Source organism: Oryctolagus cuniculus, chromosome 18, assembly GCF_964237555.1.
Source record: "Oryctolagus cuniculus chromosome 18, mOryCun1.1, whole genome shotgun sequence".
Classification (NCBI taxonomy): Eukaryota; Metazoa; Chordata; class Mammalia; order Lagomorpha; family Leporidae; genus Oryctolagus; species Oryctolagus cuniculus.
Window position 1 is genome coordinate 3,290,140 of NC_091449.1, and position 133,275 is coordinate 3,423,414.

At 65.8% G+C, this 133,275-nt stretch overlaps 11 protein-coding genes across 30 annotated transcripts; 3 read left to right on the forward strand and 8 right to left on the reverse strand.

The window, feature by feature from the left end:
* Positions 1-18,059: 18,059 nt before the first annotated feature.
* On the reverse strand, positions 18,060-37,131 carry EPN1 (epsin 1). 11 transcript variants are annotated; one of them, XM_070063594.1, is made up of 13 exons: positions 36,834-37,105; positions 35,904-36,052; positions 35,364-35,479; positions 34,484-34,812; positions 28,200-28,449; positions 26,648-26,772; positions 26,302-26,376; positions 25,875-25,958; positions 20,908-21,211; positions 20,376-20,486; positions 20,153-20,239; positions 18,815-19,072; positions 18,060-18,658 (listed from the first exon to the last, which is right to left on the reverse strand). In XM_070063594.1, exons 4-13 carry the CDS (start codon positions 34,709-34,711, stop codon positions 18,450-18,452), a joined length of 1,731 nt encoding a protein of 576 aa, XP_069919695.1. In that variant the 5' UTR covers positions 34,712-34,812; positions 35,364-35,479; positions 35,904-36,052; positions 36,834-37,105; the 3' UTR covers positions 18,060-18,449. The 11 variants fall into 11 exon arrangements, with proteins under 11 accessions (XP_069919695.1, XP_069919698.1, XP_069919693.1 ...); XM_070063597.1 differs by having other exon boundaries at positions 35,904-35,969; positions 36,834-36,985; XM_070063592.1 differs by lacking the exon at positions 35,364-35,479 and having other exon boundaries at positions 36,834-37,131.
* Positions 37,132-37,382: 251 nt separating this feature from the next.
* Positions 37,383-49,722, reverse strand: U2AF2 (U2 small nuclear RNA auxiliary factor 2). Of its 4 annotated transcripts, none has more exons than XM_070063606.1 (12): positions 49,583-49,722; positions 47,211-47,346; positions 46,359-46,403; positions 45,338-45,441; positions 45,038-45,189; positions 43,738-43,854; positions 43,026-43,164; positions 40,282-40,361; positions 39,741-39,863; positions 39,381-39,467; positions 38,965-39,213; positions 37,383-37,949 (listed from the first exon to the last, which is right to left on the reverse strand). In XM_070063606.1, exons 1-12 carry the CDS (start codon positions 49,629-49,631, stop codon positions 37,815-37,817), a joined length of 1,416 nt encoding a protein of 471 aa, XP_069919707.1. In that variant the 5' UTR covers positions 49,632-49,722; the 3' UTR covers positions 37,383-37,814. The 4 variants fall into 4 exon arrangements, with proteins under 4 accessions (XP_069919707.1, XP_069919706.1, XP_069919709.1 ...); XM_070063605.1 differs by having other exon boundaries at positions 39,369-39,467; XM_070063608.1 differs by lacking the exon at positions 46,359-46,403.
* A 1,239-nt stretch (positions 49,723-50,961) lies between these two features.
* On the reverse strand, positions 50,962-53,341 carry CCDC106 (coiled-coil domain containing 106). Of its 3 annotated transcripts, none has more exons than XM_070063611.1 (5): positions 53,252-53,341; positions 52,625-52,699; positions 52,433-52,540; positions 52,179-52,355; positions 50,962-51,394 (listed from the first exon to the last, which is right to left on the reverse strand). In XM_070063611.1, exons 1-5 carry the CDS (start codon positions 53,301-53,303, stop codon positions 51,078-51,080), a joined length of 729 nt encoding a protein of 242 aa, XP_069919712.1. In that variant the 5' UTR covers positions 53,304-53,341; the 3' UTR covers positions 50,962-51,077. The 3 variants fall into 3 exon arrangements, with proteins under 3 accessions (XP_069919712.1, XP_069919710.1, XP_069919711.1); XM_070063609.1 differs by lacking the exon at positions 53,252-53,341 and adding an exon at positions 51,483-51,695; XM_070063610.1 differs by lacking the exon at positions 53,252-53,341 and adding an exon at positions 51,483-51,695 and having other exon boundaries at positions 52,433-52,655.
* A 665-nt stretch (positions 53,342-54,006) lies between these two features.
* Positions 54,007-55,768, reverse strand: ZNF581 (zinc finger protein 581). The gene is made up of 2 exons (XM_070063604.1): positions 55,443-55,768; positions 54,007-55,111 (listed from the first exon to the last, which is right to left on the reverse strand). The coding sequence occupies exon 2, from the start codon at positions 55,090-55,092 to the stop codon at positions 54,523-54,525; it is 570 nt and encodes a 189-aa protein (XP_069919705.1). The 5' UTR covers positions 55,093-55,111; positions 55,443-55,768; the 3' UTR covers positions 54,007-54,522.
* A 130-nt stretch (positions 55,769-55,898) lies between these two features.
* Positions 55,899-56,697, reverse strand: ZNF580 (zinc finger protein 580). Its single transcript, XM_070063613.1, has one exon. The coding sequence runs from the start codon at positions 56,695-56,697 to the stop codon at positions 56,176-56,178; it is 522 nt and encodes a 173-aa protein (XP_069919714.1). The 3' UTR covers positions 55,899-56,175.
* Positions 56,698-79,349: 22,652 nt separating this feature from the next.
* On the reverse strand, positions 79,350-97,782 carry ZNF865 (zinc finger protein 865). 2 transcript variants are annotated; one of them, XM_070063615.1, is made up of 5 exons: positions 97,403-97,782; positions 86,157-88,471; positions 81,911-82,030; positions 80,847-81,018; positions 79,350-79,583 (listed from the first exon to the last, which is right to left on the reverse strand). In XM_070063615.1, exons 2-5 carry the CDS (start codon positions 88,443-88,445, stop codon positions 79,465-79,467), a joined length of 2,700 nt encoding a protein of 899 aa, XP_069919716.1. In that variant the 5' UTR covers positions 88,446-88,471; positions 97,403-97,782; the 3' UTR covers positions 79,350-79,464. The 2 variants fall into 2 exon arrangements, with proteins under 2 accessions (XP_069919716.1, XP_069919715.1); XM_070063614.1 differs by lacking the exons at positions 79,350-79,583; positions 80,847-81,018; positions 81,911-82,030 and having other exon boundaries at positions 84,842-88,471; positions 97,403-97,763.
* On the forward strand, positions 81,390-83,717 carry ZNF784 (zinc finger protein 784). The gene is made up of 2 exons (XM_070063618.1): positions 81,390-81,537; positions 82,343-83,717. The coding sequence occupies exons 1-2, from the start codon at positions 81,460-81,462 to the stop codon at positions 83,159-83,161; spliced, it is 897 nt and encodes a 298-aa protein (XP_069919719.1). The 5' UTR covers positions 81,390-81,459; the 3' UTR covers positions 83,162-83,717.
* Positions 97,783-97,900: 118 nt separating the features above from the next.
* On the forward strand, positions 97,901-106,106 carry FIZ1 (FLT3 interacting zinc finger 1). 2 transcript variants are annotated; one of them, XM_070063617.1, is made up of 3 exons: positions 97,901-97,993; positions 102,903-103,240; positions 104,150-106,106. In XM_070063617.1, exons 2-3 carry the CDS (start codon positions 102,938-102,940, stop codon positions 105,296-105,298), a joined length of 1,452 nt encoding a protein of 483 aa, XP_069919718.1. In that variant the 5' UTR covers positions 97,901-97,993; positions 102,903-102,937; the 3' UTR covers positions 105,299-106,106. The 2 variants fall into 2 exon arrangements, with proteins under 2 accessions (XP_069919718.1, XP_069919717.1); XM_070063616.1 differs by lacking the exon at positions 97,901-97,993 and adding an exon at positions 101,634-101,760.
* On the reverse strand, positions 98,620-102,061 carry ZNF524 (zinc finger protein 524). 3 transcript variants are annotated; one of them, XM_070063622.1, is made up of 2 exons: positions 101,787-102,061; positions 98,620-99,689 (listed from the first exon to the last, which is right to left on the reverse strand). In XM_070063622.1, the coding sequence occupies exon 2, from the start codon at positions 99,649-99,651 to the stop codon at positions 98,848-98,850; it is 804 nt and encodes a 267-aa protein (XP_069919723.1). In that variant the 5' UTR covers positions 99,652-99,689; positions 101,787-102,061; the 3' UTR covers positions 98,620-98,847. The 3 variants fall into 3 exon arrangements, with proteins under 3 accessions (XP_069919723.1, XP_069919722.1, XP_069919720.1); XM_070063621.1 differs by lacking the exon at positions 101,787-102,061 and adding an exon at positions 101,291-101,433; XM_070063619.1 differs by lacking the exon at positions 101,787-102,061 and adding an exon at positions 100,884-101,019.
* LOC138846774 (bcl-2-binding component 3, isoforms 3/4-like) lies at positions 100,634-102,939 on the reverse strand. Its single transcript, XM_070063473.1, has 4 exons — positions 102,916-102,939; positions 101,787-101,990; positions 101,558-101,595; positions 100,634-101,012 (listed from the first exon to the last, which is right to left on the reverse strand). The coding sequence occupies exons 1-4, from the start codon at positions 102,937-102,939 to the stop codon at positions 100,634-100,636; spliced, it is 645 nt and encodes a 214-aa protein (XP_069919574.1).
* Positions 106,107-114,043: 7,937 nt separating the features above from the next.
* ZNF579 (zinc finger protein 579) lies at positions 114,044-117,632 on the forward strand. Its single transcript, XM_070063153.1, has 2 exons — positions 114,044-114,319; positions 115,543-117,632. The coding sequence occupies exon 2, from the start codon at positions 115,545-115,547 to the stop codon at positions 117,213-117,215; it is 1,671 nt and encodes a 556-aa protein (XP_069919254.1). The 5' UTR covers positions 114,044-114,319; positions 115,543-115,544; the 3' UTR covers positions 117,216-117,632.
* Positions 117,633-133,275: the final 15,643 nt, after the last annotated feature.

Sequence of the window (133,275 nt, forward strand, 5' to 3'; positions counted from 1 at the left end):
GGCAGCACAGCCCTCGGAGTGCACCCTCATGGCTCGGTGGTGGACGGCTCCACTCGCGTGTGTGCATTTCAGGATGGGGGGGCGCTGTGCACAGTGGGTTAAAGCCCCAACCTGCAGTGCCAGCATCCCACATGGGCACTGTTTTGAGTCCCGCTGCTCCACTTCCAATCCAGCTCTCTGCTGTGGCCTGGGAAGGAGTGGAGGATGGCCCAAGTGCTTGGACCCCGACCTATGTGGGACACCTGGAGGGAGCTCCTGGCTCCTGGCTTCAGATCGGCGCAGCTCCAGCCATTGTGGCCATCTGGGGTGTGAACCAGCGGATGGAAGACCTCTCTCTCTCTCTCTCGCTCTGGCTCTCTCTGTAACTCTCTCAAATAAATCTTTTTTAAAAGTGCTTTTATTTTTTTTTTTTTGACCGGCAGAGTGGACAGTGAGAGAGAGAGAGACAGAGAGAAAGGTCTTCCTTTTGCCATTGGTTCACCCTCCAATGGCCGCTACAGCCGGCGCATCACACTGATCCGAAGGCAGGAGCCAGGTGCTTCTCCTGGTCTCCCATGAGGGTGCAGGGCCCAAGTACTTGGGCCATCCTCCACTGCACTCCCGGGCCACAGCAGAGGGCTGGCCTGGAAGAGGGGCAACCGGGACAGAATCCGGTGCCCTGACCGGGACTAGAACCCGGGGTGCCGGCGCCGCAGGAGGAGGACTAGCCTATTGAGCCGCGGCACCGGCCTAAAAAAAAGTGCTTTTGAGAAAGAAAGGAAAAAAAAAAAAAAAAAAAAAAAAAAAAAAAAAAAAAAACAGGAAGTCTGGATGCCCAAGCAGAGGCCCCGTGGGAGACCCGTGGACATCAGGGACGCACAGCAACTTGAGGAGGGAGATGGAGCCCCAGGCTCAGAAGAGCTAGACCTGTAACTGCTAAGCACAGTGCAATTCAACATCCTGGGAGACCAGACTCCGTCAGAGGGTGCGGGCGTGAGCTCAACAGGAAGCAGTGTGGGGGGCCCCGTGCCCCACACGTTTCCCTTCCACCACCCGTGGGGGCGCCTCGAGGAGTTCACAGGAGGTGGACCTGGGGCCGACAACCTGGCACAGTGGTAAAGACGCCATCCCACACGGGCGCCAGTTCGAGTCCCGACTGCTCCACTTCCGATCCAGCTCTCTGCTAACACGCTTGGGACAGGCAGCAGCAGACGGCCCCGCCACCCTAGTGGATACGCAGAGGAGGCCCCTGGCTTCCGCCTGGCCCAGCACTGGCCGCTGCAACATCTGGGGAGTGAACCAGCAGCTGGAACACCTCCCTCTCTCACTCTGACTTCCCAATAAATAAATACATCTTTTCTAATAAGGAACTAAAAGACACATTTTGGTGCAAAACGTTTTGAGATCTGTGCAAGGTCTTTTTCTCAAAATGCACATTTTCTGTAAATGTTTCAAACATCACTCATACGTCGATTTCAAAAATTGTGAGTGCCAAATAAACTTACCTACCGTGCCGTTTAGCGCACGGCTCGACGTGGCGCGGTGCCGCCGCTCTGATCCCACAGCGGCCACGGAAATCCCTGTGCCTGCTCGTCAGGATCCTCACCGTCACCGCCGGAAGCTGTCCTTCACCCCTGGGAGAGGCGGATGCTGACGCCCTGAGAGAAGATTCGCTCGAGGGGATAGATCCCCACTCTCCCAGAAGCCGCAGGCGGCAGCCTAACGCCATCTCTGCGGGCGATCAGGGCCGGGCCCTGTGGCTGTGTGCAGCTCTGCACCGGCACCGCCCCTGCCTCCCTGATCAGCCGTGTCCTTGCCCTGGCCAGGCGGGTGGAGGGTGGCACCACAGAGTGAGGGTCCTGCAAAGGCCCGTGTCCCAGAGACCCTGACTCTGGCAGGGCGTGGGCGAGCACAGCCACGGAGCTCCTCGCCCACGGACACGGCGTCGGCCCCTCTCCTCCGGCCCGGGAGAGCTGTCTGTGGGCGTGAACTCAAGGGGAACACTGCAGTGCAGAGCTGGGGGCAGAGCTTCAGGACCCCACCCAGACACGCACACGCGGACGACCAGGGACCCAGGGAGAGGCCGGCGGTGGTGCGAGGACCGCAGGATGCCGGCGGCCCCCGCTTCTCAGGCCCCACTCCAGCAGACACGGCCACCTAGGTCTCTTTCCCAAGAGCTTCGGGGTCTCTTCCGTGTGTGTGTGTGTGTGTGTGTGTACACACGTGCACTTTGCCACGTGACCAGTAGTTAGCACGTAGCCACATCAGCATCATGAAGTCAAGTCTACCTTGCTATATACTGATATTTTTAAGAAAGGTTTATTTATTTGAAAGGCAGTCACAGAGAGGAAGGGAGGAAGGGGGGGAGGGGGAGAGGGGGAAAGGGGGAGAGGGGGAGGGGGAGGGAAGGAGAGAGAGAGAGAGAGGTCTTCCATCCACTGGTTCACTCCCCAGTTGGCCGCAATGGCTGAAGCTGCGCTGATCTGGAGCCAGGAGCTTCTTCTGGGTCTCCCATGTGGGTGCAGGGGCCCAAGGACTTGGGCCATCTTCTACTGCTTTCCCAGGCCACAGCAGAGAGCTGGATCAAAAGCAGAGCAGCCGGGCTCGAACCGGCACCCATATGGGATGCCGGCGCTGCAGGCCGTGGCTTTAACCCGCTGCGCCGCAGCGCCAGCTCTCAACTTCTCCTCCAGTTCTTGGCTGCAGTCTGGTTGTGCCATCGGGTGTCCCAGCAAACTGTTCCCTTGTGTTTCATGTTTCCCAGCAGCCCCACTTCCAATCCAGGCTCCTGGAAATGCGCCTGGGAAGATGACGGCCACAGTCCTGGGACCTGCCACCCATGTGGAGACCTGGGGGGAGTTTCTGCCTCCTGGCTTCAGCCTGGCCCAGCCGGGGCTGCTGAGGCATGGGGAGTGAAGGAGCAGAGGGACACGCTCATATTCAGTCTCTCTCTCTCTCTCTCTCTCACTTTTTTTTTTTTTAATTTTTTACAGGCAGAGTGGACAGTGAGAGAGAGAGAGACAGAGAGAAAGGTCTTCCTTTGCTGTTGGTTCACCCTCCAATGGCCGCCGCAGCCGGCACAACGCGCTGATCCGAAGGCAGGAGCCAGGTGCTTCCTCCTGGTCTCCCATGGGGTGCAGGGCCCAAGCACTTGGGCCATCCTCCACTGCACTCCCGGGCCACAACAGAGAGCTGGCCTGGAAGAGGGGCAACCGGGACAGAATCCGGCGCCCCGACCGGGACTAGAACCCGGTGTGCCGGCGCCGCAAGGTGGAGGATTAGCCTAGTGAGCCGCGGCGCCGGCCTCCTTGCCTTTCAAATACATCTTTAAAAAAAATACTAAGACTGAAAGCGTGCCAAGTCTTGAAAGAGACACGGACCTCCAGGGCCAGGACGCGCGAAGGACCCCAGACTCAAGCGCGCAGACCTCCCGGAGGGGCCCCGCAGCCCAGGGAAAGCGCCCGGGAGACGCCTCAGAGAGCATCAGGGCACGTGCAGAGGGGACCACGCAGCGGCCTCCGAGCAGAAGCCCTACAGGGCGGAGGAGGACGCTGACAGATGCAAGGTCTTCAAAGAAAACGACCTCTATCCGAGTCCTGCACCCGGTGAGGCCGTAACTGGGAAATGGAGGAGAGCCACGCCAGACAAGCGACTGCGCCCCAGAAGAAGCCAGGGGCAGCCGTCCCCCCATCGTTCAGTCAACCCTGCTCTCCCGGTCACAGCCCCTGCATCCCTGCTCACAGGCAGGAAGACAAGACCCTGGACGAAGCCCAGCCATGGCGCTCGATCCCCACAACAGAATTCGGGGATCCCCGACCCACAGCACAGTCAGGATAAACACAGAGATCTATAGACAGACAGACTGGTAAAAATTAGAATGTCAAAAACAAGGGGAGGGGCCCAAGCCGTGGCGAAAAGCTGCGGCCTGCAGCGCCGGCATCCCATGTGGACACCGGTTCGAGACCCGGCTGCTCCACTTCCGATCTGGCTCTCTGCTGTGGTCTGGGAAAGCAGTAGAAGATGCCCAAGTCGGCCGGCACCGCGGCTCACTAGGCTAATCCTCCACCTTGCGGCGCCGGCACACCGGGTTCTAGTCCCGGTCGGGGCGCCGGATTCTGTCCCGGTTGCCCCTCTTCCAGGCCAGCTCTCTGTTGTGGCCCGGGAGTGCAGTGGAGGATGGCCCAAGTGCTTGGGCTCTGTACCCCATGGGAGACCAGGATAAGTACCTGGCTCCTGCCATCCGATCAGCGCGGTGCGCCGGCCGCAGCGCGCCAGCCGCGGCAGCCATTGGAGGGTGAACCAACGGCAAAGGAAAACCTTCCTCTCTGTCTCTCTCTCTCTCACTGTCCACTCTGCCTGTCAAAAAAAAAAAGAAGAAGAAGAAGATGCCCAAGTCCTGGGGCCCCTGCACCTGCGTGGGAGACCAGGAAGAAGCTCCTGGCTCCTGGCTTCGGATCCGCGCAGCTCTGGCCATTGCAGCCACCTGGGGAGTGAACCAGCAGATGGAAGACCTTTGTGTGTGTGTGTGTGTGTGTGTCCCTCTCTCTCTGCTTCTTCCTCTCTGTAACTCTGCCTTTCAAATAAATAAATCTTTAAAAGGAAAAAAAAAGATAAAGAAACAAGAGTGACAGTTCTCTCACTGACGAGGCCTCCCACCAGGTCGCTCATCTGCGTGAGAAAACATGCGGCACCAACGTCTCCTGACAAGCTAGGGCAAGTTGTTCTCAAATAATTTTAAAGCAATAAATAAATACGATGACAAAAAAAAAAAAAAAAACAGGGACGGACGTTGCGGCACAGCAGGTAGCGGCACAGGCTCGAGCCCGGCTGCTTCACTTCCGATCCAGCCTCCTGCTAACGCAGCTGGGGAAGCGTGCGTTAGCTTTAGACTTGGATCCCTGCACCCACATGGGAGACGAGGACGAGGCTCCCGCCTCCTGGCTTTGGCCTGGCCCAGCCCCAGCCACTGAGGCCTTTTGGGGAATGGACCAGCGGATGGGAGATATCTACATCTCTCTCTCTCCCTCCCTCTTCCCCCTTCTCTCTCTCTAACTCTGCCTTTTAGGCAAGTGATAATCTTTTTTTTTTTTTTAAGATGAAATAAAATTTAAAAACTAAAAAGAACAAAAAGTAAACGGATGATAGCAACAATTATGAAAACCTATGACTGCCGGCGCCGCGGCTCACTAGGCTAATCCTCCGCCTTGCGGCACCGGCACACCGGGTTCTAGTCCCGGTCGGGGTGCCGGATTCTGTCCCGGTTGCCCCTCTTCCAGGCAGCTCTCTGCTGTGGCCCGGGAGTGCAGTGGAGGATGGCCCAAGTACTTGGGCCCTGCACCCCATGGGAGACCAGGAGAAGCACCTGGCTCCTGGCTTCGGATTAGCGTGATGCACCAGCCGCAGCGGCCATTGGGGGGTAAACCAACGGCAAAGGAAGACCTTTCTCTCTGTCTCTCTCTCTCACTGTCCACTCTGCCTGGCAAAAAAAAAATAAAAATAAAAAAGAAAGAAAGCAAACCTGTGACAGCAGAGAATTCAGTAACAAAGCAGACAAAGGAGCAAAGGAGGAACACCCAGTATTGCCATGACAGGAAGCCACCAAAACACAAAGGTAGACAGCGTGCGGCAGGAAAAGCCAGCGAACACGTACGACACTCAGTGAGTGTCCGACCGACTCAGTGAGGAGTTAGTTCTATCAGGATTAACCTTGGTCGTGAATGGATTCGATTCCTCAGTCAAAAGACATAGAGATAAGTGAAACTGAAACTAAAAAAAAATACAAAAGATCAAAGAATTAAAAACTGTATTTTAAAAGATAGAGAAAAGATATGAACCTTTAGGCAGGCTAACAGAGAAAAAACTCAGATACAGTGAGAGGTAGGAAACATGCCATTGCAAAAGGTCGTAAGAAACTCTACTGGAAACCTGGACGAAGCAGTTCCTGGATCCGGGAGCCTGCCGAGATGGAACCCCGAGCATACAGGGATCCAACAGACCCCCGGCGAGCAGCAAGCCTCCCAGGTCAGGCCCCGGGCCTGGGGACGGCTTCGTGGCCAAACTCTAACACCATCTGCGGCTTCTACATTCACATGAGGTGAGTGGACCACACACACAGATTCCACTCCACCCTCCCTCGTTTCCTCAAAACACTGGCAGAGGAACCGACCAACACACCTGAAGCCACCCACAAACTGGACGGGATGACGCCCGCCAAGCTCTCTTTCTGTGAGACCGGTGTTAATCTGGTACGAAATCAAACAAAGACACAGCACCAGAAGGAAAGCACAGGCCAACATCCGTGACGAACAACAGACGCACGAAGTCCCCACGGAGTACTAGCACATCACCCAGCGTCATGGAATTACCTCCCCATGTGCAAGCCAGTCAAGACGGACCAAAGGGCCGGCGCCGCGGCTCACTAGGCTAATCCTCCGCCTTGTGGCGCCGGCACACCGGGTTCTAGTCCCAGTCGGGGTGCCGGATTCTGTCCCGGTTGCCCCTCTTCCAGGCCAGCTCTCTGCTGTGGCCAGGGAGTGCAGTGGAGGATGGCCCAGGTGCTTGGGCCCTGCACCCCATGGGAGACCAGGAGAAGCACCTGGCTCCTGGCTCCTGCCTTCGGATCAGCGCGGTGCGCCGGCTGCAGTGCGCCGGCCGCAGCAGCCATTGGAGGGTGAACCAACGGCAAAGGAAGACCTTCCTCTCTGTCTCTCTCTCTCTCACTGTCCACTCTGCCTGTCAAAAAAATAAAAAAATAAATAAATTTAAAAAAAAAAAAAAAGATGGACCAAAGACCTGAACGCAAGCCTGAAGCTGCTAAAACAAAGTAGGGGAGGTAACTCGGAGACACTGGTGCGGGCAATGACTTCTTGGCTAAGACCCCAAAAGTGCAGGCAAACTAGACAAGTGGGGTTCCATCAAACTCGGCAGCTTCTGCACCCCAAAGGGAGAAGCAGCGTGAAGAGACACCCCACGGAACGGGAGAAGGTATTTGCAGAGTCCTTATCCAACAAAAGACTAACGTCTAGAATGTTCCAAAAAGCTCAGCATCCACCACACTCAGGAAAGGTGCTGGAGGACCCGTGTAGACCTCACTGTTCACGACAGCCCAGACGGGAAGAAACCTCACTGCCCATCCGCACCTCCCAACCACTCCTTGCCACGCACACGGACATCACAGATACTGATGCGACAGACGGAATAAAAGCAAGAGGAGACGTGGGCGGGTATTTGCCGGGTGCTTGAGGCACTGGCGCCCACTTCCGAGGGTCCCTTTTCCGGCTCGAGCTCCAGATTCCAACTGCTAACCCTGGGAGGCAGCAGCGCTCACGGGAGTAACTGGACCCCCTCCACCCACGTGGACTGCGTTGTCAGCTCCTGGCTCCGCGCATGCCGGGCCCCAGCTGTTCAGGTACTGGGGGAGTGAACCAGCAGAGAGCACTGAGTCTGGAAAATGATTTTTTTAAGAGTAGCTGTTGGGGCTGGAGGGCGGAGGAGAGAGCGATGAGCCTGGAACTCAACCCGCCTGCTAGAGCCGCGGCCGAGCCTCTGAGTGCCTAGCAGGAAGCTGGAACTGGGAGAGAGCAGGCGCTCCAACGTGGGGCACAGGCGCCCCTGGGAACGCACTCGCCCAGCTCATTGTCAGTGTCCCGCCCCAGGGAAGGCAGCAGCTGGGACACGGGACACCGGGGCTCCACGCTGCAGAGCTGTCTCAGTGGGCACCGCCGAGGTTCCGCTCCGCAGAGCCCACTCCCCCCGACGTGGAACAGGGCCGCTCTGGGGCAAGGAGCCCGCAGCCGCCCCTCCGCCCGGCCCACCGAGAAGCCACGTACCTGAAGAGTGGACGGTCCCCTCCGTGCCCAGCGGCTCAGGCGGGAGGGGGCGCAGGGGCGGCTCCCGGGCTCCGCCCAGGCCCACCTGGCAGCAGGGCAGCTGGTTTCCAGCACCCAGCCCCGGGACCCCCAGCTGAGAGCTGTTCTCAGATGAAACCACGGCGATGGGGTCCGAGGCGAGGGGCAGGGCCCACCGTCCTCCCGCCCGCCCCGCCCCGCCCCGCCCGAAGCAGCGCTGGGCCGTTCCTTCCCCATTTCCTGTGGGACACACCTGCGGGGAATGGGCTCGGAGGACGTGGCCCCTGCTAAGTGGAAACCAGGAGACGGTTCAGGCGCTGATCTGCGGTGGGGAGCGGGCAAGGAGAGCCCCAGCGCGGCCCAGCAGGGGGCAGGTGGCTCCTGTGCGCCCACAGTGCCCGGCGGGAAACGCCCCGAGCAGCTTACACCCAGAGCCAGCCCCTCCAGGGGCCTGGGGAACCGCATTTTCTTGTCTCCTCCATCACGGAAGAACCCCTAGCCCAAGACACTGACACGGGTGCAGGGGCCCGCATGGCGGCTCCGCAGGTTAAGCCGCCGCTTTGTGACGCCAGCATCCCCTCTCAAAGCACTGGTTCATGCCCCAGCTACACCACTTGCAGTCCACTACATGGGAAGGCCAAAGACGGCCAGGTACTCGGGCCCCTACCACCCGCACGGGAGACCCGGATGGAGTTCCTAGAACTGGCTTCAGCCTGGTCCAGCCCTGGCTGTTGTGGCCATCTATGGAGTGAACCAGCAGACAGGGCGTGCGTTCTGTCTCTCCGTCTCGCTCGCTCGCTCGCTCTCTCTGTGTGTGTGTGTGTGTTTCTCTCCCAGATAAAGAAATCTTTGTAAAGTGGGCATGCAGGTCGAGTGGAAGGGTGCTCCCGGGCGGGGTTGGTCATTTCCACAATTGAGGCCAACTGGGGTCCTCCCACCCAAAAGAAAAAGCCCACAGGCCTGCTTCTGCCGGGCTCTGAACACAGGGGCCGTGAACCGGCACCTGAGAACACACGCTCCAGAGTGAGCACTAACAAAAGCGTTTCTTAGTTACATAAAGGGGCCGGCGCTGTGGCGTAGCGGGTAAAGCTGCCACCTGCAGTGCCTGCATCCTATACAGGCGCCAGTTCAAGTCCCTGCTGGCCCACTTCCAATCCAGCTCCCTGCTAATGCGCCTGGGAAGGCAGTGGAGGATGGCCCCAGCACTGGGGCCCCTGCACCCGCGTGGGAGACCCGGAAGCAGCTCCTGGCTCCTGGCTTCGGATCGGCGCAGCTCCAGCTAATGCGGCCATCTGGGGAGTGAACCAATAGAAGGAAGACCTGTCTCTCTGTCTCAACCTCTCACTGTCTGTAACGCTATCTCTCAAATAATAAATAAATCTTAAAAAAATAAATAAATAAAAGCAATAACAAAAGCAGAGCTGTCTACAGAGCACGTACAGAGAAACGCAGCTGCGGAGCCGGGTGGTCGGTCATGCTCCCGTGCGGCTCTGGCCTTCGTATCTCTAACCCGCTGAGTATCACCGCTGGTGATGCCTTAGGGGGAAAAGGAAGGAAGGGGTTGAGGGAGGGAGGGATGGTCATGCTCTCAGAGTTGTACCTATGAGATGGATGAAGTCTGTTCTCAAAACAGGGCGGTCACGAGCTGGGCGCGGCTTCCTGCCTGAGCCTGAGCAATTGCGAGCCGGGCCGGCAGCGTGCGCGGGTGTGAGCCCGTGACGATTTCCATGCAAACTGACGTGACCCGCGGCCTGCGCCGCAGGTGCGCCCGGCTCTGTAAGCGTGGAGGTGGGTCAGTGACCCGAGGACCGTGCTCAGACGCGGGTCTGACCGCACAGTCTGGGTCTGTCTCTGGATCCCAGGTGTGCTGAGGCCGCGCCCGCCGCACCTGACCCTCTGGGCGAGGCGTAAACGCCACAGGTGGTTCTGCTGGGCGGTGAGCGGCCCACGCTGCGGCGATGAGCCGCAGACTGCGCGCTCGGCACCCCCCGCCCGCGCGCCAGGCACGTGGGAGCGTGCGTGGTGCCCGGTGCGGATGCAGACGGCGGACCTGAACCCTGCGCGGTCGGAACGAGGCGTGACCGCTGCGGTGGCGGGGGGACGCTTGCTGGGGCGGGCGCTGGGCAGAAGTCGCTGCTGGGGACGCACAGGGAAGGCCCCGCCCGTTTCCAACCCCGGCTTCCTGTGAACGCGCACCCGGGCACTTGGGTCCCCACCACCCGCCCACCTGGGAGCCCCAGGCGGAGTCCCAGCCTCCTGGCTCCAGCTTGGCCTCGCTCCAGCTGCTCCTGGCGGCTGCAGGATAAACCAGGTGGAAGCCTCGCTCTCCCAGCCGTGCACGGTGTGGGCTCAGCTGCGTGCTGCATGGGCTGACCCCCCGAACGCCAGGCCCACCTCGGCCAGCCCTGAGCCCGTGCCCGAGGAGGGCAGCGGACCTTGCTCGGTGTCCCTGTCCTCGGCAGCAGCCATGTTGGGTGGGACCCCAAGGAGCGTGCCCTGTCACCCCAACCACCAGGACCGCGCGCTGGCTTCTGGCCGAGCACAGCTCCCCAACTCCTCGAGCGCCGACACCCGGCCGAGCCGCGCGCCGTCCTCCACCGCAGCTTCTCCCACTGAGCAACTCCCTACTTCCGCCAGGGGGGTCCCCTCTGGGCCCACGGCGCCCCGGCCACAGGGCTCCCCGCCTCCACCCTCAGTCAGGGAACGCTGGGAATGCTGGCCCTCCACAGAGCCCTTCCCACCCTCTGCGCTGTGCCGGCTTCTGGGTCCCCACGGGTGTCCTGGGCACTCCCGCAGAGGCCATCTCAACCCCTGCTCCGGGATCGCATCACCCGGGAGATCATCGTGTTAATGCAGCCATGACCTACCTACCTGCACACACACACACACACACACCCCTACCTCTGTGGCGCTCCCCACTGCTCCTGGGATACACCCAAAGAGCATGCAGCCACCCTGCACGGGCCCCGCCCCTCCACACAGCATGTGGCCGCCCTGCATGGGCCCCGCCCCTCCATACAGCATGTGGCCGTCCTGCACAGGGCCCCGCCCCTCCATACAGCATGTGGCCTTGCTCCACACAGCATGTGGCCACCCCGCACTGGGCCCCGCCCCTCCATACAGCATGTGGCCGCCCTGCACGGGGCCCCGCCCCTCCATACAGCATGTGGCCTTGCTCCACACAGCATGTGGCCACCCCGCACTGGGCCCCGCCCCTCCATACAGCATGTGGCCGCCCTGCACGGGGCCCCGCCCCTCCATACAGCATGTGGCCGTCCTGCACAGGGCCCCACCCCTCCATACAGCATGCAGCCACCCTGCACGGGGCCCTGCCCCTCCACACAGCATGTGGCTATTTCACACGTGGCCTTGCTCCACACAGACCTCCAAACTACTGGGTCAAGGTCAGTGCCTCCTGTAACAGTCACACTGGGAGGTGCCAGGGCTAGGGCTCTGGGTTTGGGGAAGACACGAGCCAGCTCATGACGCTGACGGCGTCTGCAGGGGGACCATGGGCCAGTCCACGTGGCTGTCGGAGGGGAACACTGGGGCCCCTGGGAGAAGCACTGCCCTGTGTTGGGCTGGAAGGCGGCGAGGTGAGGCCGTGCCCGAGGCCAGGAGTGAGAGCACATGAGTGTCTTCGGGGCTTGTGTGGGAGACGGGGGTGGGGGCAAAGGCTGCAGACTCAATGTGCCTTAAGAAACAATTCCAGGCCGGCGCCGCGGCTCACTAGGCTAATCCTCTGCCTGTGGCGCCGGCACACCGGGTTCTAGTCCTGGTCGGGGCGCCGGATTCTGTCCCGGTTGCCCCTCTTCCAGGCCAGCTCTCTGCTGTGGCCCGGAAAGGCAGTGGAGGATGGCCCAAGTGCTAGGCCCTGCACCCCATGGGAGAGCAGGAGGGGCACCTGGCTCCTGTCTTCGGATCAGCGCGGTGCGCCGGCCGCGGCGGCCATTGGAGGGTGAACCAACGGCAAAAGGAAGACCTTTCTCTCTGTCTCTCTCTCTCTCTCTCACAATCCACTCTGCATGTCAAAAAAAAGAAAAAAAAAAGAAACAATTCTGTCCCGGTTCTGCCTGTCAAAAAAGAAAAGAAAAGAAAAAAAGAAACAATTCCTCCACTGAACGGTCTGCGTGCGGCACCTCGCAGGAGCACAGTCCACCAAGGAACCCAGCCATTTCCCACAAACCCTGACTGCTCCAGCCAAGCACAGGCGGCCTCTGGTGCCCCCTGCTGGCCCGGAAACCACAACTCAGAGCAAACTCCGGCATCCGCCGAGTACTGTCCAACACAGCATGGCCAATGTGGGTGTTTAAGTTCACGAGAGACAGAGAGAAAATCCATCACCCCAGCCGTGTTTCAAGTGCTCAGCGGTGGCATGGGGCTAGCGGCAAGCCTTGTGCCAGCACAGAGCACCTCTCCAGCTCCTCGGTGCTGTGGCACAACGGGGAAGCCGCCTGCAGCGCAGGCATCCCATGTGGGCGCCGGTTTGCGTCCTGATCCAGCTCCACTTCCCACCCAGCCCCCTGCTAATGTGCCTGGGAGAGCAGCAGACGATGGCGCTCAGGTGGGAAACCCAGAAGAAGCTCCTGACTCCTGGCTTCGGCCTGGCCCAGCCCTGGCCATTGCTATCATCTGGGGCGTGAACCAGCGACTGGAAGATCAATTCTCCACCTCCCCACCCCCGCCTTCTCTGTAACTCTGTCTTCAAATAATTTAAAAAATTAAAAAAGGAACACTGTGCTTCAACGTACTCAGGGTCATCGATGACCACCACAGCCAAGGCCACACTGAACGGGGAAAAGCGGAGTCTGCTTCTTCCAGAACCTGGAGGACGGCCCCTCTCACCACTCTGACTCCACACACTCCTGGAAGTTCTAGCCGCAGTCCACAGGCAAGAGAGGGAAGGGGCATGCAGACAGGACGGAAGTCGGACTCACTGAGCAGGAGACTCCAGGCCCGCTCCATTCACAACTGCCCAAAATTAAATACAGCGCACACTCACCCAAGGCTGAGAGACCTACACAGTAAACACTGCCGAACACTTGCAAGAGAACGAATTAAACGGGACACTGAGAGAAGACCTCCCATGTCCACAGATTGGAAGAATTACATTAAAATGTCCAGGGTCGGCGCTGTGGGGAAGTAGGTAAAGCTGCTGCCTGCAGCACCAGCATCCTATATGGGCACTGGTTCGAGTCCCGGCTGCTCCACTTCCGATCCAGCTCTCTATGGCCTGGAAAGCAGTAGAAGATGGCCCAAGTCCTTGGGCCCCTGCACCCGTGTGGGAGACCTGGAGGAAGCTCCTGGCTCCTGGCTTTGGATCAGTGCAGCTCTGGCCATTGCGGTCACTTCTGGACTGAACCAGCAGATGGAAGACCTCTCTGTCTACCTCTCTCTCTCTGTCATTCAAATAAATAAAATAATTCAAAATAAAAAATAAAATGTCCAAACTGGGGCTGATGTTGTAGCATGGTGGATTATGCCACCACTTGTGACACTGGCATCCAATATAGGCCAGTTTGAGGCCCGGCTGCTCCACTTCTGACCCAGCTCCCCGCTAATGCACCTGGGAAAGCAGCAGAGGATGGGCCAAGTGCTTGGGCTCCTGCCATCTGCATGGGAGGTCTGGAAGAAGCTCCTGGCTCCTGGCTTTGGCCAATGAGGTCATATGGGGAATGAGCCAGCGGAGAGAAGATCAATCTCTCTCTGTAACTCAGACTTTCAAATAAATAAGTAAATCTCTTTAAAACATTAAAAAAATAAATAAAATACCTAAATTACCCAACACAGTTTACAGAGTTAATGCAGTTCTCATCAAAATATAAACGACGCTGCTCACAGAACTACAAAAACACCCAAAGCTCAGATAGGACACAGAAGACCCCAAACGGCCCAGGCAGCCTTCCCTTGCCCGGTAACCAAGCTGGAGGCACCACAGAACCCGGCGTCAGGCCAGACCAGCGGTCCTGGCATAGAGGGCCACCCAGGCCAATGGGACAGAACAGAAACCCCGGCAGTGAGGGCCTATCTACAAGAAACTTCTCTTCGGCAGAGCTAAAACACCCTAGAGAAGAGACAGTCCCTCCGACAAACGGTGCGGGGAAAACGGACAAGCAAAAGCTGGAACACGAACCCCACCCCACGGAACCATGTGCTCTGAACGGCTCAGGGGTCTCCACGTGGGGCAGCCGTGCTGGCGCCGCAGGCTAGGCCAGCACTCGGCACGCTGGTGACGCCAGCGTCCCGTATCAGAGCGCTGTTTGGGTCCTGGCCACTCCATTCCCACTCTGACTTCCTGGGACCGGGCCTAGGGAGGCAGTGGAAGACGGCCGAGTACCTGCACCCCCGCCACTGTGGGGGAGACCTGATGATTCCGGCTTCAGCCTGCCCCAGACCCAGCTATCGCAGCCACCAGGGAGTGAGCCAGTGGGGGGAAATTTCTGTCACTCTTTCATAGAAATTGATCTTTAGAACAAACCTGAAGGGGTCAGCGTTGTGGCCCAGCTGGCAGAGTCAACTCCTGCGACGCCGGCATCCCATATAGCCGCTGGTTCCCGCCCGGCTGCTCCTCTTCCGATCCAGCTCCCTGCTACGGCCTGGGAACAGCAGCAGCAGGTGGCCCAAGTGCTTGGACCCCTGCCCCCACACAGGTGAACTGGAGGAAGCTCCTGGCTCCTGGCCGTGCAGCCATCTGAGCGGTGAGCCAGCATATGGAAGATCTGTCTCTCGTCTCTCTGTAACTCCTTCCAGTAAATAAACAAATCATAAAAAATTCTTTTCACAAAATTATCTTCTTATGACTTACCCAATTATAATATATCCATTGAGGTATTTAAGATGTCGTTGTTTGAAAGGCAGAGTTAGAGAGAGAGAGAGAGAGAGAAGCTTCCATCTGCTGGTTCAGTCCCCAAGTGGCCACAACGGTCAGGGCTCGGCCAAATCAGAGCCTGGAGCTTCATCCGGGTCTCCCACGTGGGTGCAGGGGCCCAGGGACATTAGTAGGGAGCATGCGAGGTGGGGCAGCCGGGCCTTGAAGTGGCGCTCACATGGGGTGCCGGAGTCACAGGCAGTTCCTTAACCGCTGGGGGCCACACAGCTCACGCGCCCTGGGCCCCTCCCCCCGCCCCCGGGTCTGCTACTTCACAGGGACTAGGGCCCTCCTGGCTGGACACACCCCAGGTGGACAGCACCCTCCTCTGACGGGAGGAACACCCCGCAGAGCTCACAAAGCAGAGTGACTGTGTGTTCCATGAATTCAGACACCTGCGTTAGCAGGACAACTGGCACCCAGCACACGAGCCGGCCCACTCCAACCACCGACCTGCCGTCTGCGCAGCTCGCCGAGACGCGCCGCCCGCCTGCACTACGCTTCCCGCGGCCCGCACTGCAGCCTCCTCCTGCCGAGAGGAGAGCCCCCAGCAGGCACAGGACTCGCTGGCGGCTAAGGAACACGGAGCTTCAGGGAAGACGCAGGTGTTCCCCAGGCACTCGGAACACCTGCCACGTCCCCACTAGGGCTCCCAGGAGGAAGCTATCCACGAGGAATCCTGGAAAGGGTTTCAAACACAAGAATTTCAGTGGAGACCCAGTCCCCGGGAAACGAGACAGCAAGAGGAACGCTTTCACAGGGGCAGCACACGGGACCCCCGGCAGGGTGCGGCGGGGCCAGGGGCAGCACACGGGACCCCCGGCAGGGTGCGGTGGGTCCCAGCACAGCACACGGGACCCCCGGCAGGGTGCGGTGGGTCCCAGCACAGCACACGGGACACCCGGCAGGGTGCGGTGGGTCCCAGCACAGCACACGGGACCCCCAGCAGGGTGCGGCGGGGCCAGGCGTTGGGGTGAGGGGAGCTGAGGGGCCAGCGAGCCTCTTCCTGAGGCTGTGAAGCTCACCGCCCCGTAAGCCTCCTAGTTCACACACGCTCCGTACAACCAGAGCACAGAGCCCAGCGGTGGGCGAACCAGGCCTCACAAACGCCGCAGCCGCAGGGACCCGACTTCCAAGCGCTGGGCAGCGAGGGGCAAACCCCTCCTGCCCTGTGCAGAGTCCCAGCTCCCGGGCAACAGCTTCTGTCTGGCCAGAGCCCCCCCCCTCTACTGCCTCCTGCTGGGGACAAACCCATAGAACCGGGGATTGTCGGGTCCCCAGCATCGCATCCACACCACAGGAGAGCCCAGCAGTGGGCAGAGAACAAAGCTGCTGGGCCAGAGACCCCCACAACCCCCTCCAGAGACACCCACACCCCCTCCAGACACCCCACACCCCCTCCAGACACCCCACACCCCCTCCAGACACCCCACATCCCCCCAGACACCCCACACCCCCCTCCAGACACCCCACACCCCCTCCAGACACCCCACACCCCCTCCAGAGACACCCACACCCCTTCTCCAGACACCCCACACCCCCTCCAGAGACACCCCACACCCCCTCCAGACACCTCACACACCCCCACCAGCACGACAAATGACCCCCACACCCCTTCTCCAGCCAGGCCAGAAACCCCCACACCCCCCTCCAGCGTGACCAGAGCCACTCGTCCCCTGGGGAGGACACAATTCTCTGCTAAGCTCCACCCTCCCAGGCCCACCCCTGCATTTCCCTGCTAAGCTCCACCCTCCCAGGCCCACCCCTGCATTTCCCTGCTAAGCTCCACCCTCCCAGGCCCACCCCTGCATTTCCGGGGAGAGCGGAGTTGACCAGGAACCCCTGATCCAATCCCACTGCTCAGCCTCTGCCCCCGGTGACGCCATCCTCACGCCAGGGCCCCACCTGCTCCTCAGGTGTACATCCCACTTACCCGCCACCGTGAGACCGAGTCACGGTCTCCCCACCTCCTGCGACCTGGACGAGGTCTTCCTTCCACAGCCAAACCCCCACCCAAGATGAGACGCGCACCGGCCGGAGGGGGACCCCCCAGGCCACAGCCACACCTCCCGGTTCAACCAAGCTCCAGGCCACACACTCAAAACCGCAGCTTGCGTGTGGGCAGATTCCATGACCATCGTGCAGGCACACACACGGCCCAGGGAGAGCACGTGTGCTCCGCGCAGGGAGGCGGCCATCCACACCCACGACGACTCAGGCCTCCAAGGGGCCTCCCTACCCCCACAGCCCCTGCTGAGAACTGGTGGCCAGGGCGCTGTGGCAGAGTAAGCCCGGGGAGAGTGCTGTGGCTGAGTCCTCCAGACACGCCCTCCCGGCTGCAGGGCTGCTGCTTCTTGGGACGTCCTGCTCTGCTGCGGCAGGACGGGGGTGGGGAGGACGGGGCCCCACACCCCCCACCCCTCCCCAGCCCGGCAGGCGCAGATGGTTACACTACTGCCCCCCCCCTCAGCAAAGGCTTCACTCCTCTGTGGAAGACACAGGCACCCCGGAGGGCCGGCCCCGCCCCCGCCCCCCTGCGCCGGGCAGGGACGGCAGCCCTCCCACTTCCTCCAGGAGAAAGGGGGCTGCCCTCCCAGGTGACCGTGGCCTCCAGGGGCTGCATCCTGAGGCAGCCACCCCAGGTGGAGCTCCAGAACCCATCAGCTGGCCCCGCACAACCCCCTCGACACCCTGGTCTGCAGGAGGGCGGGTTTCTGAGCCGGGCCTCAAACCGGCCCTGACACCAACAGCCTGGAACTCTGTCCCTAGACACTCGTTCACTCTGCACCCCATATGAGCCACTGGGGTATCCCAGGGCTGTCCAGGGTGTCATACACACCCGTGGTGCTGTGGTGCCAGCCCTGCCCATCGGGGGGACCCGGCCCTCACCATCCTAAGGGTCACGTCCTCCTCCTCCACCAGCTGGCCTGGGTGCCTCCGCGACCATGCCAAGAGCCCCCGGGATGGCACCACCTCCCCCTCTCCCAGTCTGAGCAATCAGCGCAGGACCTCACCTACGCGTGGCCAGAGCACCTGTGGGCTGTACTGGGCACGGCTGGCCCCCAGGGCTGGAGACTGCCACACCACGCCGTGTGCCTCACTGGGTGACCAAGGCTTCCCTCAGGATGGCGCTCCCCAGATGTGACCTCAGCCCATCCGTCTCAGGCGTCTGAACCCCATCGGCTCCCCTGGGTGGGGCCGGTGGGGCCTGATGAGGGGTGGGTGGCTGCAACTCTGCAGGCCTCAGCCCTCTCCCACCCCAGGAGCTGGAAGGCTCAGGGACACCTGTCTCTGAGGACGAGCAGCTGCCACCCAGGGGCACACTGGATGCCATCCCGGGCCCGGAGGGACACACGAGTCCTGCATGGGAATTCCGGGAGCCACACCCGCGAGAATCGTCGTTTATTCCCCAAGTTGCCAAAATCATCACCAAGGGTTCACCGAGGGGTGCAGAGGGGACGGGGAGGCTCAAACACTGATTGGGGGGCTGGATTTGGGAGGGAGGGGAGTGGGGGGGACCCCAGCTATCCCTCCCCCTTCTAATGCCACGGGAAAGGGGTCCTCCTCTAGCCAGCGCCCCTGCCCCTCCCCCTCATGTCCAGTTTCTCGCCGGGGGAGATGGGCTGGGGGATGCAGGAAGAGAGTGTAGTGTGAGTGGGCCCCAGGAGGGGGAGGGCTCTGGGGTGGGGGTCCCCCGTGTCACATGCACTCACAACACTGATCTCCCAGGGAGCAGATGGGGGGCCTGCCCTGGATTATAGGAGGAACGGGTTAGTGTTGGGGGCCGGCGGGCCCGGGGGCATCATGGGCGGTAGGCCGGGGCCCCCACCAAGGGGAGAGATGTAGGTGGGTGGTGCCCCAGGGAGCGGGGGCCCAGGGCTGAGGCGGAGCTGGTTCAGGGTGAGCGTCGCAGGGGGCGCTGGCTGGAAGGGGTTGGTGACGGAGGGGCCGGCAGCGGGGGCTCCTGCAGGACAGAAAGGACAGAACACAGCACAGGGGTCAGGGGTCAGCAGGCGCTGGCCTGCCCAGCCTGTCTCCTCCCAGCCCCACAAGGCACCTGCTCCGGCGGGACCCACAGGGAGCACCCACAGGGAGCACCCAGGGCATGAGCCACACTCACCGCTTGGCAGGAAGGGGTTGGAGGCCTTGGCTCCTGGCGGTGTGGGGCCTGGCCGGCTCACCAGCGAGTCCAGGTCCACCAGGGCTGCATTAGGCCCCAGGAATGACTCCGGTGTCTTCCGTGTGGGGGGCGTGGGGGTGGGGGTGGCTGCAGGCGGGGGGCTCCCCACAGCCTCAGCCAGAGACCCCCCGACCCCAGTCAAGTCGAATGCCCCAGGGCTGCGGGCGGGCACCTCTCCTGCCAGCAGCTCCAACTCGCCTGGAAGGAACCAGAAGAGGGGCTCAGAGGGAGACTACAGCAGGGGAGCAGAGGGGAGACAGAGGGTGCGGCTGAGGGGCCGCTGGGCCAAGAGCACTGGGGGAGGCCCTGAGGGGCAGGGGTGGCCTTCAGGCAAGGCCTAGACTCAGTGGGGTGGCTCTGACGCCAGGGCCCTATCTACACCCCGCAGCAGCCTGTCTGGGGGAACCCTGGGCCGTCTGCACCCAGCAGGGAAAGCGGGGGCTGCTCACGGCCCAGGAGGCCCCTCCATGCAGAGCAACAGGGGGGTGTGGCGACAGCTGCAGACTGCACCTGAGAACCCCCACGGATCCGCGCCGGGCAGGGCCGGGACGGCGAAGTACGGCAGGCCGGAAGTCGGCCCGGTCGCCCCTCGGGCAGCGTGCCGGGCAGCACTGCCAGGCGCTTGCCCTGCCCCGAGCTCCTGTGCACCGCGTGGGCCTGGACACGGGTGCTCAGCTCCAACAGGCGCTGACAACAGCCTCCTAAGACTCTCTGAAGTGGGGTTCCCACCCACTCCCCAACAGGTCACTGCCAAGAGAGGGGCAGCCTGCAGAGCCGGGGGGCTACCCAGCCGCCCGCACGGCCAGGCCCTGTAGCCAGCAGGACGCCTGCTGGGGCCGCCCCCCAGACTCTGGTCGTCAGAGGCCGGCCTTCAAGGGGGAAATCTCAAAAGGACAATTCTCTGTGCCACTTCTAGACGCTTTCTCTGAATACACGATTACTCAAAACAAAGCCGCTCTTCTCTGCCCACTGCAGGTGGGGCAGCGGCTAAGGCGCCACTTAAAACCCAGCTTCCTGCCAGTGCACAGCCTGGGGCGCGGCAGGGATGACTGGAGCTGGCGCTGCCGCCTGGTGGGACCTGGGTGCCGCTCCGGGCCCTGGTTTCAGCCTGGCCCAGCCCCAGCCGCTGCGGGCGTTTGGGGAGTGAACCAACGGGTGTGGGATCTCCATCCACCTGCCTCACACACAAGACAGACAGACGCACGGATGGCTCCGTCCACCGAACGCTTCACCCTCACATCCGGCCCGAAGGCTGCACTGAGGGGGCAGGGGGCTCACCTGTGCTGCTCCCAGAGGTTGGCAGGGCCGTGCGGAGCCGGTCGAAGTCAGAGAACTCATCGAGCTCTGGGTCAAAGCCCCCAGCTGCTGTGGGGGTGGCAGGGGCGGGAGGCTCCACTTAGCACCTGCCCTCCTCCGACCCCCATCTCCTTCCCGCGTCTGTGCCTCAGGACCCGGGACGGCCACTCTCACCCCCACCCCCAGGCCCGGAGCCACCTCGTACCTGCAGTGCCGTTGGTGCTCGGCTTGGCAGGGGAGCCCCCCCAGGGGTCTGAGAAGGCTGGAGCCGGTGCCCAGGGGTCAGAGGCCGGGGGTCCACTGAGCGAGGCCCCTCCTGGGTGACCACGGAGGCACAGCAGGGCTAGCACCCTCGCCTGCCACTCAGACCCAAGACCTCCCGAGGCCCACCTCCAGGTGCTCGTCTTCTCCCCAGGAGCCTTCCCCAGCCCCGGGCTCTCACACACAAGGCCCCGCTGCTGCACCTCTCCCCGCCCCTCACCCAGCAGGGCGCCTAGCCCGCTGGGCTCCACCGCCCCTCACCAGGTCCCGCTGCTGCACCTCTCCCCGCCCCTCACCCAGCAGGGCCCCTGGCCCGCTGTGCTCCACCGCCCCTCACAAGGCTCTGGCTTGACCTCTCCGCCCCACGGCTGAGCAGTGTCTCCCTACAGGTCCCCATCCCATGCCCTCTCCTGAGCCCCACCCCAGGGCACCCAGGGCACCACCCCCCGCCTGGCACACGGGCGTCGGGAACTCACCATCAGAGCTTCCCCACGGGTCAGGTGTGGGCCCCTCTCCAGCTGCGGGGGCCGAGCTCCCTCCCCAAGGGTCCACAGAGGGCCCTGCGGGGGCAGCAGGCCTCCAGGGGTCCCCAGCAGCCGGCGTGGGGGCTGGGCCGCCCCAGGGATCAGCAGCTGGAGGGACAGCGGGTCCCCCCCACGGGTCCGAGGCGGGGGCAGCCGTGGGCATGGCGGTAGCCATGGGTGCTGGGCCCCCCCAGGGGTCAGAGGCCGGTGGAGGCGCTGGGGCTGTGAAGACGTCAGCGAGATCCATGAGGGACGACTACAGCAGGAGACAGAGGGGAGCGTGAGGGCACGGGAGAGAGACGCCCCCAAGTCCCAGCCAGCCCTGGCTGGAGCCGGGGCAGGATGACGGAGAGGGCCCGAGCCAGCCCTGCAGACACCTGCGCGGCCCCCACCTTAAGCATCCCCCATCTGCTCACCTCTGCCCCCCCAAGGAACTAGGTGGTCCCCCCAACCCATGGAACTGGATGCCTCCTTCCATCCACCTCCCTACTGCCCACTCGGCACACACACACAGGACAGGCCGTGCACACACACACACACACACACACACACGCCCCAGCTCTGCAGTGCACACACACACACACAGACGCCCCAGCTCTGCAGTGCACACACACACAGACGCCCCAGCTCTGCACACACACACACACGCCCCAGCTCTGCAGTGCACAGACACACAGACGCCCCAGCTCTGCAGTGCACACACACACAGACACACAGATGCCCCAGCTCTGCAGTGCACACACACATGCCCCAGCTCTGCAGTGCACACACACACAGGACAGGCCGTGCACACACACACACACACACACACACACCCCAGCTCTGCAGTGCACACACACACACCCCAGCTCTGCGCACACACACACACGCCCCAGCTCTGCACACACACACACACACACACCCCAGCTCTGCAGTGCACACACACAGACGCCCCAGCTCTGCAGTGCACACACACACACACGCCCCAGCTCTGCAGTGCACACACACACAGACGCCCCAGCTCTGCAGTGCACACACACACACACAGATGCCCCAGCTCTGCAGTGCACACACACACAGACGCCCCAGCTCTGCAGTGCACACACACACACACAGATGCCCCAGCTCTGCAGTGCACACACACACACACAGATGCCCCAGCTCTGCAGTGCACACACACACAGACGCCCCAGCTCTGCAGTGCGCACACACACACACACGCCCCAGCTCTGCAGTGCACACACACACAGACGCCCCAGCTCTGCAGTGCACACACACACAGACGCCCCAGCTCTGCACACACACACACACAGACACCCCAGCTCTGCAGTACACACACATACAAATGCCCCAGCTCTGCGCACACACACACACAGACACACCCCAGCTCTGCAGTGCACACACACACAGACGCCCCAGCTCTGCAGTGCACACACACACACGCCCCAGCTCTGCAGTGCACACACACACAGACACACAGACGCCCCAGCTCTGCAGTGCACACACACACAGACACACAGACGCCCCAGCTCTGCAGTGCGCACACACACACACACACACCAGCTCTGCAGTGCACACACACACAGACGCCCCAGCTCTGCAGTGCACACACACACACACGCCCCAGCTCTGCAGTGCACACACACACAGACACACAGACGCCCCAGCTCTGCAGTGCGCACACACACACACACACACCAGCTCTGCAGTGCACACACAGACGCCCCAGCTCTGCAGTGCACACACACACACACGCCCCAGCTCTGCAGTGCACACACACACAGACACACAGACGCCCCAGCTCTGCAGTGCACACACACACACACGCCCCAGCTCTGCAGTGCACACACACACAGACACCCCAGCTCTGCACACACACACACCCCAGCTCTGCACACACACACACACAGACACCCCAGCTCTGCAGTACACACACATACAAATGCCCCAGCTCTGCACACACACACACACAGACACACCCCAGCTCTGCAGTACACACACACACACACACCAGCTCTGCAGTGCACACACACCCCAGCTCTGCAGTGCACACACAGACACCCCAGCTCTGCAGTACACACACACACACACACACACGTGCGCCCCAGCTCTGCAGTGCACACAGGACAGGACATGTACACACACACACACTCACTCAAGCAGCACCCAAGTTCTGGGGGTGAGCACAGGACTGGGCCCAGCTGACCAGAGTCCCTTTCCCCTGGAGTGGAATTCCCCCCAACACCCACACCCACAAAGGGCCCCAAGAGGAGAGAGGAACTGAGTCTTGTCCCAGGGCACCCAATGGAGGCAGGCAAGGTGGGCACCACCATCTCACTCCCCACCGTTCTGCCCTGGTCCGAGAACCTTCCGGCTAACACCGGCCTAGGCAGGCCTTTCCACCTGTCAAAAGAGCCACAGGGGGTCCCATGGCCCATGACAATCTACCCACTGCCCATTCCGGGGAGGGAGCCCCACCCCCACCCCTCCAAGTAGGGGCCGTTCCCACAACCTGCTCTGAACAGCAGCAGGTAGCAAGGCCAGGCCAGCTCCCAGCCTTTCCCACAGGGCGGCACTGGCACCCACTGGGTCAGCACAGAGATGAGACGGGGAAGGCGCTGGGGGGTGTCCACTGGGTCAGCACAGAGATGAGATGGGGAAGGTGAGGGGGTGGCCCACACAGGGCAGCGCTGGCGCCCACTGGGTCAGCACAGAGATGAGACGGGGAAGGTGGGGGGGTGTCCACTGGGTCAGCACAGAGATGAGACAGGGAAGGTGGGGAGTGTCCACTGGGTCAGCACAGAGAGGAGACGGGGAAGGCGCTGGGGGGTGTCCACTGGGTCAGCACAGAGAGGAGACGGGGAAGGTGGGGGGTGTCCACTGGGTCAGCACAGAGATGAGACGGGGAAGGCGCTGGGGGGTGTCCACTGGGTCAGCACAGAGATGAGACGGGGAAGGCGCTGGGGGGTGTCCACTGGGTCGGCACAGAGATGAGACGGGGAAGAGCTGGGGGGTGTCCACTGGGTCAGCACAGAGATGAGATGGGGAAGGTGAGGGGGTAGCCCACACAGGGCAGCGCTGGCGCCCACTGGGTCAGCACAGAGATGAGACGGGGAAGGTGGGGGGGTGTCCACTGGGTCAGCACAGAGATGAGACAGGGAAGGTGGGGGGTGTCCACTGGGTCAGCACAGAGATTAGACGGGGAAGGCGCTGGGGGGTGTCCACTGGGTCGGCACAGAGATGAGACGGGGAAGGCGCTGGGGGGTGTCCACTGGGTCAGCACAGAGATGAGACAGGGAAGGCGCTGGGGGGTGTCCACTGGGTCAGCAGAGATGAGACGGGGAAGGTGGGGGGTGGCCCACATAGGGCAGCGCTGGCGCCCACTGAGTTGGCACAGAGTGGAGACGGGGAAAGCAGTGGGGAGTGTCCACTGGGTCAGCACAGAGATGGGGAAGGCGCTGGGGGGTGTCCACTGGGTCAGCACAGAGATGAGACAGGGAAGGCAGTAGGGGGGTGTCCACTGGGTCGGCACAGAGATGAGATGGGGAAGGCGCTGGGGGATGTCCACTGGGTCAGCACAGAGATGAGACAGGGAAGGCAGTAGGGGGATGTCCACTGGGTCGGCACAGAGAGGAGATGGGGAAGGCGCTCGGGGGTGTCCACTGGGTCGGCACAGAGATGAGATGGGGAAGGTGAGGGGGTGGCCCACACAGGGCAGCGCTGGCGCCCACTGGGTCAGCACAGAGATGAGACGGGGAAGGTGGGGGGGTGTCCACTGGGTCGGCACAGAGATGAGATGGGGAAGGCGCTGGCGCCCACTGGGTCAGCACAGAGATGAGACAGGGAAGGCATTAGGGGGTGTCCACTGGGTCAGCACAGAGAGGAGACGGGGAAGGCGCTGCGGGGTGTCCACTGGGTCAGCAGAGATGAGACAGGGAAGGCGCTGGGGGATGTCCACTGGGTCAGCACAGAGATGAGACAGGGAAGGCAGTAGGGGGGTGTCCACTGGGTCGGCACAGAGATGAGATGGGGAAGGCGCTGGGGGATGTCCACTGGGTCAGCACAGAGATGAGACAGGGAAGGCAGTAGGGGGATGTCCACTGGGTCGGCACAGAGAGGAGATGGGGAAGGCGCTCGGGGGTGTCCACTGGGTCGGCACAGAGATGAGATGGGGAAGGCGCTGGCGCCCACTGGGTCAGCACAGAGATGAGACAGGGAAGGCATTAGGGGGTGTCCACTGGGTCAGCACAGAGAGGAGACGGGGAAGGCGCTGCGGGGTGTCCACTGGGTCAGCAGAGATGAGACGGGGAAGGCGCTGGGGGGTGTCCACTGGGTCAGCACAGAGATGAGACGGGGAAGGTGGGAGGGTGGCCCACACAGGGCAGCACTGGCGCCCACTGGGTCAGCACAGAGATGAGACGGGGAAGGCGCTGGGGGGTGTCCACTGGGTCGGCACAGAGATGAGATGGGGAAGGCGCTGGGGATGTCCACTGGGTCAGCACAGAGAGGAGACGGGGAAGGCAGTGGGGGGTGTCCACTGGGTCAGCACAGAGAGGAGATGGAGAAGCGGTGGGGGGGCCGGAGCATGAAGCCACACGGTGTGCCCTCAGACTGAACTGCCAGTCACAGAGCTGAAACGTGACAGAGCCGGCAGGGAGTGAGCTCTGGGGAGGTCTGCTGCACACCCACACAGCCCAGATGCGCCAAGGACACACCAAGGGCAGAAAGGAGACTGGGGGCGGGGCCCCACCTGTCCTGCTCCCGGACGGCAGGAGCCCAAGAAGGTGAGAGGACAGGGAGCCCCTGCACCCTTCCCCCGACGCCTGGTGGGGCCACACCCTCCCTCACTTCGCTTGGCCGGGCTCCAAGCCCCAAGGAGAACAATGCGCTCCCACTGACCACAGAGGCACCGGGAAGCGGGCAGGGCGCCTCCCACTCACCTCCTCCTGGCCCGCCGTCTCCCGCTTGCTCTCCTCAATCGCCATCTGCAGCCTCAGGTCGTCCCCGCGCCGGATCCGCTCCTCCTGCAAGGGCGCAGCCACCACCAGCCAGGACGTCAGCCGGCGCGCAGCAGGCACGGCCGCCCAGCCCCCGCCTCCCGCCCCGACACACTGACACGGGGTCGGCACGATGTATGGAAGGGGTGAGACGCGAGGGAGAGGGCAGGCCGGGGGGTGGAGCCCCGAGGGGCGCCCTGCCTGGCCCCGCTGAGGCGGAGCAGCCGTGGCAAGCGGGGCAGGTGGACAGCCCCTCTCCCGGCGTCCACAGGCTCCTGCGGCTAAGGTGCTGAGGGCTGCCCGTGGGCACCGAGGGCTGGGGCTGAGGGAGGGTCCTGGGGGCCGGGAAGGGCGGGGAGGCTGCTCTGACCTTGTCGTGCTCCTCTCGGCTCAAACTAAGGGCCAACTGGAGCTGGACGTCGTCCTCGGGGCCGCAGGATGGGGGCTGGGGAGAGAGAGAGTGAGGGCCGGGCGGGGCCGCAGACAGAGCTGGCCAACAGGCAGAGGGAGAGCAAGGCCCCGAGCCTGGGGCGGGGCGGGGCAGGCCAGGCTCCCACGGGAGGAGGAGGGACGAGAGCAGGACCAGGCCTGGGAGTCGACCTGCAGAAGCAGCAGGGAGAGGGCAGAGAGAGGCGGGCAGGGGCGGTGATGGTATGAGACAGGACGGCAGGACAGAAGGCGCACGCACAGCCGCCGTGATGCGGTGGCGCCCGTACCTGGTCGGCCTCCTCCTTGCTCATGGCCAGGGCCAGCTGGAGCTGTAGCTCCTCCTCCCCGCTGCTCTGCGGCCAGGCCTGCTCAGCCTCGGGCGGGGGCCCGGAGCCCACAGCTGCAGAGGAGGCTGGGGAGGGGGACAGGGTGAGACCGAGGACCCAGACAGGGCTTCCGTTTCCAAGCCCCTCCGTGCCCACACCCCAGGCCTCCAGAGGCAGAGATGGGACAAGGGCCAGGGAGACCAAGGCGGACGGGCAGGGTCCAGGGCTGGGCATCTGCTGACAGCGGTGCCCCCGGGCCCTGGCTGGGGCTGCCACAGTCCAGGGCCTCCAGCAGGGAAAGCTGGAGCTCCGGAGGGGGTGTCCCGCAGACGGCGGGGTCCCGGGCCTGGCTGGGCAGGGCAGTGGGTTCCAGGGAGAGGAAGAGAAAGGGAGCCAGGACACGAGCATGGACTGTGGCCAGGCTGGGACGCCTCCGCCTCCACAGCCAGCGCCTCACCAACCCCCACTCTGCCCCATGCCCTGCTGCCAGCCCAGAGTGGACCCTGCCCTCCCCACTTCCCCCCGCCACGGGCAAGGTGCGTCAGCTCGGCTGACACCGCGCACCTAGGCTCCGGCTCCTGTCCCTGGCGGGGACCTCTCAGGCCAGAACAGTGAGTGTCCCTGCAGGGCCGGCTGCACAAGCAGCTCCAGGGGGCATCTGTGGCCCTCTCTTACTCTCTACCCTTAAACCTCCAAGCCCCGCCCGACATGTCAGCTGACAAAGGCACCAAGGCAGTCGCAGGAGGCGGCGGCGGGGCCTGCCCGTGACCACAGCGGAGCCTGCTGTGACCACAACACCAACCTTGGTGCTCCTCGGGCTCAGGCCTGCAGGCCCTTAACAGCCCCACTCTTCCCCCAGCCCCTCCACACAGCCTGTCCTAGGCCAGGGCTGGCCTACCAACTGAAGGAAAGAGAGTGTCAGACTGTGGGGAATCGAGAACCCAGCCTGCAGAGCCACGGCAGGGCTCCAGGGGCCTGGACCAGCCCACGCCAGCGAAGCCAGAGAGGCAGCCTCTGCTTGGCGTCTCCAGCTGCTACCACTCCTCCCTGAGGCCCTCGCGTGGATGCCTGGTGAGGTCCCGGCTGCTGGGCCCCAGTCACTGAGTGCATGGGCCACTGGAGCTCTTCTCGCTCACTCCCAAACAACTCAAACAACAAGACAAAAAGAGACCCAGAGGCCTTGGGGGCTGTGACTCTGGGGCCCCTGCGCCCCAGCCCTGCCTTCCTTCTGCGCCTGCCCAGGCCACGCTCTCCCGCGCCCCCTGAGCCCACACCTGAGGAGCCCTAGGCCAGGGCACTGGGCACTCTCGGACGGGACCGCGCTTGGGGCCTACACCCCAGCAGTGAGGCGGCGTCCGGCTAGCATGTGTGGGATCAGAAGGAACCCTCGATTCCAGGGCCCGCAGCGTGAGCCAAGAGGCACGAGGGGGCGCAGCGCTGCGGGGCAGGTCCCGGGGAAGGGCAGGCACAGGGTGCAGGTGAGGAGGCGCGGTCCACGCTGCGGGGGCCTCACCCGTGGCGGTCTGCGCCAGCTTCTCCTTGGTCTTGAGCGCGTGGGCGCGCTCCTCCCGCAGGCGGTCCTCGTCCCGCAGCAGGGCCACCAGCTGCTTGGCCTTCTCGCGCACGTTCACGCCCTGGTCCTTCCCGTCGCGGTCCACGTACTGGAAGTCCTTCAGCGTCTGCACGGCGTACATGTTCTCCTTGCACTGCTGCGACACGCGCTCCGAGCCCGTCTTGATGAGGTACTCCATCAGCGTCATGGCCTGCAGCGGGCAGATGCGGGGACAGCCCTGAGACCACGCGCACACTCACGGCACCCGGCTCCAGACGTGTGTGTGGGGCGGTCCCCTCCGGCTCTGCGCCCAGAACGACGCCGAGGACCGAGCGCCGCCACGATCCAAGTAACCAAGAAGAGACGGCGCCTGGGCCTCACGCGGGCACAGAGCCACAGTCCACTGCTCCCGGAGTTACACCGCGCGGGAGAGCACCTCAGGCTGCCGTCTGCTGTCCTAGGACTCCGACACGGGGCTTCACTGCTGAACGTGACACCGCACACTGACGAGGGAACTGACACCACCGAGGTGGACAGCTGCCGCCAGGAGCAGGAGCCAGGCCCGGCGTTAGCCAGGGACAGACGCACAGACACAGAGCACGGGGTCAGGAGCAGGAGCCAGGCCCGGCGTCGGCCAGGGATGGACGCACGGACACAGAGCACAGGGCGGGTGGGGAGTGGGGGGTAGGGAGATCCTGGGAACCATGGCCAAGAGCAGGAGCCAGGCCCAGCGTCGGCCAGGGACGGACGTGCAGACACAGATCGCAGGGTCAGGAGCAGGAGCCAGGCCCGGCGTCAGCCAGGGACAGACACACAGACACAGATCGCAGGGTCAAGAGCAGGAGCCAGGCCTGGCGTCGGCCCAGGGACAGATGTGCAGACACAGAGCACAGGGTCAGGAGCAGGAGCCAGGCCTGGCGTCAGCCCAGGGCAGGGGGTCAGGAGCAGGAGCCAGGCCCGGCGTTGGCCCAGGACAGGACACGTGGACACAGAGCATGGGGCAGGTGGTGGGCGGGTCCCAGGAGCGCTGCTGCCGCCTTCTGTGTCCATGACGTGGGGACAGCTCCCTCCTAACCAAGGCAGTGCAGGGGAACACACCACTCAGCAGGGGTTCTGTCACTCCTCCTGACCTGGGCTCAAGCCCCATGCACAGAGCAGGCCAGGGCCCCAGCTCTCCCAGGCTGCACTGGGGCCTGGATGCTGCAGGGGCCTCTGGGGCTCCCAGAGCCGCCACGCCCTCAAGCGGAGCAGAGGCCAGCAAGAGGCAGCAGGCGCCAGTGCACCGACCTGGTCAGGGGTCCAGGGAGAGTCGTCAGGGAGCAGAGCCCAGCCGGCCCTCCAGGTGGAGAGGGCAGGAGAGCACCGGCACGCATCCCCAGGCCGCAGAGGAAGCCGCCCAGCACCGCGCCCAGGCCGCCCAAGTGCGCACCAGCAGCGCTCACACCCCTCACCTAAGCGAGCCCTTGAGCAGGAGTACGGCAGCAGCCATGACGCACGGGGACCTCGCCCCCGTCCACGTAGGCTCTGCGCCACACGCGTCACAGAAAATTTTCCATTTCCCGAGCTCGCCGGATTTTAGGGCTGTGAACCAAACAGGCTTCCCCAGTGAAACGGGCAAACTCACACTCAGCCACCGAAACAAAGGGAGACGGGAGCAGCAGCAGGCGTCTGGTCCCGGTCAGGCTGCCGGTTAGCACAGCCGCACGCATGCAGCGCGCACGGTTCAAGGCCCAGCTCCGCGCCCGACGCCAGCTCCCTGCGAACAGGGCCTGGGAGACTGCAGTGGTGACCCGGGCACCCACGGGGAGACCAGAACGAGCTCCCGGCTTGGCCTGCCCAGCCCCAACTACTGCAGGCATGTGGGAAGCCAACTGGGGATGGAAGATCTCTCTCTGCCACTCAAATAAATCAAAACAAACTTTAAAAAAAGACAACGAAAGAAGGACGTCCTGCTGTGTCAGAGTGAACTAGTTTAAGCCAGGGTCAGCGGGCTTCCCGCACAGGCCGGGGCAGTAGGTCGGTTTCAGGCGTCTGCTCGCCGCTCTGAGCACTCGGCAGCAGAGGGCGGCCCTGGCTGTGTCCCCCAGGTGGCTGGGATCTGGCCTGTGGGCCAGGTTCCTGACCCCCTATGTGTTCTTTTTTTTTTTCCTTTAAAGATGTTTTTTACTTGAAAGTCAGAGTTAGAGAGACAGAAGCTGGCGCTGTAGCATAGCAGGTAAAGCCACTGCCTGCAGTGCCGGCGTTGGTTCAAGTCCGGCTGCTCCAGCTCTCTGCTGTGGCCTGGAAAAGCAGCGGAGGATGGCCCAAGTCCTTGGGGCTCTGCACCCGCATGGGAGACCTGGAAGAAGCTCTTGGCTCCTGGCTTCAGATCAGCGCAACTTCGGTCATTGTGGCCAACTGGGGAGTGAACCAACAGATGGAAGACCTCTCTCTCTCTCTGCCTCTCCTTTCTTTGTGTAACTCTTTCAAATAAATAAATCTTAAAAAAAAAATAAAATTTACAAAGGACCTTCCATCCACTGGTTCCCTCCCCAGATGGCAACACCAGCTGGGGCTGGGCCAGGGCGAGGCCAGGAGCTTCACCCACGCAGGTGACAAGGCCCAAGCACTGGGCCGCTTTCCAGTGCTTTTCCCAAGCCGTTCGCAGGGAGCTGGATGGGAAGTGGACCAGCCCGGACTTGAACCGGCGCCCACAAAGGGTGCAGCATTGCAGACAGCAGCTTTACCAGCCACGTCACAAGGCCAGTCCCCCAATTTCCTTCTCTAATTGTTTATCTGAAAAATAGAGACACAGAAACAGTCAGTGAGAGATCTCCCATCTACCAGTTCCCTCCACAAATGTCCTCAGCGGCCTGCACTGGGTCAGCCCAAAGCCAGGAGCCAGTAACTCAACCCAGGGGTCCCACACGTGGCAGGGACCCCAACACCGGAGCTGTGTGTCGCCTGCTGCCTCCAAGGCTGCACAGAGCAGGAAGTCAGGACTGAAGCGCGGCCAGGACTGCCGCCCAGGCTGCCACGTGGGACACAGCCGAACTCAGCAGCACTTCAGTCCTGCGCCCAGCGCTCACGTCCAGCTCAGAGCAGAGCCTGGGGCCCTGCGCTCCCCAGACAGGCAGGGGCAGTCAGGGTGGGGGGCAAAGTAGGGGGCTGGGGTGCAGTCAGGGTCAGAGGGGGCTGGGGTACAGTCAGGGTGGGGGGCTGGGGTGCAGTCAGGGGCAGGGGGGTACAGTCAGGGTCAGAGGGGGCTGGGGCGCAGTCAGGGTGGGGGGGCTGTGGGGCTCTGCCTCCGGCTCTGCAGCACCTGGGCGTGACCTGCTCTGTGCCTCAGTCTCCTCACCTGGAGAATGGGAGCAGACAGCCTCTTCACTGGGTAATGGGGAGGGTTCAAGGGCAATGAGGGCTGCACAGGCCACAGGTGCTCCCCAAGACTTGGCTCCCGGGCCATGGAAGTGGGACAGGCAGAGCCCAGGGCACGCAGGCGGGACAGGCAGAGAACAGGCCACGCAGGCGGGACAGGCAGAGCCCTGGGCCACGCAGGCGGGACGGGAAGAGCCCTGGGCCACGCAGGCGGGACGGGCGGAGAACAGGCCACGCAGGCGGGACGGGCAGAGCCCTGGCCTACAGGGCCCCAGAGCTGACCTTCCTCCCCAGCATGATCCGACGCACAGACGCCAGCCAGGCAGCGCTGCGGGGCAGGGGCACGTGGGCTCTGGTGCTGTGGGCCCAGACCTCGCTCCGCCACAGCCCTGCAAGCCACCTCCCTTCCCCAGGCCTCGGCTGCCCCATGCATCAACCAGGAAAGAGGGCTCCCCTGTGCCAGCACGGGTCGGCACAAGGACTCTAAGGGGCCAGATGAGTGCCACGGCTCATGGTGGCTCCGTGCCCACCCTTCAGCAGGGGGACTGAAGCTTGAGGGAGCTGGCCAGCTGTGGACCCCGGGAGACCCCCTCAGCCCGCCCCGTGCCTGCACCAGCTCTGCAGGCTCTCTGCAGCAGCGCCTGCTGACCCACAGCACCCCCAGCAGAGACCTCCCTCTCCCTCCGTGCACCTGTGGCCAGAGGTCAAGAACGGGAGCCCCACACCCACAGCCTCAGCCTGGGACCCCTGAGCAAAGCCCAGACCAGCACCCCACAGACCCTGTGCGGGAGCTCCAAGCATCAGGGGGCTGCGGCAGGCTGGTGACAGGGAGGACAACGGGGGGGGGGGCTTCCTGGGGTGCAGTTCAGGGTCCCCAGCACCCTCCTCCTCCTCACTTCCGCACAGGCCTTTTCCCAGCGACACAAACGCCGCCCAGGCCTTCCCCATAAATGAGCAGTCACTGACTGCACCTGTGACTCAGCCCGAGCCCTGACCCGTGCCCCGACCTCAGCGTGTGGCAACGGCATGGACTCGAGCCGCAGGCATGGGCCTTCTCTCCAGAAGATGGGCGAGACAAGCAGGCTGGAGGTGAGGACAGACAGGGGGCCAGGTCCAAGAGGACAAGCGGCGGCCACAGGCCTGGCCCGTGCGCACCTGCTCCTCCCACGGGGGCGGGGTCCAAGGGCTGGCTCCAGGTCCCGCCAACCAGAAGCTGAGTCCAGCCTCCAGGCCCCAGGCCCCAGGCCCCAGGCCCCGGCCCCAGGAGGAAGAGCGCCAGGGCGGGCCCAGGCAGGGCCAGCTGGAACCAGAGTGCTGCCCAAGGCCCGAGACGCGTGTGCGGGGTGAGGAGGGCAGGCACGCTGGGCCACACCTCTCTCCACACAAACCGAGAGCGCGCAGAATCCCAGCAACACACCGCCAGCCGCTACTTCTGCTGCGTTTGTGTTTTTTGGTTTTCTTTCTTAAAGAGCTCTTCATCCACTACTTCACTCCCCGAGTGTCCACGACAGCCAGGACCCACAGCTCACTTCAGGGACGTGTGTGGTTGGCAGGGGCCCTCCATCCCACCTCCCCAGGTGGGCGCCAGCAGGGAGCGGGGTCCGGAGCAGAGCCAGGGCTCCGCCCAGGTGCTCTCACCCGGACGCTGGCACCCCAAGCAGCCACGTGACGGCCAGCTCAGACGCCCACCCCAACCAACCTTTCTCAGGTAGCTCAGGATCACCCACACGGTGGGAATTCTGCACTTGTAGGGGCCGGCGCTGTGGCACAGCGGGTTAACACCCTGGCCTGAAGTGCCGGCATCCCATATGGGCGCCGGTTCAAGATCCGGCTGCTCCATTTCTGATCCAGCTCTGTGCTGTGGCCTGGGAAAGCAGAAGATGGCCCAGGTCCTTGGGCCCCTGGCCCTGCATGGGAGCCCCAGAGGAAGCTCCTGGCATCGGATCAGCGCAGCTCCGGCCGTTGTGGCCAATCTCTCTCTCTCTCTGTGTAACTCTGACTTTCAAGTAAACAAATAAATAAGTCCTTAAAAAAAAAAAAAGAAAGAAAGAAATTCTGCACTTGCAGAGCACGGTTCACGCCCTGACGGTGTTCTCTAAATCGCCGTCTCGTTTCCCCTTTCTGAACGGGGGTCTACCTAGCACGCAGCGTGAGCTGTGGCGAACGCCGGCAGCACCCGGCCAGAGCGCACAGCAGCCTGCTGCCGCGCCCCCGCGCCGCCCTTCACCGACTCGCTGTCTGCACCTGGTCTCCTGGGCTCTGCCGCCCCAGCGTCAGCCATGGAAGCAGCGTGCAGCCTGGGAGTGAGACCCCCCACCCCGGGACAGGGCCCGGGACGCACATCCCACCCTGAAGGTGGCCACCCCCGAATGGCCCTCAGAAGCTGGCATGGGGGGGGACACATGAGCACAGGAACTGGGCTGACACCCAGGAGGGACGGCCGCCTTCCGGTGGGCCGCCCAAGCATGTCACTTAGGGGGGGCACGGAGGCACGGCAGGCTGAGCCCCAACGTGGGGAGTCCACACCCCCACAGGTGCCAGTCCAAGACCCCGCCACGCAGCTTCCTGCACCAAACGATGTCTCAACCCTGGGCCCCTGCCACCATGCGGGAAACCCGGCCGGTGCTCTGGGCTCCAGGCTTCAGCTGCTTCAGGCATCTGGGGCGTGAAGCAGGGGAAGGAGGATACCGCTCGCTCGCTCTGCCCCTACCCCTTCTACCCCTTTCCCCACCACTCTGCCTCTCAAACAACAAACACTTTTAAGTAGATTTAAATCACAAAGCCCAAAACCTTTAGAAAGGTCCTGCCTGTTGCCTGCTAAGTGCAGAACACCCGGCCCCGCCCCGCCCCGCCCCGGCCCCGCCCCGCCCCGGCCGCGCCGCGCCCACCTTGTACACGTGCCGCCAGTTCTTGCCGTGGTCATTGAGCCGCTTCCAGATCATGCTCATGATCTCGGAGAAGGCCACGACGTTGTAGGTGAGGTCGGCGATCTCGGACATGAGCGAGCTGGACGGGCCCCAGGGGTCATTGCTCGTGGCCTCGCGGACCTTGATCTCCGCCTCCGAGTAGTTGTGCACGATGTTCTTCATCTGGCGCCGCAGCGACGAGGTGGACATGGTGCCCGGCGGCCGCGGCGAGGGGCGCGGGCCCCCCGGGCTGTGCAGGCGGGGCGGCGGGCGGGTGCCGGCAGCTCACCGCATCTGAGAGGGGAGAGGACCTTGGGAAACAAACCAGACATGGTCTGCCTGGAGCCTGAGCTCCCACGCCTCCCGTGGCTCCCCGCTGCCCTCAGGGTCTCAGCGACGAGACCCCGTCGGCCTCCGCTCTCAAAGTTCCCATCCTCCTTTCAGTTCCCCAAACGGGCCAGGCCCCTGCTCAGCGAAGCACAGCGGAGCGGCAGATGCCAGGCAGGGGCCCCAGCCGGCCGGGCCGGGCGCAGCCCGCGCGCCTCCAGACCCAGCGCCCCCGCAGGCGGAGAACACCTGCGCCTCCCTTCTCTCTGCCGTGAAACGGGGTGCATGCGGTAAACCAGGGAACACACAGGCCACCGGCGCTGCCACGAGGCCCTCTGGCCTGCCACGCACTCTCCACCCCGCCCCGCCCCACGGGCTCCGCCTCACTGCCCGGCGCTGCCCCAGGGTCACGGCAGTACCCGTGACTGCGCACGCTGTCCCCTTGCACGGCTAAAGCCAACCACAAGCCCCGGCGGGCCGTGCGCACCGTGACTGGAGGGAGCTCTTCCCATCAGAGGCTGGCCCGGAAACTCACTCAGTCAACAAAGTGGGAGCCAAACGCCTCCCCAGGCAGGGGTTAGGGGAGCTGTGGCAGCACGGGGCACAGACGAGGAGTGAGGAGTGAGGTCCCCGAGCAGAGGGCGTGGGAGCCTGAGGCCCAGGGAGCGGAGATAAGGGCACTCAGCCATTATTATCTCCCACAACACCCTGCTGCCCAGAGGTTAGATAACCACCTGCACCCCGGCCTCCCCCCGCCTGCGCCGGGCCACCCTGAGTGAGGTCCCACACTCACACGGCCCTGGCCCACCTGAACCCCGGCCTCCCTCCCCCGCCCCCTGCGCCGGGCCACCCTGAGTGAGGTCCCACACTCACACGGCCCCGGCCCACCTGCACCCCGGCCTCCTCCCACCCATCACCCTGAGTGAGGTCCCAGCACTCACGGCCCCGGCCCACCTGCACCCCGGCCTCCCCCCACCCATCACCCTGAGTGAGGTCCCAGCACTCACATGGCCCCGCCACACCTGACCCCCGGCCTCCCCCCACCCATCACCCTGAGTGAGGTCCCAGCACTCACACGGCCCCGGCCCGTTGGTGTTTTCCATGTATCCTCTGTCCTTCCACGCCCGGATTCACCGCCACCCTGGAGGGGACCAGAGAAGGGAACTCCCTCGCCCGGGGCACGCACACCTCTCCCGGCTGAACTCAGGGCAGAGAGCCTGGGGCCTGGAGACAGAAGGAACCAGCTATAAGGAAGTGGCCGGGGTCCCAGGACAAGCCCACCCAGGAAGGGACGTGAGAAGGAGAGAGGGAGGGAGGGACAGGCACAGACCAGGGGACGCACAGCCGGCAAGCTGGGAAGACAGAGAACCCAGTGGCCTTGACACAGGGAGAGGCCTGGGGCGGACACGTAAGACGACGGGAGAACCGGACCGTAACCGGGAGACCCCGAAGTCTGGGGTCTGATCTGGGCCAGCCCAGCCGCCGGCACCCGGCAAGCTGGCCGCAAACGCAGGCCGGGCGCACAAGGCGCAGAGGGCCGGCCACGGCCACCCCCGGGCCCGCAGGGCGCCGAGCCCAAGACCACACACACCGCTGCCAAGGCGGCGGCCTTCCAGAGTTCAAGGGACTCGGCGACTCCCGCGGCTGCCGCCCCGCACCGGCGCCCACCGCCGCGGCTCGCACGCGGAAGGGCGGGCGCAGACCCCGGCCCGAGCCGCTGGGGCCCGCGACCCGCACGGCGGCTTGGGGGCTGCAAGTGACAGGCACGGCGGCCGAAATGACAAGGGCAGCCCGTGCAGCGCGGGGCGCGCACAGGGGGCTCCAGGCACAGGAGCCCGCAAAGTCACCCACGAAACCCTGGCCATCGCGGACCACCGCCCGCAGCGACGCGGGCTCGGACACACACGCACGGCACGCCCCGGCACGCAGGCCCCACACCCAGAGGCCGAAAGGCGACGGAGAGGCCCGGCCCGGCCGGCGCCCCCGCGCTCCGCCCTGCGCTCACCTCGGGCCCTCCTCACGCCGGGCTGCGGGGGGTCATGGCGGTCAGCCCCTGGCCCCGGTCGGCCTCGGTGTCGCGGGGCGCGCGCCGGGCCGCGGGCGACGGCGCACGCGCGGACAGCCGCACGCCGACGGCCCCGCCGCCCCGCCGCCCGGGAGGGGCGCAGAGAGCCGGGCGGGGGAGGGGAGCTGCCCGGAGAACGGGAAGCAACCGTAGGCGGCGACGGGCCGGAAGCGGAAGTGTCGCGCGCAGCCCCTCCGCGCCGCGCCCGACGGCCCCCGCTCGTCGGCCCGGCCCTCCGGCGGCATCACTTCCGGCGCGCGCTGTCGTCACTGGCGTCCTGACGCCACTTCCGGCTGCAGCCACGAACCCACGCACCCACGCGCCCGCCCGCCGCCCGCCGCCCCGGAGCCGCGCCGAGTGCCGCGCGCCCGCCCGCCCCGAGGGGCCGCCCCCGCCCCCGCCCCGAGGCGCGGCTCCTGGGACCCTCCCCGCGCCCAGACCCGAAGGCCAGGAGGCCGCTGACACCGGACACAGAGCACCGCCGCCAAGTAAAATACAACAAAATGTTTAATGAGCAAATTCGTCTTAGCAAATATGAAACTGCCACAGAGGGGGCGGGGCGGCGGGGCGGGGCCAGGGGCGGAGTCAACTACGTAAGAAACCAGGGCCGGGGCGCAGGGCACGGAGGGCCGGACAACGAAATTCAAAATAGTTTGGCCATAAAATATAAACACGCTATGTTCCTACGTGGGAGGGGAGAGGGCTGGGGAGGAGAGGCTGTCGGGAGGAGCGCGGGGCCGTCCCCACCCCGCCCGTGCGTGGGTGCGCGGGTCCGCGGGCCGTGCGCCGCCCGCCCGCCCCGTCGCCGCCGTCCAGGTGCTGCCGCTGTCGCTCGGCCGTCACTCCTCTGCCCTTCTTCGGAGGGGAAAGGGGTGGAGGGGGAGCCGCCCCCGGCCCCGCCCCGCTCCGCCCCCACCGCCTCTACCAGAAGTCCCGGCGGTGGTAGGAGTCGGGGTCGCAGTACTTGGTGACCACCACTCTGTTGGCGAACTTGCGGCCAGTCAGCCCCTGCATGGCTTTCTGGCAGTCAAACACAGAGGTGAACTCCACGAAGATCTGCGGGAACAAGAGGCGGCCCGTGAGCGCGGCCACTCGGGACGGCCCAGCAGGCGGCACAGGGCCCTGCCTCGCCTGGACCCGACGGCCCGGGGTGCCTGGGCCGGTGACGGCCGGCACGCAGGGCGGGCAGACGGAACCCGGCCGGCCCCAGAGCACAGGAACACCCCACCGTGCGGGCCGCGGGTGGAGGACAGGACGGGCAGCCCGGGCCGGGCCACCTTTCAGTCCACCCCAGAGGCCCAGCCGCCCAGCACCGACATCCAGGCAGGCCCCCGCTTCCTGCAGCCTCTGCTGGGGGGCAGAGCTGGCTCCTCCAGCCCACCGGGCCATCTGCTCCCCACACCCGCCCACATCCACACACCGCGAATCCCGTGGGCTGCTCCCCGCCCTTCCAACTCCCAAACCAGCTGAGATCTGCAAGATGCAGAGTCCCGGTGGGCCTCGGCGAGCCAGCCCTGTCCCTCTGTCCAGGCCAGCGCCACCCCTCTGCCTCCTGCGCCTGCGCAAACCACGGGGCACCGCGCGCCCCCCTCACGACCGGAAGGCCACCTCCACCTGCCAGACCCAGTTAGGCCCCCAGCCCCGCTGCCCTGCTCTCCGCCCGCAGACCACCTCAGCACCCTGTCCCCTCTCCCCTCCAGCCAGCGCGGCTCCCTCCAGCGACTGCCCGTCAACACCCAGGTGAGCACCCGGGGAAACGCAGGCCGCCGAGCCCGGGCAGCCGCCAGACGCCTGCAGTCATGTAGCAGGGACGGCCCCGGTCCCTCCAGCACTGAGCCCCAGCGCCCCCACAGGCCCCGCCCCCGCAGGCCCCGCCCCCCCAGCACTGAGCCCCAGCGCCCCCGCAGGCCCCCGTCCCTCCAGCACTGAGCCCCAGCGCCCCGCAGGCCCCGCCCCCGCAGGCCCCGGTCCTCCAGCACTGAGCCCCAGCGCCCCCTAGGCCCGGTCCCTCCAGCACTGAGCCCCAGCGCCCCCTAGGCCCCGGGAGACCAGACCCGCCGGGCGCCCTGACCTTTCCACAGCCGGGCACCTCCACGCCGTCCACGGGCCGGGGGATCTCGATGGACTTGACCAGCCCGTACTTGCTGCACTCGTCCCGCACGTCCTCCACGATCTCCTCGTACTCCTCGTCGTCCAGCAGCTCCTCGGGCAGCACCATGTTCATGAGGCACAGGACCTCGGTCGGGTGGCCGCCCATCTGCACCTGGGAGCTCATCAGGCCCGGCACTTGCAAGGTCACGGGCGTCTGATTGATGGTGCTCTGCGGGTCCAGGGGAGGCAGCGGCGTCACGGGGGCCCGGCCACCTCCCTCCACTCACCCCCGCCCCTCGGCTGCCCCAGGGGAAGACCCACCTCCCAGTCCCCAGCACTGCCCCTCCCGCCCGGGGGCCCTCTAGCCAACAGAAGGTGACGTGCCAGGGGGCTCACCAGCGTGGCGTTCTTGGCTCCCACACTCGCCCGCTGCACGAGCAGCTTCTTATCCCCAAGCTGCATCCCGTTGAGCCCCGCGATGGCCTGTGTGAGGACGGGAGGGGAGGGCGCAGGGAGGAGGTGCCGGTCAGAGGCCGGAAGTCCAGCACCTCCCCCGGGGCCGGGGCACCAGTGGGGGAGGAAGGGCAGGCGAAGGCAGTTGAGAGTCCAGAAAAAGCCAACACCAAGGGAAGGGGCAAGCCCCACACACAGGGCCCTGCTCCAGGCTGGCCGCCTCCCGCCCCATCCCGAGGAGACCTCGGCTTGCAACAGCGCAGGGCGGGGAAGGGCAGCAAATGGCCGGGGCCTGGGGCTCACCTGATCCGTGACGTTGATGTCCACGTACTCACAGAAGGCGTAACCCTTGGAGAGCCCCGTGGCACTGTCCTTGACCAGGTTGAAGGCCTTCAGAGGCCCGAAGGAGGTCAGCAGCTCTTTTACCTGCGACAGACCCAGACCCCATCAGGGCAGGGCAGGGGTGAGGGGAGCAGGCAGGCCCAGACCCCATCAGGGCAGGGGCAGAGGTGGGCAGCAGGGGGCAGGGGAGCAGGCAGGCCCAGACCCCATCAGGGCAGGGGTTGGGGGTGGGGGGAGCAGGCAGGCCCGGACCCCATCAGGGCAGGGGTGGGGGTGGGGGAAGCAGGCAGTCCCAGACCCCCGGACCCCATCAGAGCAGGGGCAGGGGTGGGGGGTTGGGGAAGCAGGCAGTCCCAGACCCCATCAGGGCAGGGGTGGGGGGTGGGGGGAGCAGGCAGGCCCGGACCCCATCAGGGCAGGGGCAGGGGTGGGGGGAGCAGGCAGGCCCGGACCCCATCAGGACAGGAGTGTGTGTCTGTGTCTGCAGCGGGGGAGGGCTAACCTGGTCATCATTCAGGTAGTTGGGTAAGCCCCCGATGAACAGTTTGTGAGCAGAGTCAGGGACCACGGTGGACACAACTCCTACCGGGAGAGAGGGGAGGACTTCAACTCCGTGACAGGTCACGTCCATGGGCCCAGGATCCTGGGCCGTCCACAGGACCTGGTACGGGGTGGTGGGGTCATGCCACACCCAGCTGTCCACGCTGTGCACCGCGGCACACGGCAGTGGAGCCGGCTCCTCAGAGCGCAAGCCCTGTGCCTCCAGCCCCAGCCGCCCTCAGCCGTAGCCACAAACCAGCAGCGCGGCACTGACCAAGGCACACTGCCAAGTTACAAGCGTGGCCCTCAGGCCTGGGGAGTCTCCCCACGGCCCTGGCCTCAGGGAGGCAGTTCTCGGCCTGAGGGGTGGGGCAGGGGCTGCCCCGGGGACTCCGCATGGCTTCCAAGCTCTGACTGAGCTCCACACCCCGCCCCGCCCTCCCACTGGCACTGCACGGACAGAGGTCTGCAGGGCCAGCAGCTCCACCAGGATGCCAGCCCCATCCAGCCTCGCCGCTGCTTCAGAACCGGCCAACGCAGCCGGCCCTGCGCTGCAACAAACCCAGCTGCCAGCCGCCACGGGGAGACCCGGATGGAGCGCCAGGCTCCCAGCTTCGGCCTGAACCAGTGAGTGGGAGTGCCTCTGTCTCCCTCCCCCTTCTCCACTTCAAATAAATACCCAGAAAGACCCAGTTAATACGGCCTCTCCTCCTCACCCGCCAGGTACCAAGTGGGAGCGCTGTCACCCACCTCCATCCTGACCCTGGGGAGGAACAGGCAGGCCAAGGAATGCGAGATCAACTCAAAACTAAGGAAGAAGGGGCTCAGTTAAAGTTTAACTTTAAGGGCCGGCACTGTGGCACAGCGGGTAAAGCCACCGCCTGCACTGCCAGCATCCCATGTGGGCGCCAGTTTGAGTCCCGGCTGCTCCACTTGCAATCCAGCTCTCTGCTGTGGTCTGGGGAAGCAGTGGAGGATGGCCCAAGTGCTTGGGCCCCTGCACCCACGTGGGAGACCTGGAGGAAGCTCCTGGCTCCTGGCTTCGGATCGGCGCAGCTCTGGCCATTGCGGCCAATTGGCGAGTGAACCAGCAGATGGAAGACCTCTCTCTCTCTCTCTAACTCCACCTTTCAAACAATAGCTCTTTAAAAAAAAATTGAAATAAAGTTCGACCTTACTCTCAGCTGCCCCAGGGCTTGCTCTCCCGCCCCGGCCCCTCCTGGCCGTGCTGATGTTCCCCCACAGAATCAGGCACCAACCCCGCCAGCTCCCGACCAGCCCAGCAGCGGAGTGCGGGAGACTCAGCCTGGCAGCACCGGCGGCAGGCGGGCCAGGAGCAGGGTCCCCCCAGGTGCTCCTGCAGCCCAGGCGTGCACCACGCTGTGCACAGAAGCCCTGGCCACAACACTAACTGGAAGCCGAGGCACAAGGCAAACACCGGAGTCAAAAAGGCAGCCCCAAAGTTGAACTCAACCACGTGCTCCCCGAGACAGCCCAGCAGGCTGGGGGCAACTGCCCAGTCCCCCCGTAGCCAGACGCCGCGCTCGGGCTCTGAGCCGGCGTGCCAAGTCTCAGGGAGGCAGTAGCCAGGCTCCCCAGGCCTGGGTGTCTCCCTTTAAGGAGCCGGGAGAACACTCGCACCCTGGGTGCATGCTAACGGCCCGTGCCAAGTGTGTGCCTCAGCCTGACCTGATGCCGGGCAGCAGGGTGCCCCGCAGGCCAGCACCTGCTCCCCACAACTGCTTCCTGACCCGTGCTTTTGCTTCTAGCCTCTGCACAGATTACAATTACTGTCCTCTGGGGGAACGCCAGGCCCTGACAGGGAACCCCCCGGCAGAGCCGCGCTTCCGGCCGTGCCCTTCCCAGAACACAGGCTGCCCAGCCACGCTCCCACTGCTCCGCCCGGCCGACAGCTGTCACCAAGGGAGCGGACCAGGAGTCACGCCCTGAGTCCGTGCCGGGCAGGCACTGGCCGGGCAAGGACCCCACTGACTTCACCTCCCTGGGCAAGTTACGGACCACCTCGTGCCTAGCAAGCTTTCGCAGTAAACGGCACCCTGCCCCAGGACAGCCCCGACGCCGCCCAGGGACTGCTGGGTGCCAGCCTTTGGCCCTGGATGGACAAAGGCCGGGTGGACAGTTCAACCAGGCAGCCCCGGGCTCCACAAACGCATCATCAACCTTGGGCCTCCCGCTCACCTACAGCGGCACCAGCTGCCTCCACGGCCAGAGTGCTTCCTGCACCCCCAACAGGAGGGTCTCAAGCCCAAATCCTCAGTGACCCTGACGGCAACCTGGCCCGGGTGCCAAGGGCAGCCTGCACACTTCCTAGAGACAGCTATTGCATGCTGGGAAGTCCTCATGCAGCCCACTCAGGTGGAAATGGCCTGGAACACAGGACCCAGGGCACACACTGGGAGCCCTGCACCCTCCGAGGTCCCCAGGCCTGGAGGCCCAGGGCTGGGGTGAGGCCCAGGGCAGGGGTGAGGCCCAGGCTGCAAGTCCCACACCAGCTGCTGCACCTGCAGCCTGGTCCTCGTCAGCCCCCGAGCAGCTGTGTGTCCTCACGCAGACCTCAGCCCAGCCGCTGTGGCCAGGCCCCACCTCGGCCACGCAGGGGGACCGCCCGACTCAGGGCGTGGGGAAGCACCACACCATGCCTACACAGCCGGGCTGGGCTGAGAAGGGGCCCGGCCCCCCACTCACCAGGCACGTAGACGGAGGGGTTCTCCGACATGCCGGGCAGGGGCTGGTAGTCGTGAGGCCTGCGGATCTTCAGCGACTGGCCCTGGAAGATGATGCCGTCGAAGGCCATGGCCTGGGTGGTCTCATCCACAGAGCGGAACTGAGAGACAGGAGAGAGGGGGTGAGGGACAGCCCCCAGGGCTTCTCTTCCCTTTCACACCCCATGTGCCACGTCCCGTGCCGGCCACATCCTGCCTCCAGGGCCCAGTGTTCTAGGGAGCGAAGACACCAGCGCCCCAGACACCCACAGGCACGGCAAGGGAAGAGGGCTCGGTGCAGAAGGTCCCAGGGGAGCGCCACTACGCAGGCGCCGAGCAGACAGCCCCTGAGACAAGCACAGAGCGCGAGCGCACCGCTCAGCAGCCTCTACGGCCACAAGCCCGCTTCTGTGCCTTCACGGCGTCCGGCAAGACCAGGGCTCCGACCCCAACCCACGGTCCACAGCAGTCGGTCTGGGAGCACCGCCGGTCAACCCGAGGGAGCCGGCCCAGCCCAGCCGCGCGAGGCAGGAGCACAGCGTCTTCAGGAACAGGTCCAGGGGTCTGGACAGGTGCCTGGGCCACACGCCAGCAGAGGGCGGGCTGGAGGCAGGTTTGGGTTCTCAGAGCACACCAGAGCAGCCGAGGGACAAGGACGGACTGCACATGCCCGACCCCAGCACTGGCCCGCTCACCTCCAGAAAAGCAAAGTTCTTGTCTTGGTTAATCTGCACAGCCAACACAGGGTTCCCAGGAGCCTGCGTCAGCCCCCCCAGGCGCATCTGGGCGTTGAAGAAATCCATCATGGCCTCCTGCAGAGGGAATAGGAGACAGGGGGGGGCGGGGGAAGGGAGGTGGAGAGAGGAGGGGAAGGGTGAGAGAGGGAGACACAGAGGGGTTTGGGGGTAAGGGGGAGGGATGAGGGGTGAGGGAGGGGAGGGGGAGGGGACAGTGAAATATGGGGAGTAGGGGGCGAAAGGGCCAAAAGCAAGAGGAAGGTGAGAGAAGACAGGGAGGCAGCAGCGAGAGGCGGCACAGGGCGGGAGATGGGTCGATGCGGCCGACAGGACGGAGGTTGGGAGGGAGCCACGGGGGCCCCAGGCCATCGGGGAGACGACAGCAGGCGTCAGACGGGCAGGGGAGGAGACAGCATGTGGGAGGAGAGGACCCAGGACACGACGGAGCAGATGAGGACAGGCAGGAGCAGGAACCGAGAGAGAGAGAGGCCACAGGGGCGGGCAGGGCGACCAGGACAGAGCAGAGCGAGGAGATCCAGAGGTGGGGGCGGGGCGGGAGGAGGGGCGGGAGGGGAGGAGAAAAGAGTGATGCGGAGGGACCTGGCCCTGGAGTCCGGGGGCTGGTTTATCAAATGTAGCAAAGTGCAGGTTGAGAAAGTCAGAATGGACCTTACTTGCCTTCGACGATGGTAGCAAACTTTTTGTTGCTACGAGGGATCTCAGCCCCACAATATTTCACTTTAAAGAGAAATGGAAACAACTCTTTGATCTCGGGATTCTCAGGGGGTGCCACGGGAAGGGGTGGGGAGGGTCGGGGGACAGGAGCGGCGGGGAAGGTGGCAGGGAGGAGGTCAGGGCATCAAAACAGAGCAGCGACCATGGGAGGGAGGGAGGGCTGTGGGAAAGGCTGGGACAGCGGCACAGAAGGAGAGGCGTGTCAGAGAAGACGGGCGTGCGTCTGCGTGTGTCTGCGTGTGCCTGTGTCGAGTCTCCCTCTCTGTCTCTCTCCGACACGTACGTGTGATGTGTAGGTACGTTAGCTGTGTGCTGGAGGAGGGTGTGGGAGGGGAGACGGGAGAGGGAGGAGGAGGGAGGGAGGGGCCACCCCCAGCCCGGCCCCTGGCTGGCTCAACTCCATCCGTCCGTCTGGGAGGGGGCCGGGGGGGTCTCGCAGGAGCAGAGTCTGACCCGTGCAGGTTGGGGGAAGGGAACGGGGGAGGGGAGGGGCGGGGGAGAGGGAGGGCAGAAGGGGCAGTACCTCAGTGATGCCGAAGGGGATGTTGCCCACGTAGAGGCGCCGGGCCTGCCTCGTCATCTGGCTCCCAACCACGGGCACCGGCGTCGGAGTCACGGCCAGACCATCCGGGGTCATGGTGGGGAGGAGGGCAGTGGCTGGAATCTGACCCGCAGCTTGGAGGAGACGGCACAAGACGAGGCGTCAGGAAAGCCTGGCGCGGAGCTCGGGCACCACCCACCACACACTCAGCTGGAGACCCCCACCCCCACGGGCACTTCGGGTGCCCTCCTGCAGCCCCCCAGGCGCGGCCAGCGGGCCTACCTTGCATGGCCTTGTACTGCATTGGGGTGATGTGCTCGAAGCCAGGGGGAGGCACGTCCCAGTATTTACGCACCTTCTTCTTCTTCTCATGGCGGGGGGAGCGACTGGGGGCGGGGAGAGCGGGCGGCCAACCTCAGTCTGACCCACAGCCGCAGGGCCCCTCCCAGGCTCCGCAGAGGCCACCCCCCACGAACTCCACTCTCCCCAGGAGAGGGGATCTGGACCCAGGCCTAGGGAGGGGTGCTGGTTTGAAGGCAGAGCGGGGGCCAGGGCTGGACACGGGCACGGAGGAGGGGGGAGGTGTGGACACGGGTGGGAGGAGGGAAGGTGTGGACGTGGGTGGGAGGAGGGGAAGGTGTGGACATGGGTGGGGAGAGGCACACAGCAGTGAGGGAGGGGAAGGTGTGGACACAGGCAAGAGAAGAAGATGTGGACACGGGCAGGGAGGAGGGAAGGTGTGGACATGGGAGGGGGGAGGGGAAGGTGTAGACGTGGCACAGAGAGGCACACAGCAGTGAGGGAGGGGAAGGTGTGGACGTGGGCAGGGGGAGAGGAAGGTGTAGACACAGCAGGGAGAGCCACACAGCAGTGAGGGAAGGGAAGGTGTGGACGTGGGCAGCGAGAGGGGAAGGTGTGGACACGGGCAGGGAGAGGCACAGAGCAGTGAGGGAGAGGAAGGTGTGGACACGGCAGGGGAGAGCCACACAGCAGTGAGGAGGAAGGTGTAGACGCGGGCAGGAGGAGGGGAAGGTGTGGACGTGGGCAGGGGGAAGGGAAGGTGTACACGAGGGCAGTGGAGAGGCACACAGCAGTGAGCGAGGGGAAGGTGTGGATGCGGGCAGGGGGAGGGCAAGGTGTGGACAGCAGTGAGGGAGGGGAAGGTGTGGATGCGGGCAGGGGGAGGGCAAGGTGTGGACAGCAGTGAGGGAGGGGAAGGTGTGGACACGGCAGGGAGAGGCACACAGCAGTGAGGGAGGGAAAGGTGTAGACGCGGGGGCACAGGGGCAGGAGAGACGCTCACATCAATCCACCGTGGTCCTCTTTAGCGCCTCTGGTCAAAGGTTTGCTGGGGGGTGGGAGGGAAAGGTAGGGGAGGGGTGACTGGGGACCCTCGACTGCCCCACAGGCCACTCCCCCCCAGCTCACTGAGTCCCAAGGCTGGGGCAGGGCCGAGGAGAACAAGCGGCAAGCAGCCCCCTCGGCCCTGCCATCTCCCCCCGCCAACTCCCAGACCAGGATTAGGAGAGGAGGAGGCGGGCCAGGGCAGACCAGTGTCCCTGCAGGCACTGGGCGGGGGGGGGGGGGGGGGGGCGCGGGAAAGCAGAATCCCTGGAGGGAGCCCGGGAGCCGAGGCTGCAGACAGTGCCCCACTGCGAGGAGGGGAGAGAGACTGGAGCCAGAGCAGCCCCGGAAGACAGCCTCCCAGAGCAGCACAGAACAGCTCAAGGCAACCAGCCCGCGGCGGGAGCCAGCCCTGCGCCGGGCATCGGCCACGCCATCAGCCGTGCCACCTCCAAGCCCGCAACCCGCTAGCACGCCTGGGAAGGCCACGCGGGGGAGACGGCTCAAGTGCCTGGGCCCTGCCACCCACGGGGAGGCCAGGATGGAGTTTCGGGGTCCTAGCCTTGGCCTGGACCAGCCCCAAGCGTGGCAGCCAAGGACAAGAGCCCCCGGCCCGCCCTTCATCAAGTCGTCTCTGTAAGGAGAGCCCTCGGGGTCGGGGCAGACAGAACCCGCAGCCCCCAGCACCGCCAGCGGGGAAGTGAAAGAAACGCCAGACTCGGCGGAGAGCTGGTCCCCACCCGACAGACACGAGGCCACGCAGGCTGTGGGGCCACCCAGACGCCCCCCACACCCAGGCTGGCCCGGGCACCTTCGCCGCCGCCTGTCCCGCGAGGCGCTCCGCTGGTCTCGGTTGCGCCGGTCCCGGCTCCGGCTCCGGCGCTTGCGGTCCCGGCTTCGCGAGCGGCTATGACTGCGCTTCCGGTGCCGGTTCTCCTTGTCCCTCTCTGCGCAAGGCGAGAGGCAGGGGCTGGGCTGAGTGGAGGGAGGACGCGGGCCCAGCCCACCCTGCACGCTGGTGGCTACGCCCAAGACCCAGGGAGGCCACCCCCAAGGGCAGGGACTGCAGGAGGAAGGGAGAGAAGAGGCCTCCTGGGTCCACAGCAGAGGGGACCGCGGACAGGGCCTGCTAGTGCCCCGGGGGTGAAGATACCTGCGGATGCTCAAGGGCTGAGGAGCCAGAGAAGACAGAGGAGGCTGGCTCCTGGTCCCCCTCGAGGGCTGAGGGGCCTGACCCCAGGGTCGTCCCTGAGAGGGGCAGGGCTAGACGCTGGGGAATCAAGAGACCCAATGATGCTTTCCTGAAGGGACCCAGCGACCCCTCAGGAAAGACGCGGGCACCGGCTGGCACCCACAGCCCCCCACGTCCGGCCCAGGAGCACGGAGCCAGGCGTGATGTGATGTGCCCGGATGCAGGACGCTCGAGTCATCCCTCTCCTGCAGGCAGGCCACGCGGGACCAATATGCCTCCATCCCCTCGGGGCGAGGACCAGGGACTCCAGGTCCCGCCAGGACCTCCGCAGGACACCGCGCGCCCCGGCACGGGCCCGACCGGGCCACCACACGCAGCGCAGGACAGGTCCACGCCCCCGTGGCCTCCGTGTCACACACTGTCCAACGTGGCTGCGCGTGCTCTGCCCCCAACCACGCACGCTCAAGCACGCACAACCGGGAGCACCGCCTGCATCCCCAGCCAGAACCTGCACCCAGGCTCGGCCACAGGACGGGCGGCCGGGACGCGCGCCAGCAGCCTGCACCCGCCACTGCTGGACACGGGGCCGGCGGAGCAGACAGTCCGCCTCCAACCTGCACGACGACACTCCCTCCGCGGAAGGCAAAGACAGAGAAACCCCGCTGGGGTGCGGAAGACAGAGACGAGGGCGCCGGCCCGCAGCCAGCACGCGAGCACCGCGCGGGCGCCGGGCGCCGGCCCCAGCAGCTCTGCTGCCCACGGGGACCGGCCCAGGAGGCGTCCCGCCGCCGAGGCTCAGCAGCGCGCAGGAAAGGGACGCCCGCGGGGCGCCCGGACGCAAACAAGGAAATCCCCTAGGCACAGGTCGCCAAGAGACGCAGGGAGACTGGCGCGCTGGGACAAAGACCCACGCACGGCACGGGGCACACGTGGGCCCCGGAGGAGGCGCCGCACACCTGCCGGACTCCGCGCCAGCTCCTCCCCGCTGACCGCAGGACGCCACGCGAACGCGACCGGAACTTGGCTCGAGCAGGCGCCGTCCCGCCCCGCGCGCCAGGTGCGCCGAGGGCCTAGCCGACGGCGGGAGGGCAGCCGGCCCGGCTCGCCCGACTCCGTGTCCGCCCTCCGAGCCCCTCCCGCAGCGGGGGGACCCGGGCCGTGCTCGCGAGGAAACGCGGGCGGACCGAACAAAGCGCCGGCCCCCAGCGAGGGGCGCAGCTTCCCTGCAGCGGGGCTCGCTCGCCCCATGAGGAATCTCTACAGCCAGAAACATTAGCAAAGAACACCGCACCCTCGGTACTCAGGCGGCAGGCAGGCCGCGGGAGGGGCGGGCTCCGTCCACCCCCGCCCCAGCTCGGGCCTGGGCCCCTGGACCTCCGCTGCTCCCGGCGCCCTCACTCTCGCCGAACGCGAGAAGCGGGCACGCAGCCCCGGGCGGCGGGGCGCTGCCGGGCACTGCCTGCCTCGGCCCGCAGCCGCGCCGTCCCACCTCCGCGCGGACACGCAGGAGGCCCAGCTAGGGGCCCCGGTCCACGCGAGGGGGAGGGGGCCGTCCCCGAGACCGCCATTTTGAAACAAAGGGGGCGTGGAGACGCAGCCCCGGCACAACCGGAAGCGGAAGAGTTGCAGCAGCGGGCGAAAAAGAAGGGGATTACAGGATCTAACATACTAATCGTCTTTGCCAAGAAAGGGAGAGAGCGAGCAGAGCTAGGGTCGACGACTCCGGCGCCAGCGCGCCGCGTCCCCCTTCGCCACCTCCGCGGGGACCACGTGGGCGCGGGCGGGCGCCGTGCGCATGCGCCACGGGCCCGCGCCCGCCGCCCCTGCCCCTCGCCGCGCCGCGGGCGGTCACGTGAGCGAGGCGCGCCGCGGGAGGGGGGGTGGATCGCGCGGCGCCGAGGAATGGGAAACGAGGGGGAAAATGGCGGGGGCCGAGGAGCCAAGCGAGGAGCCACCCCTCCCGCGCCGCCCCGCCACCCCGGCGCCCTCACCTTGTTTATTCTCGTTGAGCTGCCGCTCGAACTCGTCGAAGTCCGACATGCTGAGGCGGCCGCGTCGGGCCCTGTGCAGCGCTCGCCTCGCCTCGCCGCCCGCCCGCTCCGGCCGCTTCGGCTACTTCCGCCGCTAGCTTCGGCTACTTCCGGCCGCCGCCGGCGCTGTACCGCCTCCTACCTAATCAAGCCCCGGCAGCCCGCCCCGCCCAGGCTCCGCCCCTCGCCCCGCCCGACCCCCGCGAGCCCCGCCCCCGAGCCTGGCTCCGAAGCGCGTCGGCTCTTTCCGGACGGTCGGCCTCGGCGGTTTCCGAAAACGCCCGAAGCGAGGACCTGGCCGGCGTCTCGGGTTTCCGTAACTTTCCGGAAGTCAGCGCCTCGCCGTCCGGCTGTGTTCGCGGGTCCTCGCGTCCCTCGGCGCAGAGCCCTCTCCGCGGGTTCGGCTCCTCCCGACAATTCCAACCGCCCCAGTCTCTCCCTCTGCAGATCCGCCGCGCTGCTCCGCCGGACCCGCCTAAGCAATCGGCCACTGCCGACGACCTTTCCGAGGGTTTCGGCGCTCGCCAGAGGCTTCGGCTCTTTCCGGAGAGTCCGCTCGCGCACTCCTCCCCTACCGGAGAGCTTCGGCTCCTTCCGCCGCGGCTTCGGGAAGCCCCTCCCTCACGGAAGCGGCTTCGGCTCTCTCCGGCGGCGCTTCGGCTCCTTCCGGCGGCGGGAACCGAAAAGGGAGGGAGGACGGAGGCGAGGTGGGTCCGGGGCCCGGGTCCAGAGAAGGGGGCGGGGTCCGGGCTCTCGGCACCTGGCTCTCCCGATGGGAGAGAGGAAGGAAGGAAGGGCCGACTCTCCGGAGCGCCTGAGGCGGCTGCGCGAGGCAGCAGCAGCCTTCGGGCTGGAGGGCGCGCGCGGCCGCTGCGGAGGTTGCCAGCGCGGCTCTGCGCGCCTGCGCAGGGGCTGAGGCGGGCTATTGCGGCTGCGCGGAGGTCGGTCTGAGGCGGGGTGGCGGTGTCGGGTTCCAGGGCCCCCACTGCGCGTGCGCGAGGCTTTCCCTGCCTAAAAGGAGTCCGAGTTCCCGACCGTTAAGCACGACCGCCCGCTCCCGGTTGTCTTGGCAACTGCGTCCGCGCTCTCGCACCCCTGCCGCCGCGCGCACGCGTGGAAGGCGGTGGAAGCACCACTTCCGGGACGCGGCCAACGTCGCGCTGCTGCCCCCTGGCGGCAGACGGCCGCCGTGCCACGCCGCGCCGCGCCCGGGGACCGCCCATGCCGGGGGTCGTCGGGCCCCGCGCCGCTAACGCACGGCGCCGCCCCCGGGGGGCTCGCCCCACCCTGTGCTCCCCAACCCCTCGCTTCCCCTCCGAGGAAAACGCTGGGGCCCAGTCTGTGCCAAAGCGTCACGTCTCTGTTTTATTTTTAATTTTTTAACTTAAATTCCGGGCGCCGTCTGCCCGAGCGTCACGTCTCTCGTCTTTCTTTATTGGATCTGAGCGAGCACGGGTCACCGCTTGAAGCGGTAGGTGATGGGCAGCAGCAGCTTGCTCTTCTTGAGCGCCTGCACCTTCTTGAGCGTCTCGTCGTCCAGGGCCAGGAAGCAGCGGCGCGAGTACTCGAGCAGGCGCTCCTTGGAGGGGTCGAACTCGCCCACCTCGGCCAGCTTCTCGGGGGCCACGATGAGCAGCTCGGCGATGGGCGTGGTCAGCGCCACGGTGTTGCGGTCCACGCGGTGGTGCTCGAAGGCCCGCGACATGCTCTTGAGCTTCTGGAAGGTGCCCAGGATCTTCTTGTAGCGGCACAGCACGCCGTCGGCGTCCTTCACTGCGGGGGGACAGCGGGCGGCGGTCAGGGCCGGGGCCGCGGCGCGCGGGGCCAGGGCGCGCGCCCCGGGGCCTCGGCCCCCGCTCACCCCGCTGCCGCTCCCGGGCCTTGGGCTTCCCGAAGCGCCTCCGGCCGGCGCCCGCCCGCGGCCTCTGCCTCTTCCTCTCGCCGGCGCTGCCTTCCTCGGACGCGGCGCTGAGCGACGAGGCGGCCGACTCCAGGTCCGAGGCCTCGCCCCCCGCGCCGCCGCGGCTGTCCCCCTCCGCCCGCCGGGGCCCCGGCTTGGCCCGGCAGTGGTCCTCTGGGGGTGGGATGGGGGGCGGGGGAGAGCAAAGCCCGCAGGTGAACGGCGGGCCCAGGCCGGACGCCTGGCGGCCGCGCTGACCCGCAGAGCCCCTGGAGGGCAGTGGGAGCCCGGGAGACAGGGGCTCTGGGCCTGGTAGGCCGGGGACAGCCAAGGCCTCCAGCTGCACCGGGGGCGCTCCCCGGGGACACGGGTGCTGGAAAGGCCCTGTACTGGGCTCCCCAGGGGCCCGACCGTCGCGGGAATCATCCGCGGGGGAGACAGCCAGATCCTGACAGCGTGGGCACGGGCACCACGGGCCCGTGCGTGGCGCCGGGTTTGGGGAGGAGGGGGCTCGCAGAGAGAGGGGCAGCAGGGGCCCCGCTGGGGCTGGGCGGCGGTCAGCACGCGTGGGTCCGCCAGTAAACCGGCCGGGCTGCTGCTGGTCCTGGACCAGCACGGGAGGGGGCAGGGGCACGGGGTCGCGGCCCGCGCGCCCACCTGCGTCCACGCGCGCGGAGGAGATGAACTTGTCCAGCTGGCAGCGCAGGAAGTCCCGCTCCTCCTCCAGGTCCTCGATGCGCTTCTGCAGCCACGAGTTCCTCTCCAGGGCCAGGTGCAGCTGCGCCTTGACGCTGTTCATCAGGGCCAGGGTGGGCGACGCGGCCTCCGCGGGCTCTGCGGCGGGGAGCGCACCGGTCACCCTGCGGGCCGGCGGCCCCGCGCCTCCGCGCCCCCGCGCCCCCGCCGCTCACCCTCGAAGCCCGCCTGCGAGGAGTTCAGGCTGTAGAAGAGCTGCGAGTCCAGCGGGGGCGCCTCCTCGAAGGGGACGGAGACCTCAAAGCCCTCATCGTCTTTCTTCACTGGACAGGAGAGGCCCGCGGTCACGCGCCAGGCGGCCGCAGGCCCCGCCGGGGCCGCCCCCCACCGCGGCCCCGCGTCCTCACTCGTCCGCCTCCGGCCGCTCCGCTCGTTCATCGCCGGGCTTTCTGTGGACCCCGCAGCGGAGCGCCTCAGGGGCACTGGACAGAAACAGCAGCCACAGATGGAGGGGCCCGCCCGGGGTCTGGGGGGGAGGGGACCCCATGCTCCAGGACCCAGAGCTGCGGGCGCCTAGCCGAGACCCGGACGGACGGCTGGGGCCTGGGCACCCCGGGGCTGCTGGGGCACAGGGAGCCCCTGGCCCGCACGGCGAGGACCCCCCGCAAGGGGTCTCTGCAGGCCCAACCGAGCCGCAGGTGCAGGGAGAAGCTGCCCCAACTTCGGCCCACGCGCGGCGACTCCCGGCTCCCGGTCGTCCCACGCCCCTCCCCCGCACTCGCCTGGAGCCAGCAGGGCCCCTCCCCCATGACGGGGGGGGCTGGGCGCGTGCGCAGTGCGGGGGAAGGTCACGCGTGGGCATGCGCCCCCCGCCCCCGCCCTTTGTCCCGCGGGTGGGAGGGGGAGCGGCCGTGGCGGGGGGGGGGATTGTCCCTGCAATAATAGGCCAAGGGTGCGGACGCGGCCACCATCCCCCTCCCCACCTCCCCCGCCCCGTGCCCCGGGTCCGAGGGGCCGGAGCTGCCCGCGCTCACCCACCCGCGCGCGGAATCTGGGCCGCGGACCGACGGCGGCGGCGGCGCCCATGCCCGGCGCGGGGGAGCGTCTGCAAAGTGTCACAGAGAGCGAAGGGAGGCGCCCACCCGCCCGCGAGCGGGCGGGGCGGCGGCGGAGCGGGTCTCCGGACTGGGCGGCGGAGCGGGACGCGGGGAACTCGGCGAGGCAGGGTCCAGCCGGCCCGGCGCCTCTCCTCCCGGAGCCCTGGCACCCAGGTGAGACCCCGCCGTTTTCGGCAGAGGCCGGGGGCCGCACTTGCGCGACGGCCCCTTACAGCACTCCCCCGCCCTGCACGAAGCTCAGGCAGGGAGCGTCACGAAATTCCCATCCCAGCGAGATGGTTTGGCTGCAGGGGTCCCTCGGGTGGGTGGCGACGGTCCCCCGAGAAGGGGAGGGCGGTGTGGGAAAGTTGAAGAGGAGGAAGATCGTGGTGTGTGTACCCAGGGCCCGGCCAGGGCAGACCCCACGATCGGTTCCCAGGAAGGGGAGGGTCCCCCTCTCCCCGGGAAATGAGGGGTTCAGAGGCTGCGTGCCAGCCCGGAGGACGTGCTTCCGGCCTCAGTGTGCTCACCTGTAGAATGGGGGAATCCGACCCCTCCCGGCACCGCGCGGTGGTGGACACGCGCAGCAAGCCCGCCCCCGCACCTGTCCACAGTCAGACGGCGGGGTAGGGGGCACAGCCGCGGCCCCTTCGCGGCGGGAGGCTCGCGCGGAGCAGGCAAGGCACGCGGGGTGGGAAGGCAGGCGTTTATTAACCCCGAGGCCCGGCCGGCCGCGCCTGCGCCCCCGGGAAAGCTGCGGGCAGGGGCCCCGCGGGGCCGCGCGCCCTACATGGGTCTCTCTCTGCAGCGCAGGCGTGCGTGCGTGGTTAAGTCTCAGAGGGGAGCCTCGTCCACCCGCGCAGGCCAGAGGGCGCTAATGGCACAGAAGCGCGGCGTCCCACGCACTCGCGAGTCAATGCTTGCAGCGGTGTGTCTGTCACGGTGCACTGCACCTCGGGGACCCCAAAACACACCGGATGCCGTCCGTCCGTCCAGTCTCGGGCCCTGGCCGGGAGTAGGCAGCGGGACGCAGCTCTGGGCCCCGGCTGCCTCCCAGAGGCCACGGAGTCCGCGCACGCCGCGCCCGGGGCCCACCGCGGACAGCCAGGGCTGGGCGGGGGTCGGGGGTCTCCCCCTCCGCGCGCTCCTCCCCAAGCCCTGCCTGCGGAGGGGATGCGGGCGGGGCCTGCGGGGCGGCGCGTGGCCGCTCACGGGTGTTTCCACCGCGCGTGCTTCTGCAGCGTGTTCTGCTCCATGAAGCGGCGCGGGCAGTGCGGGCACTGGAAGGGGCGCTCGCCCGAGTGCACGCGGCTGTGCTGCGCCAGCTCGCCCGCGTCCCGGAAGCGGCGTGGGCAGAGCGGGCAGCCGTGCGGCCGGCCCCCGCCGGCGCGGTGCACGGCGTGGTGGCGCGCCAGGTGGCTGGCCCGCTTGAACGCCTTCCCGCAGGTGTCGCACTCGAAGGGCTTCACCTCCGAGTGCGTGATGCTGTGGCGCTGCAGGTAGGACATGTACTCGAACACGCGCGAGCACACGGGGCAGCTGTAGCACTTCTTCTGCGCCGCGCCCCCGTCCGCGCGCGGCGGCCCCGGCGCCGCCTCGTCCACCAGCACCGTGTAGGGGACGCCCTGCGTGTCGATGAGCAGGTAGTGGCTGAGCCGCGCAGGGGGCGAGGTCTGCGGGGACCCCGCGGACGACGAGGGGCCCGGCTCCGGGGCCTCCATGGCCTGCGCGCGGGCACGCGCCGGGGGCTGCGGGCAGGGGCTCGGCAGCACCAGCATCCGGCGGCGTGGCTGAGGCCTGGCGGGCGGGAGAGCGGAGTTCAGAGCGCCCGCTGCGCGCCCCCCACCCCAACTCCACCCGCACCCTCCGGGGCTCCCGGGGTCCAGGGCGGCCGCCCCAGGCCCCTCCTCGGAGGGCGGCCCTGGACCCCGCCCCCCGGGCCTCCAGGCCTCACCCCGCCCCAGCGCCGCCCACGCGCCCCCACCCGGGCCTCCGGCGTCGGCCGCGTCCCTGTGGTCACGCAGAGGCCGCTCCCGCCTCCCCGCGGCCCACGCCCTCTCCGGCCGGCCGCCACCTCGGGACCCCCAGGCTCCCGCCCGCCCCGCGGCCACGCCCCTCGCCCACCTACCTGCAGGTCCTCCGGGGTCCTCGCCCATCCACCACCACCTGCGGCTCGCGGGACCCGCGCGGGGAACGCCCCCCGGGACGCCGGCCCGCAGGTGCCCTCCGCCGGCCCGCCCTCCTCCCGGCCCCCGTACGCGGTGCAGCGGCCTCCGAGGTCCGGGCGGCCAGGGGCGGCGCCGCACCGCCTCCGCGGCTGCGGGCGGCGGCGCGGGCGGCAGCACGGGCGCTCCCGCGGAGGCCGGCGGCGCCCGCAAAGACGGGAGGAGCCCGGGAGCGCGGGGCGAGGGTCCGCGGCTGCAGCGGCGGGGGCGGGGCGCCGGGGCGTGCGGGAAACGGCTCCGGCCGGAAACACGCGCCGGAAGGAAGGTTCCCGGGGCCGCCCCGCGCCCCGCGCCCCGCGCCCCGCGCCCCGCGCCCCGCGCCCCGCGCCCCGCGCCGCACGCAAAGAAGAGCCCGGGGACCGAGTGCGGAATGTTTATTGAGCCAAGGGGGGGCGGTGGAGGGGCAGATCGGGGCAGACACAGACTCGAGCCGGACCGGGCCCCTGCCCCTCCGGTCGCGCTGTCCACGCAGGGGAGCGCGGAGCTCGGCGGGGCCGGCGGCTTCGGTCTTCGTCGCACGGCCGGACGCGGGGGGTGGGAAGGAGACGGGGGAACCGAGGCCCGGGGCAAGGCGGTGACCTCCGCAGAGCCAGGGAGCGTGCGGGAGTGGCGCGGGTGGCCCGGCGAGGCGGGGCCTCAGTGCAGCCGCACGTGCTGCGCCAGCTCTGCGGCGTCCTGGAAGCGGCGCGGGCAGAGCGGGCAGGTGTGCGGCGGCCCGGCGCGGGCGCGGTGCGTGGCGCGGTGCCGGGACAGGTGGCTGGAGCGCTTGAAGGCCTTGCCGCAGGCGCCGCACGTGAACGGCTTGAGGTCCGAGTGCGACACGCGGTGGCTCTGCAGCCGCAGCGGGCTGGCGAAGACGCGGGCGCACTCCGGGCAGCTGTAGCCCTTGCGCGGGCCCGGCTCGCCCGCGGCCGCCTCGCGCGGGGCCCCGGCGCCCCGCGGCTCCTCCTCCAGCTGCACCGTGTACGTGTAGGGGACCCCGTTCGCGTCGATGAGCAGATGGCGGCCCAGCCGCGGGGGCCGAGGCCCCGCCGCCGCCGAGGGCGTGGAGGGCGCGCCCTCCGCCTTGGGGAACGGGGGCGCCTTGGGGGGCGGTGGGTCCATGACCTCCGGGGAGGCGGCCCGAGGGTGCGGCGGCCGCGGCGGCAGCAGCAGCATCGGGAGCGGCAGCTGCGAGCGGCGAGGGGAGACGGGTTACGATGGCCCCTTCCCCTGGAAAATGGGGGTCGCCCCCCTGGGCCTCCCCGGCCGCGCCCCCGCCCCAGCCTGCGCTTCCAGACCCGGCGAGGGGAGACGGGTTATGATGACCCCTCCCTTGGGGAAATGGGGGGCCGCCCCCCGCCCCAGCCTGCACCTCCAAACCCGGCGGCTGGGAGCGGCGAGGGGACACGGGTTACGATGACCATTACCCCTGGGGAAATGGGGGGGACGCCCCCCCAGGGCCGCGCCCCCGCCCCAGCCTGCACCTCCAGACCCGGCTGCTGGAAGCAGTGGAGGGGAGACGGGTTACGATGGCCCCTTCCCCTGGGGAAATGGGGGGGGACGCCCCCCGGGGCCCGCCCCCCCCGCCCCAGCCTGCACCTCCAGACCCGGCGGCTGGGAGCGCCGGAGGGGACACGGGTTACGATGACCCCTTACCCTGGGGAAATGGGGGGACGTCCCCCGGGGCCCGCCCCAGCCTGCACCTCCAGACCCGGCGGCTGGAAGCGGTGGAGGGGACACGGGTTACGATGGCCCCTTCCCCTGGGGAAATGGGGGGCCGCCCCCCGCCCCAGCCTGCACCTCCAGACCCGGCGGCTGGGAGCGCTGGAGACGGGTTACGATGGCCACTACCCCTGGGGAAATGGGGGGACGCCCCCCCAGGGCCGCACCCCCGCCCCAGCCTGCACCTCCAGACCCGGCGGCTGGAAGCGGTGGAGGGAAGACGGGTTACGATGGCCACTACCCCTGGGGAAATGGGGGGCCGACCCCCGCCCCAGCCTCCAGACCCCAGGACTCCAGCCGGCACCTCGCAGGCGCCGTCCAGGCGAACCCGGCGAGGCGTGGCCGCGACCCGCCGCTTCCTCGCGGGTCCTCGCCCCGGCCCCGCGCGCACCCGCACCCGCACACGGCCCGCAGCCCCGGCCTCTTTTGTCTCCCGCTGCGAGCCCTCCTGGGGTCCCGGCGGCCCGCCCTCGCCCCTTCCCCGGCTCGGGGCGCGGCTGGCGCTGCGGACGCCCCCGGCCCCACCCCCGGGGCCCCGCTGACCCAGTTCCCCACTTGGCACGCGGGTCTCCGTCCACACCGCCGCGGGCTGCGGGGCCTCGGGTTCCTCCCCCCACCCAACTCCCGGTCCCAAGCCCCCTCCGCGTGCACAGCCGGCCCCACCCCAGGTCCGCCGCACCGCCCGGGGCCCTCGGGCTCCCCGCGCCCCACCCCGGCGCCCCAGCCCACACCCCCGGCCCTGCCCAGGCTCCTCCCCCCATCCCGGCCCCCGTACCCGGTGCGGCGGCCTCTCGGGTCCGGAGGAGCGAGCCGAGGTCCCGGGCGGCGCCGGGCTTCCCCCTGGCGAGCGCCGGCGTCGGCACCGAGACTCCGGGGGCAGCTCCGGGCCGGCGGCGCCGGGGACGCGGGGACCCGGGGGCGCGGGCGCGGGGGCGCGAGGGGCGGCGGCGTCCCTGGGAAAAGGCGCCGGCCGGAAGCGCGCGCGGGGCCCGCACGAAGGTTCCGCCCCGGCGGAGCGCCGGCGAGGACGCAGCCCCCCGGGTGGGAGCGGCCGGTGCCGCCGGGGTCTCGGACAGGGCCGGTCAGCGGCTGGGACGGAGCCTGAGAAATCGGCAGCCCGCGGCTGAGTCTCGGGCCTGACGTCCCACCGGGCCCTGGAGCGCCCGGGAGTGTCCACTTCCTCCGCCCGAGGGCGAGGGGCGCTTCGCAGGCTCGGGTGACCCTCGAGGCCGCGGCGGGGCCACCTCCTAGGGCGCTGTCCAGCGGCGCCTGCTGCCCATCGCTCACCGCACACCAAGCACCTGCCGCGGGCCCGTGCGGCGCACGCATCGCTTCCCCTTCTTCAAACCTCACCGGCCCCGAGTGGACACTTGACCCCGGGCAGCTGCAAGACGGTTTCGACCACAAATCTTGGGGGGGGGGGGTTCACGTGAACGTTCTACTGGGAAAAGTACTTTTTAAAGCTTTATTTAGCTGATAGGCAGTTAGAGAGGCTTCCTTCCATCCACTGGTTCACTCCCCAAATGGCCGCAGCGGCCAGGCTGGAGCCAGGAGTTTCTGGGTCTCCCACGCCGGTGCAGGGCCCAAGGACTTGGGCCATCCTGCACTGCTTTCCCAGGCCACAGCAGAGAGCTGAATCAGAAGAGGAGCAGTCGGGACTCGAACCAGGGAACCGGCGCCCACACGGACAGCTGGTGCCACAGGCAGACAGCCTACCCGCCCCGGCACCGGCCCCTGTACTGGGCAGTATTTAAAATGCACACAAATGAAGTTCCTAGGCGCACTGGGAGCGGGGTCTCGACTTGGCGACCTTCAGCTGCAGTTGGAAACCCTCTGCCTTCCCCAGGAAACCTCCCTCCATTGAAGCAGCATCGTTAATCCCAGCCCGAGATCGGCTTCCCCAAGCTATGCCTTCCAGACGGGCGGCCAGAGCCCTGGGGGTGGGGGGGGCCCAGGGCCCCGGAGGGGCGGTGGGGGGGGTGGGAAGGAGGTGGGCGGGCGGCCAGGGCCCCCCAGGTGGCGGGGGTGGGGGGGCGGCCAGGGCGCCCGGGGGAGGCGGGGCAGGGGTGAGGGGGCGGCCAGGGCCCCCCAGGTGGCGGTGGGGGGGCAGGAAAGGGGTGGGAGGGCGGCCAGGGCCCCTCGGGTGTGTGGGGGGCGGCCAGAGCCCCGGGCAGGGGTGGGTGGGGGCGGCCAGGGCCCCCCTGGGTGGCGGGGGTGGGGGGGCGGCCAGGGCCCCCGGGGAAGGCCGGGCGGGGGTGAGGGGGCGGCCAGGGCCCCCCAGGTGGCAGTGGGGAGGTGGGAAGGGGGGTGGCCAGGGCCCCCGGTGGCAGTGATGGGGGCCGCCAGGGCCCCTGCTGGGGGTGGGGGGGGCGGCCAGCCCCTCACACTGTGCGTCGGCCCGGACACCTGCTGTAGGTACACAATACCAAACAGACGCCCAAGATGCAGTACCCGAGGTGGGGGCAGAAGCCATCTCCTGAGTGATTTTTACTTTTTAAAACCTTTATTTCTTTGCAAGGAAAAATGACAGAGAGAGAGGATCTTCCGTGTGCTGGCTCGGCCCTCAGATGCCTGCACAGAGCTGGCGCTGGGCCAAAGTCAGCAGGCAGGCGCTCCCGCGTGGGCGGCAGGGACCCCGGACACTTGGGCTCTCCTCCAGGCCTTCTCAGGCCTTGGCAGGGAGCTGGGCTGCAAGCAGAGAGGCGGGGACCTCCCAAGTGCTGGCTTCACCCACGGCACGGGTGCCCGCCCCCAAGGAACACTTCCCACGCTGAATCACATTTAATAGATTTTTTTTATTTATTTTTTTGAGAGGCAGAGTGGACAGTGAGAGAGAGACAGAGAGAAAGGTCTTCCTTTTGCCGTTGGTTCACCCTCCAATGGCCGCCACACCGCACTGATCCGATGGCAGGAGCCAGGTGCTTCTCCTGGTCTCCCATGGGGTGCAGGGCCCAAGCACCTGGGCCATCCTCCACTGCACTCCCTGGCCACAGCAGAGAGCTGGCCTGGAAGAGGGGCAACCGGGACAGAATCCGGTGCCCCAACCGGGACTAGAACCTGGTGTGCTTGCGCCGCAAGGTAGAGGATTAGCCTAGTGAGCCGTGGCGCCGGCCATGAATCACATTTGATAATTACCTTGGATAGTAACTGCGTTAAGTAAGGCATTCATTAAAATTAGCACCACCGGTTTCTTTTTGCCTTTTTTTTTCAGCATGGCTACTAAAGACTTTTCAGCATCATGCCGGGCCCACATCCTGGTTCTGCTGGACAGCGCTGCCCTAGAGGGTCCCCCCCCTTAGTACCGGCCACTGTCGCCTTCCCGCACCCGGGGTCACAGCCCCCAGAGGGCTTCAGTGACACCCTCCGTCTACACTGCTGGCATTTGGGGCAGGGTCACTCGGGGGGGGGGGGGTGTCCCTGGCCTGACCCACCCATGTCCTGTCCCCGTCAGGACCTGTGAGGGCCTAGCTCCTTTCTGATCGGTGTTACTCTGCCTCCCCTGCTGTCCGGCTCTGCCCCGGTCTACTCTGTGGTCCGATCCAGCGGAGATGGGCGTTTGGCTCAGCGTCCGCGTCGCCGCCCGGGAGGCCCGCACCCCACACTGGGTTCAGGTCTCAGCCCCGTCCTGCCCTGGCTTCCTGCCGCACCGCCCACCTGGCCGACCCTCACGGAGCTCTGGGCTCCCGGCCTCAGCCTGGCCCAGCTCCAGGCACCCGGGGAGTGACCCAGCGGTGGAAGACCTCTCTCTCTGCCTTTCTAATAAAATGAAAGTAACTTTAAAATCAAGACTTCTGTGACCCAGCCAGGGTCCTAGAAGAGGGCAGGGGTGCACTCCAATGTTGAATGACAGAGTGAAGGGATTCTGTCGCCCACCGGAAGTCGGGCATCATCGGCCCCAGTGCTCCAAACCCCTGCCCACCCCGGGACACGAGGCTGAGGACCAGAAAGGCCCCGTGCCACCCGCCCCTGAAATGCACACAGAGCCACGCCCCCCCCCCAACGTCGGCCCCAGCCCTGCCTCTCCTCTTGCACCCTGCACCAGCCTCCTCGCCGATATGGCCTCCAGTTGCCTTCCCACACCGGCTCGCTCCTCTCACACCCGTGCGCCATACGAACAAACCCCGTCCTCGGTCCCCGTCAGCCCTGGGACCAAGCCCAAGTCCAGTGGTGCGAATCCGAGGCCCCCCGTGCGGTGGCCCGGCCACGTCTCCCCCCACCCCCCGCCACTCCCGGGCTTCACAGCCCCGCGCCACACCAGGGTCTGACAGCTCCACGCGCTAAGGCTGGCGAGCTGGTGCCTGCCCGGGACCTCCTCCCCGCACCCCTGCCCACAGCCGGACATCTCCCGGGAGCCCCTCACCAGCCTGCCGGCTCCGAAGGCTCTGACATGGCTACTTAAAAGGCACCCCCCCCCCCGTCTGTGCCTACAGCAGGAACCCTTCACCTGGGCACTCGTGGTTTTTCACAACCTGACCCCTTTGCAAAATCCTGGCCTCATCCAACCCAGCCCGGAGTGCCACAGTGAGCCACTCCGAGTTCTCCACCCACGCCAAGGTTGGTCTGCCGCGTCTCTGCTCCTGGTCTGCCCAGCGCCCCCACCCCGGCCTCTGCTCCCGGTCCGCCCGGCGCCCCCACCCGGCCTCTGCTCCCGGTCCGCCCGGCGCCCCCACCCCGGCCTCTGCTCCCAGTCCGTCCGGCGCCCCCACCCCGGCCTCTGCTCCCGGTCCGCCCGGCGCCCCCACCCCGGCCTCTGTCGGCCTCTGCTCCCGGTCCGCCCGGCGCCCCCACCCCGGCCTCTGCTCCCGGTCCGCCCGGCGCCCCCACCCGGCCTCTGCTCCCAGTCCGTCCGGCGCCCCCACCCCGGCCTCTGTCGGCCTCTGCTCCCGGTCCACCCGGCGCCCCCACCCCAGCCTCTGCTCCCGGTCTGTCTGGCGCCCCCACCCCAGCCTCCAAGGCTCCAGGAAAAGCCCTGTGCCCCTCTGGGCAGTCTCTCTCCCCTCCAGCTGCAGGGGGCAGAGCCCCCAAACGTCAGCTCACACTGCCTGCGACAGGGACTCTGTTCAACCCTCGGTCTTCCAGCCCCAGGAAGGGCAAAGGGGGCGGAGCAGGCGGGAGTCGCTGGGTCACCCCAGCCAGCCACCCTCTGCAGTGCCTCCCTGGAGGGGGCCCTCTTTCTACAGGACAAAGAGCAACAAAAGGTCTTTGTCCAGATAGGAACCAAAGCCAGAGGGGCCAGCGCTCCATCTGCTGCTGCTAGCCACCCACTGGACAGCTGGGGGAACCCAAGGGTGGGCAAACAGGCGAGGGAGGGGCAGTCAGTGGCCCGGGGCCGGCTAGGGTGGTGTCCCCTCCCTGCAGAGAAGACATGGTGGCCGGAAACCGCACCGGGCTCTAGTCTCCCTCAGTTCCTTGGCCTTGGCCTCCACAACCGTGCGGGAAGTCCCTGAGTAGCCGTGGGGTGCAGCGGGCCAACTTGGCAAAATGTGGGGGGCAGAGCCGGCGGGAGACGCTGGGTCACCCCGGCCGGCTGGGACAGCCAGGTGGCAGAGGGTGCTGGGCACACGCAGGGCCAGAGTGCCCGGGGTGAGACGGGAGCGTGCGGAAGGCAGGGCCTTGGGCCCATGGCGAGCGCCTGGCCAGCGTGGGAGCCGCCCGTCCCTCTGGGTCTCTTCCTGCTGCCCCTTCAGCGTGGCCACGGAGCGAGTCTGTTTAGGGGCACAGGTGCGACAAGAGGCGACCGGTCTTTAGGATGAGCTCCGGGCTGGACGGGGGACCACATCCCCCATCAGGGGGCCGGGCCCGTGTCCCGGTTACTCAGCCTCCGGCCAACGTGCGCCCCACTCCCAGGTCCTCGGGTCCCGACCCTGGCTGGCCGTGGGGGTGTCTGGGAAGCACGTGAATGACCTCTCTTTCCTTTCAAATAAATAAATAAGTGAACATTTTTTAAAAGATTTCTTGTAACGGCAGGCGCCGCGGCTCAACAGGCTAATCCTCCGCCTTGTGGCACCGGCACACCGGGTTCTAGTCCCGGTCGGGGTACCGGATTCTGTCCCGGTTGCCCCTCTTCCAGGCCAGCTCTCTGCTGTGGCCAGGGAGTGCAGTGGAGGATGGCCCAAGTGCTTGGGCCCTGCACCCCATGGGAGACCAGGAGAAGCACCTGGCTCCTGCCTTAGGATCAGCGCGGTGCGCCGGCCGCAGCGCGCCGGCCGCGGCGGCCATTGGAGGGTGAACCAACGGCAAAGGAAGACCTTTCTCTCTGTCTCTCCCTGTCCACTCTGCCTGTCAAAAAAAAAAAAAAAAAGTAAGAAAGATTTCTTGGAAAAGTCACAGAGAGACGGACAGAAGGAAAGAGAGGTCTCCCATCTGCTGGTTCACTCCCTAAATGGCCACACGGCCAGGGCTGGGCCAGGCCACGCCAGGAGCCCAGAGCGCCATGCAGGTCTCCCGTGTGAGCGCAGGCCATCTTCACCGCCCTCCCGCGGGCATCGGCTGAGAACTGGACTGGGGGTGGAGCACTGGGCCCGGAACCAGTGCACCCGCGTGGGAGACCCGCAGGAAGCTCCTGGCTCCTGGCTTCGGCCTGGCCCAGCCCTGGCCATCTGGGGAGTGAAGCAGCAGAGGGACCTCTTTCTCTGTCTGCCTCCCAAATGGATAAGTCTTTTCACAAAGAGACAGACGGGGCAGAGAGCGCAGTGGCTGGGCCGGCGTGGGCACGGACCGCCGTGTTGCCTGACCGCCTCACCCCCAGGGCGGCCGAGTGGGCAAGGTGCGCCCTGGCCTTGACCCCAGGAGAGGCACCCCAGGTGTCGCCTGGGCTCTGGCGTGGACGACGCCCCGGCTCCGCCACGGGAGAAACCGCCGCAGGGCGGTGTGGCCCGCGGTTCCCGCTCCCTTTCCGGAACGCTCCAGGTTTCCTCCTCCCCGTCGGGGAGCCCTCTCCCCCCCCCCGCACCCCTGCTCCCCCAAACTCCCCAACGCCAAGGTCCCTTCCGGGGACCCCACCAGAGCTGTCGCCTACGAAAGCCTGCATCCCATTCTCCCGTCGCCTCCCACTGCCCACTCCCAGGGCCCCCGCCCCGGGGCCTCCCTGGTCTCTGCCCGTCCTGTGTCCCCTGGGATCCCCCAGTGGCGCCCTCGCGGGTCCATGGCGCCCGCCCTGCGCCCCGCGGATGCTCACCGAGCACCGCCAGGCAGGGCTCCCCGCCGGCCCCGCCCGTCCCACGGCGCCGTCCTCTCGTCCCGGGACCTCCCCCTCGGAGCACGGCCCTTGCCCTCCATGCAGGCCAAGGAAGAGGCGCCCAAGAGTCTGCGCCTGGGGTCGGAGGACATTGCTTGACGTTCGGAGAGCGCTTGGCAGCCATGAGGGGCTCAGTGGCAAGGGGGAGGGTGTTCGCGTGAGACCCTCCCGGTAGGAAACACACACCCTGCAAGGAGAAGTTCCAAAAGCCTTTCGTTCCGCTGTCCTGAGTCTCGTTCAACAAATATTTATCCATTCATTCATTCACTTATCTGAGAGAGAGAGCGAGCGAGCCAGAGACAGAAAGAGAGAGACAGAGAGAGAGCGAGAGGAGAGGGGAGAGACAAAGAGACAGAGAGGATAGAGCCAGAGAGACAGAGATAGAGAGAAAGAGAGGAGAGAGGGACAGAGACAGAGAGAGAGAGAGAGAGAGCGCCCTTCCACCCGCTGGGTCACTCCACAAATGCCTGCAATGGCCAGGAGTGGGCCAGGCCGGAGCTAGGGGCCAGGAACTCCACCCGGGTCTCCCACACGGGTGGCAGGGGCCCAGGTCCTTGAGCCACGGCCCGCTGCCCTCCCAGGCGTGGTGAGCTGGATTGGAAGTGGCTGCGGGGCTTCATCCCAGGACCTCCCACGTGACAGGCAGGTGTCCCCAGCGACCGCTTAACTGCTGCGCCAACCAATGCTTTTTGAAGTGTCTGCCGTGGCCGGGCCTCTGAGGTCACACAGGTGCGGGCGGGACGGGACGGGAGCGCCTGCCTGCCTGCCTGCCCGCCTCGGGCCACCTTGCGCCTGGTTTGGTGTGGACTTGACACCTGCTACTACCAGGACTCTCCCGGGCGCCTGGCGGGGGCGACAGAGCCCAAAGCTTCCCAACGTGCGCCCCCACCTCCAGTCTCCCAGGGCTCGCAGCTGCACCTCACAAGGCTGGGGTTTCGGAGAAGGTCCTTAGATGAGACGGAGACCCAGAGCCAGGGGTGCAACGCAAAATAGGCCTTCTTACCTCTCAGCGACGTCGGGTACAAGGGCCAGAGAGGGAATGTGGGTGGAGAAGCACAGAGCTTGCTTGCTTGCTTTTTAAGATTTATTTATTTATCTATTTATTTGGAAGTCAGAGTTACACAGAGAGAGGAGAGGCAGAGAGAGAGAGAGAGAGAGAGAGAGAGAAGGGAGGGAGGTCTTCCATCTGCTGGTTCACTCCCCAATTGGCCACAGTGGCTGGAGCTGCGCCAATCCAAAGCCAGAAGCCAGGAGCTTCCTCCAGGTCTCCCACATGGGTGCAGGGGCCCCAGGACCTGGGCCATCTTCCACTGCTTTCCCAGGCCACAGCAGAGAGCTGGACTGGAAGAGGAGCAGCTGGGACAGGAATCGGCACCCACATGGGATGCCGGCACTGCAGGCTGGGGCTCTACCCGCTGTGCCCCAGCGCCGGCCCCTGTGGTGCAGGGGGTTAAGCTGCCATTTGCAGCAGCGGCACCCCCTGTTGGAGAGCCAGGTCCTGGCTGCTCTGCTCCTGACCCAGCGCCCTGTTAATGCACCCGGGAAAGCAGCAGATGCTGGCCCTACTGCTTGGGCTGCTGCCACCCAGGTGGGAGATCCCGAGGGAGTCTCCTGGCTTTGGCCTGGCCCAGCCCCAGCCGTTGTAGGTATCTGGGAAGTGAACCAGCAGATGGGAGATGTGCCCGCCCCCTCTCTCCCTCCCTGCCCCTCCCGTTCTAATAAATCTTTTTTTTTTAATTTTTTTTTTTTGACAGGCAGAGTGGACAGTGAGAGAGAGAGAGAAAGGTCTTCCTTTGCCATTGGTTCATCCTCCAATGGCCGCCGCGGCCGGTGCACCGCGCTGATCCGATGGCAGGAGCCAGGAGCCAGGTGCTTCTCCTGGTCTCCCATGGGGTGCAGGGCCCAAGCACCTGGGCCATCCTCCACTGCACTCCTGGGCCACAGCAGAGAGCTGGCCTGGAAGAGGGGCAACCGGGACAGAATCCGGCGCCCCAACCGGGACTAGAACCTGGTGTGCCGGCGCCGCTAGGTGGAGGATTAGCCTAGTGAGCCGCGGCGCCGGCCTCTAATAAATCTTTTTTTAAAGTCCAGACCTCATGTCTCTCTAGATGGATCTGAGCGCCGCTCGGTGGCTTCATTCCCCGTCCGGCAAATCGTTTCCTTATCTACCAGAGAGGTCGTCATTCTTTCCCTCACGTCGAGGTGTAAGTCAGGCAAACTACACAGTCTTAAGACTCATTAGAGACGGATGGATGTGTGCATGTCACCCCCAAGCACCAGCACACTCACTGGGCCATGTAACGTTTCTTCTTTATGTCCCCCCTGGTCAGTAACCCTCATCAAGGACAGCCACCATTCCGACCAACTTCAAAATATTTTAAATTAATTTATTGGAAAGATACAGTGAGAGAGAGACAGAGACAGAGACAGAGACAGAGACAGAGACAGAGAGAGACAGAGATCTTCATCTGCTGGTTGATTCTCCAAGAGCCTGCAACAGCTGGGGTTGGGTCAGGCTGAAGCCAGGAGCCAGGAACTCCATCCTGGTCTCCCACAGGTGGCCGAGACTCAAGTACTTGGGCCACCATCTCCGGCCTCCCAGGAGCATTAGCAAGAAGTCGGCATCCAGCGCGGAGCCAGGACGCACACCGGCCCTCTGAAATGGGAGGCCAGTGTTGCGAGCCGTGGCCTAAGCCTCTGTGCCACAATGCCCGCTCCCCACCACGCCAATGCCCACGCCCGCTCCCCACCACGCCAATGCCCACGCCCGCTCCCCACCACGCCAATGCCCATGCCCGCTCCCCACCACGCCAGTGCCCACGCCCGCTCCCCACCACGCCAATGCCCACGCCCGCTCCCCACCACGCCAGTGCCCACGCCCGCTCCCCACCACGCCAATGCCCAGCTCCTGCAAAGACCACTGCGCCACAGGTACTGTTTTGTGTCCGGCCTCCTTCACTCAGCACTCTCTGCGATCCTCAATGGTGTCATCAACAACTCCCGCGCTGGGCAGATCCCCCTGCACGACCGCCCGTTACTTACGTACTTTCTTACTTACTTAGGTATCTCTGTGGTAGTGGATGTTTGCTGTGCGTCTCAGTCCACTGTGAGTAACACAGTCAGAATGTTCCCGGACTCACCCCTTGCCGGATGCCAGCCCCCACTTGTTGTGTGCGGATGCCGGAGACTGCGCGTGCTTGGTGCCAAAGTCCCTTTAACGTCAGCCCCACCAGCGGCGGTGCAGTGCACGTCCGTCCGGTTCCAACCGGCGTCTCTGAATGACGATGATGTTGGACCCCTTGCCTGTGTCTGGAGGCCACGCTAACACCCCTTGTCAGAAGTCCACCGAAACATCCCGTCCGCATCTCACTTGACGGGTCCCTCGTTCCCAACGGCCAGGTAGGAGCCTGGGAGAGGGGAACCGAGTAGGGGGACGTTACACTGACCTGCCGGTGCTACATGGCGCCCTGCCGCAGGCCTGAGTCACCGAGGGTGGGCGTGTCCGCCACTTCCTTGCTGAAGGCCCTTGTCCAGTCTGGGGGGCAGGTGTGACAGGGAGGGCCTGGAAGGGAAGCTGAATGGACGGTGTGGGCGCCTGCAGCGACCAGCGGTGTGTGAAGGCCCTGGGCCCCAGCGCGAGGCGCTGCAGGACTTGAACCTGGCGCGTCCCTCAAACGTGCACAATCCCACCTCGTGCCCCAGCCGTTCCGCTCCTGCACAACTACCCAACAGGACTGAGACACGCGTCCACTGCGAACCCCACGGCACACGCGCGGCAGCGCCGCCAAGCTCAGCCTCAAGGCGGGAGAGTCTGACAGGAGTTGACACAAGAAGGCGACGTCTCAGGCCCGCACGGGGCTCCTGTGTGCCCCAGAGGCTTGGTCCCCAGCGCAGCTGTGCCGAAGCTGTGGAACCTTTGAGAGGTGTGGCCTCCTGGGAAGCCACCGCGTCCCGGATTCCTCACCCTTGGAGGGGGCTGAGGCTGGTCTTGCAGAGCGAGTTCAGTTTGGGGAAAGTGGGGTTTTAAAAAAAAGATTTATGGCCGGCGCCGCGGCTCACTAGGCTAATCCTCCGCCTTGTGGCGCCGGCACACCGGGTTCTAGTCCTGGTCGGGGCGCCAGATTCTGTCCCGGTTGCCCCTCTTCCAGGCCAGCTCTCTGCTGTGGCCAGGGAGTGCAGTGGAGGATGGCCCAGGTGCTTGGGCCCTGCACCCCACGGGAGACCAGGAGAAGTACCTGGCTCCTGGCTTCGGATTGGTGCAGCGCGCTGGCTGCAGCGGCCATTGGTGAAGTGGTGAACCAACGGAAGGAAGACCTTTCTTTCTGTCTCTCTCTCTCTCTCACTGTCCACTCTGCCTGTCAAAAATAAAAAAAAATTAAAAAAATTAAAAATTAAAAAAGATTTATTTCGAAGGCAGAGTTGCAGACAGAGAGGGAGACCTTCCATCCGTTGGTCCATTCTTCAAATGGCCACAATGGTCAGGGCTGGACCAGGCCAAAGCCAGGAGCCTGGAACTACGTCCGGATCCCCCACTCCCACCGGGTGGACGGAGCCCGACACTTGGGCCACCTTCTGCTGCTTCCCCCATGCGTTAGCTGCGGACTGGATTGGAAGCGGAGCAGCCGGGACCAGAACTGGCGCCCAGGCTTAATCACGGCTCCGTCACGCCAGCCCCCACCGTGGGGGCTAGACTGCCTCATGGAGCGCCCCGTCGTCACGTCCTCCACGGGGAGGCGACGCGGCCAGGGGGCCGGCCGGCGCTGAAGCTGTGCTCTGAGTGTCCAGCGCCAAGCACTCAGACCCTCTGTTGTGAAGTCTGCAGTCCGGCGTGTTGTCCCAATAGACGGCGGAGCCGGGCGGCGCGGTGCCGTCCAGCCACAGCTGCGCGAAGAGCCGCTCCGTGCCACGAACGCACCGCCCCGAGTGGAAAGCTGTCCACCCGCACAGTCCAAACAGCGGACCGCAGCGTCCCCACGCAGTGCCTGGGACGGGCACGTCCATGCGGACGGAGGTGTGCCGGGGTTAGAGCGGAAGTCGGTGCGCCACTTCGTGGACATCTAAACACTGGCGGTGTTCTCTTGGAAACGGAAAGCGCTGTGAGCCACAGCCCTGCGAAAGAGGAAGGCCTCCGTGAGGGCCGAGCCTCCTGCGGGCGCCGGGATCCTTCCTGGGATTCACAGACGGAGAGGCCGAGCAGTCTGGCTCAAGGAAGAGGCTGTCCACTGGGAAGCCAGAGCTGAGGACCTGGGGAGGCCAGAGCCGGGGGGGGGGGACCCAGATGGGGAGGCCAGAGCTGGGGGGGGGGATCCAGGTGGGGAGGCCAGAGCCGGGGGGGGGACCCAGGTGGGGAGGCCAGAGCCGGGGGGGGTCCAGGTGGGGAGGCCAGAGCTGGGGGAATCCAGGTGGGGAGGCCAGAGCCGGGGGGGTCCAGGTGGGGAGGCCAGAGCTCGGGGGGATCCAGGTGGGGAGGCCAGAGCTGGGGGGGTCCAGATGGGGGAGGCCAGAGCCGGGGGGGGGAGATCCAGGTGGGGAGGCCAGAGCTTGGGGGGGGATCCAGGTGGGGAGGCCAGAGCTGGGGGGGGGATCCAGGTGGGGAGGCCAGAGCTCATGGGGGGGGATCCAGGTGGGGGAGGCCAGAGCTTGCGGGGGGATCCAGGTGGGGAGGCCAGAGCTCGTGGGGGGGGATCCAGGTGGGGGAGGCCAGAGCCGGGGGGGATCCAGGTGGGGAGGCCAGAGCTGGGGGGAGATCCAGGTGGGGAGGCCAGAGCTGGGGGGAGATCCAGGTGGGGAGGCCAGAGCTCGTGGGGGGGGATCCAGGTGGGGGAGGCCAGAGCCGGGGGGGATCCAGGTGGGGAGGCCAGAGCTGGGGGGGGATCCAGGTGGGGAGGCCAGAGCTCGTGGGGGGGGATCCAGGTGGGGGAGGCCAGAGCCGGGGGGGATCCAGGTGGGGAGGCCAGAGCTCGGGGGGGGGAGATCCAGGTGGGGAGGCCAGAGCTCGGGGGGGGGATCCAGGTGGGGAGGCCAGAGCCGGGGGGGGATCCAGGTGGGGAGGCCAGAGCTCGGGGGGGGGAGATCCAGGTGGGGAGGCCAGAGCTCGGGGGGGGGAGATCCAGGTGGGGAGGCCAGAGCTTGGGGGGGGATCCAGGTGGGGAGGCCAGAGCTGGGGGGGGGATCCAGGTGGGGAGGCCAGAGCTGGGGGGGATCCAGGTGGGGAGGCCAGAGCTGGGGGGGGATCCAGGTGGGGAGGCCAGAGCTGGGGGGGGATCCAGGTGGGGAGGCCAGAGCTCGTGGGGGGGGGATCCAGGTGGGGAGGCCAGAGCTGGGGGGGGATCCAGGTGGGGAGGCCAGAGCTGGGGGGGGATCCAGGTGGGGAGGCCAGAGCTGTGGGGGGGATTCAGGTGGGGAGGCCAGAGCTGGGGGGGGGATCCAGGTGGGGAGGCCAGAGCTCAGGGGGGGGACCCAGGTGGGGGAGGCCAGAGCTGGGGGGGATCCAGGTGGGGGAGGCCAGAGCTCAGGGGGGGGATCCAGGTGGGGAGGCCAGCATTCAGGGGGGATCCCGGTGGGGGGTGGGTATCCACTGGGAACGGTCGTTATTCAGAATGCCGTGACAGTGGTCGTCTAGGTGAAGAACAGTCATCACTTCAGGACGCCATGAGGAACAATCTCCTAGGTGAGCAACAGTCATTACGTCAGAGCTCCATGAGGGACGGTCGTCTAGGCGAGAACGGTCGTTACGTCAGGACGCCGTGAGGAATGGTCATTACGTCAGAGCTCTGTGAGCGACGGTGGTCTCGGTGAAGAAGGGTCGTTACGTCAGGACGCCGAGAGGGGCGGTCAGTACCTCAGAGTGCCATGAGAGACAGTCGTCTACGTCAGGATGACATGAGCAACGGTCGTCCAGGTGAGGAACTGTCGTTACGTCAGGACGCCGTGAGCAGCGGTCGTTACGTCAGAGCGCGTGAGGGACGGTCGTCTAGGTGAGGAACGGTCATTACGTCAGGACGCCCTGAGCAGTGGTCATTACATCAGGACGCGTGAGGGACGGTCGACTAGGTGAGGAACGGTCATGACGTCAGGACGCCCTGAGCAGCGGTCATGACGTCAGGACGCGTGAGGGACGGTTGTCTAGGTGAGGAATGGTCATTACGTCAGGACGCCTGAGGGACGGTCGTCTAGGTGAGGAACGGTCATGACGTCAGGACGCCCTGAGCAGCGGTCTTTACGTCAGGACGCCGTGAGGGACGGTCGTCTAGGTGAGGAATGGTCATGAGGTCAGGACGCCCTGAGCAGCGGTCATGACGTCAGGACGCGTGAGGGACGGTTGTCTAGGTGAGGAATGGTCATGAGGTCAGGACGCCCTGAGCATTGGTCATTACGTCAGGACGCCGTGAGACCGTCGTCTAGGTGAGGAACGGTCATGACGTCAGGACGCCCTGAGCAGCGGTCATGACGTCAGGACGCCGTGAGGAACGGTCCTCTAGGTGAGGAATGGTCATTACGTCAGGACGCCTGAGGGACGGTCGTCTAGGTGAGGAACGGTCATGACGTCAGGACGCCCTGAGCAGCGGTCATGATGTCAGGACGCTGTGAGGGACGGTCGTCTAGGTGAGGAACGGTCATGACGTCAGGACGCGTGAGGGACGGTTGTCTAGGTGAGGAATGGTCATGAGGTCAGGACGCCCTGAGCATTGGTCATTACGTCAGGACGCCGTGAGACCGTCGTCTAGGTGAGGAACGGTCATTACGTCAGGACGCCTGAGGGACGGTCGTCTAGGTGAGGAACGGTCATTACGTCAGGACGCCTGAGGGACGGTCGTCTAGGTGAGGAATGGTCATGACGTCAGGACGCCCTGAGCATTGGTCATTACGTCAGGACGCCGTGAGACCGTCGTCTAGGTGAGGAACGGTCATTACGTCAGGACGCCTGAGGGACGGTCGTCTAGGTGAGGAACGGTCATTACGTCAGGACGCCTGAGGGACGGTCGTCTAGGTGAGGAATGGTCATGACGTCAGGACGCCCTGAGCATTGGTCATTACGTCAGGACGCCGTGAGACCGTCGTCTAGGTGAGAACGGTCATGACGTCAGGACGCCCTGAGCAGCGGTCATGACGTCAGGACGCGTGCGGGACGGGCCTCTAGGCGAGCACGGCCACCCACGGGAGGTCACGGCCTTCGTCTTGTTCCTCGCTGCCCGCTGAAGGCTACGCCCAAGCCCCAGGGCACTGGCCGAGCGGAAAGGGAGAGGCGACGGGCAGCGCTTACCCTGGCAGCCAGCCTGGGGCAGGGGTGAGCCCCGCCGCGGCCCCCCTTCGGGTCAGCGCCCTGCCCCGCGCCTAGGAGCCCCGGACGGTGGCCGAGGGCCGGGCCCTGCACCCGCCTGGCCTGGGACGAGGCGCCGGGCTTGCCTGGCCCAGCCGTGTGGCCACTGGGCAGGGAGGCAGCGGATGGAAGGCCTCTCTGTCCCTCCCGCCTCTCTGTCACTCTGCCTCCCAAAGAAGTAACTAATCGAATAAGTCACTGCATCCTAAAAAACAAATAAACAAGAACCTTCCCGGAACACCTGCACCTCATGTCAGATCCGAGTTGGCCTCAGCCCAGCTTTCAAGTGCAGCCTCCTGATGTAGCGGGGACGGCCCGTGGACTTGGGTCCTCGCCGTCCACGCGGGAGACCCTGGTGGAGGGCCCAGCTTCGGGCTTTGGCCTGGCACAGTCCCCGCAACACAGGCCCTCTAGACGCGCGCTCTCTCGCTCTCTCTCTCTCTCAAAACGTCAGCAACAGTGCGGGCCCAAGAAGAGGCCGATGCTGCGAGACCAGGAGGGCGAGGAGCCGCAGGCGGGGCCGGGCAGTTGCGGCTCCGTGGCCAGACTGTTCCACAGGTGGACAGCGGAGACGGCGGCACTGCCGTGTAACTGGACTGGATCCCGGCGACTGGCCTTTAACAACGGTCAAAATGATCCATCTTGTGTGTGTTTTCTCACAGTTTAAAACCAGCCCGTGCAAAAGGGACAGCGGGGAGCCGCGTGTCCCCGGGCAGGGAGAAGTCAGAAGAAAGAGAACCCGATTGCAGCGGCCTCGGGCCGGAAGCGGCCCTGGGGTTCAGCCCGAGGCCACCTCCGCTCCGGGATCCTGGTCCTACAGCAGCGCGCACGGACGCTGCCACCTGAGTTCCGTCAGCCCACCCGCGGCGGTTCCCATGCACCCCTTCTCCACGCATTTTTAAGCGCCCTGCGATCCTGTGTCTGTGTGCTCCTCACACACTGCTGGCTTTGGGCCACTTTAGAGTTATTCACGTATAGACTTGACTCTAATAAATCACAGAATTTCGAATCCCACATTAGAATAGACAGAGCGTTCTGAACCAGGCGGCACAGAATTTGGAGCTACAGGAAAGACAGCTGTGAGGGAGCAGGCACTCGGCCTAGGCGGCTCAGGAGTGAGCTGAGACACTCGGGTTCCGCGGGGGAGTCCGGGTCCAGTCCCGGCCCCGCTCTGGGCCCCAGCGCCCGGGGCAGCGGGGGAGACAGCTGGAGGACTTGGGCTCCCGCCTCCTCAGGGCCAGATGGAGCTCCTGGCTTCTTTGTGGGCATCTGGGGAGTTAACAGACGGGAGACCTGTCCCTCTGCCTCCCAAACAAGACGTTCAGAGCCATTCAAAGCAGATGCCCACACAGTGCCCAGGTCCCCGGTGACGGGACTGCCCCTGTACAGGGCACCTGTTACCGTGCATGAACCAACAGCCGCAGCATTCACGGAAACACAGCCTTATTCAGATGTCCTGCTTGCAGCCCCTGTGCCTTGTTCCGTGCCGGGAGCTCGGGCCCCCTCGGGCCTCCCTGCACTTCAAGCCTTCCTGGCTTGTGACGGCTGGCGCTCTGAGCGGCACCTCGGCCGGATCGGCAGGGCTTCTCCTGCCGACGACACTGGGGCTGTGGCTTGGGGCAGAGGACCAGAGGCCAAGCCTCAGCCGGGCTGCTGACGTGCCCGCTGGCCCAGGCTGTGCCCGTCAGCCCTCTGCAGTCACTTCTCCCCGAACCACACCTGCTCTGAACGAAGCCGCAGCGTGCAGCCCACAGCTGAGGTGGGGAAGCCCTGCTCCACCGCCGTGCACGCTGAAATGGCCCGGCACCTGCTCCACGTCCCTGTCCAAACACGTGGTCTATCTGTATAGTCGGATACCTGCTCTGTGTGCGCATTCTACTTCCATGTTGCTGTTAACTTGTTCTTCAAACTGTTCTAGCTCCAGCTGTTGGCATCTCTTTCTCTTATTTTTACTTATTTATTTGAAAGGCAGAGTTAGAGAGACAGAGAGACCATTCATCTGCTGGTTCATGACCAAATGACCACAATGGCTGGGGCTGCAACAGGTGAAACCAGGAGCCCAGAACTCCACCTGGGTCTCACGTGGGTGGCAAGGGCCCATGCATTTGAGCCCTCTCCTGCTGCTCTCTCGGGCTGTCAGCAGGAGCTGGATCGGAAGTCGAGCAGCTGGGACTCGAACCTGTGCCCATAGGCGGCGCTGGCATCGCAGGCAGCAGCGTGTGCGCAGAACCGCCACCAGTGAGTTCAAACGACCAACAGCTGCCATTATGAGGCCTTTTGTTTGCTGTTCCACGACCCTACGAGGTAACAGATACCCGCCCCGTTTGCAAACGGCAGCGACACGAAAGCCCGGCCGGCACCCCAGCCCCCACGCCGAGCTCCTCCGGAGGCCAACCGCGCTCCCCACACCGCCCCGCGCCGGCCCCTCTAGCCGCGGCGGGCCTCTCTATGGCCCCTGCCCGTCTAGCCGCACGCCGCCTCTCGCTGCCCTCCGCCCCGTCCCCTCTATGCACCGCCCAGCTCTCGATGGTGCCCGCCCCCAGCCGTGAATCCCGGGGTTCTGTCCCCGCCTTCCCGGAGGGAGCGCCGCGGCGCTGGGGCCGCCCGCCCCCTGCGCCCGCCGGGCCCGTCACCGGCGCCGCCTCTCCGGGCGGACACGGCGGCCAGCGAAGGCCCCGCTGCAGGAGCGCAATCCCTACTTCCGAGGACAGGCGCAGCGGCGAGGCTGCGAAGGTGCTCCGGCCGGAAACTCCGGGCTCGGGGCGGAAAGGTCCGCGCTCCGCTCGGGCCCACGCTGCCTCTCACCGTGACTGGCCACGGAGCAGCTTCCCGCGTGCGGCCTCGTGTTTGTGCACGGCCGCCGCATTACAGACAGGAGAAAAGGGAGTCCGGAGTGGGGAAGGAACCACTCAAAACACCCGGGGGGCTGCAGTGCGGCGGGCTAGGCGCCCGGCGCTCCATCCAGTGGGGCGGGTTCGAGTCCCGGCTGCTCCACTTCCCACAGCTCCCAGCTACGGCCTGGAAGCAGCATGAGGCGGCCCGAGTCCTGGGCCCCTGCACCCCCTGGGAGACCCGGGTGCAGCTCCGGGCTCCTGGCTTCGGATCGGCGCAGCTCCGGCCGTTGTGGCCGACTGGGGCGTGAACCAGCGGATGGAAGACCTCTCTCTCCCTCTCTCTCTCTCTGCCTCTCCTGTCTCTGTGCAACTCTTTCAGATAAATAAGTAAATCTTTAAAAAGAAAGAAAAAGACTAGCCACTGCCTCACACACATTTCCAGTGCCCTGTAAGCTTAAATTCGTACCTGACGGTTGGCGGTGTGGTTGCATCAAGCCGTAGCCTGGGAGGTTCGAGTCCCGGCTGCTCCACTTCTGACCCAGCTCCCTGCTAATGCCCCTGGGAAAGCAGCAGATGACCCGAGTACGGGCCCCTGCACCCACGTGGGAGACCCGGATGGAGCTCAGCCTGGCCCACCCTGGCCGCTGTGGCCGTTTGGGCGATGAACCAGCAGATGGAGGACCCCTCTCTCCCTCTGCCTGAAAGAAAGGATTAATTTTCCCCAAACTGGGTGACAATGCTAAACCTACAACGTTGTGAGCCTGAAATAAAACTGTACTAAGCTTTTTGCTAAACCGTAAGGGGAACGTTGACGTATCTTCCTATTCCCCACAGTGTTGGCTGTTCACTAAGTTTTTGTGAGCTGGAATCGCACCAGTTTGGGAGGACTAAGCTTAATTTAAAAAAAAAATTTTTTTTTTTTTTTGACAAGCAGAGTGGACAGTGAGAGAGAGAGACAGAGAGAGAAAGGTCTTCCTTTGCCGTTGGTTCACCCTCCAGTGGCCGTCACGGCCGGTGCACTGCGCTGATCCGAAGGCAGGAGCCAGGTGCTTTTCCTGGTCTCCCATGGGGTGCAGGGCCCAAGCACTTGGGCCATCCTCCACTGCACTCCCTGGCCACAGCAGAGAGCTGGCCTGGAAGAGGGGCAACCGGGACAGAATCCGGTGCCCCGACCGGGACTAGAACCCGGTGTGCCGGCGCCACAGGCGGAGGATTAGCCTAGTGAGCCGCGGCGCTGGCCAGGACTAAGCTTAATTACAGCTTCACCTGCGTCCAGAGGGCCTGCGGCACCTCTCGCAGTCCTTCTCCAGGGAGATTGGTGTGGGGCTTTGAAGGCTCTTGGTCTGGGTAACCCACATTCCCGCTTTAGTGCCGACAGAATCGGTGCGAGTGGCAGGGGAATGACAATTAGGGGTGAAAGGAGGCTTCCTGGTTTTGCGTGTCTGAACTGTCGGTTATTTTTACGTCGTTGATGGTCAGAGATGTAGTTAAGGATGTACAGTGACCTCGGCGTATGCAGAACAAAATCAGGGTAGGAAGAGCAAATCAGAAAACGCAGAATAGAGGGTATTCTATGCACCGAGCCATGCCAGGTAGTAAATTAATAAAAATATGCAGTGTTTCTTGAAGAATGAGATTTTCACGTGGTGAGCATCCTTCCCGCGCTGTGACTGGCCACGATTTCAGTCCTCACATCGAATCCGTGTTGATGCGTATAATCAGCTCTGCACTCCTTCTTAACTGCAGGAGTTTCACTTTTTTTTTTTTTTTTTTTTTTTGACAGGCAGAGTGGACAGTGAGAGAGAGAGAGACAGAGAAAGGTCTTCCTTTTGCCGTTGGTTCACCCTCCAATGGCCGCCGCGGCCGGCACAACGCGCTGATCCAATGGCAGGAGCCAGGTTCTTCTCCTGGTCTCCCATGGGGTGCAGGGCCCAAGCACCTGGGCCATCCTCCACTGCACTCCCTGGCCACAGCAGAGAGCTGGCCTGGAAGAGGGGCAACCAGGACAGAATCCGGCGCCCCAACCGGAACTAGAACCCGGGGTGCCGGCGCCACTAGGCGGAGGATTAGCCTAGTGAGCCGCGGCGCCGGCCAGAAGTTTCATTTTCAACTTCCAAGGGCTGGTCCCTGCCTGACACTTGAGTTCTCAGTCAGTTAAAATTGTCAGTGTGATTGACTGCAGTCCCAACAGGCAGATCTGAGGATGCCTGCGGGCCTAGGACCTCAGAATTGTTGCCAGCTCTGTGTCCATTCACTCAGGCACCCCCCATCCAACGCTCCAATGCAGGAATTCACTAGCGCCACAGCACCGGCTACAAAACTGTTGTTTTTAAAGATAGTTATTTATTTGGAAGGCAGTGTGTATGTGTGTGTGTGAGAGAGAGAGAGAGAGCTTGCATCCACTGACTCACCCCCCAGATGGCCACAATAGCCATCAGCCAGGCCAAAAAGTCAGGAGCCAGGAAACCTGACCTTGCACGTGGGAGACAGGGGCCCAGGTACTTGGGCCACCTTCCACTACCTTCCCAGACACATTAGCAGGGAGCCAGGTCTTGAATCTGCTCAAATCCAGACGGCTAGTGTGGCAGGCTGCAGCTTAACCCACTGCAGCGCAGCGCCAAGCTCTGTTGTGTCATCGTCATCATTATTGTTTTATTTGAGAGACAGAGAGAACGAGCATCCATCCGTCGGGTCGCTCAGATGCCTACGACAGCTGGGGCTGGGCCAGGAACTCAGTCTTCTCCTGCATGGGTACAGGTACTGAGCCATCATCACTGCCTCCCTGGGTCTCCATAAGCAGGAAGCTGGAACCCAGACCCAGAGCCAGGAGCTGAACCCAGGCGCTCTGACGCACATGGGGCACTTTAGACGCTGGGCTCAACGCCGCCTCCAGCCGACTCATTCTCAAAGACGGGGATCCAGGCTCAGGGAGGAGTGATGTGGTCAGGGCTTCACAGCTCGCGGCAAGCAGGGGCCACCGTGAGCCAGGCCAGACCCTGCTTCTTCTGGATCCGGTCTAGGATTCCTCCTGCCGTTTTCTGGAGGCCTCCCTGTGGCAGACATGAGCCTCGGGTCCTGCAGGAGCCTGGCCGTGACCGCCAGGATCCAGCCTCACCATGACTCCTTGGCAACCGCGCGAGGTAGGCACCACGCACTCCCCAACAGGAAGCTGGCAGCGAGAGCTCACTTACCCATCAGTCAGCAGGTGTACACAAGGCTCTTAGGGACCATGAAAACGTTCGGCTTCGGTTAAATCACAAGAACAGAGGCAGCCTGGGCTCTGTCTGGAATATAATCTGCGATGTATTTTGTGGCCGAGAGGGCCCGCAAAGGCACAAACGCCCGCGCTCGTGACACTCAGGGACAGCTTTGCAGAGGTCAGCTGCCCGGCTCAGTGGCCGTATCGAGGCCGAAGGTATTCCTCTTCTTTGACCCAGCCATTCAAGCCCCAGGAACACAACCTACAGAGTACTGCTCCCTTTCAAGGAGACCCGGGCCCGCACATCTGTGGTGCAGCGCTTGTAGTCGTGACAAGAAATTGGATCCGACCTAAGGTGTGTGAGCGTGAGGACAAGCGCTTGTCACGTAGCCGGGTGGAGGCTGCCACACCGCGCAGCGAGTGAGGACTGCGGGTGCCCATGCAGACAACCACCAAACCTGTGTCAGCGAGGACAGTGAGGACAAGTTCTGCGGATGGCTACAGTTGAAGGTACAATTTTTTATTCTTAAAAAACATTTATTTATTCATCTGAAATTCAGAGTTACAGAGAGGGAGAGACACAGAGAGAGATAGTCCGTCTGCTGGTTCACTCCCCAAATGGCCGTAATAGTCAGGGCTGGACCAGGCCAAAGTCAGGAGCCAGGAGCTTCTTCTGGGTCTCCCACGCGGGTGCAGGGGTCCGAGGACTTGGGCCATCCTCTGCTGCTTTCCCAGGCGCTTTGCAGGGAGCTGGAGCGGAAGCAGAGCAGCCGGGACTTGAACCGGCGCCCGTGTGAAAAGCCAGCACTGCAGGCAGCTGCTTAACCCACTGCACCACAGCGCTGGCCCCTACTATTTCTTTTTTAAAAGACATCTATTTCTTTGAAAGGCAGAGGTACAGGGAGAGAGGGAGAGACAGACTGGTTCACGCCCCAAACGACAGCAATGGCTGAGCCTGGAGCTTCACCCAGACCTCCCAAGACGGTGCAGGGGCCCAAGGACTTAAACGCTTCCTTCGGCTGCTTTGCCAGGCGCATTAGCAGGGAGCTGGGTTGGAGGTGGAGCGCCGGGACTCCGACTGGCGCCCATAGGCTTCACCCGCTGCGCCACAGCACCGGCTCAGGACAGCATATCAGGTCACTGATGCAGCAAAGTTAGAGACGTGCTGGGAGCGCCGGACAGAGCCATGCATGCCTTGGGCGGGTATGGAAGGACACAGGGCTCAGCTGTGTCTGTAATGCATGGGGAGGGGCTGGGGAGGGGGCGCAGGAGTCACTGTGTCACTGCCAGCCTTTGTGTGCAGAACTGGTCCATCATAGAAGACATCTGAGTGAGAGCTCTGTGTATCTGAGTGAGCAGGCTGCAGCGTGAGGACAGAACCAACGTGGGCCTAAATGCCTTAGGGGCCGGGCGGCGCTGTGGCTCACCGGGTAAAGCCGCCTCCTGCGGCGCCGGCTTCCCATATGGGCGCCGGTTCGAGTCCAGGCTGCTCCACTTCCCATCCAGCTCTCTGCTGTGGCCTGGGAAAGCAGTAGAAGATGGCCCAAGTCCTGGGACCCCTGCACCTGCGTGGGAGACCAGGAGGAAGCTCCTGGCTCCTGGCTTCGGATCGGTGCAGCTCTGGCCGTTGCCGCCAGTGGGGGAGTGAACCAGCAGATGGAAGACCTCTCTCTCTCTCTCTCTCTCTCTCTCTCTCTCTGCCTCCCGGTAGCTCTCTCTGCCTTTCAAGTAAATAAATAAATCTTCTAAAAACCTGCTTTAGGGGCAAGGCGTCGGCACTGTGGCTGCTTTGCCTGCGTGGACACCCAAACGGGGCTTGAATACCAGTGCCACCCAGCATGCACTGGGCCCCCGACACCGGCCGTGGTCTAGCCCGCCTGCAGCCGGCATGACCCCGCTCCCACGCGGACTCCCCGCTCCCACGGGAGGCGCTAAGGGAGAGGCGGCCCCACCCCGCTCCCACGCGGACTCCCCGCTCCCACGGGACGCGCTAAGGGAGAGGCGCGGCCCCACCCTGAGTCCACGCGGAGGCGAGATCCGGACGTCGCTGCGGACCCGCCCGGGGCCCGGTCCTCGGTGCTGCCGGACACGCGCGGCCCCGGGCTGCTCCCGCCAGACGCCACGCCCACCTGTGGGCTCTGCTTCCTCTCAGGTCCGCGCTGTTTTCGGGGTTTCTTTCCACGGGCTTTGGGGGAAAAAAAAAAAAAAAACCTCGCATTCGCGAACTCGGAGCCATGACGTCATCGCGAACTTTAAAAAATACCTCACATTCGCGAACTCGGCGCCATGACGTCACCACGAGCCGCGCCAACCCCGAAAAGGTTTTCTCTGCCACACCGCGGAGGTTCAATCCCGGGGCCGGGGGGCTGCTCGCGCCGGCTCACGGCGGCGGGCGTTCGGTTTGCTCCCCGCCGCCGCACCAGCGGTAACGCGAAAACCGCGCCAAACCTCCCGGCCGCGGCTCGGGGAGCGCCCCGCCACGCCCCTCCAGCCACAGCCCCGCCCCGCCAGCCACAGCCACGCCCCCGCCACCCCGCAGGGCGCCTGCGCAGTAGCCCGTCGCCGGCCCGAGCCCCGCCCCCCTCCGCAGCACTCATTGGCCTCGGGGGCGGGACTCGGGCACAAGATGGCCGCCGCGCGCCCGGAGCCCCCGAGCCCGAGCTCAGCGACCCCGGAGTCGCGGTCCCCGGAGCCTCCGGACCTGGTGCGGGTGAAAAGGGGGCCTGGGTGAGGGTCTCGAGGTGCAGGGGATGGGGGCGGGGGGGCGGGACTTGGGAAGCTTGGGCGTAGCGGGCAGGTATTCAGGGCTCCGTCCTGGGGGAGCTGAGGGGGCGGGGCCCGAGGCCAGCGGTGACTGGGGGCGGGGTTTGATTTGCATGATCAGGGGCGGAGTCGCGGAGGGGCGGGCTCGGGAATCCCGGGCGGGGCTAGTGGAGCCGGGTGGCAGTGTTGGGGAGGGTGACCCTGGGTGATCCCGGGAGGGTTGGGGTCGGGTCCCGGGGATGCGGGGAGGGACCCTGCCCTAGGGAAGTCCTGGGGGGCGGGGACGTCCGTTCTTTCCGCGCGCGCGCACTTACGGAGCGCGGCCCCGGGCTCCGGGAGGCCGGTGTCCGAGCCGCGCTGGGCCTCTGTTCTCCCGGAGCCGGGGGTGTCCTGCGGGCAGAGGGACAGCGCTCGGAGGTTGCTGGCGACTCCTTCTATAAAGGACAGGAAATCAGAGTGAGCCAGGACGGGGGGGGGGGGGCTGCACTCCGAGGGGAGCCGTCCTCGGGGTCGGCGAGATGAGCGGGTCCGGGTGCCCTCGGAGCCCTCGGAGGGTCTCCAGCGGACACTCGGTGTGGTCGGCAGGCCGCTCAGGCTGCTCCGGGCAGGCGCAGGTCCCTTTAGGGGCCGGACCCAGAGTCCCCGTCGGGCAGCGGGGGCTGTGCGGGTCGGGGGGTGTGCAGACCGCAGAGGTCTTGTGCAGCGCCACAGCTTCCCCTCCTCCTCCTCTTACCCCCCCCCCCCAGGTCCTGCTGCCCGACGCTGGCCGCCCGCCCACGCCCCCGAGTGACCTCATCGAGATCCAGGTGGTGAAGGTGACGGACACCACGCTGGTCCCCGAGCCCCCGGAGCCAGGCTCCCTGCGCTGCGCATTGTGCCCCGCCGCCTTCCGGCTGGTGTCGGACCTGCTGTTCCACGAGCACGGCCACCTGGCCCGGGCGGACGGAGACCCCGGCCGGTGCCACGTGTGCGGCCACCGCTGCCCGGGCCCCGCCAGCCTGCGCGCCCACTACAGCCTGCACACGGGCGAGCGGCCCTACCGCTGCGCCCGGTGCCCGCGGGCCTTCAAGGCCCTGGCGCCGCTGCTGCGCCACCAGCGCCGGCACGGCGTGGAGCCCGGAGCCCCGCGCAGGCCCCCGGAGGCGGCCGCGGCGGGCGGGCAGGGGCCCGGGCCGCCGGCCGAGCGCGCCGAGGTGGTGCTGGCGGCGGCGGCGGCCGGCGCGGCCGTGGGGAAGCCGTTCGCCTGCCGCTTCTGCGCCAAGCCGTTCCGCCGCTCGTCCGACATGCGGGACCACGAGCGCGTGCACACGGGCGAGCGGCCCTACCACTGCGGCGTGTGCGGCAAGGGCTTCACGCAGTCCTCGGTGCTCAGCGGCCACGCGCGCATCCACACGGGCGAGCGCCCCTTCCGCTGCGGCCTCTGCGACCGCACCTTCAACAACTCCTCCAACTTCCGCAAGCACCAGCGCACGCACTTCCACGGGCCAGGCCCGGGGCTGGGCGGGGGGCCCGGGAGCGCGTGCGGGGCGGGGCGCGCCGAGACGAAGGCGGAGAACGACCCGTAGGCGGGGGCGGGCGCGGGGGAGAGGCCCAGACTCCCCGCGGCCCTCTGTGAGGAAGGCGCAGGTGCCCAGCTCCGCGCGGGACCAGGGCGGACCGCGCACCCCGCCTGCCTCCTCTCTAGATGCCTGGGCACGGCTGTGGGGGAGAATCGGCGTTGTGTTCCTGGTCCAGGCCTCTTGCGCACAATCCTGGCCCGTCGGGGGGCTCCCCTCGGGAGGGCCAGGGTGGACTTTTTGCCTACCTCACTGGATTGCACTGGACCTGGGAGCCCGCCCCCCCTCCCCGCCCCAAGCAGCAGGCGTCCACCGGGAGACCGGGGTCCCATCACGTCCAGCTAGAGGGTGCCCAGGCCACCGCTGAGAGCCTTGGCACCTGCGGGATGCAAGCCAGGCTGTGGATCCCGACTCCGAGAGCTGCTCCCAGGGTGGCCGCCCCTCCCCCATCCAGGCTCCCGCAGTACCGGGGAACCGGGGGCACAGCTGCGGGGCCCCAGGAGTCAGAGGGGTGGCTGGTGTGGGCCAGAGCCCTCCCGTTCCTATTAAAGGACTTTATGAAGGCCCTGTTGGTCTCGTGTCCAGGCTGCTCTGGGGAGGGGGCGTCTTCGCTCCTAGAAGGGGGTTGGTCTCAGAAACTGGGCACGACAGAGGGGCCCGGTGATTGGCGCTTGTCAAGGAGGGAGTCCCCGATTTTCACACTCCTGCTCACCCAGCCTCCTCCGGGAGGCACCGCACACACAGATCAGGAGCAAACCCAACTCCTGCCCACCCCCCACCCCCAGGCCACCAGGACCAAGCCAGAAACCGGGGCCACTTCCCTGCGCCTAACCCTTTACTGAGCCGGTTCAACACGTCTGGCATCCGAATCCGACCTTCCTTCTTCCCACCCTCGGGGGCCAGCCCAGCAGTGCCCTCACATAGGGACAGCGGCCAAGCCCTGCCCCATGGCTGCAGTCCACGGCTCCTGCTGCCGAAACAGGCGTTGAGCCGAGTGGCCGTGTGAATGAGATGGCCGGTGGGTGGTATCCAGGCTCCAGCCAGCAAATCGACCCACCCCAAGGTCCAGCACACACATACCCGACCCCGCCCCTCCTCTCTGCGGCCACCCAATCCGAAATTCTCCAAGGTGGAGGCGGCTAAGCCCTCGCCTAGGGACGTGCCCACTTTACCTGGGGAGTACCTGCTCGGGTATAACCACCCCAAGCTCGCCGGAAATGAGCTTCCGCCCGCCTGCACCGCACAGGCACGTGCGGGGCCTTCATTAATGAGAACAGGCAGCTACCCAGGGTCCCTGCCCTCCCTTTGGCCGCTCGCGACCTGCCCTGGCGTGATTACCCCTTACCCCGCTCCATCTTCCAGCCCCAGTAGCCAGGCACTCGGGCTGAAGCCCCAACCGTGCTGGGGGCCTCTGAGGCACCGGACTCCCGGCAAGCGGGAAACCCAACGCACGTCGCAGCACGCTCGGCTCACTGCCCCGGCCGCTCCTAGGGGCGGGCGCTGTGTGCCCTCTTGCTTCCCCAGGGCGAGGGGCAGGTCCAGCTCACCGCTTTCCCAGGGGCCTCAGGAGAGGGCGCCCTAGGGGGCGAAAGCACCCGGACGTCGAGGCCTCCCCAGGAGCGGAGTGGGGGGCAGAGGGGGCCCGATCCCCAGGCGCCCGTCTCTGAGATGCACAGGCGGACGCCGGCACCCTGTGGACAAGGTTTATTAGTCTCCACTCTGTACAAGCCGCGTCTGCCACCCCGCCCCCACCCCACACCCAAAAGAGCACGCAGCGCCCCCGTGCCCTCCCGCCTTGCTCGCTGGTCAGCCGCTGTCCGGCGGGGAGGGCGGCTCACACCCATGGCCCCCGAGGCTTGCTGGGGGCAGAACGCCGAGGGGAGGGAGGGGGCGACTGACGAGGGTTACGAAACGGGGCTGGGCGGAGGACCGGGCAGTGTCTGATGGGGCACGGGGGCGACCCGGTGCCGAGTTTGCAGGGCCGGGGGGCGGGGGCTAGCCTGGAGTTCTGGCGTCACGGGGGGGACAGCGGGGAGGGCGCAGTGTGACGAGCGGCCTGGACACCGCCGGGCGGGAGCCCCGGTCAGGCGTCCTTCCCCGGCAGGGCCCCCGCCCCCGGCGCCGGCGCCCCGGGCGCGCCCAGGCCCTCGGCTTTGTGCACCAGGCGGTGCTTCTTGAGCCCGTAGGTGTTGGCGAAGCCCTCGCCGCAGGAGGAGCAGCGGAAGGGCCGCCCGCCCTGGTGGGCCGCCAGGTGCTTCCGGAAGTAGCCGGGGTCCTTGAAGGCCTTGAGGCAGGCGGGGCAGCGCAGCTCGGGCCGCGGCGGCTCGTGGGCGCGCTGGTGGCGCAGCACGGAGCTCAGGTAGAAGAAGCCCTTGCCACAGTGCTCGCAGCGGTAGGCGCGCTCGCCCAGGTGCAGCCGCTGGTGCTCCAGCAGGTTGGAGCGGTAGCGGAACGTCTTCCCGCAGGCGCCGCAGCGCTGCGGCCGGGCCACCGCGTGCAGCCGGCGGTGCTCCGCCAGGCTGGACGACTGCGCGAAGCGCTTGGCGCACACGCCGCACTTGAAGGCCCGCTCGCCCGTGTGCACCACGCGGTGCTGCCGCAGGTACCAGGAGCGCAGGAAGCCCCGCCCGCACACGCCGCACCGGTAGGGCCGCTGCTCCGTGTGGCAGCGCTGATGGCGCATCAGCAGGGCCGCCTCCCAGAAGCGCTTCCCGCACACCGGGCAGCGGAAGCCGCGCTTCTGCCGGTGGCTGCGGCGGTGCAGCAGCAGGTCGTAGGCGCCCGCAAAGCTCTGGCCGCACAGCCCGCAGCCCAGGGTCCTCCGCACCAGGTGCACGTACTTGTGAGTCACCAGCCCCAGGAAGTGCTTGAAGCTCTGGCCACAGGTGGCGCAGCTGAAGCGCTCGGGGCCCGCGCCGGCGCCCCCGCCAGCCCCGGCCCCCGCCGCCCCGCCCGAGTCCTCGCCCCCAGACACCCCCGCCAGCGCCGCCACGGCCGCGCCCACCTCTCCTGCCAGCCCGTTGTCCAGCGCGCTGGCCGCGTCCGCGCCGCCGGCGCCGTCGGGGGGCTGCGCGCCGCCGGCCGCGGGGGGCAGCAGGCGCTCGGGGGCGGCCTGGTGCACCAACTTGTGCCACATCAGGTTCTCGATGAAGCCGAAGGTCTTGCCGCACGCGTCACAGCCGTACGGCTTCTCCGCCATGTGCGCCTCCTTGTGGCTCATGACGTGGAAGAGATCCGGGAAGTGCTCGCCGCAGTCCGAGCAGGCGTAGCTCAGCCCGTCGGCGGGCCCCGCGGCCGCGCCCGCCGCCCCCGACCCGCAGGCCCCCGGCGCGCCCTGGCTGGCGGGCAGGCCCGCGGCGCCGGCCAGCGCGCAGGGCAGCTGCAGCCGGTGCACCTGGCGGTGGCGGGTGAGGCTCTGCGGGTAGCCGAAGACCTTGCCGCACAGCTCGCACTTGTAGGGCCGCTCGCGCGTGTGCACCACGTGGTGCTTGCTCAGGTGGAAGGACTCGCGGAAGCGCTTCCCGCACACGGGGCACTGGTGCGGCTTCTCGCCTGTGTGGATGCGCTCGTGGCGCTTGAGGGTCTCCCGGCGCCCGAAGCCGCGCCCGCAGATGCCGCAGCAGAACGTCTTCCCGGGGCCGCCGGCGCCCGAGCCGCCCGCCGCGCCGGCCCCGGCGCCGCCGAGCAGCAGCGGGTGGGCCCCGAGCAGCGGCACCGGCACGGCGCCGTACACCACGGCCGCGGCGGCCGCCGCCGCCTTCTCGCTGTCCGTGGCGGGAGGGTCGGGGGGCAGCAGGTAGGGCCCCGGGGGGAAGGCGGGCGGCGGCTGCGGGCCCGAGGCCGCGCCGTCCTTGGGCGCCTCGGCGCCGGCGGGGGCGCTGGCGGCGGCGGCGGCGGCGGCGGGCGCGGCGTGGGCCGCCTTGTGCCGCAGCAGGCTCTGCGGCGCCGAGTAGGACTTGCCGCACAGGTCGCAGGGGTAGGCGGGCCGCGCGCCGCCCGGGCCCGCGCCCGCGTGCGCCGCCTGGTGCTTGAGCAGGTAGGCGGCGTCGCGGAAGGCCTTGCCGCACACGCCGCAGGGCAGGCGCAGCAGGTCGGCCGAGTGCGTCTTCACGTGCCGCTTGAGGCTCTCGCGGCGGTTGAAGCTCTTGCCGCACACGGAGCACGAGAAGGGCTTCTCGCCCGTGTGGATGATCTGGTGCTGGTGCAGGTGGCTCGGCTTCTTGAACACCTTCCAGCACAGCGGGCAGGCGAACGGGCCCTCGCCGCCGGCCGGGGCGGGCGCGGGGGGCGCGGCGGCCCCCGTGGGGCCCGCGCTGCCCTCGGCCGAGGCGGCGGGCGCGGCGGCGGGGCCCGAGGACCCCGGGGCGGGCGCGGGCGCGGGGGCGGGGGCGCCGGGCGCGGGCAGGCCGAGCGGCGGCAGCGGCAGGCCGGGCTGCGGCGGCGCGTCCTTGTGGCAGCGGCGGTGGCGGATGAGGCTGGACACGTGGTTGTAGGTGCGGCCGCACACGCCGCACTCGTAGGGCCGCTCCCCCGAGTGCACCAGCATGTGCTGCACCAGGTGCGACGACTGCTTGAACGACTTCTGGCACACGCCGCACGGGAAGCGCCGCTCCATCAGGTACTTGAGCCGCCGGAAGTAGCCCTTGTCGTCCTTGGTGGGGTCGCAGGTGGCGCCCGCGACGGCGGCGGCGGCCGCGGGGCCCTGCGGGGTCTGCGCGGGGGCGGGCAGCGGCCCCGGGGCGCCGGTGGGGGCGCCCAGCCCCGGCGTCGCCCCCGGCCCGGCGGCCGGCCCCCCGCGCTTCAGGTTCCCGAACAGGTGCTGGTGCCCCGAGAGGTCCACGATGCCCCACTGCGGCGCGGCGAAGGCGGCGTCGAACAGCGGCGGCGGCGGCGCCCCGAAGGCGGGCGGCAGCGGCGGGTCGGGCTTCTTGGCTTGGCCGGAGGTCGAGGAGGAGGAGGACGAGGAGGAGGAGGAGGACGACGACGAGGACGAGGAGGAGGAGGAGGACGAGGACGGCGCCTCCGCCTTGGGTTTGAAGGGGGCCGCGGGCGGGTAGTCGTACTGCGGCGGCGGCGGCGGCGGCGGCGGCGGCGGCGGCGGGGGCCCGGGCGCGCAGGGCAGGGCGGCCACGGCCTTGGCGTGCTCGCCGTACAGCTCGACGGGCTCGAAGCGCTGGTGGTTGAGGAACTCCAGGAAGTCAAAGGGGTAGCTCTGGAAGTGGACCCCGTCCTCGCCGCCCAGGCCGCTGCTCCCGCCGCCCCCGGCGCCGCCGCCCGCTGGGTTCGCCTCCATCTCCGGCGGCGGCGGCGGGAGGAGACCTGTGGACAGAGGGCCGGCACTGAGCACGCGGCAGGCGCCCGGCGCCCGGGGAGTTCTGGTCTGCGGCCGGACGCCGCGCCCCTGTGCCCAGCTGAGGGAGCAGCCCAGGGCCTCCCCCGCTGGCCCCTGTCCTCCCGGGGACCCCACTGTCCCCCTCGGGGGCGTGCCTGCCGCCCCGGGCTCCGCTGTACCCCCACCCTCGGCCCCCTGAGGTAAGGGCGATGGAGAGAGTGCGCCCGAGCAGTGTGGCCGCACAGGGCGCCCAGGTGCACTGGGGGGAGCCGCGAGGCGCCGTGTGCGGCTCACGGGTGGGCGGCTCCCAGACAGGGGACACCCGGCAGCCGCCTCACTACCCGAGAGGCAGGGCAACCGGCGGGGCGTGCGTGCGTGCGTGCGTGCTTCCAACACAAGGAGGCGGGGGGGGGGGGCAGGTGGCCTGATCCGACAGGGCCGGCGCGGGGACCCGCACTTTCTCCACGGCGGGGAGGACGGCAGCCCCCACCCTTGGAGGCCCTCGGGCCTGCCTCAGAGCACGTGGCCGAGGGCAGCACAGGGCCCACAGCAGGTGCCCAGCCCCTGCCCTCCCCACTGGCAGGCACACCCTGGCCTGGTCGAGTCTGCCCGCCACTCCCCCCGCCCCGGCCGGGACCCGAGCTCCTGGATTATCTCCCAGTTCCTAGCCCCACCCAGGGGCCTCCGGCCACCCCCAGGCTGGGGTGGTGGCTGAAGAGCCCACCAGGTGGGCCTGCCCCTGGCTCTGCAGGTGCCCAGCCCACTTGGGGGGGTGGGGCCGCCCGGACCCAGCCCGAGCTACCCTGCGCAGGTGGAGACTGTGCCCCTCCCCCACCTGGAGGGGGTATTTTTAGTCTGCAGCTCTGGTGTCTTCTTCCTTGGACGGGACTCCCCTGCACTTAACCTGATCCCACAGGAGCACAGGCACGCCGGGGCGGGGCGGGGCGGGGCGGGGCGGGGCGGCAGAGCAAGTAAGTGGGACACAGCTCTGGATGGCAGCGGGGCTGGGAGGAAAGCACACGAGGTAGGGGCTCTGGGTGGGGGCACCGCCTGCAGGCCAGCCACTGGTCCAAGCACCTCGGCCGTCCCGAGCCCCTGCTCTAGCCCGTGAAACATCACTGGACAAATGGGGAGCCAGGCTCCGAGGGGGCAGCGCTGCAGCACAGTGGGCTGGGCCCTGCCTGCAGCGCTGCTTCAAGCCCCGGCTGCTCCACTTCCCATCCAGCTCTCTGCTGTGGCCTGGGAAAGCAGTGGAGGATGGCCCAAGTCCTTGGGCCCCTGCACCCATGTGGGAGACCTGGAGGAAGCTCCTGGCTTCGGATCAGCACAGCTCCAGCCACTGCGGCCATCTGGGGAGTGAACCACTGAATGGAAGACCCCCCCCCCCGACCTCTCAAGTCCTTTTCTAAAAATGCCATATAAAAAAGTCAGCACCAGTCTGTGGCTGAACCAATTGGCTTGGCTGGGAGCGGACCCCATCTCCTCCCCCGCTGCCCCAAGTGTTGTGATAGAGGCCACTCCCTCAGAGCAGGGAGCCTCATCTGGGGGTGCTCCCTCAAAATGGGGGGTGCTCCCTCAGAGCGGGGGCCTCGTCTGGGGTGCTCCCTCAAAATGGGGGGTGCTCCCTCAGAGTGGGGAGCCTCGTCTGGGGTGCTCCCTCAGAGCAGGGAGCCTCATCTGGGGGTGCTCCCTCAGGGCAGGGCCTCTGGGGTCTCATAGTGGGGGCCTCGTCTAGGGTTCTCCCTCAGAGCGGTAAGCCCCATCTGGGGTGCTCCCTCTGAGTGGCAGCCTCGTCTGGGGGTGCTCCCTCAGAGCAGGTGCCTCATCTGGGGTGCTCCCTCAGAGCGGGGACCTCGTCTGGGGTGCTCCCTCAGAGCGGGGGCCTCATCTGGGATGCTCCCTCAGGGCGGGCAGCCTCGTCTGGGGTACTCCCTCAGGGCAGGAGCCTCATCTGGGGGTGCTCCCTCAGAGCAGGGAGCCTCGTCTGGGGTGCTCCCTCAGTGCAGGGCCTCCTCTGGGGTGCTCCCTCAGGGCAGGAGCCTCGTCTGGGGTGCTCCCTGAGTGGTGGCCTCGTCTGGGGTGCTCCCTCAGGGCAGGGCCTCGTCTTGGGTGCTCCCTCAGGGTGAGAGCCTCATCTGGGGGTGCTCCCTTAGGGCGGAGGCCTCGTCTGGGGTGCTCCCTCAGGGTGGGGACACTCATCTGGGGTGCTCCCTCTGGGCGGCAGCCTCGTCTGAGGTGCTCCCTCAGGGCGGGAAGCCACGTCTGGGGTGCTCCCTCAGGGCAGGGAGCCTCGTCTGGGGTGCCCTCAGAGCGGCGGCCTCGTCTGGGGGTGCTCCCTCAGGGTAGGGAGCCTCGTCTGGGGTGCTCCCTCAGGGCGACGGCCTCATCTGGGGGTGCTCCCTCAGGGCGGGGAGCCTCGTCTGGGGTGCTCTCAGGGTGCAGAGCCTCGTCTGGGGTGCTCCCTCAGGGCGGGGCCTCGTCTGGGGTGCTCCCTCAGGGAGGGGCCTCGTCTGGGGTGCTCTCAGGGTGCAGAGCCTCGTCTGGGGTGCTCCCTCAGGGTGGTAGCCTCGTCTGGGGTGCTCCCTCAGGGCGGGGCCTCGTCTGGGGTGCTCCCTCAGGGCAGGGGCCTGTCTGGGGTGCTCCCTCAGGGCGGGGCCTCGTCTGGGGTTCTCCCTCAGGGTGGGAGCCTCGTCTGGGGTGCTCCCTCAGGGCGGGGCCTCGTCTGGGGTGCTCCCTCAGGGCGGGGCCTCGTCTGGGGTGCTCCCTCAGGGTGGGGGCCTGTCTGGGGTGCTCCCTCAGGGCGGGGCCTCGTCTGGGGTGCTCTCAGGGTGGGAGCCTCGTCTGGGGTGCTCCCTCAGGGTGGGAGCCTCGTCTGGGGTGCTCCCTCAGGGCGGGGCCTCGTCTGGGGTGCCCTCAGGGCGGGGCCTCGTCTGGGGTGCTCCCTCAGGGTGGGGGCCTGTCTGGGGTGCTCCCTCAGGGCGGGGCCTCGTCTGGGGTGCTCTCAGGGTGGGAGCCTCGTCTGGGGTGCTCCCTCAGGGCGGGGCCTCGTCTGGGGTGCTTCCTCAGGGCGGGGGCCTGTCTGGGGTGCTCCCTCAGGGCGGGGGCCTGTCTGGGGTGAGGATGGTGTGCACACAGCACTGGCTACAGATGGAAAAGTGGTGTGAATAACATGTTGAGAAGTTTTCCGTCTGCGGGAGCCTCCTTCCCCAGGGCCTCACTGGGCGACCCCCCCACTGCCTACCCCGCCACGTCTCCTGCAGCCTCTCCCCTCCCCGGCCGCCCTCCTGCAGCCTCTCCACCACCACCACCCCCCCGCCTCCTGCAGCCTCCCCCCATCCTGCAGCCCCCTCCCCCATCGCTCTCCAGCCCCCACAGCATGTTCTTGCCTCAGCCACTGCCACCAAGCTAGCTACGGCTGTGTGTTCCCTGTCTGGTCCCTCGCTAAGCGCGCAAGGACTGGACCTGTGGGCCATCTGAGTGCTCAGCAAACGCGTGCAGCTGTGTGCGTAGCAAACGGCGCCCTCCGAATCTCCCCAAAGCACAGAGGGCTGGGAAGAAACCCCAAAGGGACAGGAAAACGCAAGTACACACAGCAAAGCCAAGGAGGCGCAGCTAAGGCAGTGCTCAGAGGGCAACGCGTAGCCACAGGTGTATCCCACACACACGTATACACCAAACACACAGCCACAGGTGTATCCCACACACATGTATACACCAAACGGATAGCCACAGATGTATCCCACACACATGTATACACCAAGCGGATAGCCACAGATGTATCCCACACACACGTATACACCAAACACACAGCCACAGGTGTATCCCACACACATGTGTACACCAAACACACAGCCACAGAGGTATCTCACACACATGTATACACCAAACACACAGCCACAGAGGTATCCCACATAAACATATACACCAAACCCAGAGCCACCGATATAACCACATAAACGTATACACCAAACCCAGAGCCACAGATGTATATCACATAAATGTGCACACCAAACGCATAGCCACAGACCACATAAATGTGTACACCAAACGCATAGCCACATACGTATCCCACATACATGTGTACACCAAACGCATAGCCACAGATGTATCCCACACACATGTATACACCAAACACACAGCCACAGGTGTATCCCACACACATGTATACACCAAACACACAGCCCCAGATGTATATCCCACACACATGTATACACCAAACGGATAGCCACAGATGTGTCCCACATAAACGTATACACCAAGCAGATAGCCACAGATGTATCCCACACACATGTATACACCAAACGGATAGCCACAGGTGTATCCCACATACATGTATACACCAAACCCATAGCCATAGATGTATCCCACATATACACCAAACACAGCCACAGATGTATCCCACATAAACGTATACACCAAGCGGATAGCCACAGATGTATCCCACACACATGTATACACCAAACACACAGCCACAGGTGTATCCCACATACACGTATACACCAAACACACAGCCACAGAGGTATCCCACACACACGTATACAGCAAACACACAGCCACAGGTGTATCCCACACACATGTATACACCAAATGGATAGCCACAGATGTATCCCACACACATGTATACACCAAATGGATAGCCACAGATGTATCCCACACACATGTATACACCAAACGGATAGTCACAGATGTATCTCACACACATGTATACACCAAACACACAGCCACAGATGTATCCCACATAAACATATACACCAAACCCAGAGCCACCGATATAACCACATAAACGTATACACCAAACCCAGAGCCACAGATGTATATCACATAAATGTGCACACCAAACGCATAGCCACAGACCACATAAATGTGTACACCAAACGCATAGCCACATACGTATCCCACATAAATGTGTACCACATAAATGTGTACACCAAACGCATAGCCACAGATGTATCCCACATAAATGTGTACACCAAACGCATAGCCACAGATGTATCCCACATAAATGTGTACACCAAACGCATAGCCACAGATGTATCCCACATAAATGTGTACACCAAACGCATAGCCACAGATGTATATCACATAAATGTGCACACCAAACGCACAGCCACAGATGTGTCCCACATAAATGTATACACCAAACGCACAGCCACAGATGTGTCCCACATAAATGTATACACCAAACGCACAGCCACAGATGTGTCCCACATAAATGTGCACACCAAACGCACAGCCACAGATGTGTCCCACATAAATGTGCACACCAAACGCACAGCCACAGATGTGTCCCACATAAATGTGCACACCAAACGCACAGCCACAGATGTGTCCCACACACATGTGCACACCAGATAGCCACAGATGTGTCCCACACACATGTGCACACCAAACACACAGCCACAGATGTATCCCACACACATGTACACACCAAACACACAGCCACAGATGTGTCCCACACACATGTGCACACCAAACACACAGCCACAGATGTGTCCCACACACATGTGCACACCAAACGCACAGCCACAGATGTGTCCCACACACATGTGCACACCAAACGCACAGCCACAGATGGCTGCCTGGCTATGGGCAGGAAGAGACTAAGTGGACCAGGACCCCCAGAGAGGACGTTCTGCAGAAGCAGCGCCAGCATGGGCAGGGGTCTGCCAGCAGACGAGTCCTGTTGTCGGGGGGAGGGTGGGCAGATGCCAAAGGGGGGATTAGTGGGGTCCCTGGTGATTTCCACTGGGGACTAAGAGCCAGTGCATCTCCCAGGGGACCCAAGTCTAAGCTGGTGCCTTCCCAGGGGCAGAAGCAGCGGAGGGTCTCACGCAGAAGTCCCACAGCAGTGGCAGGGTGTGTCCCTCGCCTTGGTGCCTCCCAAGAGCCCTGTGCCACTGCTGGGCCCCTGCTGTAAGTGGGAAACAGGGGTGGGGGAGGAAGGGAAAAGTGTCCAACTCAGGGTCTCTGTGATGCCAGGCCCAGAGGACCCAGTGCAGGGCCTGCACACACCAAGTAAGCATGCTCCTCCCACAGCCCTAGGGGCGGGGACCCAGTGCAGGGCCTGCACACACCAGGGTGAGCCCACATCCCACAGCCCTAGGGGCCGGGACCCAGTGCAGGGCCTGCACACACCAGGGTGAGCCCACATCCCACAGCCCTAGGGGCCGGGACCCAGTGCAGGGCCTGCACACACCAGGTGAGGGCTCCTCCCACAGCCCTATCACAACCCTGTCATGATGATTGACAGAGGCAAAGGAGGGCCGAGGGCCTGAGAGGTGGACCGGGCTCCTCAGTCACACCACCCAGGGAGCAGGGCCCAGGGCGGCAGGCAGGTGGTGGGGCTCCCCCAGGACATGCACACCGGCCACATGCTGTCGGGGCTGCCAACTCCACCGCTGTGCCCCACCCAGCCCGAGTCCCTTGGCCTGTCCCAGTACAAGTCCCCGTCCGGCCTGTTGTCTCGGAGCACGGAGCTCAGCTGGCTGCCTGGCTCCATCACCCCACCACCTTACAGAGGTCTGACAGGCAGGAGAGGTAGGCCCAACCACGCCTCCCAAGGCAGGAGAGGTAAGGCCCAACCACGCCTCCCAAGCCCAGAGCCCCGCAGACCCCCTCTCTCACAGCTAAAGCCGGAGTCCTCACGCCGACCTACGGCTCCCACCTCCTGGCTGCGCCTGCAGCGTGTCCGCTCCGCTCCTACCCCAGGACCGTCAACCGAGCTGGAAGGCTGACTCCCAGGAATCCTGCCCCCCCTGCTGGACCAGGGAGCCCCTGGATGACCGGTCAGCCACTGCTGCCCCGGCCTGCACCCCAGATGCTGCTCTGTGGGCTCCCTCTCCCCGTCACTCTCGATGCCCGCAGCACCGACTCCACGCAGGCCGAGGCTTCCAGGCTCCGTCCGGCCTGTCTGCAAACCTAGGGCAGTGCCTGCCTTGGCAAATGTTTGCCGCGGGCCGGGGAGGTCAGTGCTTCGCGGAACCCACTCCTCCTCTCCAGCACGCCCATGTTTAAAGCACACCCTGGTGCCTCCCAGCTGTCCAGAGAGGACTGCACACCCGGGGACTGTGCTGTGTCACTGACCGCGTGGACGGCACCCCCACTCCGGAACGCCACCCCTGCCTCCCACGGGAACTTCGAGTTGTGCGCCCTCGCAGCGCGCACACCCCTGCAGGACTGCGTCCTGCTGCATCTCCAGGCCCGAGACTGCTCGTCTGACAGCTGTTGAACAAGTGCAGGGGCGGGGTCAGACCAGCCGAGCTCGGCGGGAGCTGACAGCGCTCACTCCAAGGCCCTCTGACAGCAGCCTTCCCTCCCGTTCTGCCCATGCACGCACCAACCTCACGGCCACCCCAGGACCTTTGCACGCGCCGCCCCCGCTGCCTGTGCACCCCGATCTCTGCCTGGCTAAGTCACCGCCCCAAACTCGAGTTCTGTCCGAGTGTCTCAGGCTCCCCGAGAACCCACAGAGCAACGCTCACGCTGTTAACCCATCTGCCTGTTTCTGAGCCGGCCCCTCCACTAGACGGAGAACCGGGTGGGCTGAAAGACCCCGCGAGCCCCTCCGTCCCTGATGCAGGCAGCGGGCGCACGCCCCTGCAGGGTTGGGGTCTTCCCTAGGCGGGCGCACGCCCCTGCAGGGTTGGGGTCTCTAGGCGGGCGCACGCCCCCTGCAGGGTTGGGGTCTCTAGGCGGGCGCACGCCCCCTGCAGGGTTGGGGTCTTCCCTAGGCGGGCGCACGCCCCTGCAGGGTTGGGGTCTCTAGGCGGGCGCACGTCCCTGCAGGGTTGGGGTCTTCCCTAGGCGGGCGCACGCACCCTACAGGGTTGGGGCCCCTAGGCGGGCGCACGCCCCCTGCAGGGTTGGGGTCTTCCCTAGGCGGGCGCACGCCCCCTGCAGGGTTGGGGTCTTCCCTAGGCGGGCGCACGCCCCTGCAGGGTTGGGGTCTTCCCTAGGCGGGCGCACGCCCCTTGCAGGATTGGGGTCTTCCCTAGGCGGGCGCACTCCCCTGCAGGGTTGGGGTCGTCCCTAGGCGGGCGCAAGCCCCCTGCAGGGTTGGGGTCTTCCCTAGGCGGGCGCACGCCCCCTGCAGGGTTGGGGTCTCTAGGCGGGCGCACGCCCCTTGCAGGGTTGGGGTCTCTAAGCGGGCGCACGCCCCTTGCAGGGTTGGGGTCTTCCCTAGGCGGGCGCACGCCCCTGCAGGGTTGGGGTCTTCCCTAGGCGGGCACACGCCCCTGCAGGGTTGGGGTCTTCCCTAGGCGGGCGCACGCCCCCTGCAGGGTTGGGGTCTCCAGGCGGGCGCACGCCCCTGCAGGGTTGGGGTCTCTAGGCGGGCGCACGCCCCTTGCAGGGTTGGGGTCTTCCCTAGGCGGGCGCACGCCCCTTGCAGGGTTGGGGTCTCTAGGCGGGCGCACGCCCCTTGCAGGGTTGGGGTCCCGGGCGGCGGCCACGGAGTGCGGGAGAAGCTGGGAGAAGCGCACCCAGGCTGAGCAGGCCAGGGCAGGGGGCGGGTCTTCCCTCCCCCTGAAGGGGTCCGCACCCCGCGGGGCGGCCGAGGCTGTGTTCTGCGGGGGAATTTCTGGGAGGTCTGCAGGAAAGAGGCATTTCTGGGCGATGACCGGAATATTTTCACACCAACAAAGCGGGGTGGCCGGGGCGGAGGGGGCAGGAGGCAGTGGACGCCCGGGGGGCTCCGCTGGACGAGGCGAGGCGACGACGGGGGGCTATGCACAGGGCCCCGGCGGGGGGCCGCTGGCAGGGGACACTTGGGGTGGTCTGACGCGGGCGCCGTGCCGGGGGCTGCCCCGCAAGGCCCCGGCGGGAGAAGCACCGATGTTCGGGAGAGCGATGTCCCGGGGCCGGGGGCGGGCCAGGGCAGGACCCCCCGCCCGCGCCGCGCCCCGCGCCCCGTCACTCACCGGCGCCGGGGTCTCCGCCGGGAGCAGGCCGAGGAGGCGGAGGAGGCGCCGCCGCTCCGGGGAGACCCGAGGGCCCGACCGGAAGTGCCGCCCCCTGCGCGCCCCCCCTCCGCGGCAGCCCCGCGCCGCCCGCCCGGAAGCGGAAGTGGCGCCCGTTCCCGAGGCGCCGGCGTGGAGAATCGGAACGCGGCGGCGGCGGCGGCGGCGGCGGCGGCAGCGGCTGCGCACTGGCTCGCGGCTGCGGGCGGCGCCTGCGCACTGCACGCCCGCCTGTCAGGGCTCCGCCCACGCGCCCGGGAGGTCGCCGAAAGCCACACCCCTGGCTCCGGGCGCACGCCTAGGCCCCGCCCCCTGCCTCTGAGCCACGCCCACCTCAGTGCCTGATCGTCAGGAATCCTAACCTCCTCAAAGTCCTCTTCGCTCCGCCCCTCCTCCTCTTGAGCCCCGCCCCTCCCCTAAGCCCCGCCTCCTGACCATAAGCCCTGCCCCGTCAAGCTGCAGGGGCTGAGCCCTGCCCGCGGGTCCCCCAGCGGGGAAGCTGCACCTGTCGCGTGAGCCTGTCAGTCACTCCCTTCACCAGCCGTTCTCAGGGTAGGACTCGCAGGCCGGCCCCAGACCCTACTGAATGGGAACCCTGGCGGTGGGGTCGGGGGGTCCCCCATTTTAAGTACCCTTCGGACTGATCCTGGCGCTGCTACCGCTCAGAGCAGCCACGTACGCCCAGTCCGGTCTAGCCCACCATTCAGCAACATCCCCTAGGGTTAGACCCCACCTCTCCTAAAGGCTCCCCTTTGAGCCCCCCTAGTCTCCCTACATTGCTCTTTCTGCTAAACCTCCTTCACCCCCACCCCAAGTCAGCCCCCTCTAAGGCGCCCGCCCACGCCCACGAGCTCGCCTGCCTCGGCGTCAGCCCCGCCCCTCTCTCTCTAACTCCTGGCTGACACCTGCCGCTGGGCCTGGGCCTCGCCTTCCCGGCCGTGGACTGGCTCTCGGGACAGGGGCGGGGCGGAGGGCGGCGAGGCGGCCCTGGAATCACGCCCGTGTAAGTTTCCACGTTCACTCAGATTGCATATTTATTGGGAGCACGTTGGGGTCCCGCGGGGGCAGGGGGAGGAGCCGTGGCTTCCCCCGCCCCCCTCTTTGGCATCACGCTAACACGAGGCACGGCACAAGGGGGTCCTCCCCGGAGAGGTGGCCATCAGCGCACACACACAGAAGCCAGTAGGCACGATTTATTTCCGCGGCCCCTGCCTCCGAGGGCCTGTCCGTCGGGGGGCAGCGCGGCAGAAGGCAGCAGGATCCACGAGTTGAGGTCCCCACCGTCCGCCCCCTCCCGCAGCGGGAAGACGGAACAGAAGGGGGTCCCGGCCCCCTGGCCCAGGCCCAGCACCAGCTGGACTCCCAGCTCTAAACCTGGCCCGGGGAGAGAGGGCCGGGGGTGCGGGTCAGGCCGGCTCCCGCCCGCCCTCCTCCTCCTCCTCCTCCTCCTCCTCGGCCCCTGCGGTGGCCGGGATGCCCTCGTCGTCCCACGGCGGCTCGGGGCCGGGGTCCGGCGGGCCCAGGGGCACCGCCAAGCCCTCGGGGTGCTTGCGCTTGGCATGGCGCCGCAGCGTGTTGGCCTCGGTGAAGCGCAGGCGGCAGACGGGGCACTGGTAGGGGCGCTCCCCGGAGTGCACGCGGTGGTGGTGCGCCAGCTCGCCCGCCTCGCGGAAGCGGCGTGGGCACAGCGGGCAGCGGAAGGGCCGCAGGCCAGCGTGGATGTTGCAGTGCCGCCGCAGGTGGCTGGACCGCTTGAAGGTCTTCCCGCAGTCCTTGCACGCGTGCGGCTTCAGCTCCGAGTGCGAGATGCTGTGGCGCTCCAGGTCGGAGAGGTAGGGGAAGGCCCGCAGGCACACCGGGCAGAAGTGCGGGGCCTTCCTGGAGCCGGAGCCCTCGGGCCCCGCGGCCGCCGACCCCTCAGAGACCGTGTAGGGCACTCCCTGGTCGTCGATGAGCAGCAGGTCCCTGCCTGCGCCGCTGCCCGCGGGGGCCGTGGCCCCCTGCGCCCGCGGCGGCGGCGGATCCGGCCCTGACTTGGGGCGGCGGCCCCGTCTGCGGGGGAGGGAGGCCTTGAGCGTCCGGTGGGAGGCGGCGCCCCCCCCAGGTTGGCGGCCTCGGCGGCCCGGGGGGACGGGAGGAGGTAAGGCCAGAGGTTTGTCTTCCTCTCCAGGCAAAGGCGAAGGCAACGGGTCTGGGCTGGGGGTGTCCATGGAGCAGTGGGGGGCTTGGGTCTAGGCACTGGAGCTGGCTAAGAAGAGAGAGGGGGCAGCGTCAGGGCTGGGAAGGCCCGGGCACCCCCGGTGCCCCCAGACACCTGTCCTGCCCCTCTCTCTCCGCGCCTGGAGCTGGCTGTGGGGGGCGTTCATGGTCATGACCAGGGTCACGGCGGCGGCAGGGGGACAAGGTTCTGTGTGTGCCCCACGCCTCCCTCGAAGTTCAAGGTCACCACGGTCTGGGAGGACGGACAGAGTCCACCCACGGGAGGACGCGGGCCAAGCCCCCCGAGGTTCTTCCACCCCAGCGCCCTCGGCTGGCTCAAGGGCGTTAGGGGCGCAGGCGGGGCTGGCCCGTGCGTGGGTGGCCAGTTAACATCCCAGTGGCTACAGAGTCCAGGGCCTCGGGTCAGCTGCCCTGAGCTCAAGGGCTGAGCCCTGTCACTGCTGTGTGTGGCTCCAGCACGTCCCTAAGCCTGGGACACCTGCTCCGTTCTACCCCCCTGCCTGGACAGGTGGCGGAGGGAGCCGTGACCACGGCCAGCATCCGCTCACACCAACCCTCCCCGCCCTCGCTCTGCAAGTGGGGAAACCGAGGCACGGGAAGCCAGCTCCACCCAAGTTCCCTCGTGTCAGCGAGTGAGTGGCCGGGCCAGCGCTCAGACCAGCGGCCCCGGGGAAAGCGAAGAAATGGACATGCCGAGGCCGGGGGTCCTGGGTTCGAGTCCGGCTCCGCTGGGACCCAGCGAGTGGGCATTGCCAGGGTTCTCGGGAGCACCCAGTGGGGCTGCTGGCGCACCACCGCCATCCCCGCGCCCCAGCGCCCGCCCACGCGGAGCCTGAGGTTTACACGCGAGAAGGGCGAGCGCACGCGCTGCGGGCGGCCCCCCGCACGCCGTCTCCGTGGGAACCCGGACGCCTCGCCCCCGGCCAACGGCTCGCTCCCGGGCTCTCCGGGCGCGGTACCCCCAACTGGCCCCTACCCCCGGCCCGCGTGCAGGCGCGTGCCCGTGCGGCGCGCGGGGCGGGCCCTGCGGGGGCGGCGGCCAATGAGCGGCGCCGCGGCCCGCCGCCGGCCGGGGCCGCCCGGAAGGGGGTCTGCGCGCGCGCGCGCCCGGGGCCGGCCCGGCGGGGCGCGCGGCGGCGCGCGCAGGTGTCGGGGGGCGCTCTCCGGCGGCGCGCGCCCTCGGCCTCCCCTCCCCCGCCCGGGCCCCCCGCCTCTCGGGTACCTCATTTGCATGTCGCCCGGCTCGCGAGGGTGCGCGCGCGCGCGCCGCGCGGGGGGCGGCGGGGCCGGTGCGTGGGAAGGGGCGGCGGCGGCGGCGGGCGGCGGCGGCGCGCGGGGGCCGGCCCCGCCCCTGGGAGGCGACGCGGGGCGGTGCCGCCCGCTCCCCCGCCCGAGGCCCGCGCGCCCGCGGGGAACAAAGGGGACGCGCTGGGTCCTAAGCACCGGGAGCGGCCGCGCGGGCGAGGCGTGCCTGCACAGCGGGCCGCCCCGTCTGCCCGAGCACCCGCCGCCGCGTCCCCACTACATCGATATAAGTGTCTTTTCTGTCACGAAGCACCCGGCCGGGGGACCCGACCATAGCGATCGCACGAGAAGCGGGAAAATGGCAGCCCGTTGCCCGTAACTAACATGGCGCCGGGCCGGCTTCTTAGCGCCGCGGAGGGCTCAGCGAGAATGCGGTGCCCGTCTTATCTCTGAGGCGCACTCGACGCGTTTCAGGTCCTCGTCACCCCTGACGGAGTGCTGTGCCTCAGGAACGGGTTTGAGGCAGGAATGGGGAATCGCATCGCCCTCGCCTGCGTTAGCGCCTCCTAGCGTCGCCGCGCTGACCTGGTTGCCCTCAGTCTCTATGGCGCCGTGCGACCCCCCAGGCCCCGCCCCTCGTCCTGCCCTCACCTAAGATGGCGGCCGCCCGGCTTCCCTAACCTCCGGGGCTGGGGAAAGGAAGGGAAAGAGGGAGAAGGGCGGGGGGGCGAGGGGGAGCCGAGAGGGCGGGAAAGGGGGGTGAGGGGGCCGGGAGCGAGGCGGAAGTCGAGGGGCCCCCCGGGTGGAAGTGACGCTGCCCCCGCTGCCCAAAATGTCGGCGCCCAGAGGGAGGTGTAAGTAATTAAAGAGGAAAGCCGACCGACTTCTCCGGCCTCCCGGGGCCACGCCGGGCCTCCAGGACGTCCGCTCCGTACGAGCGAGGTGGACTCCGGTGGCCCCGGGCCCGCCGGACCCGCCTCCGCCGCGGCCTCCCGGCGCTGCCCCGCAGGGGCAGGGGGAGGGGCACAAAAGGCCGGCTCTCGAGGCCTGCTCGGGGCGCCAGGGCCCGGGGCCGGCTCGGAGCCTGCGGGAGGAGCGGGAGGCGGGGCTCGGCGGGACGGGGCGGGGCGAGCGGTGGGAGGAGCCCGGGGCGGGGCTTAGCGTGGCGACGGGCAGGGTTTAGGGGCTGTGGGTAGGCTGTGGGCCTGGCTTAGACAAGGCGGGGGGCTGTACAGGGGCGTGGCTCCACGGTGGGGGCCGGGCCTCGGCAAAGAGGGGGCGTGGCTCCACGGGGGAGGGAGGGGCCTAGGCAAAGGGCGTGGCTCCACGGGGGAGGGAGGGGCCTAGGCAAAAGCAGGGCGGGGCTCCATGGTGGGGGCGGAGCTTAGACAAAGCTGGTGCTGGTGTGGGCGTGGCCCGTGGTGGGGGCGGGGCCTGGGCAAGGCGGGGGCGGGGCCTAGGCACAGAAGTGACGGGAAGCCCACTGAGGCTTCGCGGGGCCGAGCGCTTCCGTGGAACGGGCAGGCCCTCCCGGTGGAAGAGAGGGGCCGCGGGGGGCGCAGATGGGCCCGGAGCCGTGTAGGCGCGCTCGGGGCTTCCTTAACGGGGGAGGTGCGGGAGGCCGTGGCGGCAGGTGTCCGCGCAGAAGAGCGGGGCGCAGCGATGGGGGGGTAACAGCACGGTGGTTCCGATTCCCCCAAGGAGGCCTGCAGTGGGCTCTGCCCACATATACCCCCGGCGCGCCCAGTGTACTGCACGAGGGGGCGGGGCCAGGAGTGGGGGCGGGGCATAGGGGGCGGGGCCTCACAGCAGGCCGACTGGACCGTTCCAGGTGATTGACAGAGTGGGGACGGGAGAGTAGGCTGTGCAGGGCAGTGGGAGGGGCGCAGGGGACGTTGGAAGTGGGAAGGGCGCGCATGGCCTCGGAGGGTGCCTCCCAGGGGACAGGGGTTCTGGGGGCGGCCCTTCAGCGGCTCCCACTGCCTCCCTCCTGCAGAGAGAGCGCCCACCGGCCGCTGCACCCCCGCCGCCATGGACGACGCCCCGCTACCCGCACCCCCGGCGGCCCCCGCCGCGGCCCCGCCCGCCGCCGCCCCCCGCGTGCCCTTTCACTGCAGTGAATGCGGCAAGAGCTTCCGCTACCGCTCGGACCTGCGGCGCCACTTCGCGCGCCACACGGCGCTCAAGCCCCACGCGTGTCCGCGCTGCGGAAAGGGCTTCAAGCACAGCTTCAACCTGGCCAACCACCTGCGCTCGCACACCGGGGAGCGGCCCTACCGCTGCTCCGCCTGCCCCAAGGGCTTCCGGGACTCCACCGGCCTGCTGCACCACCAGGTGAGTCCGCCGGCGAGGAGCCCGGGGCTCCCTGCGTCCCCGCCCAGGGACCCTGGCCAGGGCTCTCCCTGCGTCCCCGCCCAGGGACCCTGGCCAGTCAGCACCAGCCTTTCCTTCCCGCTGGCCCCTGTGTCCACGGCCAGGAGCCCAGGAAGGAGAGCATGGCCCGAATCGCTGCCCCCACCGTGTGCGCCTCGTGGAGGCTCCACTCATTCAGCAGTGACTGCGCGTGTTCCCTGCTCAACCCCTGGTAGCCAAGGGGCCCTCTGCCTCCACAGAGCTTGCACTCCTGGGGAGGTGGTCATCTGTCGGAGTGACCGGGTGCCCGCTGCTTCGAAGCCTCCACACTCAGGATGGGGGGGAGGGATATGCATGACCTCGGAGGCCTCACCCTGCCCACCAGTGGGTTGAACCGCTCCTGAGCACCTGCTGTATGCGGGCACAGGGGAACAAAGCAGACACGTGGCCGCCCAGCTGAGGGGAGTGCTGTGAGAGGTGTGAGGCAGGGGCGGGGCGGGAAGCAGACTTCTAGGCCGGCAGGGCTTCGCCGTGGGAGCTGCCACCACGGGCACCCCAGGCAGCGAGGAAGCCGGCGGGGAAGACAGCAAGCGCAGTGACAGTGGATCGAGTCCCCCACACACCACGTTTGGAGGCGGCATCACAAATGGGCAGACGCAAAAAACCCGCTGCCACCCAAGCCTCTTACAGCGCCCCGGCTGCCGCCTGGCCGGGCCGCGGGCAGAGCACGGGTTTCTGGGCTCCCTCCCGGGAGGCTCTGATCCCCCAGATCTGGGAGCGATCCCCGGGGCCCGCCGGCGCCCGCGGGGCTGGGCGGCAGTGCCGCGCCTGCGCAGGTCGGGCCCCCGGGGCGCTGACGCCTGCCGTCGCCCTGCGTGCGTCTCATTCCAGGTGGTGCACACCGGGGAGAAGCCCTACTGCTGCCTGGTGTGCGAGCTCCGCTTCTCCTCGCGCTCCAGCCTCGGCCGCCACCTCAAGCGCCAGCACCGCGGGGTGCTCCCGTCGCCGCTGCAGCCCGGCTCGGGCCTGCCCGCCCTGAGCGCGCCCTGCTCGGTCTGCTGCAACGTGGGACCCTGCTCCGTGTGCGGGGGCGCCGCGGCGGGCAGCGCCGAGGGCCTGGAGGGGGCGGGCGCCGGCGGCTGGGGCTTGGCCGAAGCGGCCGCCGCGGCCGCCGCCTCCTTGCCCCCGTTTGCCTGCGGGGCCTGCGCGCGGCGCTTCGACCACGGCCGCGAGCTGGCGGCCCACTGGGCCGTGCACACCGACGTGAAGCCCTTCAAGTGCCCGCGCTGCGAGCGCGACTTCAACGCGCCCGCGCTGCTGGAGCGGCACAAGCTGACGCACGACCTGCAGGGGCCCGGCGCGCCCCCGGCGCAGGCCTGGGGCGAGGGCGCCGCGGCGGAGGTGGGCGCCGCGCCTCCGGCCAGGGACGGCGGGCTGCTCCTGGGCCCCGCGCGGGGCGGCGTGCCCGAGCTGGGGGCGCTCCCGGAGGGCGGCGGGGAGGCGGCGGCGGCGGCCGAGCCGTCGGAAGACACGCTGTACCAGTGCGACTGCGGCACCTTCTTCGCGTCGGCCGCCGCGCTGGCCGGCCACCTGGAGGCGCACTCCGGCCCCGCCACCTACGGCTGCGGCCACTGCGGGGCGCTGTACGCGGCGCTGGCCGCCCTGGAGGAGCACCGGCGGGTCAGCCACGGCGAGGGCGGCGGGGCCGAGGCGGCGGCGGCCGCGGCCCCGCCGGGGGACGGCGCGCCCGGGGAGCCCGCGTCGGGCTCGGGCCGCGGCAAGAAGATCTTCGGCTGCTCTGAGTGCGAGAAGCTGTTCCGCTCGCCGCGCGACCTGGAGCGGCACGTGCTGGTGCACACGGGCGAGAAGCCGTTCCCGTGCCTCGAGTGCGGGAAGTTCTTCCGCCACGAGTGCTACCTGAAGCGCCACCGGCTGCTGCACGGCACCGAGCGGCCCTTCCCCTGCCACGTCTGCGGCAAGGGCTTCATCACGCTCAGCAACCTCTCCAGGCACCTGAAGCTCCACCGGGGCATGGACTGACCGGCCCGCCGCGCCGGGCACCTGCGGATCCACACACAGCCCCGGAGCCGCGGCTCAGCACGCGCGGGCGTCCACGAGCTGCTGTCGGCTTGCGGGCCCTCGGAACCAGAGGCAGGCGCCGCCCAGGGAACACTGCCCCGCTCCCGAAGAGCCATGATTCCCGATGACCCTGATCTGGGGAATGTGGGTTGGGGGGGGGGGGGACATGTCCCAAGATTCCCCTCCAGAAGCTACCCCCCAGAATCGCTGGTGCCCCCCAGGAAGTGGATACAGCTGGAGTCTGCCTTCCTCGCCCCCTCCATTCCAGTCCCTGAGCTGATGAGGACCAGGGTGGGCCGCCCTGCGCTGAGCTCCGCCTCCCTACTGCGGAGTGGATCGACCCGGCCATCTCCTCCCATCCCTGACACTAGAATAGACTGGTATAGGCTGGTCCAAGATACCCTGCCCCATGCCCCGTAGGATGGACTGACCCAGGTGCACACACGCCTGTCCACTCGGAATGGGCAGGTCCGGGCCGTGGGCTGCCCCCGCCCCCTCCCCGGCGTGAGAAGGGCAGCCGCGCCCTCTCCTGTGCCGCGTGGGCAGGTGCGCATTCCCCGGCCCGCACGAACTCAGTAGAGCGAGGTGGCGACTTTGCGCGCCCAGTCCGTCTCTCTCCATCTCCATCGGTCTGTCTGTGTCTGCGTTCCTCCCAATCCCAAGGGGGGGGGGGCTTGGCGAGGGGGTCCCCGCCCTGAGCCTCGACCTCGTCCCCTCTTCCCATGCCCCGATGTCTCCAGGACCCCAATAAACCTCGTCCTGTCTGTCACTGCCAACTCCTTTTCTGACCTGCCCCCTTCCCCGACTCAGGCGGGCCGCCTGAGACAGATGGGCCCCTCCCTCCCGGCTGCCAGTCTGCCGTATAAATCGGAGCCTTTCCATCGCCCACCCAAGCGGAAGGCAGTCCACCTCCAACAGATGGCAGCCTTCAATCCCGTAGGACACGCCCCTTGGAGACCAAACTTAGAGACGCTTCCAGGAGGAGGCCCCGCCCCGCCCCTTAGAGCGGGGAACGGGTCCCGCCCATCAGGAGGCGTGGACCCTGCGGGCCACGCCCGAACGCTGACTCCCTGCCGGGCACTGAGACCCCTCGGGATCCCACAGAGAGCGAAACAGACGACCCTGGCCCTCCTTGGGGGCGGGGGGGGGGGAGTATACTCTGATGCATGCGCAATGCGGGTGGTGGAGACCCATGAATGAAGGAAGCAGCCAATTTCCGGCGGTTGCAAGTCAAGAAATCGAGGGTCGAGGCCGTGCCACTCTAAATGGGGGTGCGGGAGGTCCGGGAAGGCCGCGCTGGCGAGGGGCTCGTGGTGGCAGCCCTGCAGGGTGAGGGGGACTTGGGGAAGGGGGCGCAGAGGCAGGCAGGGGCCACACGCCGCAGGCCCGGGGGGCCGCAGCTGGCGCGGGGCAGCTGGGTTTTAAGCCGGGAGGGCTGTGGGCACCCCTGCGGTCGGGCTGCTGAGTGCAGAAGGACCTGGGGGGCGCAGCGTGGGAGGGAGGTGTGGGGCCTGGACCAGCTGGCCAAGAGGAAGGGGAGGACTGGAGGTGGCATCTGGTTGTGTGCGTGTGCGTGCGTGTGTGGCAAGGGGTGTCAGGAGTGACGGCTTGGGGCGACACCTTTGTAATAAGGCCAGAAAACGGGGAGAACAAGCTTAGGGAAGGGTGTGTGGGGGTGGTCAGGAGTCCCTCCGCGGCTTCTTAAGTGTGAACCGTCCCGTGGCTCGGTGCTCGCTATGCTGACGCCTTGCACGGTGCGCGGTGCGGTGTTCTGCTAGGCACAGACCCGGGACCAGCACTTGCACCTGCACCGGGAGACACAGGTGAGAACATTCACAGCGGTAGCCCTCGGCACCCCTGGAATGTCCCCCAAAAACACAACCCTCAGGGCGCAGGCACTGAGCGGTGGCTAAGACCCTCTTGTCCATGTCCAAGTGCCCGGGGTCGCAGCACTGACCTTAGAGAAGGCACTGCCCATTAGTGACAAGACCCACCCCTTAGAGACAGGCACCGCCCCTTAGAGACAGGCACCACCCCTTAGAGAAGGCACCGCCCCTTAGAGAAGGCATCACCCCCTTAGAGACAGTCACTGCCCCCTTAGAGAAGGCACTGCCCCCTTAGAGGCAGGCACCGCCCCTTAGTGCTGAGAGGCAGCAGTGACCACTCAAGTAACTGGGTGCCCGCCACCCACCTGAAGACCTGCACTGAGCTCCTGGCTCCCAGCTACACCTGGCCCAGCCCCCGCCACTGCAGGCATCGGAGCGATCAGCAGATGCCCCCCACCCCCCGAGGTAACTAATGTTGGTACGTCAGGCTATGCAATACTATACAACACAGAATGAGTGGGGGGCTGGCTGGCATTGTGTTACAGCAGATTGGGCCACCACCAGTGACAGCAGTTTCCCACGTGAGCGCCAGTTCAAGTCCTGGCTGCTCCACTTACTGTCAGCTCCCTGCTAATGTGCCTGGGGAAGCAGTGGAAACGGCCCAGGCGCTGGGCCCGGCACCCACGTGGGAGGCCCTGGGTGTAGTGCCAGGCTCTTGGCTTTGGCCTGGTCCAGCCCCAGCCCCAGCCATTGAGGCCATGTGGGGAGTGAAACATCAGAGAGAAGTGCTTGCTCTCTCTCTCCCTCCCTCCCTCTTGGTCCGTAACTCAGCCTTTCAAGTAAAAATAAATATAAATCTTGGCCAGCGCCGTGGCTCACTAGGCTAATCCTCTGCCTCGCGGCGCCGGCACACCGGGTTCTAGTCCCGGTCGGGGCGCCGGATCCTGTCCCGGTTGCCCCTCTCCCAGGCCAGCTCTCTGCTGTGGCCCAGGAGTGCAGTGGAGGATGGCCCAAGTGCTTGGGCCCTGCACCCCATGGGAGACCAGGATAAGTACCTGGCTCCTGGCTTCGGATCAGCGCGGTGCGCCGGCCGTAGTGCGCCCACCGTGGCGGCCATTGTAGGGTGAACCAATGGCAAAAGGAAGACCTTTCTCTCTGTCTCTCTCTCACTGTCCACTCTGCCTGTCAAAATAAATAAATAAATAAAAATCTTTCTTAAACAAGAGAATAAATGAGACAATGTACACACCATTACATGGATGGAAGCCAAGAGGCCGGATGCAAGAAACCAGACACATGTGCCCATGCCTAGGACATCCAAGAGCAGGCCCCGCTGAGCCGCAGGACCCAGAGGCCTTGCGGGTCGTAAGCCCACCAGGAGAGCCGGGAGACGCGTTCCGAGGGGAGGAGAGCTGGGGTCGGGACTCTTGAGGCACTCCCAGGAGTGCCCAGTCTCGGAAGCAGATGGCATCGCATAGCCATCGTATAACCAGTTCAATGCAGCCTTCGCAGCGCTTCACGATTGAACACGCGTTCACGGAAGGAGACACTGCGTGGAGAAAACCGTGAGGGAGCAGCTTCTTCCCTGGAAATCCCCCACCGCCCACTAGAGAGGGCCCGTGCTCCTCAGCCTTGAGACTGTCCCTCCCACCTCGCAACCACCCCTAAGAGAAGGCACCGCCCCTTAGTGACAAGACCCACCCCTTAGAGACAGGCACCGCCCCTTAGAGACAGGAACCACCCCTTAGAGAAGGCACCGCCCCTTAGAGAAGGCACCACCCCCTTAGAGACAGTCACTGTCCCCTTAGAGACAGGCACCACCCCTTAGAGAAGGCACCGCCCCCTTAGTGACAAGACCCACCCCTTAGAGAAGGCACCACCCCCTTAGAGACAGTCACTGTCCCCTTAGAGACAGGCACCACCCCTTAGAGAAGGCACCGCCTCCTTAGTGACAAGACCCACCCCTTAGAGAAGGCATTGCCCCCTTAGAGAAGGCACTGCCCCCTTAGTGACAAGACCCACCCCTTAGAGACAGGCACCGCCCCCTTAGGGATAAGACTCACCCCTTAGAGACAGGCACCGCCCCCTTAGAGTCAGGCACCACCCCCTTAGAGAAGGCACCACCCCTTAGAGAAGGCACCGCCCCCTTAGTGACAAGACCCACCCCTTAGAGAAGACACCGCCCCTTAGAGACAGGCACTGCCCCCTTAGAGTCAGGCACCACCCCCTTAGAGACAGGCACCACCCCTTAGAGAAGGCACCACCCCCTTAGTGACAAGACCCACCCCTTAGAGACAGGCACCGCCCTTAGAGAAGGCACCACCCCCTTAATGACAAGACCCACCCCTTAGAGACAGCCACCACCCCTTAGAGAAGGCACCGCCCCCTTAGTGATAAGACCTACCCCTTAGAGACAGGCACCGCCCCCTTAGAGATAAGACCCACCCCTTAGAGACAGGCACTGCCCCCTTAGAGACAGGGGCTGCCCCCTTAGAGATAAGACCCACCCCTTAGCAGCACCGCCTCCTTAGAAACAGGCACTGTCCCCTTAGAGACAGACACTGCCCCCTTAGGGATGAGACCCACCCCTTAGGCACCGCCCCCTTAGAGACAGGCACTGCCCCCTGAGAGTCAGGCACTGCCCCTTTAGAGACAGACACCACCCCCTTAGAGAGAGGCACCACCCTTAGAGACAGGCACCTCCCCTTAGTGACAAGACCCACCCCTTAGACAGGCACCACCCCTTAGAGACAGACGCTGCCTCCTTAGAGAAGGCACCACCCCTTAGAGACAGGCACTGCCCCCTAGGAGCCGTGTCGCTCAGGACCAGGTGTTGTTCTGGACATGGTCTCCTGAGGCAGGAGTGATCAGGGACCCCAGGGGCCTGCGGACATCCCACCCACCTGGCCTCCACCACAACCTGTTCTCAGAAGCTTGCACGAATGGGTCCCAAGCGTCTCCCTCGTGCCAGACCCTGGGCTGGGCTCTGCACCTCGCTGCAGCCCCATTTAAGAGACGTGCTCATCAAGGCTGGGAGGGACCAGGAACGTGAGAGACCCCGAGGGCCATCTCGACCCCTCCGAAACACAAGTGAGTAGCCAGGTGCTGCTTTCCCGGCCTCCATGGGCTCCCGTGTACGGATGGGGGGGGCGGATGCCTGCACCTGCTCACTCACAGTCCCCCACCCCCTCAGCACGCTGCCCCTCACCCCGGGACCCGACGCCCGGGCCCTCCTTCCTCCCACCCTAACTCCCCTCTATTTACCCACAAATACTTGCTCTCAATAGAGCAGTTAAGCAAAGAGGCAGAAGCCCCGTGCTACTGGGAGGGGAGCTGAGCCGTGAGCGGTGGCTCACAAGCACCTGAGGCCACAGGATGTGCAAAACCAGGGTGGTGGTGGGGTAAGCATAGAGGTAACGCCTTGCGGGTGGGAGTGCGGCTCAGGGGTGATGGGCTCTCTATGCACCGCTGGGCACCTGGACAGCACCGGGTAGGGAGTCGGCGCTGGGGACAGGAGAGCCAATGAGCCTGTGGTTGTGATGGGAATGCATCCAGGAGGGCATCCCTGAGCCAACAGGCGCCAGGCCCCGCCCCTGCCCAGGGAGCCGCCCGGCCCCCACCTGCTCGCCCCGCACCGGCTGGGCCTGCACCGGGTCCCGCGGGAGTGCCTCTGAGACACTACTCGGATCACGTGTCTCCCCTGTGGAAACCCTGGGTGTGCTGGGAGTGAGTCCAAGCCCAGGCTGCACCACCAGGCCGACCCAGCGGCCCTGCAGCCCGGCCTCTCCCTGCTCCCCCCAGGTGCCCTGCCCTCCTCTCTCGGCTCCAAATGGCCCTTCCCGCCCCCTTCCCGGACGCGTTTCTGGTGTGTGTGCTTTACTTTTTTTCTCAGTCTTTCAAGACTTCAGAATATAAGTGGTACACCAGCACACACACAGCCCCAGGCACACACTGTGAAGAATGGAAAACAGCTGCCCAAGCAAAACCCGTTCCTAACAGCACTGTGACCTAGCCGGAAGACGCGCGGCAACAGAGGAACGCGCAAATCAGGGTCTACTCCCGACGGAATACCACTCAGCCGTGCCAAGGGATGAAGCACTGGCCCGGTGACAACATGGGGGACCCTCAAAAACACACTAAGCGAAGGCAGCTAATCACGAGAGCGTATACTGTATGATGTCACAGGAAAGCAGATCCATAGCGACAGCCGCCCCAGGGGTGCTGGGAGGACACGGGGGTAGGGTTTCTGCGTGGGCTGATGAGAGTCTGGAACTCTCCTGGGAGTGGCAGCCTACTATCACGCTCATACTCAATGCTACTTTTGTCAAAACCCATGTTATTAGCCGGCGCCGCGGCTCACTAGGCTAATCCTCCGCCTAGCGGCGCCGGCACACCGGGTTCTAGTCCCGGTCGGGGCGCCGGATTCTGTCCCGGTTGCCCCTCTTCCAGGCCAGCCCTCTGCTGTGGCCAGGGAGTGCAGTGGAGGATGGCCCAGGTGCTTGGGCCCTGCATCCCATGGGAGACCAGGAGAAGCACCTGGCTCCTGGCTCCTGCCATCGGATCAGTGCAGTGCGCCGGCCGCAGCGCGCCGGCCGCGGCGGCCATTGGAGGGTGAACCAACGGCAAAGGAAGACCTTTCTCTCCGTCTCTCTCTCTCTCACTGTCCACTCTGCCTGTCAAAAAAAAAAAAAAAAAAAAAAAAACATGTTATTTACCAAGTACAACAACCCCATACACATAGGTCCATGTGCTACCTGCCAGCTTTGAAACAGCGAGAGAGGGGCCGGCGTGTGGCACAGGGGGTTAATCCTCCACCTGCAGTGCCGGCACCCCATGGGGCACCAGTTCGAGTCCCGGCCGCTCCACTTCTGATCCAGCTCTCTGCTGTGGCCTGGAAAGGCAGTAGAAGATGACCCAAGTGCTTGGGTCCCTGCACCCATGTGGGAGACCCGGAAGAAGCTCCTGGCTTCGGATAGGCTCAGCTCTGGCCATTGTGACTATTTGGGGAGTGAACCAGCGGATGGGAGACCTCTCTCTCTCTCTCTCTCTCTCTCTCTCTCTCTGCCTCTGCCTCTTTCCCAAATAAATAAAATATTAAAAAGAAAAGGAAGCAGCAAGAGACACATCCGGTTCCCCAGCTCTGAGTGCCTCTCCCTTCCCAGCGGGACCCCGCCCCTGGATTTGGAGCTCTGCTTCCGCGGGCGTCTTCACACCTTTACACTTTCACCGGACGCGCGTCCATCCCGGAAAACCACAGGCTCCCGCTCCCGGCTCCCGGCTCCTGGCTCCCGGCTCCCGGCTCCCGGCCGTTTCTCCGCCCTCGTTCACCGCTTCTGAAACCTCCAAGAACCTCCCTCTAAGACCTGGAAAAGGGGGGGGGGGCCTAGGCTGCCTACAGCTTTAAGAAGTCACTGGAGGCCGGCGCCGCGGCTCACTAGGCTAATCCTCCGCCTAGCGGCGCCGGCACACCGGGTTCTAGTCCCGGTCGGGGGGCCGGATTCTGTCCCGGTTGCCCCTCTTCCAGGCCAGCTCTCTGCTGTGGCCTGGGAGTGCAGTGGAGGATGGCCCAGGTGCTTGGGCCCTGCATCCCATGGGAGACCAGGAGAAGCACCTGGCTCCTGCCATCGGATCAGCGCGGTGCGCCGGCCGCAGCGCACCAGCCGCGGCGGCCATTGGAGGGTGAACCAACGGCAAAAGGAAGACCTTTCTCTCTGTCTCTCTCTCTCACTGTCCACTCTGCCTGTCAAAAAAAAAAAAAAAAAAAAAAAAAAAAAAAAAAAAAAAAAAAAAAGAAGAAGAAGTCACTGGATTCACATCTGTGAATGTACCTGCAAGAATAAGCTAACATTTATTTTTATTACTTTTTTTTTCCAGTCTGGGGCACATTCCCACGATTTCAAGCTGGAAGCACCCAGGACAGAGCAGAACAGTGGCTCAGCCCGGGGAGCGGCCTGTGTCACCGGCCTCTCCCCACACAGCCCGCTGATAACCAAGGCCGGCTCTCCCTCCCACCTGTTTGCACACTGCGCGTCTTCACTCTTCACTGGACACGCGGTGCTCCGCTGAGCGGCTCAATCAGGACTGATTACTCCAATCTGCTCGGATGCGCTCAGCACTCCGTGACTCGCCCCGCTGGGCCACCCCGCCAAGATTAACCTGCTACAGACAACTTTTTTTTTTTTCCTCACGGCTCTGAGCAGATCTCTAAAAGATACATTCCTAGAATTGCTGGCTCCTCAGGGCTGTTCCAACTTCTGAGGACCTGTTTGCCCACACTCTTGCCAACAATGCCTGGCACGAATTTAACCTGAAACCAAGGGCGCCAAGCTGCAGGTACACTCCCGCAGGGTGGCCGGTTCTCCACCTCGCTTTTGCAGAAACGGCCGTGTTGTTGGTTTCAGCCCCAACAGTGTTGCCTCCACTAGGCCCTCGGGGATCGCCCCCGCTCCAGGGAGCGCTCAGCTCCCGCAGTCTCAGTCGCTGCGTCCCCCCAGCGCCCTGTGTGGCGGCTTGTGTCTGTCGGCCTCCGCCGTCGGACCTGGAGCTCCCAGCCCGCAGGGCCGCGGCCGCTCCAGCACCAAGGCCAGGGCCGGCCCACAGTAGGTGCTTAGCAGCTGTTGGTCACTTGCACCCCGGACCCCGGACGCACACGGAGGGGAAACTGAGGCTCGGAGCCTGGCGCAGGCTGCAGCCCGGTTCCCACGCAGGGGGCCCGCGCCTTCTGCGCCATTCACCGCCGTCCTGCGCCCCGCAGCGCCTGGCACGCACCGGACCCGCAAGGTGCAAGCTTGTCGAAGGAAGGAGCCAGTGAATGAATGAACGTGTGCGTGTGCGTGTGTGCGTGTGCGCGTGCGGGGGAGCTGCAGCCCGCCGCCCCGCCGGCCCCCTCCCCGCTCCGGCAGCCCGGAGGAGCCGCGCGCCCCCGCCGCGGCCCCCGCTTCCGGCTTCCCCGCCGGACTCTCCTCCTGCAGGCCCCGACGAGAGCCCGGTTTCCGGGGGGAAGACTTAGGCGGGGACACCGAGCCCAGCCTCCTCCTCCCCCTCCTCCCCTCCTCCTCCTCCTCCACCCCCTCCGCGCCCGGGCCCCCTCCCTCCCCGCCACCGCCGTCCGCCCTCGGCCGGCCGCGGGCAAGGAAGAAAGGAGCCAGGAGCGGAGGTAAGCCCGGGGCGCCGAGCCCCAGGCCGCGGCCGCGCCGCCGATTCTGCCGATCGCGCCCCGGGGGGCCGCGGGCCGCGCCGCCCCCTCGGGGACCCCGCGCCGGCCGCGGCCCCCTCCCCGAGCTGCCCCGCAGCCGGCGCCCAGCCCCAGCCCCCCTCCTCCCCTGGTCCCCGCAGCCCGGCCCCTCCCCCGCCGGGGTCGAGCCCCCCCAGCCCCCCGCGGCTGCCCGGCAGCCCCCCCGCGGCCTGCACGCTGAATCCCACCCCTGCGCCCGGGCCCCTCCCGCACGCCGGGCCGGGGTGGGGGCCCCGAGCGACAGCTGTTCTGACTTTGTCTCCCTGCGTGTCCGCCCTCTGGCCGCGGCTCTGCCCCCTCCCTGCACCCTCCCCGGGCCCACCTGGGCGCCTCTGCCCTGGCGCTGCCGCTGGCCTCTCCATCTCTTTGTCACCCCTTCTCTCTGTGTGTGTGTCCGTGTGTCCCTCCCTGCATCTCTGTCCCTCTTCCTCTGTCTCATGTGCTCTGCATGTCCTCTCCCTGTCTCTGTGACACTGTGTGTCCCCATCTATGTGCGCCTGGATCTCTGTCCCTTTCCCATCGCTGTCTCATTCACTATGTCACTCTCCCCTGTGTCTCTGTGCCTCTCTGTGTGTGTCTCCCTCTCCCTCTCTGTCTCCCCCCACTGTGTGTGTGTGTGTGTGTGTGTGTGTGTGTGTGTGTGTCTGGCTTTCCCTGTGCCTCTGCCTCTCTCTCTCTCTGTGGGGGTGTGTCTGGCTCTCTCTCTGTCTCTGTGTGTGTGTGTGGGGGGGGGTGTCTGTATGTCTCTGGCTTTCCCTGTGCCTCTGTCTCCCCCATCTGTGTGTGTTGGGGGGTGTCTGGCTCTGGCTCTCTGTGTCACTGTCTCTGTGTGTGGCTTTCCCTGTGCCTCTGCCTCTCCCCCATCTCTGTCTCCCCCATCTCTGTCTCCCCCATCTCTGCCTCTGTCTGTCTGTCTGTCCCTCCTTCTGCTTCTCACTTTCTATTTCTCCCGGCCTCTGTCTCTCAAACCCCTCACCCCTTGCCCTGGCTGCACATCCGCCCCTGGCTGTCTCCATCACCGCCTGCCTCTCTCTCTCTCTCTCTCTCTCTCTCTCTCTCTCTCTCTCTCTCTGCCTCACTCTCCGCCACGCCCCACGCTCCTGCCCTTCCTCGGCCCCTACCCTATGTCTCCATCTCTCCCACAGGCATGGATCCGCAGCCCCCGCCACCCGCCCAGGGCAGCCCACCTCACCGCGGCCGAGGCCGGGGCCGGGGCCGGGGCCGCGGTCGGGGCCGAGGCCGGGGCCGGGGCGGCGCGGGAGCCCCTCGGGCGCCCCTGCCCTGCCCCACCTGCGGTCGCCTCTTCCGCTTTCCCTACTACCTCTCACGGCACCGGCTGAGCCACTCCGGCCTCCGGCCCCACGCCTGCCCGCTGTGCCCCAAGGCCTTCCGCCGGCCTGCGCACCTCTCCCGCCACCTGCGCGGCCACGGCCCGCAGCCCCCGCTGCGCTGCGCCGCCTGCCCCCGCACCTTCCCGGAGCCCGCCCAGCTGCGGCGCCACCTGGCCCAGGAGCACGCGGGCGGCGAGGTGGAGCTGGCCATCGACAGGGTGGCCAAGGAGGCGGCTGAGCCCAGCTGGGGCCCGCAGGACGAGGGCGCGGAGCAGCCCACCACGGCGGCCGCGGGGGCCGCGGAGGAGGCGGCCCGGTGGCCTGAGGCGTGGCCTGCCGGAGAGCCGGAACCGTCGGCGGCCCCCACGAGCGCCGAGCCCCGGGAGTCCGAGCCGGAGGAGGCCGAGGTCGGGGCCGCGGAGCTGAGCGCCGAGCTGGCGCTGGCGGCCGGGCGACAGGAGGAGAAACAGGTCCTGCTGCAGGCCGACTGGACGCTGCTCTGCCTCCGCTGCCGCGAGGCCTTCGCCACCAAGGGCGAGCTCAAGGCGCACCCGTGTCTGCGCCCCGAGGGCGAACAGGAGGGCGAAGGGGGGCCGCCGCCGCGCCCCAAGCGACACCAGTGCTCCATCTGCCTCAAGGCCTTCGCCAGGCCCTGGTCCCTGTCTCGCCACCGCCTGGTCCACTCCACCGACCGTCCTTTCGTGTGCCCGGACTGCGGCCTGGCCTTCCGCCTCGCCTCCTACCTCCGCCAGCACCGCCGCGTCCACGGCGCGCTCAGCCTGCTGGCCCCGCTGCCCGGGGCAGCCAAGAAAGACGACAAGGCCTCGGCAGGACGGAACTCAGGGAAGGGGCCCGAGGGGAGCGAAGGGGCGGAGTGCGGGGGTGCCTCGGAGGGGGGAGAAGGCGGGCAGAACGGAGGGGACGCCGCCCCGGCCCGGCCTCCCGCCGGGGAGCCCCGCTTCTGGTGCCCGGAGTGCGGCAAAGGGTTCCGCCGCCGGGCGCACCTGCGGCAGCACGGGGTGACCCACTCCGGGGCGCGCCCCTTCCAGTGCGTGCGCTGCCAGCGGGAGTTCAAGCGGCTGGCTGACCTTGCCCGTCACGCGCAGGTGCACGCGGGGGGCCCAGCCCCGCACCCGTGCCCGCGCTGCCCTCGGCGCTTCTCCCGCGCCTACAGCCTCCTGCGCCACCAGCGCTGCCACCGCGCCGAGCTGGAGAGGGCGGCCGCGCTGCAGGCGCTCCAGGCCCAGGCCCCGCAGCCCCCGCCAGCCCCGCAGGCTGAGCAGGAGGAGGGCGGGCTCCCTCTGCCCCTAGCACACATCAAGGAGGAGCCGCCCTCCCCCGGGACCCCGCCCCGGTCCCCGCCGGCACCCCCTGTGTTCCTCAGCGCCTCCTGCTTCGACAGCCAGGACCACTCGGCCTTTGAGATGGAGGAGGAAGAGGTAGACAGCAAAGCTCACCTGCGCGGATTGGGCGGCCTGGCCTCCTGACCCTCACAGCGGTCCTCCGCCTGCCGTTGAGTGCCCCCCGGTTGCAGTGCGGATGCAGGAGGGAAGCAAGAGAGGCCCCCTCCTCTGGCTACGCACCCCTCCCCTTCAAGCCCCCGACACTGAGGGGAGGAGGCCCCGGGCGGCCCCACCCTCCCCACGCCCACCGCCCTCCCCCCATCCTGAGGCTGGTTAGGAACTGCTCACCCCAACACGTGTCTTAAGGCAGGACGACCCGGAAGGAGGCGGAGGACAGTTGGCCCAGGGAAGGAGCCTGGTGGGGGACCCCCTGCCTCCCTGTCCCCCCCTAGACACACTGGACACCACCACCTCTTTGGAACTGCCAGACCCTGGGGGGTCCCCAGTGAGCTAAGGTTTGTCCCTGTGCCTCTGTCAGTGAATAAATGTGAGTTCGTGCAACCCAGGGGAGTGAGGCCGTCTGTGGAGGCGGGAGGTGGGCGGAGGGGCGGCTCCTGGAGCAATGGGCCTGGGTCACTGGGTCGGGGGGGAGCTATGGGTGTGAGAAGGCAGATGGCTTCGTTGGACAAACACCACGCCCCTCCCGTGCACCAGGCCGTGCCGGGCCCTGGGGCAAGAGAAGGAGCTGGAACTCTACAGCCTCCCGCGGTGATAGAATGTTCTAGGTTTTCAACGTCTAATACGGCAGCCGCGAGCCACAGGAGGCTGCTTCCGCTCCAGTGTAGAACCAGTCGATGAAGTTCAAGTAAAAGTGAAAAGTGCAGGCCCTCTGTCCACTTTCGAGGGCCCAGTAAGTGGTCGCCGAGTGGCTGGTGGCTGCCCTGTGGGACCGCACAGGCAGAGGAGCTGCGAGGGTCGGGGCAGGGAGGGACGGCCACCCAGGCCCCCGCTCAGCGCTTCCTCACCTCGGGACAGAGCCAGCACATGGTGGCGGCCCGGGGAATTAGCCGTGTCTGAGCCGGTGCTGGGCGAGAGCACCTGGGCTCCTTGCCGAGCTGACCGTCCAGTTGTGAAATGGGCAGCCATCAAGCATGGGCACACACGGATGAGGGCCACTAGCTGGGAGCCAGGTCCCCCTGGAGCCTGCAACTCACCTCGAGTGACGGGGGCAGGGGCTGAGGTGCTGTGGCACAGCGGGTCAAAGCCCCAGCCCGCAGCACCGGCATCCCCTATGGGCGCTGGGTCGCGTCTCCGCTGCTCCACTCTCCCATCCAGCTCCCTGCTGATGCATCTGGGAAAGTGGGAGATGGCCCACGTGCTTGGGCCCCTGCGCCCACGTGGGAGGCCCAGGAGAAGCTCCTGGCTCCTGGCTTTGGCCTGGCCCAGCCCCAGCTGTTGTGGCCACTTGGGGAGTAAACCAGCAGATGGAAGACCTCTCTCTGTCTCTACCTCTCTCTGTGACTCTACCTTTCAAATAAATAAAATAAATCTTAAAGAAAGAATGCTCTTAGTGCATCAAAGCCACTCTCCCCCTGGAACCTTCGTGGCTCCCCATTACCGTATCCAAACATGGGCCGCTCTGGTGACAGCTGGGCGCGGCCAGACACTGGGCCTGCGAGGGCAGGCAGCACGGGCGTGTGCCGCCGGCGGTGTTTCAGCAGAGAGCTGATCACACAGGCGATGGAGGCCCCGTGACGCTGTAGTTTGCACGTGCGCCCCAGGGTGTGCACACAGCAAAGCCCCCAGCGACACGGCTGGAGCGACACACGGCTGCTCACGGCCCCGCTCACAGAAGGGGCGAACGGAGGCTCCAGGCAAGCACTGCCCCAGAAGGAGCCCTGTGGGAGGAGAGCAGGAAGCCATCCCGCTGTCCCAGGCTGACGCACACAGCGCTGTGACACCACGCACCACCCGGAGACCCCTCACAGGCCCCCGGGCCGCACCACACCTGGACTCCCACCCAGCGGTCTCCTAAGGGTGTCAGGACACAGCATTCTCCTTTATCCCCGTTTTCCAAGAGCCTTTGCCAGTCTCCAGCGCACAACCCGCCTCGGGGGCCCTGTGCGGGGTCTGCTCCACCTTCCTCTACCCGGTGAGCTAACTCTGCCTGCAGAACCAGCCGTCAGCCCCGGCGCAACACCGAGCTCCCTGGGCAGGGGGCCTGGAGCCGGAGCCTGGCTTTCCCATTTTGCCGGGCGAAACTGACGCCTCGACCAGTAAGTGGCCCAAGCACAAGGCGGAGTCCCCGGGGAGCAGGAGTGGGTGCTCCTCGGGCCCTCGGCTGTGCCGAGCATTCCACACACACACACGTGGCCTTTGTCTCACCGCCCAGAGGTCTGTGTGCTGGGATCGAGGTCCCCGGGGTGCTGGTTGGAGAAGGGTGGCCTGCCGGAGGTCCCAGAGCCGCTGAAGCCAGCTCTGGAGAGGGACCTGGGACCTGCTCCCTGCCTGCTCCTGGCCGCCCACGGAACTCAGCCCACCCCTTCCCCCGGTAAGCAGCCCGCGTCCTCACAGTGACGGGGCACGTAATGAATAAACCATCTTGCTGAGTGTCTACCCCATGTCACGTTTCCAAGGGGACTGCTCTCGAAACACGCACTACTACGGCTTCTGTGTTTGAAAGGGAGAGACACACAGAGAGAGATCTTCCATCTGCCGGTTCAATCCCCAAATGGCCAGGGCTGGGCTAGGCCGAAGTCAGGAGCCAGGAACTCCATCCAGGTCTCCCCCGTGGGTGGCGGGGACCCAAGTTCCCGGGCCATCCTCTGCTGTCTTCCCAGGTGCATTAGCAGGGCGCTGGATCGGAGGAAGCAGAGCAGCCGGGCCGTGAACGGGCTCCGATAACCCTCTGCGCCACAACGCTAGCTCCTGTGTGTCTGTTTTTCAAACAGCTTTATTGAGGCGTTATTTATGTACCCTAGCATTCACTCGTTTTACATGCATGATTCAGTCACGTTTAATCCATCTGCAGGACTGAGCAAGGATCGGCACAGAGCCTGCGCACCCCGAGACGGCCCCGCGTGCCCGTCCCCGCCTCCGGCTCCCGGAAGCCACTCGTCCACTCTTGGTCTCTATGCCCACTAGAGACGGCATCACTGGTGTGTGCCGCGGTTCAGCAGAGCCGTCACGGTGCACACGCCTCATGAACCGCTCAGGGCTTCCTTTGTGTGGCTGAGAGTCCACTGTAGGGACAGGCCCCACTCTGTACCCCTGGAACCCGGGCACTCCGACGTGGGGTGTGGGTCTTCGCCGCCCCACACGTCCACCCATGTGGCATGGGTCTTTCTGCTGGGCAGATCTAGGAGCAGAACTGCTGGGCTGTGTGGGAAGTCTGTGACTCACTCTCCAAGAACGCGCCAGACCGTGTCCCCAGGGGGCTGCCGCCGAGGGGGTCCCCGCCAGGACCCGTTTTCCTGGGCTGGACGCTCCAGGACAGAGGCGCAGCCGCGGCCACACGCTGGTGGGGGCAGCCAGACACGGCCCGAGGCACACTGACTCCAAAGCCCAGGCTCCGAACTCTTCCACGGTGCTTCATCCTCGCCCTGTCCGCTCCCCAGGGCATCCCACAGCTCTAGATCGAGCCCCTAGTATGTGCCAGGCCCTGTCCTGTGTGTCGCTCACCTGTCAATCCACAAAGCAAACCAACCCCTTCCCACGTGGGACCCCCTCCCCCTTCTCGTGGAAGGAGGCAGAGCAGGCAACAGAGCCAGCGAGGACACACAAAGCGTCGAGTTTGGGGAAAGAGAGGACGTAGAATTAGGGGTTGGGGACCACAGGCCGCAGAAGCAGGAGCTGCAGGGGCAGCCGTGCAGAAGCCCGGGGTGTCCTGGGGCAGGCACGGTGGTGCAGGGTGCTGGGGGGGGGGGACTGCTGTGTCCCAGGAGCAGAGACCTGAGACAGACTGCAGGGGAGGCCTGCAGAAGCCTGGGGTGTCCTGGGGCAGGCACAGTGGTGCAGGGTGCTGGGGGGGGGACTGCTGTGTCCCAGGAGCAGAGACCTGAGACAGACTGCAGGGGCGGCCGTGCAGAAGCCGGGGGTGTCCTGGGGCAGCACAGTGGTGCAGGGTGCTGGGGGGGACTGCTGTGTCCCAGGAGCAGAGACCTGAGACAGACTGCAGGGGCGGCCGTGCAGAAGCCGGGGGTGTCCTGGGGCAGCACAGTGGTGCAGGGTGCTGGGGGGGACTGCTGTGTCCCAGGAGCAGAGACCTGAGACAGACTGCAGGGGAGGCCGTGCAGAAGCCGGGGGTGTCCTGGGGCAGCACAGTGGTGCAGGGTGCTGGGGGCGGGGACTGCTGTGTCCCAGGAGCAGAGACCTGAGACAGACTGCAGGGGCGGCCGTGCAGAAGCCGGGGGTGTCCTGGGGCAGCACAGTGGTGCAGGGTGCTGGGGGGGACTGCTGTGTCCCAGGAGCAGAGACCTGAGACAGACTGCAGGGGAGGCCGTGCAGAAGCCGGGGGTGTCCTGGGGCAGCACAGTGGTGCAGGGTGCTGGGGGGGACTGCTGTGTCCCAGGAGCAGAGACCTCAGCAGGGCTGCAGGGGAGGCCTGCAGAAGCCCAGGGTGTCCTGGGGCAGCACAGTGGTGCAGGGTGCTGGGGGGGGGGGACTGCTGTGTCCCAGGAGCAGAGACCTGAGACAGACTGCAGGGGCGGCCGTGCAGAAGCCCGGGGTGTCCTGGGCAGGCACAGTGGTGCAGGGTGCTGGGGGGGACTGCTGTGTCCCAGGAGCAGAGACCTGAGACAGACTGCAGGGGAGGCCTGCAGAAGCCCAGGGTGTCCTGGGGCAGCACAGTGGTGCAGGGTGCTGGGGGGGGACTGCTGTGTCCCAGGAGCAGAGACCTGAGACAGACTGCAGGGGAGGCCTGCAGAAGCCCGGGGTGTCCTGGGGCAGCACAGTGGTGCAGGGTGCTGGGGGGGACTGCTGTGTCCCAGGAGCAGAGACCTGAGACAGACTGCAGGGGAGGCCGTGCAGAAGCCGGGGGTGTCCTGGGGCAGCACAGTGGTGCAGGGTGCTGGGGGGGACTGCTGTGTCCCAGGAGCAGAGACCTGAGACAGACTGCAGGGGAGGCCTGCAGAAGCCGGGGGTGTCCTGGGCAGGCACAGTGGTGCAGGGTGCTGGGGGGGGGGGACTGCTGTGTCCCAGGAGCAGAGACCTGAGACAGACTGCAGGGGAGGCCGTGCAGAAGCCGGGGGTGTCCTGGGGCAGCACAGTGGTGCAGGGTGCTGGGGGGGACTGCTGTGTCCCAGGAGCGGAGACCTGAGACAGACTGCAGAGGAGGCCTGCAGAAGCCCGGGGTGTCCTGGGGCAGCACAGTGGTGCAGGGTGCTGGGGGGGGGGACTGCTGTGTCCCAGGAGCAGAGACCTGAGACAGACTGCAGGGGAGGCCTGCAGAAGCCCGGGGTGTCCTGGGGCAGCACAGTGGTGCAGGGTGCTGGGGGGGGGACTGCTGTGTCCCAGGAGCAGAGACCTGAGACAGACTGCAGGGGAGGCCTGCAGAAGCCCGGGGTGTCCTGGGGCAGCACAGTGGTGCAGGGTGCTGGGGGGGGACTGCTGTGTCCCAGGAGCGGAGACCTGAGACAGACTGCAGAGGAGGCCGGGAGTGGAAGGGCGGAAGACGAGGCAGGGACCCACAGGGCTCCGATGCCCACCCGGGGTGGGACGAGGAGCATTGGCGATATCCACACAGACCGTTTTTGCCTTTTACCATGTTTGTGAGATTTTTTTAAAGAGACGGAAAACAGAAAGAATTACAGATTCAACACCTATAGACCAACCTCCTAGAGTCTACAATTAGTATTTTTCCATATTTTCTTTAACTATTTTATTTATTTATTTATTTGGAAGGCAGGGAGAGAGACAGATCTCCCATCTACTGGTTCATTCCGAATGGAATTCTGTCAACACCAGGCTCGGCCCAGGCTGAAACCAGGAGCCTGGAATCAGTCTGGTTTCCACGCGGGTGGCAGGGCCCAGGCATTTGACCCAGCAATCTGCCACCTCCCGAGACACACCTTAGCAGGAAGCTGGATCAGAGGCAGAAGACCGGGGGCTGGCGCTGTGGCACAGCAGGTTAAGCTGCCATCTGCAGTGCTGGCATCCCACATGGGTGCTGGTTCAAGTCCCAGCTGCTCCACTTCTGATCCAGCTCTCTGCTATGGCCTGGGAAAGCAGCAGAAGATGGCCCAAGTGCTTGGGCCCTATGCACCCACGTGGGAGACCCAGAAGAAGCTCCTGGCTCCTGGCTTCCTGCACCCACGTGGGAGACCCGGAAGAAGCTCCTGGCTCCTGGCTTCCTGCACCCGCGTGGGAGACCCGGAGGAAGCTCCTGGCCCCTGGCTTCCTGCACCCGCGTGGGAGACCCGGAAGAAGCTCCTGGCTCCTGGCTTCCTGCACCCATGTGGGAGACCCGGAAGAAGCTCCTGGCTCCTGCTTTGGATTGGCCAGCTCTGGCTGTTGTGGCCATTGGGGAGTGAACCAGTGAATGGGGGATCTGTCTCTCTCTGTAACTTTGCCTTTCAAATAAATAAATAAATCTTTAAAAAATAAAATAAAGCAGCAGCCACAGCAGAACAGGATCTGGGACTCAGATCAGGGACTCTGATACGGGATGTGGCACCCACTGTACCAATGCCTACCTCCACGTTTTATTCTTAATGGATCTGTTTGTCTATTCACCTATCCGTTATCCCTCCATCCATCTTCCATCCGACTGTCTATCATTTACCCACCATCTGCCACCCTTCTGTTATCCCTCCACTCACCCACCTGTGCATCATCCACCACCCACCTGCTCCTTTATTATCCATCATCCATCAATCATCCTTTCTACTTGATACACTTTATTTTTAGAGCAATTTCAGGCTCACAGCAAAACTGAACAGAAAGTACAGACGCCCCATGCATTCATTTTTTAAAAAACATGATTCCAAAGAAATTTGCAAATATCAGTTCACTTCGCCCTAAACACATCCATATCATAACAAGATACCAAAGATCTAAGTTCCTTGCCCTTTGCATGAATTTTAAATGTTTTAAAAAAAGATTTACTTGTTATCTGAAAGGCAGAGTTACAGAGAAGGAGAGACAGAGAGAGAGGTCTTCCATCAGCTGGTTCACTCCCCAGATGGCCACAGTATTTGGGGCTGGACTGGGCAGACCCAGGAACCCAGAACTCCATCCAGGTCTCCTACATGGGTGCAGGGGCCCAAGCACTCGGGCCCCCGCCTTCCCAGGTGCATTCCCAGTGAACCGAAATGGAAGTGGAGCAGCTGGGCTGGAACCAGTGTCACAGGCAGCGACTTAACCTGCTGTGCCACAACCCCGACCCCCATGGCAGGATTTAAATACAGCGACTTTACACGTTTTCTGCACTGTCATTCGATGAAGCTCAGCAAACCATGTATCTGAGTAGGGAAAGCCCCGCCCCCATCCCCAATTTCTGGCTGTGTTTGGAGACCACTCGGGTGGGGATGTAAGCCCAAGGTACTTTTTTTTTTTTTTAATCTGACAGGTAGAGTTACAGACAATGAGAGAGAGGGAGACAGAGAGAAAGGTCTTCCTTCCATTGGTTTACTCCCCAAATGCCTGCAATGGCCGGAGCTGCGCCAATCCAAAGCCAGGAGCCAGGTGCTTCTCCCTGCTCTCCTATGCGGGTGCAGGGCCCCAAGCACCTGGGCCATCCTCCATTGCTTTCCCGGGCCAGAGCAGGGAGCTGGACTGGAAGAGGAGCAACCGGCACTAGAACCCGGCGCCCATATGGGATGCCAGCACTGCAGGTGGAGGATTAACCAAGTGAGCCACGGCGCCGGCCCCTCCCTTTCTTTCAGCCCAAAGTGCTTTTTAAACAATGTTCCTCTTTTTCAAAGGCAGAGAGAGAGAGAGAGACCTTCCATCCGCTGGTTTACTCCCTACACGGCCACAACAGCCAGCTCTGGGCCAGGTCACAGCCAGGAGCCTGGAACCCCATCCAGGTCTCCCACAGGAGTGCCAGGGGCCGGCACACTTGGGCCACCTGCTGCCTTCCCAGGTGCATTAGCAGGGAGCTGGATCGGAAGCGGAGCGGCCGGACTGCATGAGGCACTCCACACGGGCCAGCCTCCCCTGGGCCACAGCCTTCTGAACAGCGTTTCTTTCAGGAGCATTTTAGATTTGGACAGACGTCACAGAGTGGAGGCCCCGGAGACCCCCGACTCCGACCCCGCAGATGTGAGGGTCGCGGCTGCCATGGTATGCCGGCCACGGGCGCAGGGCTGTGGGCGAATCCCTGCCCTTGGCCGAGAGTCCGCTGGCGTCCCTTCGGAAACCTCCGCGCAGTCCTTCTCCAAACTCTAGTAGGAGTCTTTGGCGGCGGCCACCAGGCCGGGGGCGGGGACGCATTAAGCCCCGCCTCTCTCGGGGCGGGAGCGTCCAGGTGAGCCCGAGCGGGTCTGGAAGAGATTTCTCCCCCTCTGCCTTCGTCTGAGGGCGCACTCGTTTAATCCAAGCGAGGGGGTGCATTTTCACCGTTTCAGAGTCCAGCTCCACGTTTTTATCTGGTGCAAGCTCGCTGTGTTCAGTCCCGCTCAACTCCAGGAAAAAGAGCAAAGCGGGGCCGCGGGACAGGCAGGAGCTGCGCCGTGCGACCCCGGCGGGGGGCCCGGGGCGCGTCTGAGTCGGGAGCTGAGTGTGCCCAGCGCGGCGCCCCGGGCCCCCCGACGCCAGCCCAGGCTCCGAGGGACCCGCGCCCGGCGCTCCTCGCCGCCCGCTCCCGGCCCTGCCCGGCCTCCCCCTCCCCGAGCGCCCGGCGCCTCCGCGGTCCCTTATCTCGCCTGGCGGGGGCCCTGTGCCTGGCACCGGCCCGCGCTCCGTAAATATTTGCCGGCGCTCCCCCCCGCCCCCCCGGCTCCTCCCAGCCTACCCAGCCCGCCGTCCCGCTGCGGGGCCTATGCCCGCGCCAGGCCATCCCCTAGGGGGTCCGCTGGCTCTGCGCAAGGAGCAAAGGGGGCATGCGGGGGAAGAAGAGAGGGAGGGGACCCCGGGGTCACCGGGAGATGGGGTAGAGAGGAAGCAGGAGGCCCCCAAACTTAAACTAGGGAGGCAGAAATCGTAGCTGTCCGCTGGGCCGGCACCTGGGGCATTTTTAACTGCTCGATTCTCCCCGTGCCTGTGGCTCCCAGCTCCACGGCCTTCCACGGAGTGCTCCTCGCTGCGAAATGAGTCCCCACCCCCACCTCCCAAGCCTTCCTGCAAATGTCACCTCCCCCCCACCCCACGTGCTTCTCCGGGCCCATCTCTCTCTCTGCATCCCTGGCAGAATCTACATCCCTGCTCCCCACGATGCCACGGCTGGAGCTGAGGCTCCAGGTCAGGCCTGGTCTAACTCGGTGGGCCTTTAAAAGGAGCCAGGTTCTCCTTGAAGCCGCGTGGGGGATTGCACACAAGCCGCTTTGAGGGTGGAGGCGCCTCTGAGAACAGTGAATCCCAGGCTGTAGCCAGCAGGGCAAGGAGAGACTCAGCCCCGTAAGCCGCCTCAGGCTGGACCACTTGGGACCAGAACCCCAGGCTGCAGGAGAGAACCCAGCCCAGCCACCTGAGACCCCCACACAGACCCAGCCCCTGCACCCACAGGAGCCTGGCTGCCGCAGGTGGTCACTGGTTACAAAGTATAAAGATGAGGGCTGGGATGGGGCTGGAGTCTCCTTCCCAGAGGCACTGCACCCTTGGAGTAAGTTAGTTTCTTTTTTTTTTTTTTTTTTTTTTTTTTTTTTTTTTTTTTTTTGACAGGCAGAGTGGACAGTGAGAGAGAGACAGAGAGAAAGGTCTTCCTTTTGCCGTTGGTTCACCCTCCAATGGCTGCCGCGGCCGGCGCACCGCGCTGATCCGATGGCAGGAGCCAGGTGCTTCTCCTGGTCTCCCATGGGGTGCAGGGCCCAAGCACCTGGGCCATCCTCCACTGCACTCCCTGGCCACAGCAGAGAGCTGGCCTGGAAGAGGGGCAACCGGGACAGGATCCGGCCCCCCGACCGGGACTAGAACCCAGTGTGCCGGCGCTGCAAGGCGGAGGATTAGCCTAGTGAGCCAGTCGCCGGCCTCCTAAGTTTCTTTATCTTGTGGAAGTGTTGCGAGCAGCCCAGCGGCTGCAGCGAGGTCCCACACGCACGCTGTGGTTCCAGGCAGCAGAGGCTGTGTCTCGGCACAGAGGTCTCCGCCCAGCTGCCTTCCTGGCCTCTTGCTGGCTCCCGCAGGTTCAGAGCCCTCTTTCTGCCGTTCTCTTCACAGGGTGACTGTCTTTGAACCCGCGTGGCCGGCCCCCCACCCCATCCCACTGGGTGGGCGCCCACCCCGCTCCAGAAGTACCCTCTCAACTAATCCCACCCACAACAACTTGGCGGAAAAACGGAATTGAAAGATCAATTTTTGGTGCAAATTTTTTTTTTTGAAATCCACGCATGGTTGTTTTTTCCCCTGATATGCGTGTTCCACGAGCATCCTGCAGACCCCTCGTAAGCAGGAGCCTTGAAAGCTTTGGCCCAGAACGAACTGGTCTTTTCTTTCCGTTTCCCCTGGAATTCTGGGAGCCCTGAGCACGCTCTGTGTGGACTGATGTGAGGCCTCCGTATGTGGTGACAGGCAGCTCCGGGCAGGGTCCCAGAGCGCCCTGCCTCCTGGCACTCACACCCTGGACGTATCCCCTGGTGACTCCTAACAAACAGGACCGTGCGGAGCTGACGGGGCGCCAGTCCCATGACCACGGCCCGGCCCTGTGGAGAAGCCCCTGTGACCAGCGCCTGAGAGCAGCCCCAGCCAAGAGCTGGACCCTCAGCCCAAGAGCCTGGGGGAGACTGACTGCCATCGAGTCCGAGAGGGAGCCTGGGAGCAGAGCGTCCCCGGCCAGCCTCAGCCCGGCTGACACTGGTGGTGGGCTTGTCCCTGGTGCTCGGGACCCCCTCGGGGTCGTCCAGCATCCTGACCGCGAGAAGCCACGGGAGGATGAGGCGTGTTGCTTTAAGCTGCTAAGATCTGGCGGTAGGTAGCTTGTGCAGCAGTGGAAGCCGACACGCAGGTATTAACCTGCTCAACTCCACAGCAAAGCCACGTGGTAAACACACAGGCATCCCGTTGGACTGACTCTAGGACCTCCTACAGACACCAAGAGCTGCAGATGAGGAAGAGCCCTATATAAATTGGGAGTGGGGCCGGCCCTGTGGAATGGTGAGTGAAGCCTCCACCTGCGGTGCCAGCATCCCATGGGGGCGCCGGTTCGAGTCTCGGTTGCTCCTCTTCTGATACAGCTCCCTGCTAATGTGCCTGGCAAGGCAGTGGAAGACGGCCCAAGTGCTTGTGCCCCTGCACCCAAGTGGGAGACCTGGAAGAAGCTCCTGGCTGCGGACTTCAGATCAGCCCAGCTCCAGCTGTTGCGGCCACTTGGGAGTGAACCAGTGGATGCAAGACCTCTCTCTGTCTGTAACTCTGCCTCTCAAATAAATAAATAAATCTTTTTTTTTTTTTTAAAGAAAGAGAATGACGAGGACCCAGGGACAGACCACTCTCCACAAGCCCCTCTGTGGTGGCTCTGGGCCTGCCTTCATGCCCACTCATTGGGTTGTGTCTTAGCCAAGCCTAGTTTTCTTAGAATGACCCAGATTTCTAAAAATTGTTGATTTATTTGACAGGCAGACGGAGAGCCACCTGCTGGCTCACCACCCAGATGCCTGGGGTGACTGGGCCGGGGCCAGCAGCTCCATCCAGGTCTCCCGCATGGGTTTCTCTCTGAGCCGTCACCCTGCCTCCCGGGGTCTCTCTGAGCAGGAAGCTGGAACCAGGAGCCCAGCGGGACTTGAACCAGGCCCTCCCACCACACCACGTGGGATGCACACGACTCAACCAGTGTTAGGATCCCCTCCTCAGACGCTTGCATTATTTTCACAGAGGCCAGTGTGCACTCAGAGCACCTTGCCGGGTTGGTCCTCGCAGTGGCCAAGCCACAGCCTGGCAGGGACAGTAGGACCTGGCCAACCTGTGCTGCCCCTCCTGCCTCCTCCCATCTCCTGCTGGGACCCCCCGTGGGCCCCGCATCACCTGGACAGAGAGGAGACAGGGACAGGACGGAGGCAGCCAGCACACCCGCGGCCCCCATCCTCAGCAGGTGTCACGCAGAGCCCAGCGCCTCCCACACTCAGCCCTGTCCCAGTCTCCCTGTCCAGTGGAGTCTCCCCTCCCGGCTACCGCCTGGGGGATGGCGGAACTGAAACGGTAATAGAACCCAGGCGTTCGGGCTGCCTGCCACTTTCACCCAGAGACGGCAACTGTAGCCGCGTCTGTATAAAACGTGTCTGTCCTTGCTCTAAGTGCTGGCTGCTGCTGTTAGTGTGAAGTCCTACACGCAGGCGTGAGGATGCATGTGCACTTCTAGGCTACGCAGACACTGCACGTCTCTACACACGCGCACGGGATTAGCGCGTTCGGTGCTGCCGCTTGCCCTCTGGGAGCCACTGAGCCGCACACAGGCGCTAACTCAGAGGACTCCGGTCTGACAGCCCTGAGCCAGGAGGCTTGGACCCGCTCAAGTTCGCGACATTGAGTGCGAGCCTGCAACACCCCTGGTGCTACATATTCCTGCTTTGTTTAGACCGGTCACCAAAATAAACAGCGATAACGCCGGCGTTGCAAGAGGAAGTGGCCCTGCTCTGGCCCTGTGCGACCACTGGAATTTACATCTGCGCACAGAGATTACAATGTCAGAACACGGTGCCAGCGGCAAGGTGCAATTATTTTTATTTGGAAAGGACAAATTTTAGGTTCGGTCTGAGATATTCACAGGTTTTGAGCTATCTCTAAAACTGAAGCATATCTTTTTTTTCCCCCCAAAATGTCTAATTCTTTTAAATTAAATACCAAATTGAAAGAAGTATGACAAGTGATTACTGAAAATAATTTTGATATATGTGGGGGAGCTTCTTACTAAACTCAACATAGCTTCACCATATGATTCCTTGTTCTTGTGCCTTGCTCTCTATCCCAGTGGGCCAAATCTTGTGTGCACAGAGAAGCCTGCACATTTATTTATTTATAAATAATGAGAGAGATCGCCCATCCATTGGTGCACTCTTCAAATGCCCACAACAGCCAGGGCCAGGCCAGCCCAAAGCCAGGAGCCAGGAGCTCAGTCTGAGTCTCCCGCAGGGGTGGCAGCGACCCAGGCAGGGGGCCCTCGCTGCTGCCTCCCGGGGTGGGAACCAGCAGGACGGGGCGGGGGGGGGGGAGTCAGGGGCGGAGCCAGCGCAGCGGTGGGTGCGGCAGGTTAGGCTGCCCCCCCCACCCCGCCCGGGACCTCAATGTGGAAACCCATCCTGGAAGGTCTGCCCTGAGCCGCACGTGAACTGCGGACGTGGGGAGACGGGCACCCCGGGGGGCTGTGCGTGGGGGCAGGGGCACACGGAACGCCACGCCTTCGGCTCCATGCCTTTGTGAATAGAGACATGGTCTATTACGAAACAAACAAGGAGACTGTGCTGATGACTTGAATGTGGTCATCCTGGGAATGGTTCTGCTATATGGGGGGGGGGGGTAGGAAGGGTCTGGGCGTCCCACAGGTCACGTGCACGTGGTCTCGCCGGGGCGTGGGCTCCCGAGAGCAGCTTCACTGTGGGGCTAAGATGCCCACGCTCCCCCGGGAAAGCCCGGGTTCCAGTCCTGGTTCTGCTCCCGACCCCAGCTCCCTGCTGGGGCCCGCCCAGGGAGGCAGCCAGTGGTAGCTCGAGTTCTCGGACCCCTGCGACACATGTGGGGGACACGTATGGAGCTGCAGGCTCCAGCTGCTGCAGGCATCTGAGGGGCGAACCAGCAAATGAGAGCCGGCTCTCCATCTGCCTCCTTGTCTCCCTCTAAAATAAATCCTTAAGATAGTTATTTACGTATTGGAAGGAATCACAGAGAGAGGCAGAGACAGAGACAGAGAGGTCTTCCATCTGCTGGTTCACTCCCCAGATGGCTGCAATGGCCTGAGCTTGGTTGGTCTGAGCTGGATCCGAAGCGGAGCGGCCGGGACTCAAACCAGCACCCATGTGGGATGCCGGCGCCGCAGGCAGTGTCTTTACCTGCTACGCCACCACACACGCCCCGATAAAGCTCGTTCTTTCAAAGCTTCAATGAGATATCATTCATATACCACACAATCCACCTGCTCATTGATCTGCACATGACTCAGGTCTGGTCAGTTTTCCCCCCTGCAGGCTCCTCTCTCCCCCTCACCCCCATCTGCCTCCTGTGTCCACAGCTCTGCCTGGAGGCCGTTCTGGGCTTGTTCCCCGACCCGCAGCGGGGTGCGGGCAGGAGACTTCCTCTCCCCAGCTCGGAAGCAGAGCTAAGAATAGGACCCACCTCCCCCGGCCGGCCGGCGGGAGCTGCTGCCAGGATTAGCGCGGGGGGCTGCCGCTGCCCGGAGGTCAGAGGCCGCGGGCTGTAATGATTGTTAATCACATGGGATTTGCGGGGCCGCCTAGCGAATGCTCCTTCCACTCCCGGCTCCCTGGACTGGGTGGGGAGAAGCCAGCGCAGGCGCGGTGGGGCGAGGGTCGGGTGAGACGGGGCAGCTGCAGGCCCAGGAGGGGCTCAGGGGCGGGGCTCAGGGCGGGGCCCGGGGTGCCCGCTCATCCCCAGGGCGGCTAAGAGGAGGCGCTGGGATTGGAGACCAATGAACTTGAGTGGGGCCAGCCCCGTGTCACCTGCCACCTGGTGCTCCCACTTCACCGGAGTCAACAGAATCAAGGGGAAGACTATCTCCGTGGTACACGTCTTTCGTTCTTTTTTTAGGTTTGTTTATTTTATTTGAAAGGCAGAGTTACAGACAGAGAGGGAGAGGCACAGAGAGACATCTCCCATCCGCTGGTTCACTCCCCAGATGGCCACAATGGCTGGGATTGGGACAGCCAAAGCCAGGAGGCAGGGACCTGAGCACTTGGGCCGTCCTCTGCTGCCTTCCCAGGTGCCCTGGCAGGGACTCCACCCCCCTCCCCCCACTCAAAGGGGATGCCGGCACAGGTGGCAGCTTAACCTGCTGTGCCCGGACGCCGGCCCCCATCAGCATCTCATCCCACTCGGTGTAGCCGCTTCTGCCTGTCCACCACAGTGCGTATCTGGAAAAAAAGCCGAGAACGCAGACCGGGCCGAGACCGGAGAAGCAGAGGGTTAGGCTCCGGCGCGACGCGGGTCCCAAGATGTCTATCACGAGATCCACGCACAAGCTTATTATCACTGTTGTTGTTGTTGTTGTTATTTCTGTTTACAGACTGTTGCAGTCACGTCATGGTCACAGCCAGCGTGCTGTGAGCTGCACCTCGACGGAGCTGATCATGAAGGCGCTCGCTCCCGGCCTCCCTGGGGGCGGCACGTAGCACACAGCATCTCGGCGCCACCCTCGGGCCCTTGCCAACTGCCAAGCACCGACACCGGACGGCTAAGGAGCGCCGGAGAGGGCCCGGTGCCGGCAGAGCGGGAGCTGAGCCAGGGCGGCGGTCGCCTTGGTGCGCCCCCAGGGCTGCAATCGTTTTATTCCCCGGCCTTCTTATTCTTTATTCATGTTTAATTGACAGATTAAAGCTGTGTGTATTGACGGTGCACGACAGGATGCTTGCAAACACAGATACACCGAGGCGCAGCCGCATGAAGACAGCGGACATGTGGAGGACCTCATGTTTTTCTAGCGGTGACAACTGCAACCTGCTCTCTCGGGCCGCTGGTGTGGCTCAGCGGGTGAGCCGCCACCTGCAGCACCGGCTTCCCCAGTGAGCGACAGTTCCTGTCCTGGCCGCTCCATTTCTGATCCAGCTCTCTGCTGTGGCCTGGGAAGGCAGTGAGGACGGCCCGAGTGCTTGGACCCCTGCACCCGCGTGGGAGACCTGGAGGAGGCACCTGGCTCCTGGCTTCGGATCGGTGCAGCTCACTGGCCATAGCGGCCATTTGGGGGGTGAACCAACGGAAGGAAGACCTTTCTCTCTGTCTCTCTCACTGTCTAACTCTGCCTGTCCAAAAAAAAAAAATATTTATTTGAAAGACAAGGTTACAGAGAGAGGGAGAAAGAGAGAGAGAGAGAGAGAGAGAGAGAGAGTCTTCCATACACTGGTTCACTCCCCAAATGGCCACAACAGCCAGAGCTGGGTTGATCTGAAGC

Excerpts from the sequence above, each read along its gene's own strand:
- EPN1 (XM_070063592.1), bottom strand. The coding sequence starts at position 34,711 with ATGTCCACCTCGTCGCTGCGGCGCCAGATGAAGAACATCGTGCACAAC. Across the intron at positions 25,959-26,301 it reads GCCGAGAGGAGCACGACAAG|GAGGAGCGGATCCGGCGCGG; the intron begins GTCAGAGCAGCC and ends GCGCCCTTGCAG. Across the intron at positions 18,659-18,814 it reads CAACCCCTTCCTGCCAAGCG|GAGCCCCCGCTGCCGGCCCC; the intron begins GTGAGTGTGGCT and ends TCTGTCCTGCAG.
- ZNF784 (XM_070063618.1), top strand. The coding sequence starts at position 81,460 with ATGGCCGCCGCGCGCCCGGAGCCCCCGAGCCCGAGCTCAGCGACCCCG. Across the intron at positions 81,538-82,342 it reads CCCCGGAGCCTCCGGACCTG|GTCCTGCTGCCCGACGCTGG; the intron begins GTGCGGGTGAAA and ends CCCCCCCCCCAG.
- CCDC106 (XM_070063610.1), bottom strand. The coding sequence starts at position 52,655 with ATGAACGAGCGGAGCGGCCGGAGGCGGACGAGTGAGGACGCGGGGCCG. Across the intron at positions 52,356-52,432 it reads CTCGCAGGCGGGCTTCGAGG|AGCCCGCGGAGGCCGCGTCG; the intron begins GTGAGCGGCGGG and ends TCCCCGCCGCAG. Across the intron at positions 51,395-51,482 it reads GGCCCGGGAGCGGCAGCGGG|TGAAGGACGCCGACGGCGTG; the intron begins GTGAGCGGGGGC and ends GTCCCCCCGCAG.
- ZNF865 (XM_070063614.1), bottom strand. The coding sequence starts at position 88,445 with ATGGAGGCGAACCCAGCGGGCGGCGGCGCCGGGGGCGGCGGGAGCAGC.
- ZNF581 (XM_070063604.1), bottom strand. The coding sequence starts at position 55,092 with ATGCTGGTGCTGCCGAGCCCCTGCCCGCAGCCCCCGGCGCGTGCCCGC.
- U2AF2 (XM_070063605.1), bottom strand. The coding sequence starts at position 49,631 with ATGTCGGACTTCGACGAGTTCGAGCGGCAGCTCAACGAGAATAAACAA. Across the intron at positions 43,855-45,037 it reads TCCCCTTCGGCATCACTGAG|GAGGCCATGATGGATTTCTT; the intron begins GTACTGCCCCTT and ends TTCCCTCTGCAG. Across the intron at positions 39,468-39,740 it reads ACATCAACGTCACGGATCAG|GCCATCGCGGGGCTCAACGG; the intron begins GTGAGCCCCAGG and ends GTCCTCACACAG.
- ZNF524 (XM_070063622.1), bottom strand. The coding sequence starts at position 99,651 with ATGGACACCCCCAGCCCAGACCCGTTGCCTTCGCCTTTGCCTGGAGAG.
- LOC138846774 (XM_070063473.1), bottom strand. The coding sequence starts at position 102,939 with ATGGCGGCGGGGGTGCAGCGGCCG. Across the intron at positions 101,991-102,915 it reads CGGCGGGGGTGCAGCGGCCG|GCTCCGAGCCGGCCCCGGGC; the intron begins GTGGGCGCTCTC and ends CTCCTCCCGCAG. Across the intron at positions 101,596-101,786 it reads CCGGGAGGCCGGAGAAGTCG|CCCCGGAGGTTAGGGAAGCC; the intron begins GTCGGCTTTCCT and ends TCCTTTCCCCAG.
- ZNF579 (XM_070063153.1), top strand. The coding sequence starts at position 115,545 with ATGGATCCGCAGCCCCCGCCACCCGCCCAGGGCAGCCCACCTCACCGC.
- FIZ1 (XM_070063617.1), top strand. The coding sequence starts at position 102,938 with ATGGACGACGCCCCGCTACCCGCACCCCCGGCGGCCCCCGCCGCGGCC. Across the intron at positions 103,241-104,149 it reads CCGGCCTGCTGCACCACCAG|GTGGTGCACACCGGGGAGAA; the intron begins GTGAGTCCGCCG and ends GTCTCATTCCAG.
- ZNF580 (XM_070063613.1), bottom strand. The coding sequence starts at position 56,697 with ATGCTGCTGCTGCCGCCGCGGCCGCCGCACCCTCGGGCCGCCTCCCCG.